The sequence below is a fragment of the Notolepis coatsorum genome, assembly GCF_963971535.1.
Source record: "Notolepis coatsorum genome assembly, chromosome: 10".
Classification (NCBI taxonomy): Eukaryota; Metazoa; Chordata; class Actinopteri; order Aulopiformes; family Paralepididae; genus Notolepis; species Notolepis coatsorum.
Window position 1 is genome coordinate 17,343,121 of NC_140174.1, and position 144,179 is coordinate 17,487,299.

The following is a 144,179-nucleotide window of genomic DNA, read 5'->3' on the forward strand; positions in this document are numbered from 1 at the left end:
TTTGCGTGTGCTTTGGTGGATTTTGGTTGGTCTTCGTCGTTGGGCTCCCTCGGTTTGCTGGCTGGTTTTGGGGTTCCTTGCGTGGGGGGCTCGCTGTGGCTTCTGCTCTGTCCCGGGGGTCCCGGTGTCGTCTCAGACCGTCCAGATCCTGCATGTCTTCTCGTTTGGCCGCTGTTGTGTCTGTCTGCTTGAGTGTGTGGAGTCGTGTCTCCTTCGGCGTGGCTGCAGGTCCTGTGGCGCGTGGCCTGTCATTTCTCTGTGGAGTTTGGGGGGCGTGGGATTCGCTGAATTTCCTAGTGGTGGCAGGGGCACCGGGGCCGGGGTAGATGTAGCGGCCCGCGGGGTTGGCATTCCCATCGCCATGCATGGCGGTGTGAGTGGCGCACGGGCTATTTGTGTTCTCCTTCGGTCATGGCGTGCTTTATTAGGGGGTGTGTCAAGTCAAGTCAAGTCAAGAGTTTTATTTGTCACGGCATACAAGTATACAATGAAATGCGGGGGGTCTTCTTGCCCGCGACGATGTGCAATACAGTGGTACAACATATAATAGAATCCAATAAAAAAACAACATTGTGCAATAAACAGGTAACAGGTAACATGGTGTGACATCTCGGTATCTGTACATAGTTATTTACAGAGCATATAGGACATGCTAGGTAGCTTTAGTAGTGCAATACACTGTTCCTGTTGTTATACTAATTTAAAGTGGCCTTTCCTCTTGGCCATAAGTGTGCGTGTGTGCGGCATGAGTGTGTGCCCGCTCTTGTTAAAGTGTTAAAGTGGCTGCTAGTGTGTGAGCGTGCACAGCGTGCGTGTCGTGTGTGTGCTCATGTGTGCTTGTGTGTGGATAGTTCAGTGTTCTGTGGCACTCAATGTTCATTGTTCAAGGCTCTGATGGCCTGGGGGAAGAAGCTGCCTAAGCCTCTCCGTCCTAGTAGCTGGGGTTCGCAGGCGTCTGCCTGACCTCAGCAGCTGGAACAGGCTGTTATTGGGGTGGTGGGGGTCTTTCATTATCCTGCAGGCTCTGGATTTGCACCTCTTGTTGTATAGAACCTGCAGGGGTGGTAGTGCAATACCCGTGGTACGCTCGGCTGAGCGCACCACTCTCTGTAGGGCCTTCTTGTCCTGTGCCGTGCTGTTTCCATACCAGGCAGTGATGTTTCCGGTCAAGATGCTCTCTACAGCTCCTGAGTAGAAGGACTGGAGTATCTTCCCCGATACTCTGAACTTCCTTAACTGTCTCAGGTGGTAGAGGCGCTGCTTCGCTTTCTTTACTACTGTGTCTATGTGTGTTGACCATGTCAGATCCTCTGAGATGTGGACCCCCAGGTACTTAAAGCTGCTCACCCTGTCCACAGTAGCCCCGTTAATCATCAGTGGTGTGTGTGTCTCCTGCTGTCCTCTCCTATAATCCACGATCAGCTCCTTGGTTTTACCAATGTTCAGGAGCAGGCTGTTGTCCTGGCACCAGCGTTCCAGTACCTCAACCTCCTCCCGGTAGGCCTTCTCGTCGTTGTCCGAGATCAGCCCCACCACCACCGTGTCGTCTGCGAACTTCACTATGGAGTTGGAGCTGAACTTGGCCACACAATCATGTGTGTAGAGTGAGTACAGCAGGGGGCTTAGAACACAGCCCTGGGGGGACCCGATGCTCAGGGTGATGGTGTTGGAGGTCTGACCCCCCACCCTGACCGCCCGGGGTCTTTCACTCAGAAAGTCCAGTACCCAGGCGCTCAGGGATGGGCATGTGGTAGGGATTGATGTGTGAGGTGTTCGGGGGACTGAATGTTCCGGGGGGGTTCACATGCCTTCGAGCGACATTGTACTATTGTACTTATTTTATGCCTATTCTTAAATCTGCACGTTTATATTGCACTACTTTTATTGTCTTTTATACCTATTATGCCTGAAATTTATGCAATTTTTTATTTTGTCAATTTGTGTGCTGATTTTATGCCTATGTTAATTTTATACTAATTGCTGTGGTGCACTCTGGACTGCGGTCCATGCTTCTTCTCCGAGTTAAAGGTGATTTAATACTCTGCCTCGAGATAGCCACCTCACCTCAGTGTGGTATAGCAGCTGGTTGTGCGCAGAGGCAGAACCCATTTCATCGCCGCCAACCGACACCGCTTCTGACAACAAACCTATCCATTGCGAGTCCAGGTTACACACAAAAGACCAGACCCCCCTCCCGCGATTATAAATGTGCAGGATGTAGTGAGATGTGTATTGGAATACTGTGTGTCGGCCTCCGTTGATGAAGGGGTGAGACATGGCAAATACACACAGCTGCCGGGTGGAAAACACGATCTGAGTTTTATTTTTATTTTTTTATGAATGACCACACTGTCACCTACCCGCGACCCCACTTTGGGTCACGACCCATAGTTTGAGAACCGCTGGTTTAGAGTAAACGTGTTTAAGCTTTTGGGGAAAGCCTGTGTTTCAATGGCCACATAGTGGTTGGCCTCAGGTGGACCCGGCTTTGGTTATTTTTGGCCCGACCTCCGGACTCTGTATTTGGGTTATAGAGATATCTATATGTCAATTGATTCTGACAACACGTTCACATGAAACCAATGGGACTGGCATACAGAGAAACTGGGTGCCAGTCTAGCAAGGTCGAGGGAAATATACAGGGTAGAGGTGAATGTGAAGGAGCATTGGTTTCAGACAGCCATCACTAAGGGGATGACAGGGATGACAGAGATGACAGGGTTTGGAAACACACAGAAGGAAAGGTCTTAGTCATTTAGATCAGGGGTTCTCAAACTTTTTTATACCGTGACCCCATTTTATTTAGGATTTTTTTTGGGGACCCCACACTTAATGTATCGCGTTTTTTCAACGTGGAATTAAGGAATATCAAAATAAAATAAAAATTCTTTATAATTTTTTTTTATACTTTTTTTTACTTGCCACCCGCGACTCCATTTTGGGAACCACATTTGACTAAGCGCTATACATACATTTTGGAAAATGTTATGTATTGTTTCCGTTCTCCCCCATGGGGACACTTTGTAAATATTCAGATTAGTTAGAAAGCAGCTTGGGGTACCAATACGCATTTAATTAGTTGCCTGTACAACAATGGTGGTGATTTTCCTGTGGTGACTTTGTGTGCCCAGGTGAAATAAATCCTTGTTGGTGACCGTCGGTGTGTGGAAAGGACCCACACGGCCCACTGCTGAAGGGCGGATCAGCCATGAGCCCAGAACCGGGGAGATGTTCAACATCCATCAGGGCCGGTCTCTTCAGAAGGAGGTACTGTATAGTATAGTTTAGATACATTAAGATACATTAAGAGTTAAAATTGTAAATTGTATATTGTATAGTAGTGTATATAGGAAACAGTTTCTCAGGAACTTAGCATGTCTTTTTTTACCATGCATATCTTGTGTCTTACCTATTTTATTATTTTCTATGCCTATTTTTATTATTGTATTTTGCACAATCAATGCAGGCATGACCACCTGCATTTCACTGTATGCCCTGGTATGTATGTGACAAATAAACCTCTTGATTCTTGATTCTTGATTCTTGATTCAACGCCTGCAACGTAACGGCATGCATCCTGGACCACTGGGGTCAGGGGAAACGATGGAGAGATATCTGTGTGCATCGAGAGATATGTAAACGGTCATCGTAACAACCTGGTTGAGGTGTACAAATATCTCGGTGTGCACATCGACAACAAACTGAACGGGTCAAAACACGCAGAGGCACTGTACAAGAAGGGCCAGAGCCGACTCTACTTCCTCAGAAGGCTGAGATCCTTCAATGTCTGTACAAGGATGTTGAGGATGTTCTATGAGTCGGTGGTGGCGGGGCGCCTTCTTGTACGCTGTGACCTGCTGGGGCAGCGGACTGAGAGCAGGGGACACAAACAGGCTGGATAAGCTGGTCAAGAAGGCCAGTAGCGTGGTTGGGGTGGAGCTGGACTCCCTAGCGAGGGTGGCGGAGAGGAGGAGCCTTGCTAAGCTCCAGGCCATCAGGGAAAACCCCACCCACCCATTATACACAGACTTGGCTGACAGGAGGAGCATGTTCAGTGCTAGGCTCACACTACCCAAATGCAGCACTGAACGGCACAGGAAGTCCTTCATTCCAACAGCCATCAGACTATACAATGCATCACTGTGCCTCGCTGCATCACTGAGCACAGAGTGGCAGTTACCATCTTCCTGGACTTAGTTTGAAACAGCACTGTGCAATATTACACCTACTGTAGACCTCAGTATATTTTTACTGTATTTATTTACTGTATATTTTATTCCATTTTTATTCTATTTTACTCTACTCTTATCCTAGGCAACTTGATTTGATTCGTTTTATTATTCCAATTCGTGACCTGTTCTGTCTAAATGTTTAAATGTTGAGCGATTTGCAGTGTCAAATTTCCCACGGGATAACAAAAGTATTTCTATTATATTATATTCTATTCTACACCTGACACGAAGCCGAGCAGTGCCACACATTGCTAACCAAACTGACTGTTATATGTGTAGATTGGTACCAGCTATGTTGCCCTCATCATCGATGACTGGAAATAAACGCCATGTCAATTACTTCCACACTTGTGATTTTTTTGGTCCCTAATTTTTTGGTCCCTAATTATGGTGTAATGTTTGCTTTAGATCAAGTCATGGATTTGGCTACACTGGTTGGAGATCTAGCCGAGACGACTGCTAATGGGTCGTCATTCATCAACAGTGAATTAGCATCTGTCAGATTGATGACGTTACAGGACAGGGATTTTTTGTTAGCAAGCTCAGGTGGAACTTGTAAATTGATCGGTCAGGAATGTTGTGTTTTTTGTACCTATGATGAATGACAATTTGACAATCCCACGCATCATTGAACATTTGCATAATATTTCAAGGAATGCTCATATACCACCCAGGTACACATTGTTTGACTGGATGACCGAGAAGTTTGGCGCAATAGGATCGATGGTGGCACAGTACGTTGTTGCATACATGCAGTGATAATATTTGTTGTTCTGATTTTGATCATGCATGCTGTCAAGTTTGGTATTAGGTGTGTCATAAATGTCATGATATATATCTGTTTATACAATGCCATGCACATTTCTTGATTCTGATGAAACAGTCAAGTTAGACATTGTTATTTCGTATAACACACACTGCACGTGACCCCAGATCCCTCCCACAACCGAATTACTTTTTTTTTTCTCTCTGAATAATCCGTCATAGATAAACAAATGGAAGTATGAATAGCCTTTGAACGAATCCTCCAAAAAAGATAGTCAACTGGAATATGTTAGTTTGTTACACATATTTTGGATTATGTAATTGGTTTGTCATGATCCATTGTGAAACAAAAGAAAGGCGGGGTGGGGGGGGGGGGGGGGGGGTAACTGTACATTGGATTATCGACAAAACCTTACTTGGTCCCAAGAAGAGGGTCTCGTGTATTATTGGGTTAGGACATTTACTGTACATTGGAGGGGGTTGGGTTAGAACATTTACAGGGGCCAGTTTCGAGTTGCAGTCTCCCGTAGGTGCTCTTTGAGAGTGGTTTTGAAAGTGGGTAGTGATTCACATTCCTTTACAGCTGTGGGTAGGGCGTTCCACATTGATGTGGCATAATTGCGAAACGTATTTAGTCCCTTGTTTGAGCCGAATCTGGGTTTAACATGGTTTGTGTTACAAACGGGTAAGTGACTTCCAAGTTGTCGAGAAGAAGAACGAGACGGAGAATGTTTACTCTTCCAAAACAGCTCTACTGTTTATTATCAGGGAAAAGCGTATAATGCAAGTACAGGGATAAAGACAATATGTCTGTGCTTGTTCCAGCTGTATCTTGTCCGTAGGTTTAGGTGAAGCTCTAGCAAAGGACAAAGGATAGAGCAAACGTTAAATAGGTCACATACTAAACATTCCACGCTGTCAATGAGTGACAGCAGTCTGTCAACCAATGACAGCACCCAGGTGTGACAGACAATTAGTGATGACAGCAATCAGTGGTGACATACAAGGTGAACCCATAACAACAGGAGTGACCCAGGTAGACAGTGGGATACTATCCTAAGGAGGATAGTCTCCCGAACGTTACAGGTTTGTGGAGCTCCCTCTGGTGTCTACTAGTGGATCTACTATTGGATCTACTTTCTCTGTGGATGGCTTTGTGAATAAATCTCCATTATGCTTAAATTACTGTGTGTTTATTGTATAGCAATAAAGTTGGGTGAATTGGGCCATTGTATAAAAGCATTACATCACTTGAAGTCGTGTGTTATACTCATTAGATCACGCCTAGGGGGGCCTAACAACCACCCCTAGGCGTGATCTAATGAGTATAACACACTCCTGCGCGTGATGTAATGCTTAAATGACCCCCGTAAATGTCCAAACCCCCACTCCCACCCGCCCACCCCCTCATAATGTACAGTTTCCTCCCCCTTGTATGTAATGTATATAGTTTCTGTTAGGATCTCTGTTTAACAGTACTGTATATTTGCATATCTTGTATGTCACAAATGTAACAGTACTGTATACCTGTATGTCATGTATGTCATAAATGTCATGATATATATCTGTATGTTGTGTATGTCATAAATGTCTTGATGAATTGAAAATGGGGGACCCTGATGTAAACAAGATGAAAGTCTTTCTCTGGTCTGCATCCCCTTAACAATTGTCTGTATTGAGCCGTACTGTATTGTACCCATTCTGCAATCTGTTAATAAAGCTATCAATCAATCAATCAATCATAAAATCATAAAATCATGTTTCACAGAGACCACTACGGCCGCGATGGTCGCTTTGGACACGAGAGGAGCTACTGGATGACCCGCTTAATCCTGTTGCACCATACTTTCATGGTTATGCATTGCATAGGTTAGCTTAAGTTCCATCATGTAAGGTGTGTTGTGTAAGTGGTCCATTGTTTTTTTTTTATTCCTTGGTTGTGATTGATTGATTGATTGATTGATTGATGGAAAACTTTATTAACAGATTGCTGAATGGGTACAATACGGTACGGCTCAATACAAACAACTGCTAAGAGGATGCAGACCAGAGAAAGACTTTCGTCTTGTTTACATCATGGGTCCTCCATTTTCAATTCATCAAGACATGTATGACATACAAGACATACAAATATACAGTACTGCATACAAAAAAGAGGTTGTAAAAAAATATACATCCGAGGGGGAAGAAACTGTACATTGGAGGGGGTGGGTGGGTGGGGGTTTGGACATTTACCTGGGACAGTTTCTAATTGCAGCCACCCGTAGGTGCTCTTTGAGAGCGGTTTTGAAGGAGGGAGTTTTTTTTTTATGGAAATGTATGGTTGAAACATGCAATCGTTCAAACGCACACACACTAATAAGCATTGGAGGCTTTTAACCAGGGCAATCATTCAGGCCAGGAAATATAGTGCGAAATATAGCCCCAGTCAGGCCACTTTTTAAACGGGGGGTAGAGTCTGCATCTCCCCTCCTTCTATCATTGTACATATTGCTGTTATCCCCCCCCCCCCCCCCCCCCCCCGTTCCCATCTTTTGAACCCATGGTCGTCTATCCCTGGCTTGAATTTGTTGTTGTGTGTTATCCATCTCACTATCTTGGATTCTTTTTCTAGCTTGTATTTCTTTACTATTGTGTTCCATATGTTTATAGTGAATTTGGTAATTGGGTCTAGTAGTTGTTCCTGTCTTCTGAACAGCTCCCTATCTCCTATCAGTGCCTGCACTTTGAATCCCTCTCTTTTGGTTTCTATATCTTTCCATTTGGCTTCATAATTCACATTGCACCAGCATGCTACTGTTATAAGCTGTGCTGCATAGTAATAGCTTTCTAAACTGGGTACTGCCATTCCTCCTTTTTCCTTTGGTAGTTGTAGAGTCACATATCTGATCCTTGGCCTTTCCCCCCCCCCCCCAAATTAATCTTGATATCTGTCTGTCCCATTCCCTGAATTGTTTTTGTGGTATTAATAGGTAGAGACTGAAATAGGTATAATAACCTTGGTAATATGTTCATCTTAATGATTTCAATCCTTGAGCTGAAATCTAGGGGCATTACTGTCCATCTTTCTAGGTCTCTCTTGATTTTCTGATTGATCTGTGTATAGTTTGTTCCCCTTATCTCCACCCCGTTGATGTCTTTGGTCTGTCTAATTAGTTGAGCCAGTGGTTCGATGAATACATCGAAGAGCGTCGGCGAAAGACAACAACCCTGTCTGGTAGCTCTCTCTAGTTTAATCCGATCCGTCAAACTACCATTTACCTTAATCCTAGCCGTCGGTTCTTGATATAATCGTTTTTGAAACCTTGCCCATTTTTGCTTCCCTCTTTCTCTCACACATGCACACATACACCCGCACTTCATAGCGTTTTTGTCTAATCCAAATTTCTCCAATACTTTATATAGAAATATCCAGCTTACACTGTCGAAAGCTTTTTCTGCATAATACTGCACTTCCTCCTTCCTTTTGTATCTCCTCTACCACCTGCACTGTCTTCCTTATGTTATCCTGTGTCTGTCTTCCTTTAATGAATCCGGTCTGGTCTTCGTCTATAATATCTGTCATAAATGTCTCAAATCTATTGGATATTATTGATGTATACATCTTGTAATCTACATTAAGTATGGACACTGGTCTGAAACTGCTACATAGTTCTCTATCTTTCCCTTCTTTTGGAATTGTAGTAATTATGGCTTCTTTCCATGAAGGTGGCATTGTGCCTTCTTTCATCGTGTGTCTGAATGCTGCTTCTAACATGGGACTCAGTTCCTTTAGTTTTCCGCGCGGTCCACCCGTATAGGGATTTATCATTGGGAAAATGTATTATCGGCTATTGCAATAATTCTGCCTCATGAACATTGGAAAGCTTTCCATTTTAGCACAAAATTAGTTCCCTTCTATCACTAACATTATTGTTTAAGCATTTTTGGTTGAAATACAATTATACGTAATTATTTTACGATTCATTGGGAATTTTTTCATGTTGAGCTATAGATTGTGGATGAATACACACAGAAAGGTACACCATGCCAATGTTCATGCTTTATTATTTTATTATTGAGACGATTTAGAAATGTGTCCAATGTGTGGAAATACATGGCGATTTCAAGCGAGGTGGACCGGCTGGAAACAACAATGACGTAACCACTACACCTCCCTATTGCGGTGGAATTTTAGCTAACAATGACCCAGTTGGAACTGTGAAAGAATGATCAATCAAGGATAGAAGCTGATAAGATAAATGTATCTGTGCACATACTTCAGTTTACAAGGTGTAGCTGAAAGTAGCCGGTTTAAATGCAAAAAGACAGACAGGATACCGGGGGTGGGGGGCTGCGCTTCGTACGTTAATAGGGGAATTCAGATGTCTGGACAAAAAAAATGCAAACCTACAATTTCTAACAGGAAACAAGCTTCCTGTGTGGCCCTGGCAACAGGATGTGTGGGGGACTGAAAGTAAGACCTGTGTGTCTCCTTGCATTTTTACGAAGAAATATAGAACAGAAAAACGTAGGCAATTTCCACAGAAGTGCATTGTAGACATTTTCTGAGCAGGGAGAGCAAATACAAAAATAAAGATTTTCCTATCACAATATGTAATATTTGTAACTTGAAGTAATAAGTACAGAAACAGTTATTTAACAATATGTAAAGGAGTAGTTACATTTATTTTACATTACATTACATTTACATTTATACTGTATTTTATACCATAATACTGACGTGGCCCTCTGTGAAGATGTGTTTGACAGCCCTGCGTCTTCTAGGCCATCAGGTTGGGAAATGGGAAGGTCACTCGAGGATAAACATACTCAATTTACTTCACATGACATTGGGTCAAAATGATTACTAGAATTAATACCAATATTTTGGATAGGAAATAGTGAAAATCACAACTCTGAAATTAAAAGGATACATGTGGATCTTAATCCACTCATTGATTGATTGATTGAAAACTTTATTAACAGATTGCAGAATGGGTACAATACAGTACAGCTCAATACACACAATTTTTTTTCTTTTTTTCTTTTTTTTAACAAATGTTTTTTATTTTCCCTTTTTTAACATAAAACTAGACAAACAATACAGTAACAGTACAAATCTATGATAAATCACAGTACAATGACAGAAATAATAATAACAATAATGACAGTCCAGTAATTAAATCAAAATAAATGTAGATTAAAAGACATCAAAATAATAAATACAATACAATACATGTGCTCTTGCTCGCTCTTCCTCGCTCTTTCCTTCCCCTTCCCTCCCCCTCCACCCCCCCCCCCTCAGGACCCCCTCTTGGACTATATACTATTCCATTTAACATCAGAAATTACAAGTTCATATGCTTCCCTTTATCTTCTCCACCACAGCTAACCCGATTGCTATGCTGGCTTCATTAACACCTAAAATTCGTGCAGTAGATATCTCTAGATAAATCACATCGAGATAGGTAAGAACCCACACCTTCCGGCACATTTTATCCGGTTGAATCCAGCGTGACGCTATCAACTTTTTGGCAGCCGTAAGACCGGACAAAATTTGTCTTTTTACATGTACAGAAGTTGATAACTGAGAAACATCATTCAACAACAATACAGAAGGCAGTATAGGTATGGTCAGAGATACAAATTCTGATAATTGAGTGGTTACTTTTTCCCAGAATATCTTAACAGGAGGGCATTCCCAATACATATGCATAAATGTACCAAGAGCACCGTTTAAACATAAGGAGCATCGAGGGTCTTGTCTGAGCCCCATTAGGTGCAAATGTCTAGGAGTTAGGTAAATCCTATGAACAAAGTTAAGGTTAATCTGTTGGTGATCTGGGTTACGTGATGATAGCCGTACGTTTGCCCAGACTTCATCCCAATCAAAATCTACTTCCAAGTTTGGGATATCCTTCCTCCAAACAGAGTCTAGGGGAAGGATTTCATATGAGGACGTAAGTAAGTGACGATAAAAGTCAGAGACGAAGCCTCTCGATGTCTCCTTTTCATAAAAGAATTTGTAAAATCTGTGGTGCTCAAGTGGAATCTTTAATGGGACTCTGTGAGCCTTTAAAGATGCTCTTAATTGTAGATAGAAAAAATAAGTGGAGCTGGTGAGGTTAGATTTGTTAAATATATCTTGATAACTGCAGAAACCATGGTCATCGAAGATATCCCCCAATGTATGTATGCCTTTCTTTTCCCATTTAGGAAATCTGATTAAACTTTGACCATCTGCCGAAGTCATTTGTGATCCTATCTAAGAATCCGGAATAATTATACTTCACCGTTTGGCATATAGTGGGGAATATTTCAACTCCAAGACATCTAAAGTGTTCTACCATGGGTATATTTGCTGGGAGGGCGGTAGCCTTCGCAGTCACATTGAGTGGAAGGAAGGCCGATTTTGGCCAGTTTATCTTAAATCCCGATAGATTGCCAAAATCATCTATTACTTTGAGAAGAGGTAGGGAGGTGGTAGGGTTTTGCATGAACAATAATACATCGTCCGCATATAAGCTAATGTGATGCTGTGTTCCCTTAATTGAGATCGGCGCTATGGACTGGGATTGTCTTATGTACTGTGCCAACGGCTCTAGGGATAGAGCAAATAGTCCGGGACTAAGAGGACAACCCTGTCTAGACTAGCGCGACACAGGAAAGTGTGGGGAGCAGAATTGACCTGTTAAAATCATGGCAGATCTGTATATAGTACTTTGATCATATTAATGAACCCCTCTCCTAACCCCATCCTTCCAAGTACTGCCCATAAATAAGACCATTCCAACCTGTCAAAGGCCTTCATCGCATCCAAGGATAATACAGCTATAGGAGGCGCGGCATCCTTGCTGGAGTCTATCACATGCAGTAACCGTCTAATATTATCCGTGATCAGGCGGCCTCTTATGAAGCCTGTCTGATCAGGGTGAACTAAAGATGTCATATGTTTTTTAAGTCGGATGGCTAGTACCTTAGCGTACAGCTTGAGATCGGTTCCGAGGAGGCTTAAGGGTCTATAACTACCGCATTCGGTGGGGTCTTTATTTTTTTTAAGTAGGATAGATATGAGTGCCATATTGACATCCCTGAAGAAGTTCCCCTGTTTGATTGAGTATAAAATCATATCCAGTAATAGTGGTCCAATTACATCCCAACATGAGAGGTACAGTTCGGGTGGAATGCCATCCCAGCCAGGGGCTTTACCCTTTTGCAATTCAGATATAGCCTCCCTAAGTTCCTCTAGTGTAATAGGTGCATCTAACCGTTTAGCGTCTTCCTTTGAAAGTTTAGGTAAGTTAATTTGATCTAGAAATGTATCCAGTTTATTATGATCAAATATCACTTCTGACTTGTACAGGTTGGAGTAAAACGTACGGAAGGTCTCGTTGATTTTTTTGGGGTCTGTAATAACAAGTCCCTGTTGATCCTTAATGGCAGGGATATCAGCAAATTGTTCACTGGATCGTATCTTCATAGCTAGTAGGTGACTAGGTTTAGCACCGTGAAAGTAATAATGTTGTCTTGTTCTGCGTATTTGAAATTCAGATTGTTGTCTTAAAATGGAGTTAATCTCCTTTTTCAACACTTTAATTTGAGACTCCAGTTAACACGAGTAGTTGCGTTGTAAAGAGGAGAACAACGAAGAGTGAAGCACTTCCAGCTCTACCAATTTGGATTGACGTTTCTTGCGGAGGTTGGAGGCAAAGACAGTAGTGTTTTCCTTGATAAAACCCTTTACCGATCTCCATAACGTTCTGGGGTCTTGTACCAAACACGCATTAATCTGCAGGAATTCACTGAGTTTATTTTTGAATTGTAGATTGAATTCATTGTTTTTCAACAGTGTCGAGTTAAAGCGCCATCTTGGGGCTCGGGATGTCATTCTACTGAATGAGCCCTTTAGGAGTAAATAGTTGTGATCTGACAGTGCAATGGGCCCCAATTCAACGTCAAAGCTATCAAATAGTCTAGGGCAGTGGTTCCCAAACTGTGGTGCGCGAGCGCCCTCTAGGTGGTGCGTGACATGAAAAGGCTAATGGTGGTAAAAATTTAAAAAAAAAAAATTACAATAAAATTTTTTTACAATAAAATTTCATACAAATCTTAGTCAAACTTTTAGTAATATGGATATTAAACATGCTGGCAGAGTATTGTCGTGAACATTTTAATTAAATAAAGAAATTCCCTATCCATAGTCGCCATGGGAAGAGATAAAATAAAAAATTAAATCTGTGCACGGAGACCAGCAACAATTTTTTCTAACAGAAACCCATTGGGGGGTGCGCGAGCTAGGTCGGGAGGTGACAGGGGGTGCACGGCCAAAAAAGTTTGGGAACCGCTGGTCTAGGGGATGCAAAAACATAATCTATTCCAGAAAATGTCCTGTGTCTTGCTGAGAAAAAGGAGTACTCTCGCGCCGTTAGATTGAGCGATCGCCACAGATCATTTACTCCTGTATCCTTGGCCCAGGCCTGTAGTGCAGTAGAGGCCTGTTTCTGGTCATAGGATGTGGTGAGATTAGATTTATCAATCGAGGGATCCCAGATGGCATTAAAATCTGCACCAATTATAAATGAATACCCAGGGAGATCTAACATCGCTCTAGTGAGTGAAGCGTAGAAGTTAGCGTCGTAAAGATTAGGGGCGTAAGCCGCTACCAAAGCGATTTTCCTGTTACAGTAATCTATTTTAGCAATAGTTACTCGGCCATTTGCATCAGACCATACGTCCAACAATTTAATATTCAACTTCCGTATGCAAATTGCCATAGGGTCTAAAACTATCAATTCTACCATTAGTAGATTATCATCAGTGGCTTGGCCATTCTCCTGTTAAATAAAAAGGAGATATAGAAATAAAATATGCCTCAAAGATTAGAGTACATTCACTTAAACCTTATACGAACTTGGCTAAGTTTAAACACACCGTAGAAATAGAAAGGAAAGGCATTGGAACTAAATAAAAGAAGCCTCAAAGAGTAGAGTACATTTACTTAAACCTTAACAGAACTTGGCTAAGTTTAAACACCTAGAAGAAATAGAAAGGAAAGGCAATGGAACTATTGCAAAAGAAAAGAAGGAGGTTTAAATACGCAGTACGTCCACCAGGCCAGGGGTGGGCGATGTTCCGCTGTGAAGACTGTTGTTTCCTCCGGAGGTGACCTAAGCCGTGTGTGTATTCACAGAACGCATGTTAAAGTTCTAGAATATTCTATTTCATTTTAATAAAAGTGCCATTAGTCCATCGTATCAGGAGAGGGCGCTGTGCAATGTTCCAAATGCACACACACGGGGAAAACATCAAAATAATAATAAAAAAATAATCTCCGGAGGTCCCAGTCATGGCCCAACACGATGACTTGCATAAAAATCATAGATCATTAAACCGAGCTAACTTTAATCTACCCAACCTAGATGTAGCGAACCATTAAAATAAAGTATCTAGACGATATCCAGCGTCACATAGTAAACCTATTTATGAATCAAGGTTATCAAAATGTATATGACGCCGTTTGGTTTTTAAGCCATAACGAAGTGTTCAGAAAAACACAGTATACTATAGCCTATCCTCCCCGCTTAGATGAGGTGTCCTTCTGGTTCTTCAAGAAGGTTTCAGCTTCATCAGGCGAGGAGAAAGAAATCCTCACACCGTCTTTGTTGACGATGGACAGCTTCGCAGGATACCATAGTGTAGGTCTGAGACCTTGCCCGTAGAGTAGAGACATCACGGTCTTGTAATGGGACCGTTGTACCACAACTTCGGGGCAGTAATCTTCATAGAAATAGACTGGTTGCCCTTTGTATTTCAGATTACCATTCTTCTTCCGTGCCTCTCGAATAATTGTTTCTTTTATTCCAATTTGACGTAGGCTAGCAATAACTACTCTAGGTTTGTTGTTGTTTCGGGCACCAATTCTGTAACATTGATCCAATTCAGGTGTTGTAGAGAGGGTCTCCGATCCCAGAATTTCAACTAACACTCCTGCAAACGTAACATTGGGTTGTTCGCAGCTCACTGATTCATCTAGACCTACTATGCAAATATTAGGTCTGCGGGATCGGTATTCGAGGTCGAGTATCTTAGATTTTAGCTTCTCGTTGGTTCCTTCTATCTCCGCGAATCTATCAGTGCAATTATTCAAGCCGGTTTCCACTACTTCTATACGATCGGTCTGTTCACCAACCGCTTCCCATAGCTTCCCGACTTTGGATTCGATAGATTTTTTTGATATCGTCAACCTTGTCGGTTAGGGAGCATAAACCTTCCGTTAAGGTCTTCTCCATTATCTTCATGGTGCCTTCAAACTTGAGCTGGGACCCTTCTATTAGATTAGCAAGGTACTCCGTGTCGGTTGAACCGTCATCTCTTTTTGGATCGTTTTCTCTTTTCTTCTGTGACATTGTGGTTCTTTCAGTCAATATAGTTAGTTGGAAACCTCAGGTGATATATATGTACAGGTTTAAACGAATTGGGGGTATAAAAAGAGGCTTTTAAAGGCAAAATATAAATAACGGGAGCGGAGCTGTTACACACAGCGTCTCCTCCATACTCTAACCGGAACCGGAAGTCCCAATACAGTATACACACAATTGTTAAGGGGATGCAGACCAGAGAAAGACTTCCGTCTTGTTTACATCAGGGTCCCCCATTTTCAATTCATCAAGACATTTATGACATACAAGACATACAATTATACAGTACTGTTTCATCAAGACATTTATGACATATAAGACATACAAATATACAGTACTGTTTAAGAAAAAGAGACCATAAAAAAATATATACATTCGAAAGGGGAAGAAACTGTAGAGGGGGAGGGGGTTGGGTGGGTGGGAGGGGTGGAGGTTTAGACATTTACCGGGGCCAGTTTCTAATTGCAGCCACCCGTAGGTGCTCTCATCAAGGGTCATATTGTAAATTGTGTGTTTAAATATTTGACTTCAACCACTAGGTTAACGTTTTTCAATTTACTTGTATTCATTATTTTTGTTAACCAATAGGTTAAAGTATCTAATTATTTTTATTTCCTGGATTACTATGTGATTGTTATTTCTAAATCAAAAGTTGTATTAACATTAAAAGATAAGAAAGAGTGTAATTGTGATTGTGGTAGATAAAACTCCACAATCTCTCACCCATCTCCCTTCATATACAGTACGACTCGCTATGGTTTGCAACATCTGGGCTTCATACAATCCAGTTTACCCAGATTTTGCAGGTAGAGAATTGGCATGACTGCACTGCCTAGTGTTGGAGGAACCAACATCATTGGTAGAACCAAATCGCACTTGTACACATAAGGAGATACTGGAATCAGTGTCCCAAAACAGTAGATCAGCACTGGAGGAAGGTAGGAGATGACTGTCATGACCAGGCTGTTGATGATGATCTGATGAGCCTTCTTCTTCTGGGGGTGGAGGTCTCTTCCTCCAGGGTCAGATCTCTTCAGGGTCCGAAGAATGGAGAAATCACAGAATCCAATAGTGGGGAGAGTAATGACGTAGGGCCAGCAACAAATAGGACTGATGAATAAATCTGGGAGAAGTGCAAATGCAATCCCATAAGGCAATGTGGCAACCCAGACACAGACAGCCATCAGAACTCTAGGAGTCAGACTCTTCCTGATCCGGTAGGTGATTGGATGAACCACAGCCAGGTAACAGTCCAGACAGATGCAGGCCATGAAGAGAGGTCGTCCACTGAGGCTCAAAGCATAGAGGAAACAGAAGAGGTTCTCAATTGGCCAGATGTGCCAGAATAGAACGTTGATCAGGCCAGTTGGGATATAGAACAAGAAGACCAGCTCCATGACTGTGAGGTTTAGCATGAAGACGTCATTGGGGGTGAGGGGGGTTCCTTTCCTGTGTCTTTTAAATAGATCCCAAAAGACGGCAAGGCTTGCAGGGAACCCAAAGAGGAAAAGGAGGAAACTGCAAATCACCCAAGTTGTGGTTCCTGCAGTATTGTCACACACGAAGAAAGTATCAGTGGAGTTCCACGTTATATTTGGAAACGGGGAATACATCTCCAGCACCTTCACTGAACACGGATGAGATGATGTTGTTAAAACTCTAGATTTCAATCAACCTGAGAAAATAAAATGTACAATTTAATAACAATAAGCAGACATACTAGTCTAAAAATTAACACCAGTCACCAGCCAACATGATATAGTACATTTGTGGCTGTGGTTTGCAAATCTCATTTCTACAAGCCACTTTGTAGCCACTTTGTCGGGTAGCAGCTTGTCTTCAATCAGTCTTTTCTAGTCTAAATAATAATTTATAGCTCAGAAATAATATTATAGCAATTGAAATTATAAAACCACATGGCTGCATGAAAAAAGGATGGAAAAGTAATGCATATATCCATGCTCTAAATACAAACATTGCTTACTTTATACACCATACCATACTGTATATCAGAGTTGCAACAATAATAGTATAATATTAAATGACAACAATTCAAGTGATTGATGATCAATGATGCTTACAGAGCAGCATTCCCATCACCTTCAGCACCCACTGTATTACCAATTACTCTGTATTGTATATATTGACTGAACACTTTTTGTTTACGTACTTTTGACTTTCTAATTTATACTTTTTATCTATTTTTATCTAGCACAATCCCAGGAGCTCATACAGGGAAACAAGCATTTCATGGAAAAGTATTCTGTATTTTACTATGACAACTAATAAACAAACTTGAAACTTGAAACACTCTTAGCACTACAAACATGCTTACAGTACTGCAGTAGCAATAGTAACAGCAAAGAGGACACAATAAACGTACCTTTCATCTACTTGCTGGAGGTGTTTGTAACAAAATACCAACCGCCTACTTTATGAAATGCCTTCCACTGAATGCACTGACAATCATTATGTCAATGTAGATACGTGAGAAATAGAAATCACGGCTCAAGCATCATTAGGGAAATTACAGTCCAATTTCCCCCAGACTGTCGAGGTAAAGAATATGCATCACTCCCCCTGTGGTGGTTAGCAGGTCTCTGCTTGTTGGAAGACAGGAGGCTCAGAAGATAGAGCAGTCGTCCGGTAATCGGAAGGTTCCAGGTTCGATTCCCGGGCATTGTCAAAGTGTCCTTGAGCAAGACACTTAACCCCGAACTGCTCCCGATGAGCAGGTTGGCACCTTGCATGGTTGCCTCCTCCGTTGGTGTGTGAATGTGTGAGTGAATGTCAGGAGCAAAATTGTAAAGCACTTTGGATGGAAGCTGCTATATAAATGTACCATTTACTTAAAATCCTCCTGACTCTTATTTATATTAGTTTCAAGTGTTGTTGTATTTGCCACATATACGGTACATGTACATTATAGTGAAATGCTTGGTCCTAAGATTGTGCTTCATACAGTAGAGTAAGAACAGTAAAAGAGTAAAGACCAACACTATACAAAATATACAATATACTACTAAACTAAAATGTACAAAATGAAAATATTAGGTAGTGCAAATTTGTAGAATAGATATAAATATGGCGAAATGTTTAAAAAGTGTTTAAAGTGTCTAAAGTGAGTGAATGTTGAAGGTGAGTGTTTAAAGTGAGTGAATGTTTAAGGTGAGTGTGCATGAGGATGTTGTGTGCAGTGAATGTAGAATGTATTGTATATTCATATCTGTATTATTAATATTTGGCTACAATTATAATGATAATATAACACCATGGTGATAATATCAGTATTGTTATTGTTACCATTATTATTATTATTATTATTATTATTATTATTATTATTATTATTATTATTATTATTATTATTATTATTATTATTATTATTATTATTATTATTATTATTATTATTATTATTATTATTATTATTATTATTATTATTATTATTATTATTATTATTATTATTATTATTATTATTATTATTATTATTATTATTATTATTATTATTATTATTATTATTATTATTATTATTATTATTATTATTATTATTATTATTATTATTATTATTATTATTATTATTATTATTATTATTATTATTATTATTGCATTCATATTATTGGAGGTGGTAGTAGTGCAGGGCCCTAGTGGGAGAGTTGGTGATGGAAGAAAGCCTGCATTTCTACAGTGCTTTTCTAGTAGCTCTATCAGTTCAGCTCCAAGTGCTTTGCAGTCAAACGACTGTATACCTTTTTCAGTATGGAACTTGTAACGTGTCTGGCTGTGTACGTCCAACACCAGAGGGAGTTCCACAAATCATGTTCAACCCAGATTCGGCTCAAACAAGGGACTAAACACGTTTCGCAACTATGCCACAACAATGTGGAACGCCCTAACCACAGCCGTAAAATTATGTGAATCCCTACCCTCCTTCAAAACCGCTCTCAAAGAGCACCTACGGGTGGCTGCAATTCTAAACTGGTCCCGGTAAATGTCGAAACCCACCCTCCCACCCCCCTCCAATGTACAGTTTTTTCCCCCTCGAATGTATAATATATGTTTTATGTTTTTTTATGATCTCTTTCTTAAACAGTACTGTATATTTGTATATCTTGTATGTCATAAATGTCAGGATGAATTGAAAATGGGGGACCCTGATGTAAACAAGACGAAAGTCTTTCTCTAGTCTGCATCCCCTTAACAATTGTTTGTATTGAGCCGTACTGTATTGTACCCATTCTGCAATCTGTTAATAAAGTTTTCAATCAATCAATCAATCACTAGATAAGCTAACGCTGCTGCCGGACAGGAAGTGAAGTGAGTCACTGGCTCAAGTTAAATCAAATGAAACCTGTTGCTACAGAAAATTCTTTACATCTACAGTCAGAAAGAAACTTGTTCAACAACTCATACTTACAAATACTTGATTATGCTTCTGTAGTCTATCAGACCGCCCCCAAAACAAACCTACTTCCACTTAATGCAATATACAACCGTTTATGCAGATTTGTGCTTGATTGTCCATATTAATTTGACCCACCACTGTACCCTGTATGAAAATCTCAATCTACCATCTCCCACATCAAGAAGACAGCAGCATTGGCTGCAGTTTATTTTCAAATGTATTCATTTTCAGTACCCACAGTATCTGGAACCTTACACTTCCACACATCGACTACGACATTGCTCCCAGGTTTATTTTGAAGTTCCAACTGTGTCTATATCAGCTGGCAAAAAATCATTTAAGTTTAAGGCTCCTTCTGACTGAAACAATCTACCTGTTCATATCCATTCAATAACATCTTTTCACTTATTTAAAACTGCTCTTTCCTCTGACTTTGAGATTACCTGTTCATGTTTTGACTATAAGCATCATGTTTTGACCATTCATCATTATCACAGTTCATTGACGCAATGATAAATAATTATGTGTACTGTTGTAGTTATTGTAGTTGTTACTATTGTGTTTTCTTTGTTTGTTTTGTTTAGTTCTTTGTTTTGTTCGTTTGTCTGATTGATGTTGACTGAACTGTCTGTAAAATATCTTGTCGTAAATGTATGATTATTTTGTAATCTGGGACCTCCTTGAAAACGAGATGGTTCATCTCAAGGGGTTATTCCTAATAAATAATTTCAATATACATCAGGTACAAACAATGGAGTGACACCTAGTGACTAAACATGGCGGCACTGCAACTAAATAATAACAAAAATATAATAGGCACATTTGTGACCGTTGCAAGATCCAACCCCTGACCCTGGCAGTGTGTGTTATGAGATCAGAGTGCCAAGCACGTTATGAGATCAGAGAGCCAAGCACGTTATGGGATCAGAGAGCCAAGCACGTTATGGGATCAGAAGGCCAAGCACGTTATGAGATCAGAGAGCCAAGCACGCCATGGGATCAGAAGGCCAAGCACGTTATGAGATCAGAAGGCCAAGCACGTTCTGAGATCAGAGAGTCAAGCATGCCATGGGATCAGAGAGCCAAGCACGTTATGGGATCAGAGAGCCAAGCACGTTATGGGATCAGAGAGCCAATCACGTTATGGGATCAGAGAGCCAAGCACGTTATGAGATCAGAGAGCCAAGCACGTTATGGGATCAGAGAGCCAAACACGTTATGGGATCAGAGAGCCAAGCACATTATGAGATCAGAGAGCCAAGCACGTTATGAGATCAGAGAGCCAAGCACGTTATGAGATCAGAGAGCCAAGCACGTTATGAGATCAGAGAGCCAAGCACGTTATGAGATCAGAGAGCCAAACACGTTATGAGATCAGAGAGCCAAGCACGTTATGAGATCAGAGAGCCAAGCACGTTATGAGATCAGAGAGCCAAGCACTGTACCCACTGAGCCTCACAGGATCACATAGTGCATGATGATAATGGTGATATCTTAATAATTATCATAATAACAATAATACATTATATGCTTTGATTGTACATTTTCTAAATGTATCCCCCCCCCCCAATTGATTCGCTCAATGGAGTTGTGTTGATGTTTATAGTTGATGTTGTTGTTGAGGATGGTGCTAGATTAGATTAGATTCAAATGTATTGTCATCATGCAGCACAAGTACAGTACAACGAAAAGAAGTTTGGCATGCAACTAGAGGGCAAATGTAAGTGCAATAGTAATATACAATGAACAGGTGATTAAACTGGGTATAAAATATATAAATGAGTACTACTGAGTAATGGTGTACATAAAAACCTTGGAGATAATATTACTTTGAATATGTACATTTGTGATTTGTGATACTTAAAATATGCTGCAAGATATAATTTATTTTTTTTAAGATTTTTTTTTTTATGTTTTACTCAAAACTACTCCTGAATTATTTTATCCTTTAAGGCCTTTTTAAATCTCCCCTGAGAAGTACACAACTTCAATCAAAAACAAGTGGACTTTCAAAAGAGAAAAAAAAAATAATAATAAATAATCACAAATGTACATGTTCAAAGTAAGCTCACACACAAAATCCAAACTCTTCATCATAGTAATGTACATAATTGTAGTATTAATATGTACAGTGATACAGGTATAAAGATACTATGGTAGTAAGTCATACTGGCCAGCAGCGTAACGTAAGAGTAGGTAAGGATATGTACAAATAGATATAGTATCATACAGATATGTAAAAAGGATTATTATGCAAGTATGTATAGACAGATATATATGGTAAGAAATTAATACGGTATACAGTATTATTGTACATATTATCATACAGTTATATGGGATATGATGACTGTGTGTATGTATGTATAACTAGGAGAATAGCCGGGACACCAAATAAATAAGAATTGGAACACAAGGAACCTCTTCGATGGGGGGGAACGTGCCCTTTAAACAGGGCGGACAACGTCGGTGCTCTTTTGCTCGAGCTGCGCTCCGTTTGTTGCATGCCGCGATGACGCTCTTCCGTCAATAGACCACTGCACTTCCGCGTTACATGGAGCTCGTGAGGGGGATGGGGGGGGGGAGAGAGCGCGAGGGGACCGATTGATTGATTGAAAACTGTATTAACAGATTGCAGAATGGTACAATACAGTACTGCTAAGAGGATGAAGACCAGACAAATACGTTCGTCTTGTTTACATACGGGTCCTCCATTTTCAATTAATCAAATGTGGATCAAATGAATGAATGTTGAGCAATTAGAGCCAGGATGTAAGTGGTTGTAGCTAAAGTAGGTAGGCGTACAACAACTCTCCTCGCCCTCCCCCCGCTCTCTCCCATGAGCTCAACCTACCGGAAGTGTTGCGGTAGTCTATATCTGTCCTGCGTGATTTTTTTGCCGTAGCCTATGTTTGCGAAGACGCTCTCTGATTGGCTAGCCGCGTACAGCGAAGACCCTCTCTGATTGGTTTAGCGCCGAAGGGTCCAAAAGGGGTATCTGCAGAGCCGCAGAGCCAGGCTGGACGGGTTGGAGGCGGGGCTTCGTGGTCTGGACAAGTATTTGCACTACTGCGCACCATTTTCAACTTCACTTTCGTCTCGTTGATTGATTGATTGATTGATTGAAAAGTTTATTAACAGATTGCAGAATGGGTACAGTACAGTACAGCTCAATACATACAATTGTTAAGAGGATGCAGACCTGAGAAAGACTTTCGTCTTGTTTCCATCAGGGTCCCCCATTTTCAATTCATCATATGACACACACGACATACAGATAGACAGTACTGCTACATCTATACATTTATGACATACCAGATTTTCAAATACAGTACTGTTTGTGATACTAAAAAAATCCAGAAAAATAGTTGTCGTGGAAATATTATCATGTCATTATGGATCTGTGTTGTTTTATCATGTCATACAGCTTGAGTTTCAGTCCGACCAGATTTACTGGTTAATGTGTGTATGTCTCTTTAAGATTACTCTATCATTCTCTCAGTCATAACGAAGTTGCTGTTTCTACCAGCCATAGAGCCATAACCCAAGGTCATGGGAACTGTAAGATGGAGCTGTTTTCCTTCCAGGCTTAGCCATAACATAGTCGTATTATTAATTTCTCTAACCAGCCATTTTGTTTTCTTCTACGTCATTTCATGTATTTAATTGTATGTCTGACCAAGCCTCTGGGTCAGTCCCCTGTCAGACTCTAGTGGGTAAACATGTCTGTCTCTGGCGGGTGACTGGCCTGGCAGCGTGGCCACGCTGTCATGAACTTTCTTTATTGAATAAACCTTCTTATTATTATAAATAATGACTCAGAATGATTAATGTAAACGGCTCATCGTTTGTCCTTTAATAATTCCCATTACAGAGTGTATATACATTTGACATAGAAACTGTGCATTGGAGGAGGTTGGGTAGGTGGGGTGGGGGTGTACATTGGAGGTGGGGGGGGGGGGGGGTTGGGTAGGGGGGACACACACATTGGAATACTGACATACATTTGACATAGAAACTGTACATTGGAGGAGGTTGGGTAGGTGGGGTGGGGTTGGGTGGGGCTGTACATTGGAGGTGGGGGGGGGGGGGGGGGTTGGGTACATTGGAATAATGACAAAGCCATGCTAGTTTACATAGATCCCCCATTTTCAACTTACCTTCCCCCATTTTCAACTTAACTTTCGTCTCGTTTACATAGGTACATAGACAGTAATGTTACATCTAGACATTTATGAGTCATGACATACCAGATCTAGTAATAATAGAGTAAACTTGTACATAGACAGTACTGCTACATCTAGACATTTATGACATACCAGATCTAGTAATAATAGAGTAAACTTAACTTTCGTCTCAGTAACAATGTTCATAAAGTGTTGAGTGCTACAGTGTAGGTTAGTTTATTAGGACAAGTGCATGACAGTAAGGTTAGTTAGGGTTAGATTTTTTTTATTCAGATAATGGTTGAAGAAGTGAGTCTTTAGTCAACGGCGAAATAATAGAGTAAACTTAACTTTCGTCTCGTTTACATAGGTACATAGACAGTAATGTTACATCTAGACATTTATGATTAGCCGACGCTTTTATCCAAAGCGACTTACAAGTTCTGTACGACAAGCCATCAGGAAGGGCACAACTCTATCAGCTGAGTAACAATGTTCATAAAGTGTTGAGTGTGCTACAGTGTAGGTTAGTTTATTAGGACAAGTGCATGACAGTAAGGTTAGTTAGGGTTAGATTTTTTTAATTTAGATAATGGTTGAAGTAGTGAGTCTTTAGTCAACGGCGAAAGGGTTTAAAAAAATGGACTCTTTATACTCTCACGTGCTCCAGTCCACACGCATGCGCATACACATTGCGCACTCCAACACATAGCGAGAGAGCCCCCCCCCCCCTCATCCGCAATACTTGTCCAGACCACTAATACTTGTCCAGACCACGAAGCCCCGCCTCCAACCCGTCCAGCCTGGCTCTGCGGCTCTGCAGATACCCCCTACTCGAAGGGTCTATTCCGCATATTCAACAACAATTGATATGTTGTTCCCTAACCTTAACCCTAACTCTAAGCATAACCCACTTCCACTTCGAAAGCGGGCCAAAGCATAACCACTTTGAAGCAGAGAATATGTACAAGGCGGAAGAGACCCTTTGACAAACATAGGCTACGAAAAAAAAATCACGCATCTGTCCTGTTGTCGCCGCCATTGCTGCTGTGTGTGATATCTTCTACCAGCTGTCCGAGGCTCTACCGAATCCGTTGTGCACCAGCTACTATGTGCTAGAAAAACGTTAACAGAAAAAACCCCGAATGGGCTCCGTTGTTGTTTCCTTTAGTAGCCCACGAAGAATCATACAAAGTAACTTGCGGGGCTAATCGGATAATAATCGGTTGCATCGCGGCGGGGACCCGCTCGGGGTCTGGAGGAGCTTGGTGATTTTTTTGTGTGGCCGAGAAACGTTTTTTTTTTTTTTATTATATATACTTGAGCTTGAAATATGTCGCTTCACGGTAAACGCAAGGAAATCTACAAATACGAGGCGCCATGGACAGTTTATGCCATGAACTGGAGCGTCCGGCCAGACAAGCGCTTCCGCCTGGCGCTGGGCAGCTTCGTGGAGGAGTACAACAACAAGGTGATGTATACAGTAGCGTTACACCAGGTACACGCCTCAGGACCTGCTGCCCAGGGTTACTGTATATACAGTAACGTTACACCAGGTACACGCCTCAGGACCTGCCCAGGGTTACTGTATATACAGTAGCGTTACACCAGGTACACGCCCCAGGACCTGCCCAGGGTTACTGTATATACAGTAGCGTTACACGCCTCAGGACCTGCCCAGGGTTACTGTATATACAGTAGCGTTACACCAGGTACACACCTCAGGACCTGCCCAGGGTTACTGTATATACAGTAGCGTTACACGCCTCAGGACCTGCCCAGGGTTACTGTATATACAGTAGCGTTACACCAGGTACACACCTCAGGACCTGCCCAGGGTTACTGTATATACAGTAGCGTTACACCAGGTACACGCCTCAGGACCTGCCCAGGGTTACTGTATATACAGTAGCGTTACACCAGGTACACGCCTCAGGACCTGCCCAGGGTTACTGTATATACAGTAGCATTACACCAGGTACACACCTCAGGACCTGCCCAGGGTTACTGTATATACAGTAGCGTTACACCAGGTACACGCCTCAGGACCTGCTGCCCAGGGTTACTGTGTATATACAATGAGAACGATGCACATGGTCATCTTATACCTTCATATGATCCTTCTATATGGGGGACCCTGATGTAAATAAGACGAAAGTCTTTCTCTGGTCTGCATCCCCTTAACAATTGTATGTATTGAGCTGTACTGTACTGTACCCATTCTGCAATCTGTTAATAAAGTTTTCAATCAATCAATCAAACCTGCATATAACCCATATAACTGTATGATAGCGTGTACAATAACGTTGTATACCGCTTATATATTTATTATGACCGTATATATATACATAACTATCTCCACATCTGTCTGTACATACCTGCACATAATAATTTTTACATATCTGTGTAGATACTGTATCTATATCTGTATACATATCCCTATGACTTACTACCACAGTGTCTTTATACCTGTATCACTGTACATATTAATACTACATCTCTGTACAATACATCTGATCAGCACTAGTACTAATTTATATATTTTATACCCAGTTTAATCACCTGTACATTGTATATTATTATCACACTTTACTGTTACATTGGCACTCTGGTTGGATGCCAAACTTCTTCGTTGTACTGTAATTGTAACATTTGAATATTAATATAATGAGAAAGATGTACACTGATGTAGCCTACCGTAGGGTGAACATTGATGTAGGCTACCATAGAGTAAACATTGATGTAGGCCGCTACCATAGAGTAAACATTGATGTAGGCTACCATAGAGTAAACATTGATGTAGGCTACCATAGAGTAAACATTGATGTAGGCTACCATAGAGTAAACACCAACTCAGTTTATCCACCATTGTATTTGTGAAACAAGAGTTTACCCTCTGTGTATATATCATATTTAAATATGTATGATGGAAATTCATAGTGTTGATTTAAATAATTCTAATCAAATATATATTGATAGTCCTCATATCCCTTCTAGTTACACACACAGACAGTCCTCATATCCCTTCTAGTTACACACAGACAGTCCTCATATCCCTTCTAGTTACACACACAGACAGTCCTCATATCCCTTCTAGTTACACACAGACAGTCCTCATATCCCTTGGCTTCTAGTTACACACAGGCAGTCCTCATATCCCTTCTAGTTACACATACACACAGTCCTCATATCCCTCCTAGTTACACATACACACAGTCCTCATATCCCTCCTAGTTACACATACACACAGTCCTCATATCCCTCCTAGTTACACACAGTCCTCATATCCCTCCTAGTTACACATGATACACACAGTCCTCATATCCATCCTAGTTACACACAGTCCTCATATCCCTCCTAGTTACACATACACACAGTCCTCACAGCATGCCGCTTCCCTGATCTTAGATCAGTTTGTGTTGTTTCACCTGTTGCCTCCACCGTGCAACACTGACACACACACCTGTTGAATGTGTCCACACAGGTGCAGATCGTGGGTCTGGAGGAGGAGAGCTCGGAGTTCCTGTGTCGGAACACGTTCGACCACCCGTACCCCACCACCAAGATCATGTGGATCCCAGACACCAAGGGAGTCTACCCCGACCTGCTGGCCACCAGCGGAGACTACCTGCGCATCTGGAGGGTGAGGCATGCAGCCCGGAACCCAATGAAGGAATGAACCCCGGAACCCAATGAATGAATGATCCCTGAACCTAATGAATGAATGAATGATCCCGGAACCTAATGAAGGAATGATCCCGGAACCTAATGAAGGAATGATCCCGGAACCTAATTAATGAATGATCCCTGATTCCCTGAACCTAATGAAGGAATGATCCCGGAACCCAATGAATGAATGATCCCTGAACCTAATGAATGAATGATCCCTGTCATCTAATGAATGAATGATCCCTGTCATCTAATGAATGAATGATCCCTGTCATCTAATGAATGAATGAATGATCATTGCGTTTATATAGTGCTTTTCTCTAGACTCTAGAATCAAAGCGCTCCCCACAATGTAGGGTGGAAATTGCTTCCTTCACCACCACTGGTAGCACCAACCTTGGGCTACGCAGGCTCAATGACTACCATGCACCAGGCACACATCACACTACACAATCACTGCCATACACTCGAGGTAGAGCAGCGGTCGCCTGTTAATCGGAAGGAGCGATCCCTGCTCCTCCCATCAGCGTATCGAAGTGTCTTTGAGCAAGATACTTAACCCCTAACTGCTCCTGATGAGCAGGTTGACACCTTGCATGGTTGCCTCCGCCGTCAGTGTGTGAATGTGAGGAACGAGTTGTAAATCGCTTTGGTTAAAAGCTGTTGTATAAATGCAGTCCAACTCGGTGCAACAGCTGCTCCCTTCAAACCCCTGACGGTTCCTGTCTGGGCGACAGAGGGACACCTAGAGAGGGGGGAGGCTCTGTGTGGACACCTAGAGAGAGAGGGGGGAGGTTCTGTGTGGACACCTAGAGAGGGGGGAGGTTCTGTGTGGACACCTAGAGAGGGGGGGGGGAGGCTCTGTGTGGACACCTAGAGAGGGAGGGGGGAGGCTCTGTGTGGACACCTAGAGAGAGAGGGGGGAGGCTCTGTGTGGACACCTAGAGAGGGGGGGGGGAGGCTCTGTGTGGACACCTAGAGAGGGAGGGGGGAGGCTCTGTGTGGACACCTAGAGAGAGAGGGGGGAGGCTCTGTGTGGACACCTAGAGAGAGAGGGGGAGGCTCTGTGTGGACACCTAGAGAGAGAGGGGGGAGGCTCTGTGTGGACACCTAGAGAGAGAGGGGGGAGGCTCTGTGTGGACACCTAGAGAGAGAGGGGGGAGGCTCTGTGTGGACACCTAGAGAGAGAGGGGGAGGCTCTGTGTGGACACCTAGAGAGAGAGGGGGGAGGCTCTGTGTGGACACCTAGAGAGAGAGGGGGGAGGCTCTGTGTGGACACCTAGAGAGAGAGGGGGGAGGCTCTGTGTGGACACCTAGAGAGAGAGGGGGGAGGCTCTGTGTGGACATCTAGAGAGAGAGGGGGGAGGCTCTGTGTGGACACCTAGAGAGAGAGGGGGGAGGCTCTGTGTGGACATCTAGAGAGAGAGGGGGGAGGCTCTGTGTGGACACCTAGAGAGAGAGGGGGGAGGCTCTGTGTGGACATCTAGAGAGAGAGGGGGGAGGCTCTGTGTGGACACCTAGAGAGAGGGGGGGGAGGCTCTGTGTGGACACCTAGAGAGAGAGGGGGGAGGCTCTGACACCTAGAGAGAGAGGGGGGAGGCTCTGTGTGGACACCTAGAGAGAGAGGGGAGGCTCTGTGTGGACATCTAGAGAGAGGGGGGGGGGGGAGGCTCTGTGTGGACATCTAGAGAGAGATGGGGGAGGCTCTGACACCTAGAGAGAGAGGGGGAGGCTCTGACACCTAGAGAGAGAGGGGAGGCTCTGTGTGGACATCTAGAGAGAGAGGGGGGAGGCTCTGACACCTAGAGAGAGGGGGGAGGCTCTGACACCTAGAGAGAGGGGGGGGAGGCTCTGTGTGGACATCTAGAGAGAGAGGGGGGAGGCTCTGTGTGGACATCTAGAGAGAGAGGGGGGAGGCTCTGACACCTAGAGAGAGGGGGGGGAGGCTCTGTGTGGACACCTAGAGAGAGGGGGGGGAGGCTCTGACACCTAGAGAGAGAGGGGGGAGGTTCTGCGTGGACAGTGATGTTGTCGTCTCACTGTTGATGTTGTCGTCTCACTGTTGATGTTGTCGTCTCACTGTTCTCAGGTCAGCGACACAGAGACCCGTCTGGAGTGTTTGCTCAACAACAACAAGAACTCGGACTTCTGCGCTCCGCTCACTTCCTTCGACTGGAACGAGGTGGACCCTAACCTGCTGGGTAACACACACACACACACACACACACACACACGCACAGACACGCACACACACACGCACAGACACGCACACACACAGACAGACAGACAGACAGACAGACAGACAGACAAGACAAGACAAGACAAGACAGACAGACAGACAGACAGACAGACAGACAGACAGACAGACAGACAGACACACAGACACACACACACACACAGGGCTGGGAGGTGGACCCCAACCTGCTGGGTAACACATTTAGAATCTTTATTTATGTCCACATAAAGACAATGTTTAAGGTAGGTATATAGAATATAAATATCTACTGTATATAAAGGTCTACTGGACATGAGGGTTTCCCATTAATTACCTAGACTGTGGCGGCCCGCCACAGTTGTATAATGAACCAAAAAAATTATACAAAAATGTGCCCCCGGACCCCCCTAGAGGGTCGGAGGTTCACCCCCCATAGTCTCTGAAAATCCTGTGGGAAACTATATAAAGATCTACTGAATATGAAGGTATATAGAATATAAAGATCTACTGAATATGAAGGTATATAGAATATAAAGATCTACTGAATATGAAGGTATATAGAATATAAAGATCTACTGAATATGAAGGTATATAGAATATAAAGATCCACTGTATATGAAGGTATATAGAATATAAAGATCTACTGAATATGAAGGTATATAGAATATAAAGATCCACTGTATATGAAGGTATATAGAATATAAAGATCTACTGAATATGAAGGTATATAGAATATAAAGATCCACTGTATATGAAGGTATATAGAATATAAAGATCTACTGAATATGAAGGTATATAGAATATAAAGATCTACTGAATATGAAGTTATATAGAATATAAAGATCTACTGAATATGAAGGTATATAGAATATAAAGATCCACTGAATATGAAGGTATAGAGAATATAAAGATCTACTGTATATGAAGGTATATAGAATATAAAGATCTACTGAATATGAAGGTATATAGAATATAAAGATCTACTGAATATGAAGGTATATAGAATATAAAGGTCTACTGGACATGAAGGTATATAAAATATGAAGGTATAGAGAATATAAAGATATACTGTATATAGAATATGAAGGTATATAGAATATAAATATCTACTGTATATGAAGGTATATAGAATATAAATACACTAGAAAGATCACACTGTAATTTGTAACATATTGTTACATTGCAATAAGACAATATTGTGATATCATATTTTGACCAACATGCGCAACGACCAGGAAGGAAAACGGCATAACGACTAAATGGGGATGGGAGAAAAAGATAGAAAAGGCAAAAAAAGAAAAAGGTTTGAGTAGAATGTGTAGGAACCCTGTCGTCTCTTTCTCTCCAGGTACCTCCAGCATCGACACCACCTGCACCATCTGGGGTCTGGAGACGGGACAGGTGCTGGGCCGGGTCAACCTGGTGTCTGGCCACGTCAAGACCCAGCTGATCGCCCACGACAAGGAGGTAAGAGCCGCGGCAGGACTCCCAGCAACGCTGCAGGTTTATTCACTGCTTCCCCGTCGGCGTGGTCCTCATCTGTGGCCGTCGTATCGGTTTAATAATAACTTTAACTTTAATAATAACTATATTTTATTAGGGGCGACAGTGGCTCGGGAGGTAGAGCAGTCGTCTGGCAATCCGGAGGTTCCCGGTTCTATTCCCGCTCCTCCCGGGCAGCGTGTCGGTGTCCTTGAGCAAGACACTTAACCCCTAATTGCTCCTGATGAGCAGGTTGGCACCTTGCATGGCTCCGCCGTCGGTGTGTGAATGTGTGAGTGAATGGGTAAAATGTGAGGAACAAATTGTAAAGCGCTTTGGATAAAAGCGCTATATAAAAAAGCAGCCATTTACCATTTGTATTAGCACCTTTCATACAAGAATTGCAGCTCAAAGTGCTTCACAGCAGAAAAAAAAGACGAGGCATAAAATGAGCACATAAAGTGCAGACATATAAAATCACAGTTTTTCACATTGGGATCTAGCATCCCAATAGGCCACCTTGTTTATAGTTTGATTCAGTTTTAAAATGGGCAGTAATAAAAATAGAATAGACGAGTTAAACATTTTTTTTAAAGAGATGTTAATAAAATAGAATAGACAGTAAAATGATGCAGTACTACAGTGCAATAAATAGCTAAAAAAAAAAAAAAAAACTGACCTCATTTACAATACAATAATCAGGTTGAAGCGGGCTCCCGAGTCACTTTACAGGATATGGTTCCGAGTTACTTTACAGAACAGCAGAGTAGCTCAGCTTTGAGTTTCTTTACAAAGGTCTGTTCTAAATTACTTTAAAGAACAGTAATTTAAAGTAACAGTTGTTTGAACTATTAGAGCAGCTCTGCCAAAGCACACGGTAGTATATGAACAGTGTTGATGTAATGAGTCTAGGCAGATTGTGCATAAGAGGTAGTAAGATAAAATCAGCATAGAACTGACCCATGAATTTGACAGGAAGTGTGTAAAAGTAGGCAGAATAAAGATAGTGCAGGTCAAATACAATTTGTGTCGATATCAAGTCTGCCTGATGTCTCATTTAAAAGCCAGAGCAAAGAGATACGTTTTCAGCTGTCTTTTGAAGATATTTAGCGCGTTGGCTTCCCTGATGTTTTTGGGCAGTTTCTGGGAGCCTCTAGTCTAGGTTTGACTTGCTTTTCGTTTGGGAGGACGAACGACAATGTGACGTATAGAGAAAAAAGAGGATGGAAGAAGGATGGAAGAACCTGTCTGCATCGGGCATTCAGCACATTGTGGTCTGTCTGCATCGGGCAGCACATTTGCCAAATATTAATTTCCAACATGAAAAGAAAGAATTTTACGTCTTCTAAATACGTCTTAGTGGACTTAAGACCTTAACGACTGATCGAATAATCAACTAAGAAAGGGTAGCTTACCTCCAGGCTGTAGACAATAATGCTGTGTGTGTATATATATATTAGTGCTGTCAATAGATTAAAAAAAAAAACGAATTAATCTCACAATTTTCTGTAATTAATCTAGATTAAAAATAGCATTTTTCTACTTAAGACTGAAGCTTGTAACAGATATTTACTTGAGTAAAATCATGGAATTAATGTAAAATCAACACAAAAAGTATATTTAGATTCAAAGACTATTTTAATAGCTTTCTTTGAATACAGTTTCTCTCTGTGAAATACAAATGTTCAACAAAACCATCAACATTGACCTCTTTCTTATATCCGTGGCACTAAGATTGAAGATGTTTCACTCCATAGATTAATCTAGATTAATTTATTTTAATGTTTTAATTAATTTAAATTAATCTCAAGTTAAAGCATTAACTTTGACAGCCCTAATATATATATATATTTATTTTATTTATTTATTAGGGCTGGGACTTTATCGCATTCATTTTGATTAATTAACTACAGAAAGAATTAAAAGTTAAAAGAATTGATGCATTTAATAATCGAATGATGATTTTTCCTTATTGTGTAAGAATGTTACCTTTCAAAGGAGACCAGACTCATGCATGTGTTATAAGTATAAAGTATAATAAATCGCAAATTACTTTTTTTCTTAGTCTGGTTTGTTTAAAAATTAAATTAAAAAAGAAGAGAAATTGAGATCAATCAAGATGTATATATTTTTTTCAATAGTCAACTGTTCTGGAATGTACTTGAAAGTACTGCGTTTTACTTTTACCTCGAAAGTGCTTGAGTTTACAAAAGGTCCTTTGCGCTATATATTATATATTATTCCTAAAATTGCTGCACTTTGTTAAAAAAATTTCATTGGTCTGTGTAGTAGCTTATACAGGATTTTGCTGCTTAAACGTATGTATAATGTATATTCATTGATTCACTCGTATACCAAAATTTATTTGAATTGAAAAATGTTGCTTTTCTCATCAATGACTTATTACCGTAGTGTCTTTATACCTGTATTAAAGTACATATTAATACTACAATACAATACTATGTGTAATGTATATATGGATGCCAAACTTCTTTTCATTGTACTGTACTTGTGCTGCACGATGACAATACATTTGATCTAATCTAGAAGCTTGTTTGAGCAGCTCTCTGGTCTGAATTCACCGGTTTGTCCCGTCGCAGGTCTATGACATCGCCTTCAGCCGGGCGGGGGGGGGCCGGGACATGTTCGCCTCAGTGGGGGCGGACGGCTCGGTGCGCATGTTCGACCTGCGCCACCTGGAGCACAGCACCATCATCTACGAGGATCCTCAGCACCACCCGCTGCTGCGCCTCTGCTGGAACAAGCAGGACCCCAACTACCTGGCCACCATGGCTATGGACGGCATGGAGGTCAGCGCCTGCTTCTCCTTCTGTATCACACACTTTTACTCTCGCTTATTCACACCTTTACTCTCTTATTCACACTTTTACTCTCTTATTCACACTTTTACTCTCTTATTCACACCTTTACTCTCTTATTCACACTTTTACTCTCGCTTATTCACACCTTTACTCTCGCTTATTCACACCTTTACTCTTATTCACACCTTTACTCTCGCTTATTCACACCTTTACTCTTATTCACACTTTTACTCTAGTTTATTCACACTTTTACTCTCGCTTATTCACACTTTTACTCTTGTTTATTCACACTTTTACTCTTGTTTATTCACACTTTTACTCTTGTTTATTCATACTTTTACTCTCGCTTATTCACACTTTTACTCTTGTTTATTCACACTTTTACTCTTGTTTATTCACACTTTTACTCTTGTTTATTCACACTTTTACTCTAGCTTATTCACACTTTTACTCTTGTTTATTCACACTTTTACTCTTGTTTATTCACACTTTTACTCTAGCTTATTCACACTTTTACTCTTGTGTCCATAGCGGATGTTTTTTTCAAGGCGGACCGCTTTGAAAAAAAGAAAAAAAAAGCTCAGAGCGTTTTCCTGGGTCCTCGCGACTGCCGCGGCTCCGCCCCTTCCTTGATGTTGATTACCTTGATGAGCACGCTCCTTTCCAAAAGTTGAACTACCGTACTTTTCGCACTATAAGCCGCACCTGACTATAAGCCGCAGAAGCTAAATTGAATGATGTGTACATATATAAGCTGCACTGGACTATAAGCCGCAGGTGTTTTAATGTTTAATTACCATATGTAATTAGCATTGGGACACAATACTGTCGGACAAATAACAAGAATTAACTAATTTACAAGTTGTATTAAGTTTAGCAAATAAGGGAACAGATAAATAACATTTCAATGCAGTCAAAAAAGCAATATTTAGATTTTTACATTTTCGGGTTTGGTCACGTCGAGTCGCATATAAGCCGCACCGTTATATAAGCCGCAGGGTCGAAAAAATGGGGGGAAAAGCTGCGGCTTATAGTCCGAAAAGTACGGTAGTTTCAACTTTATGCGCTGGGAGCGCTCCGCCCAAAAACGCTGCCGCCGACTCGTCGAGAGCTCATAAACGCGAGGCGCGGCGCTGGGAAGAGGAGCGTGCCTGTAGCATAGAAATGAATGACAGGAAGGAGCTGCCAACTCATAAAACGTCCGCTATGGACACAAGCCCTTACTCTTGCTTATTCACACCTTTACTCTTATTCACACTTTTACTCTTGATTATTCACACTTTTACTCTTGTTTATTCACACTTTCTCGCTTATTCACTTTTACTCTTGTTTATTCACACTTTTACTCTTGATTATTCACACTTTTACTCTCGCTTATTCACTTTTACTCTTGTTTATTCACTTTTACTTTTATTTATGCACACTTTTACTCTTGTTTATTCACTTTTACTTTTATTTATTCACACTTTTACTCTTGTTTATTCACACCTTTACTCTTGTTTATTCACACCTATAAATGATGCATAAATGCAATATAAATGATATATAAATGCAATATAAATGATATATAAATGCTATATAAAATATATATAAATGCTATATAAATGATATATAAATGCAATATAAATGCTATATAAAATATATATAAATGCAATATAAATGCTATATAAAATATATATAAATGCAATATGAATGACTCCCTGAGCGTCCTCCCTCCCCGTGTCCCAGGTGGTGATCCTGGATGTGCGGGTGCCCTGCACGCCCGTGGCCAGACTCAACAACCACAGGGCCTGTGTGAACGGCATCGCCTGGGCGCCACACTCATCCTGTCACATCTGCACAGCGGGTAATGATGATGCCGCATGTTCGAGTCCTGTGATATTTAAATCCTCAGTTATAACATATTCTCCTTCTTCAGTAACTAATTAACACAACACCTTGTCTTATAGGGACAGTTACCTTATCATTTCATTAAGCTGTAATTAACACAACACCTTGTCTTATATGGACTGTTACCTTATCATTTCATTGAGCTGTAATCAACACAACACCTTGTCTTATAGGGACAGTTACCTTATCATTTCATTAAGCTGTAATTAACACAACACCTTGTCTTATATGGACTGTTACCTTATCATTTCATTGAGCTGTAATCAACACAACACCTTGTCTTATAGGGACAGTTACCTTATCATTTCATTAAGCTGTAATTAACACAACACCTTGTCTTATATGGACTGTTACCTTATCATTTAATTGAGCTGTAATCAACACAACACCTTGTCTTATAGGGACAGTTACCTTATCATTTCATTAAGCTGTAATTAACACAACACCTTGTCTTATAGGGACAGTTACCTTATCATTTCATTAAGCTGTAATCAACACAACACCTTGTCTTATAGGGACAGTTACCTTATCATTTCATTAAGCTGTAATCAACACAACACCTTGTCTTATAGGGACTGTTACCTTATCATTTCATTGAGCTGTAATCAACACAACACCTTATCATTTCATTGAGCTGTAATCAACACAACACCTTGACTTATAGGGACTGTTACCTTATCAAAAAGTCTTCTTGGACAAGTCAAGAAGAAACATCACATAAGATCAAAAACAAAAACCATAAAATCTAAATATGCGACACTCCCAGACTTTCCCCAATGACAATAAGGAACGACTCACTAAAAACCTAGCAATAGGGGGAAAAATAAGCACCTACTGTCTCATTGAGTTATTGCTGTCTGTACAAACCTGCATATAATTATTTTTTACATATCTGTAGATACTATATCTATACATATCCCTTACCTACTCTTAGTAGTTACGCTGCTGGCCAGTATGACTTACTACCATAGTGTCTGTATCACTGTACATATTAATACTACAACTCTGTACATACATCTGATTAGCACTATTACTCAGTATAACTAATTTATATATTGTATACCCAGTTTAATCACCTGTACATTGTATATAATCTAATCTAATAAAAGCCTATAAATGAGTGAGTTGGCACTAATGGAGAGATAAATGATATTACAGAGATTTGAGACCAAACCTCTTCCTGCTTCTAAACACATTTGCCACTAATTAATCTTCGTCTATATTACTACGTAGTACCTACTATATTAACATGTCTCTACTACTATGCACTCAACACTGTTTGATGAACATTGTTACTCAGCTGTAAGAGTTGTTCCCTTCCTGCTGACTTGTACAGAACCTGTAAGTCGCTTTGGATAAAAGCATTCAGCTAAATTACTAAAATGTAGGGATGTTCGATATTGGCATTTCTTTTTACCGATATCCGATATACCGATATTGTCCAACTCTTAATTTCCGATACCTACTGATATCAACCGATACCGATATATGCCGGGTTTCCCCCCCAAAAAAACTGAATAATGTCAGGTAATTAACATTACTTATTACATGGCGTTTTCACATTCGCCGAAATGCTTGCTTGTGATTGGTCAACAGCCCCCCGACAGCGGTCATTATTTTTCAATAATGACCGCTGTTTTTTCAATAATGACCGCAGTGCGCAGCTGTTGGCAATCAAGCCCACATCAGTGCAGCAAATCAGACACCTGCCGCGCTGCACTGACAGCGGAGTGTCAGCGGAGCCAGAACAGAGCTGGCTGCCTGCGATAATAATAATCACTTTATTTGGGCTGACAGAGCCACAGAACAACTGCGATTTGTCAAATGAATTAGGTATATTGTTAGTAAGTTAGCCATGTAATAAGCGGGATAATGTATAGCGCTGCACTGACAGCGGAGTGTCAGCGGAGCCAGAACAGAGCTGGCTGCCCGCGATAATAATAATCACTTTATTTGGGCTGACAGAGCCACAGAACAACTGCGATTTGTCAAATGAATTAGGTATATTGTTAGTAAGTTAGCCATGTAATAAGCGGGATATAGCCTACTTGGTCATTGTCGCAAAATAATTGACCTTCACTACGTTTAAAACACCTCGGCGCGGCGCCTCTGTATTTTAAACTCCGTGTCGGTCAATTATTTTGCGACAATGACCTCGTAGCCATACATTATCCCTTACATATTTCTTGTCGTGGAATTAACACATTATGCATACTTTTGACAATAAATTTAATAAGAATTTGTTCTTACTTGCTTGCCTGGGTAAATAAAGGTTAAATAAATGTAAAAAAATTAATATATATTTTTTTGAAAACCGATACCGATAATACATTTTAATGCTAATATCGGCCGATAATATCGGACATCCCTAAAATGTATATAGAGCTAAAGCACTACAGCTTCCTATATAATTGATTTCACTAATGCACCCCCCCCGGCCAGCTGACGACCACCAGGCGCTGATCTGGGACATCCAGCAGATGCCGCGGGCCATCGAGGACCCCATCCTGGCCTACACCGCGGAGGGGGAGATCAACAACGTGCAGTGGGCCTCCACGCAGCCCGACTGGATCGCTATCTGCTACAACAACTGCCTGGAGATCCTGCGGGTCTGACTGGGGGGCGGGTCTTAACACTCAACCAGACCCCAGGGAAAAGAGAGAGAGGGAGCGAGGTAGGTCGTAGTACAACTCGGAGGGGGGGGGGGGGGGGAAGCCTTTTCCGGAGTTGATTTATTTTTTTCTAGTTGACGTCTCGTCAACACAGGGAACTCTTTGTTACGAGAGACGGAGCGGTTTCTGCATGAAGGTATCGGTAGTGTACGTGTACTTCTGTGCTTTTTCAACCCAGCGAGGATCGGGGGGGGGGGGGGGGGGGGGGGGGGCAGGGAGCCGGTAAACAACCTTGTTTACGTCCACACCGGGGGGGTTGCTCCAGACACTCTCCACCGCGCCCGCGGCTCCGGAGAACCCGTCACTCTGGACGAAGCGGAGTGGAACCGAGCACCCGAGGAAAACGGAAGTGTTTTTAAAAAGTAGCCTAAAGAATTTTTTTCATGTAACCTAACGATGTTCATTGATAATACTGAGCTTTCAGCATGTGGTTTGATAAATAGGTTAGCTAGTTCGATGTTTGTTTTCTGATTTTATATACTGTATAGTGTTCTTAGTGCATTGTTTAACCCATAACCATCCCTACTCTCAACATACTTTTTCTTTTTTCTTTTCCTTAAAGCTGCCTATTTTAGAAATGTTTAAACCAAACTGAATTGAAGTATCATATATTCGTCAACTGTGTGTTTATTAGGGATGTACCGACACTGGTGGCAGAATCTGAGAATTTCCCCCCAAATACTAAAATCCGATGCTAAGAGTCGAGTCAGAAATCAAAAGCAAACTGACTTTGTTTACTAGTTGGATCTCTCTAATGGAGATCATTTGATTATATCTCAATCATTATTTTCCAATGACCCTAAACCCTATTTCTAAGAAAGTGATTGGATCTGGTCTCCATGGTGTCGGTGCATTCCTTTATCAAGAAATATTTAAATGTATGTCACTTCAGTCAATTGTGATTAAGACAAAGACATTTCTATTGGACACACAATGAATATTTGTGTAACAGTTTACTGTAGCCTATGCACTCTGTACAACAATACAGATTCCTGTTGAATTTCAGCAACATGGATTTTATTATTTGCAACAATTGTAATTGTATACAGAATAAACAATTCCTTGTACTATACACCATTATGCAGAGGTTTCATGTCGAGAAAATATTATTTTACACTTTTAATGATTGTACAGTTGGATGACAGTCGTATCAAAGCTACGCTAGGAGTCTGTGGCTCAGAGTGGTGAAGGTTTTAGGCTCCGATTAGAAGAGCAATCTGCCAGAAAGCAATGCAATATGACTAAAGTAGTAGGCTATATCACTCCATAGATGAACATCATTCATAACATCTGTATGCAGATCATAACAACATCTGTATGCAGAGTGCGATTTGTGAAAAATACCAGTGTTAATGTAGGCCATACGAAATTATCCAGTTAAATCCATATAAAACACCCCAAAATACCACAGAAATTTGTTTAGTTTGTTTTGTTTCCATTTTTCAAAATCAAGGGATTTGCAAAGAGATTAAATTAACGTATTTCTCAAAATATAACATTGTTTGCTGCTCATTTTCATCTGGTGGGGTTGTGACCCAAGGGTATTAAAGTCTTGCATTTAATTTGCACAGGTATTACATTTGGGGGGGCAGGCTGTCGGGAGATGAAATAATATGAAATATAAAATGTTTTTGCATCCAAGTCATTTCTTTGCGGGGCTGCCGGGAGCTTGGTGCGTCTATTTGCGGTATTACATTTAGCTTTCAGTTGTATTAAAAAGTCTTACATTTAAGTTAAACCTGCAGATACCCTGTGTATAGAGCATATGTATTTATATATTAAATATAAGCATTTAGATTAATTAATTTATTAAAAACACAGTTGGCTAAGTAGATCAAACAGGTCACATGGCTGAGCAGCAGAAACACTGCAGAACAGAAACACTAGAACAGAAACACTGTAAAACAGAAACACTGTAAAACAGAAACACTAGAACAGAAACACAGAAGAACAGAAACGCTTTAGAACAAACACTGTAGAACAGAAACACTGAAGAACAGAAACGCTTTAGAACAAACACTGTAGAACAGACACTGTAGAACAGAAACACTAGAACAGAAACACTGTAGAACAGAAACACTGTAGAAGAGAAACGCCGTAGAAGAGAAACGCTGTAGAACAGAAACACTAGAACAGAAACACTGCAGAACAGAAACACTGCAGAACAGAAACGCTGTAGAAGAGAAACACTGTAGAACAGAAACACTGCAGAACAGAAACACTGGAACAGAAACACTAGAACAGAAACACTGAAGAACAAACACTAGAACAGAAACACTAGAACAGAAACACTGGAGAACAGAAACACTAGAACAGAAACACTAGAACAGAAACACTGCCGAAAAGAAACACTGTAGAACAGAAACACTGTAGAACAGAAACACTAGAACAGAAACACTGTAGAACAGAAACACTGAAGAACAGAAACACTGAAGAACAGAAACACTAGAACAGAAACACTGTAGAACAGAAACACTGTAGAACAGAAACACTAGAACAGAAACACTAGAACAGAAACACTGAAGAACAGAAACACTAGAACAGAAACACTGAAGAACAGAAACACTAGAACAGAAACACTAGAACAGAAACACTGTAGAAGAGAAACGCCGTAGAAGAGAAACGCTGTAGAACAGAAACGCTGTAGAACAGAAACACTGCAGAACAGAAACACTGCAGAACAGAAACGCTGTAGAAGAGAAACACTGTAGAACAGAAACACTGCAGAACAGAAACACTGGAACAGAAACACTAGAACAGAAACACTGCAGAACAGAAACACTAGAACAGAAACACTGGAGAACAGAAACAATAGAACAGAAACACTGCAGAACAAACACTAGAACAGAAACACCGTAGAACAGAAACACCGTAGAACAGAAACACTGTAGAACAGAAACACTGTAGAACAGAAACACTGTAGAACAGAAACACTAGAACAGAAACACTGTAGAACAGAAACACTGAAGAACAGAAACACTAGAACAGAAACACTGTAGAACAGAAACACTGTAGAACAGAAACACTGAAGAACAGAAACACTAGAACAGAAACACTAGAACAGAAACACTGAAGAACAGAAACACTGTAGAACAGAAACACTAGAACAGAAACACTGTAGAACAGAAACACTGCAGAACAGAAACACTAGAACAGAAACACTGAAGAACAAGAACAGAAACACTGTAGAACAGAAACACTAGAACAGAAACACTGTAGAACAGAAACACCGCAGAACAGAAACACAGCAGAACAGAACACTGATGGACATGATGTCTTCATAGTTGTCACTGGGTGCTCAGACAGTCTTCAGCACCATGGAGAGCGCTGTGCCATACAGGCCTTTTGAGGAGTTAATATTTCTTGCTAGAACGGCCCACGCTGCTCTGAGCTTCTGACGAAGAGGACATTTATAAAACTCTTGGCAACATGTCCGAGAGAAATAAATTAGACTTGGATCTCTCTGCATCCATACTGGAGCTCCCAGCCAGCAGCTCGTTGTCCCAGCGTTCATTCATCATTACATCCAAGAATGAATAGTTTATTATAGATGACCAGAAGGAGGGATAAATCACATCCCTACTGGGGATAAACATGAACGACCAGAGGAAGGGAACTCCCTCCAACACCCTGTCTATATGTGAGATAACAACAAGTAGTTATATAGTATGTATTGGGATTGACACACACTTTCTCTCTTTACCAGACTTTTCAGTGTAATTCACATTTTTCCAAGGGCCTTAAAATGTAATATTTTAGGCCCTGTCCACAAGTACCGTACTTTTCGGACTATAAGCCGCACCTTTTTTCCCCATTTTTGACCCTGCGGCTTATATAACGGTGCGGCTTATATGTGACTCGACGTGACCAAACCCGAAAATGTAAAAATCTAAATATTGCTTTTTTGACTGCATTGAAATGTTATTTATCTGTTCCCTTACTTGCTAAACTTAATACAACTTGTAAATGAGTTAATTCTTGTTATTTGTCTGACAGTATTGTGTCCCAATGCTAATTACATATAGTAATTAAACATTAAAACACCTGCGGCTTATAGTCCAGTGCGGCTTATATATGTACACATCATTCAATTTAGCTGCTGCGGCTTATATTCAGGTGCGGCTTATAGTGCGAAAAGTACGGTATATAGGGATATTTAGCAAAACTGATATTTCCAGGCTCAGTTTTAAAAAAATATCCTCGTCCACACGGCAGGGTGTTTAAAAATACCTCCGTCCAGACGCAAACGCAGAAATGCATATAAATTGCATGCCGGGCCAGTAGGTGGCGATAAGCAATATCTCAAATACCATAGAACAACAGTCTGAGGATGCGTAGCGAGCTGATTTTCATTGGCGGCAGCAACTGAAAAGTAAAATAATGTAGTGACAGAAAATCCGAATAAGAGACAACGGACCCAGTACTTTGTTGGCGGCGTGAAAATATGCCGACAAACATTAAATATCTTTGGAACCGTTTGTGTTCACTTGTATCTGAATCGGGAGATTATGTTATCTGTAAAAATGTAAAGTGTATATCTCCTTCGCATTAAGGCTGGCTGGCAGTGCACACACAACATCAGCGATCCTACAAAGACGATGCATGCGTGTGTGTTCCGGTGTGTGTGTGTGCTAACCGCTAAACATTGAGGATAATTGCATGCCGGACCGCGTGTAGTCTTTTACCAACAAACTTGCATTTTTCCGCGATCTGATTGGCCACTGACGTTTCTGGTCATGTGACATCTGTGCCAATCGTGTGACACCTGTTTCTATCACTGGTTAAGCTTAGGCACTCTTCGAAGTTGGTTAAGGTTAGAGTTTGTCTTAGAGCAGGGCGATAGAACACCAGCCCTGATTCCAAACTCTAACCTTAACCAACTTCGAAAGAGTCGCCCTAAGTTTAACCAGTGATAGAACTAGGCGTTAGGGGGCGGCTACGTGGCGTAGTGGGCAAGGCGCTCGCCACAAAATGCTGGAGACGCTGGGCTCGTCAGTTCGAGCTCAGCGCTCCACATTTGCTTTCAGTTTAGCTGGTCGTCCGTACTAATACACATTGGCCGTATTAGGGGGTGGGAAACTGATGGGTGGGGATCGGGCGTTGTGGACAGCGACTCCCACAGGTCGGTTGGTGCGCCTGCGCAGTAGAATCAGGAAGTGTCGGGGGCAGCGTGAGCCTCCCACGCGTTACTCCTCGCCACTGAGAGATCGAGCTGCGCAGGTGAAAAGATGCGACTGCTGTTACCTCAAGTACCGGAGGGGACTTGTGCTATGTATGACTTAGTCCACATTGCAGCCGGCTTATGGGAGGCAAGAAACAGCGTCCGTGACAGGGGAGGGTTGAATTGGATGATACGAAATTGGGATGGGAGAAAATATAGAAAATGGGAGAAAAAGTGGATAAAAAAAAAAAGAACTAGGCGTTAGGTAGTTTGCAGGCTGTTAGAGGCGGAAATAGGCGCAGAAACGGGCGTCACGCGATTGGCGCAGATGTCACATGACCAGAAACGTCAGTGGCCAATCAGATCGCGGAAAAATGCAAGTTTGTTGGTAAAAAACTAGACGCTGCCGGACCTCTGAACAGGTCCTGCATTATTATTATTATTATTAAACGCTTGTGGAATTCCCCATCCATGGATACAAATTGGCTGACAGGCTATTTATGTTCTATATAGGCTATCTTGTTGCCAAATAATAATAATAGCCTCATTAAAATACTCAGTTAGTACTCTCAGTGTTGACACTCAGTGTCTTTAGTACAGTTGGTTGTTTTCAGCGTTTTATGTGCGTATCTGTCAAACAAAAATGTCCAGTAGGCGTAAGTAGATTTAAAAATTTTGTTTATTTATTATAAAACAGAGTTTACATTTTTTTGTTGTTGTTAAATACATGCTTTTGATTTTTTGAAGTGGCGAGTGAATTTTTTTCCTGCTTATTTCTCGCCAGATATCATATGATAAGCAAATTAATCTGTCCATTCTGAATTAAACCCTCTACTTTTTTTTATCCATGGTTAACTTAATGGGGGGTCAGAAACTCAAGATTAGCCACCTGCAGATGGCAGGGAGAGGCGTGTGACGTATTTTAGTTGATGAAATATTAAACACTGGGGCGGCTAAGTGGCGCAGTGGGCAAGGCACTCGCCACTAACGCAGGATATGCTGGGTTCGAGCCCAGCTCTCTGCGTTGCTTCCGGCTTGGCTGGTCGTTCATACTAATACAATTGGCAGTATTAGGGGGTGGGAAAGCCGGTGGGTGGGGATTGGACGTTGTGGACAGCGACTCCTACAGGTCGGTTGGTGCGCCTGTACAGCAGAATCAGGAAGTATCGGGGGCAGCGTGAGCCTCCCACGCGTTACTCCTCGCCACAGAGATCGCGCTGTGCAGGTGTAAAGATGCGACGGCTGCCTCGTGTACCGGAGGGGGCACGTGATGCAAGGCTTCGTCCACATTGCAGCTGACCAGTGGGAGGCATGGTCTAGCAATGTTCGAGACAGGGGAGGGAAGAATTGGATAATACGAAATTGGGATGGGAGAAAAATAGAAAAATGGGGAGAAAAAGTAGATAAAAAAAAAAAATGAAATATTAAACACTTTAATTTAATAGAAAATAGGCATTATTTATTTCCATATTACTATTATTTTCAAACCTACAGGAAGCCACTGCAGAATGGCTGAAGAGCCGCATGCAGCTCCAGACCGCGGGTTGCCGACCCCTGCTCGAGACGATACGTTTAATGTGGCTACACGGATCCACTGACACGGATATTTCCAAAAATCTTCACTTTAAAATCTCCGTTTTCTTTTCCGAAAATGCCGTTTACATGTGGCTGAAATGCCCAAACGGAGAGGGAAATGTGAATTTTGCTAAATATCCGTACTCGTGTGGATGGGGCCTTAGACTCTCAACGTACTCGTGTGGACAGGGCCTTAGACTCTAAACGTACTTGTGTGGACAGGGCCTTAGACTAAACGTACTCGTGTGGACAGGGCCTTAGACTCTAAACGTACTCGTGTGGACAGGGCCTTAGACTCTAAACGTACTCGTGTGGACAGGGCCTTAGACTCTAAACGTACTCGTGTGGACAGGGCCTTAGACTCTAAACGTACTCGTGTGGACAGGGCCTTAGACTCTAAACGTACTCGTGTGGACAGGGCCTTAGACTCTCAATGTTCCAGACACGGCGATGCTGCTTTAGATGAGCCTCAAACAGATCATTCTAGAAACCCTTAACTTGCTCCTTGTGTTTTATTAGTGTTGGATAATGAGCTACAGTCCCATAGCTGCTTCCTGCAGTCTGGAATAGAGGGGATGGAGGTGCCTGAGGTGATGGACAGCATGGGGTCAGAGGGCGTCAGGTGATGGACAGCATGGGGTCAGAGGGAGTCAGGTGATGGACAGCATGGGGTCAGAGGGTGTCAAGTGATGGACAGCATGGGGTCAGAGGGCAGCATGGCGTCAGAGGGCCTCAGGTGATGGACAGCATGGGGTCAGAGGGCAGCATGGGGTCAGACAGGTGTTTGATCTCCATCAGTCCTGAGGAGACGTCCAGGTTCCCAGGGAGTGAAGGGGAGCGGAGGCTGGCAGACAGAGTGTCCATGACGGAGGAGGCAGCCGGCTGGAGGAGCTGGAGGGCCGGGCGTGTCGCGGGGTCAGAGGTCACCTGGACGCCGCTGCACGTCTCTGTGGACCGCTGGTCAGGAGGGTTGGAGCTCTGGTGGGTCAACGAGGTCAAGGTTCAACAACACGCAGGCTCATAAATGATCGGTTTCTGATGACATTTATGTACGTGAATGTGAATTCACATTCACACGGTCAAAAATTATTCCATATCGGGGCTTTAATATTAGTAACTATTTGATTTAATTTCAAACCTTTATTTAAACTCTAAAAGGCAACTGAGGTTTCCCTCATTTACAGTCACGTCGGGTGTACATACAGAGTTAAGCAACAACAAAAAGGCATCTAAAATCATAATAAGACGAGTAAGGATAACAAATCAATTAAAACACGTACAACTTGATTGACAAAGGTTGGAGATCAAGGTGTTAAACTCTGCAACAGGGGAGAATCTCAAGCTGTAAGGACTGTTGGAGTTCATTCTATGAGCTAGAGGGGCATCATAGAAAAATGCAGACCTTGTTCAGAGCAAACTAGAGGGACCTTAAGGACCAGCCAGTCACTAGCTGGCTGGTTCCATAGGTTCCAGCATTCCAATAATGATGTAGTATAAGGAGGTAGCTTACCAATAATGATGTAGTTTAATGAGGTAGCTTACCAATAATGATGTAGTATAAGGAGGTAGCTTACCAATAATGATGTAGTATAAGGAGGTAGCTTACCAATAATGATGTAGTATAAGGAGGTAGCTTCTACCAATAATGATGTAGTATAAGGAGGTAGCTTACCAATAATGATGTAGTATAAGGAGGTAGCTTACCAATAATGATGTAGTATAAGGAGGTAGCTTACCAATAATGATGTAGTATAAGGAGGTAGCTTACCAATAATGATGTAGTATAAGGAGGTAGCTTCTACCAATAATGATGTAGTATAAGGAGGTAGCTTACCAATAATGATGTAGTATAAGGAGGTAGCTTACCAATAATGATGTAGTATAAGGAGGTAGCTTACCAATAATGATGTAGTATAAGGAGGTAGCTTACCAATAATAATGTAGTATAATGAGGTAGCTTACCAATAATGATGTAGTATAAGGAGGCAGCTTACCAATAATGATGTAGTATAAGGAGGTAGCTTATTAATAATGATGTAGTATAAGGAGGTAGCTTACCAATAATGATATAGTATAAGGAAGTAGCTTACCAATAATGATGTAGTATAAGGAGGTAGCTTACCAATAATGATGTAGTATAAGGAGGTAGCTTACCAATAATGATGTAGTATAAGGAGGTAGCTTACCTATAAGGAGGTAGCTTACCAATAAGGATGTAGTATAAGGAGGTAGCTTACCAATAAGGATGTAGTATAAGGAGGTAGCTTACCAATAAGGATGTAGTATAAGGAGGTAGCTTACCAATAAGGATGTAGTATAAGGAGGTAGCTTACCAATAATGATGTAGTATAAGGAGGTAGCTTACCAATAATGATGTAGTTTAAGGAGGTAGCTTATCAATAATGATGTAGTATAAGGAGGTAGCTTACCAATAATGATGTAGTATAAGGAGGTAGCTTACCAATAATGATGTAGTTTAAGGAGGTAGCTTATCAATAATGATGTAGTATAAGGAGGTAGCTTACCAATAATGATGTAGTATAAGGAGGTAGCTTCTACCAATAATGATGTAGTATAAGGAGGTAGCTTATCAATAATGCTGTAGCATAAGGAGGTAGCTTACCAATAAGGATGTAGTATAAGGAGGTAGCTTATCAATAATGATGTAGTATAAGGAGGTAGCTTACCAATAATGATGTAGTATAAGGAGGTAGCTTACCAATAATGATGTAGTATAAGGAGGTAGCTTACCAATAATGAGTAAGGGATAATGTATAGCTACGAGGTCATTGTCGCAAAATAATTGACCGACACAGAGTTTAAAATACCGAGGCGCAGCGCCGAGGTGTTTTAAACGTCAGTGAAGGTCAATAATTTTGCGACAATGATTGAGTATAGCTATACATTATCCCGCTTATTACATGGCTAACTTACTACAATATACCTAATTCATCGACAAGACTAGATCAAATGAAGACGCAGTTGTTCTGTGGCTCTGTCAGCCCAAATAAAGTGATTATTATTATCGGCAGCCGGCAGGTCTGTGGTCTGATTGCATGACTGAGTGCAGCTGTGCATATGCTGAGCAGCACTGATACAGTGTTGTAGTGGGCTTGATTGTGAACAGCTGCGCACAGCGGTCATTATTGTCCCACAGCGGTCATTGTGTGATAACGGACCTCTGACGCGGGCTATTGACCAATCACAAGCAAGCATTTCGGCGAATGTGAAAACGCCATGTAATAATGTAGTATAAGGAGGTAGCTTATCAATAATGCTGTAGCATAAAAATGAACAAATACCAAATACAGTTTGGAGTTTGGGGACGCCACTCCGTACCTGCAGGGCTCCGTCGGCAGAGAGCGTGCTGGACGACACGGTGCTGCAGGCCGGAGGGACCGGAGCCGCCTGCCTTTGGAGCAGCTGCAGCACCACGTGGATGTCAGCCGTCATCCGAGTCTCCAGTCTGGGGAGGAAGGAGAGGAGAACTGGAGACGCGGTCCTCGCCAAGGGTTTCTTATCCACCTTTTCCTCTGTGAAACACTTTTACTCTTTTAATATGTTTTTTCTACTCTTTTACTAGTTCTAGTGTTCTTTTTAATCCTTACTAGTTTTAATCTTGCTTATTTTACATTCTCTTTTTTTACTCTCTTGCTAGCTTTTATGTTCTTTTACAATGTAGTACTTTGAGATTTGCTCCGCAACTATAAAGTGCCCTACAAATCTAATATATTATTATTATTATTATTATTATTATTATTATTATTATTATTATTATTATTATTATTATTATTATTATTATTATTATTATTATTATTATTATTATTATTATTATTATTATTATTATTGTTTATGCACACTTTTACTCTTGTTTATACACACTTTTACTCTTGTTTATGCACACTTTTACTCTTGTTTATTCACACTTTTACTCGCATTTATTCACACTTTTACTCTCATTTATTCACACTTTTACTCTAGTTTATTCACACTTTTACTCTTGTTTATTCACACTTTTACTCTTGTTTATTCACACTTTTACTCTTGTTTATTCACACTTTTACTCGCATTTATTCACACTTTTACTCGCATTTATTCACACTTTTACTCTCATTTATTCACACTTTTACTCGCATTTATTCATACTTTTACTCTCGTTTATTCACACTTTTACTCTCGTTTATTCACACTTTTACTCTTGTTTATTCACACTTTTACTCTCGTTTATTCACACTTTTACTCTTGTTTATTCACACTTTTACTCTTGTTTATCCACACTTTTACTCTTGTTTATTCACACTTTTACTCTCATTTATTCACACTTTTACTCTTTGTTTATTCACACTTTTACTCTCGCTTATTCACACTTTTACTCTCGCTTATTTACACTTTTACTCTTGTTTATTCACACTTTTACTCTCGCTTATTCACACTTTTACTCGCATTTATTCACACTTTTACTCGCATTTATTCACACTTTTACTCTTGTTTATTCACACTTTTACTCTAATTTATTCACATTTTTACTCTTGTTTATTCACACTTTTACACTCGCTTATTCACACTTTTACTCTTGTTTATTCACACTTTTACTCTTGTTTATTCACACTTTTACTCTTGCTTATTCACACTTTTACTCTTGCTTATTCACACTTTTACTCTTGTTTATTGACACTTTTACTCTCATTTATTCACACTTTTACTCTAATTTATTCACACTTTTACTCTTGTTTATTCACACTTTTACTCTTGTTTATTCACACTTTTACTCCTGTTTACACACACTTTTACTCTTGTTTATTTACACTTTTACTCTTGCTTATTCACACTTTTACTCTTGCTTATTCACACTTTTACTCTTGCTTATTCACACTTTTACTCTTGTTTATTGACACTTTTACTCTCATTTATTCACACTTTTACTCTTGTTTATTCACACGTTTACTTTTAATCCTTACTAGTTTTAATCTTGCTTATTTTACATTCTCTTTTTTTACTCTCTTGCTAGCTTTTATGTTCTTTTACAATGTAGTACTTTGAGATTTGCTCCGCAACTATAAAGTGCCCTACAAATCTAATATATTATTATTATTATTATTATTATTATTATTATTATTATTATTATTATTATTATTATTATTATTATTATTATTATTATTATTATTATTATTATTATTATTATTATTATTGTTTATGCACACTTTTACTCTTGTTTATACACACTTTTACTCTTGTTTATGCACACTTTTACTCTTGTTTATTCACACTTTTACTCGCATTTATTCACACTTTTACTCTCATTTATTCACACTTTTACTCTAGTTTATTCACACTTTACTCGCATTTATTCACACTTTTACTCTTGTTTATTCACACTTTTACTCTTGTTTATTCACACTTTTACTCTTGTTTATTCACACTTTTACTCGCATTTATTCACACTTTTACTCGCATTTATTCACACTTTTACTCTCATTTATTCACACTTTTACTCGCATTTATTCATACTTTTACTCTCGTTTATTCACACTTTTACTCTAGTTTATTCACACTTTTACTCTTGTTTATTCACACTTTTACTCTCGTTTATTCACACTTTTACTCTTGTTTATTCACACTTTTACTCTTGTTTATCCACACTTTTACTCTTGTTTATTCACACTTTTACTCTCATTTATTCACACTTTTACTCTTTGTTTATTCACACTTTTACTCTCGCTTATTCACACTTTTACTCTCGCTTATTTACACTTTTACTCTTGTTTATTCACACTTTTACTCTCGCTTATTCACACTTTTACTCGCATTTATTCACACTTTTACTCGCATTTATTCACACTTTTACTCTTGTTTATTCACACTTTTACTCTAATTTATTCACATTTTTACTCTTGTTTATTCACACTTTTACACTCGCTTATTCACACTTTTACTCTTGTTTATTCACACTTTTACTCTTGTTTATTCACACTTTTACTCTTGCTTATTCACACTTTTACTCTTGCTTATTCACACTTTTACTCTTGTTTATTGACACTTTTACTCTCATTTATTCACACTTTTACTCTAATTTATTCACACTTTTACTCTTGTTTATTCACACTTTTACTCTTGTTTATTCACACTTTTACTCCTGTTTACACACACTTTTACTCTTGTTTATTTACACTTTTACTCTTGCTTATTCACACTTTTACTCTTGCTTATTCACACTTTTACTCTTGCTTATTCACACATTATTATTATTATTATTATTATTATTATTATTATTATTATTATTATTATTATTATTATTATTATTATTATTATTATTATTATTATTATTATTATTGTTTATGCACACTTTTACTCTTGTTTATACACACTTTTACTCTTGTTTATGCACACTTTTACTCTTGTTTATTCACACTTTTACTCGCATTTATTCACACTTTTACTCTCATTTATTCACACTTTTACTCTAGTTTATTCACACTTTTACTCGCATTTATTCACACTTTTACTCTTGTTTATTCACACTTTTACTCTTTGTTTATTCACACTTTTACTCTTGCTTATTCACACTTTTTCTCTTGTTTATTCACACTTTTACTCTTGTTTATTTACACTTTTACTCTTGTTTATTCACACTTTTACTCTCGCTTATTCACACTTTTACTCTCGCTTATTCACACTTTTACTCGCATTTATTCACACTTTTACTCGTTTATTCACACTTTTACTCTCGCTTATTCACACTTTTACTCTTGTTTATTCACACTTTTACTCTTGTTTATTCACACTTTTACTCCTGTTTACACACACTTTTACTCTTGTTTATTCACACTTTTACTCCTGTTTACACACACTTTTACTCTTGTTTATTCACACTTTTACTCAAATTTATTAACATTTTTACTCTTGTTTATTCACACTTTTACTCTTGCTTATTCACACTTTTACTCTTGTTTATTCACACTTTTACTCTTGCTTATTCACACTTTTACTCTTGTTTATTGACACTTTTACTCTTGTTTATTCACACTTTTACTCCTGTTTACACACACTTTTACTCTTGTTTATTCACTCTTTTACTCTAATTTATTCACACTTTTACTCTTGTTTATTCACACTTTTACTCTTGTTTATTCACACTTTTACTCCTGTTTACACACACTTTTACTCTTGTTTATTTACACTTTTACTCTTGCTTATTCACACTTTTACTCTTGCTTATTCACACTTTTACTCTTGCTTATTCACACTTTTACTCTTGTTTATTGACACTTTTACTCTCATTTATTCACACTTTTACTCTTGTTTATTCACACGTTTACTCTTGTTTATTCACACTTTTACTCTAATTTATTCACACTTTTACTCTCATTTATTCACACTTTTACTCTCGTTTATTCACAATTTTACTCTTGTTTATAAAGTGGTATTAAAAAGTCTTAAATTTAACTTGTTGAAACCTGCAGATAAGAGGGATTGAACTCCTCCAACCACCATGCTACCCTGTCACCATCCTTTTAAACAGTTAAATGACCTGCAGTGACCTGTTGAGCTGTGACTGACCTGTTGATTTGTGACTGACCTGTTGACCTGTGACTGACCTGTTGACCTGTGACTGACCTGTTGACCTGTGACTGACCTGTTGACCTGTGACTAACCTGTTGAGCTGTGACTGCAGCAGTGCCAGCCTGTCCCCCAGCTCGCCCGGCCTCTGCTCTGTGAGGTGGGAGGGCTGGTGGCACGTCGAGGCCCGGGCAGAAGACGAGCGCCAGGCCCGGTCCGGCCAGTACTGGTACACGTCAGGCATGTTCGTGTTCAGGGCGGCGGCTGAGGAGAAGACAGGCAGGGGGGCGTTAAAGGAACACGCGACATCATGGTAAGTGAGCTTAGCGTCTTGACATTCTGAAATACTTAAAAAATAGACTCCCCCTTCCACCTGATGGACACATATCACCTGTACTACTATTATTTATTATTTATATACATATAGAACTGCTCCACATGGATGTTAATATATCATGCTTTAAGTACTGTAGTTTGAATGTAGTTGGTGGTTTTTTATGGTGGTATTTTTTACTGTAGTTTTAACGAAGCTGGTGTTTTTTTTTATAGTGGTGTGTGTCTATGTATTGTGACTGTATGTTTGACTTTTAACCACTGCACAAATGAAGTTCCGAAAGGAAAATAAAGTAATTTGAAGTTTGAAGTTTAAAGTTGAAGTCTTCTCCAGAGTCCGACGAGAACACAGATGATACCAATCTCCTCTCTGTGCGTTCAGTAGAAAGCTATCCGGCTGCGAGCTAGCCTGGCTTAGCACAAATGAACAGAAGCGGATGCGGATCACTAGCCTGTGCATACTTTGAAATCGTAGGACTAATTATGAAAGACTCCTACCCTGGTGCCCTTGTTCTTCTAACAAGCCTCTCACTCCTACCCTGGTGCTTCTCACTCCTCCTACCCAGGTGCTTCTCACTCCTCCTACCCTGGTGCCTCTCACTCCTACCCTGGTGCCTCTCACTCCTACCCTGGTGCCTCTCACTCCTACCCTGGTGCTTCTCTCTCCTACCCTGGTGCTTCTCACTCCTCCTACCCTGGTGCTTCTCACTCCTACCCTGGTGCTTCTCACTCCTCCTACCCTGGTGCTTCTCACTCCTACCCTGGTGCCTCTCACTCCTACCCTGGTGCTTATCACTCCTCCTACCCTGGTGCCTCTCACTCCTACCCTGGTGCCTCTCACTCCTACCCTGGTGCCTCTCACTCCTACCCTGGTGCTTCTCTCTCCTACCCTGGTGCTTCTCACTCCTCCTACCCTGGTGCTTCTCACTCCTCCTACCCTGGTGCTCCTCACTCCTACCCTGGTGCTCCTCACTCCTACCCTGGTGCCTCTCTCTCCTACCCTGGTGCTTCTCACTCCTCCTACCCTGGTGCTCCTCACTCCTACCCTGGTGCCTCTCACTCCTCCTACCCTGGTGCTCCTCTCTCCTACCCTGGTGCTTCTCACTCCTCCTACCCTGGTGCCTCTCACTCCTACCCTGGTGCCTCAGTCTCACTCCTATCCTGGTGCCTCTCACTCCTACCCTGGTGCCTCTCACTCCTACCCTGGTGCATCTCACTCCTACCCTGGTGCCTCTCACTCCTACCCTGGTGCTTCTCACTCCTACCCTGGTGCATCTCACTCCTACCCTGGTGCATCTCACTCCTATCCTGGTGCCTCTCACTCCTACCCTGGTGCTTCTCACTCCTCCTACCCTGGTGCTTCTCACTCCTACCCTGGTGCCTCTCACTCCTACCCTGGTGCTTCTCACTCCTACCCTGGTGCCTCTCACTCCTACCCTGGTGCCTCTCACTCCTACCCTGGTGCTTCTCACTCCTACCCTGGTGCTTCTCTCTCCTACCCTGGTGCCTCTCTCTCCTACCCTGGTGCTTCTCACTCCTACCCTGGTGCCTCTCACTCCTACCCTGGTGCTTCTCACTCCTCCTACCCTGGTGCTTCTCACTCCTACCCTGGTGCTTCTGATTCCTACCTTGGAGGCCCCTGTCCACCACTGCTTCCCTCCCCACTGGGGTGCCACCAGGGGGCAGCAGTCGCACCGCTGAGGGGGAGTAGTCCAGCCCGTCGTCCTCTGCAGAGTACAGCTCCACCTTGTCCCCGTGGCCGAGGGGCTTCCCGAGGTCCTCGCTGGACTGGGAGCAGGCAGAGCCACAGCTGCAGTCCTCCCAGTGGGCCTGGGGCGCGGTGTGCCGGTGCGGGAAGGTCTGGTGGGGGTACGTGTCGTCGTCACGGTCCATCCCATCTAGCCACAGGAAATACATCATTTATCGATCAAAGGGTTCCAACAGCCCCAATACGTCTTCATCATCATCTAGTGAGTATGTAATAAATACATCTTCATCATCTTCTAGTGAGTATGTAATAAATACATCATCTTCTAATGAGTATGTAATAAATACATCTTCATCATCATCTAGTGAGTATGTAATACATACATCTTCATCATCTTCTAGTGAGTATGTAATAAATACATCATCTTCTAATGAGTATGTAATAAATACATCTTCATCATCATCTAGTGAGTATGTAATAAATACATCTTCATCATCATCTAGTGAGTATGTAATACATACATCTTCATCATCATCTAGTGAGTATGTAATAAATACATCTTCATCATCTTCTAGTGAGTATGTAATAAATACATCTTCATCATCTTCTAGTGAGTATGTAATAAATACATCATCTTCTAGTGAGTATGTAATAATACATCTTCAACTTCTAGTGAGTATGTAATAAATAGGTTTTCATCATCTAGTGCAGGGGTAGGCAACCCTAGGCATGCGTGCCTGCATAGGCAAGCGGGGGCATTTTCATAGGCACAGGGGGCAGCATTAAAAAAATATATATATATATTATAATTTTTAATTTAAATTTTAAATTAAAATTTTAAATTAAAATTTTAAATTAAAATTTTAAATTTAAATTTTAAATTTAAATTTTTAATTTAAATTTTTTGCTTTGAAATATTATAGTGAAATATTATGCACTGTTGTCGCATTTATCTTGTTGAAATTCTCCCACAGGTTATTTTTACTACCACATATTTAATTGAGACCCTTTATTTGTTTATTATTTCAATTTAGCTGGAAATACATTGCTACATCATTCAGTAACATTTGCAGAGCCTTATAACAAAAACATTATTACGGTCACCATTGTGACCAGTGGGATTAATCAACACATTTTATTATTTATTTTTCTATTTCATTGAACATTGCACATATTAAGCAATTTTTTTTACTCAAAATGTGAGTATTACCAAGTCAACTTGTGTTCTTAAAACAATGACAATAAACATAGTTTTATTAGGTTGAAATAATGCGGTTGTGTACTTATTTTTCTGTTAACTTATTATGGATTGAAAACTGAAAACCTTAATGCACAGTAACTGAACTCAATATTTGTAAGTTCTGGTAACTTATTATTATTATCTTTTTTACAGTGTAGTCTTGCGATCAATCAAAACTTATTTACACGATATACCTCACATTCACCCTCCATTCACATCCTGGTGTTCTCCTGGTGTTCTCCATTAGGCCTGTAGGTGGAGCTATGACAGCACACGTACCGATGGTGTGTGATGTGTCCAAAAATGTATGGGCAAATGTGAGTGAAATGGTCGCACTGTATGCAGCTGTTTGTCTGCATTGCATTCCCCCCCCAACTCAGATTTAGGGTTGATACAACCATCATAATAATATTGTTAATAATAACAATAACAATGTAATAATGTAAAAATTATCATTAAAAATACCTGATTATGAGAAAAAAAATTACGATGCATGGAATATTGTTGAGGCACACTAGTTACAACTATATTTTAAACAGGCACTCCATGTCAAAAAGGTTGCTGACCCCTGATCTAGTGAGTATGTAATAAATATGTATTCATCATCTAGTGAGTATGTAATAAATATGTATTCATCATCTAGTGAGTATGTAATAAATACATCATCATCATCTAGTGAGTATGTAATAAATACATCTTCATCATCTAGTGAGTATGCAATAAATACATCATCATCTAGTGAGTATGTAATAAATACATCTTGATCATCTAGTGAGTATGTAATAAATACATCATCATCTAGTGAGTATGTAATAAATACATCTTCATCATCTAGTGAGTATGTAATAAATACATCATCATCTAGTGAGTATGTAATAAATACATCTTCATCATCTAGTGCAGGGGTCAGCAACCTTTTTGACATGGAGTGCCTGTTTGAAATATAGTTGTAACTAGTGTGCCTCAACAATATTCCATGCATCGTAATTTTTTTTTCTCATAATCAGGTCTTTTTAATGATAATTTTTACATTATTACATCATTATTGTTATTGTTATTATTAACAATATTATTATCAACCCTAAATCTTGGGGGGGGGGAATGCAATGCAGACAAATAGCTGCATACAGTGCAACCATTTCACTCACATTTGCCCATTCATTTTTGGACACATCACACACCATCGGTGTGTGTACTGTACGTGTGCTGTCATAGCTCCACCTACAGGTCTAATGGAGAACACCAGGAGAACACCAGGATGTGAATGGAGGGTGAATGTGAGGTATATCGTGTAAATAAGTTTTGATTGATCACAAGACTACACTGAAAAAATAAATAATAATAAGTTACCAGAACTTAAAAAGATTGAGTTCAGTTAGTGTGCATTAAGGTTTTCAGTTTTCAATCCATAATAAGTTAACAGAAAAATAAGTACACAACCACATTATTTCAACCTAATAAAACTATGTTTATTGTAATTTTTTAAGAACACAAGTTGACTTGGTAATATTCACATTTTGAGTAAAAAAAAATTGCTTTTAACATGAAATAGAAAAATAAATAATAAAATGTGTTGATTAATCCCACTGGTCACAATGGTGACCGTAATAATGTTTTTGTTATAGGCTCTGCAAATGTTACTGAATGATGTAGCAATGTATTTCCAGCTAAATTGAAATAATAAACAAATAAAGGGTCTCAATTAAATATGTGGTAGTAAAAAGAACCTGTGGGAGGATTTCAACAAGATAAATGCGACAACAGTGCAAAATATTTCACTATAATGTTTCAAAGCAAAAAAAAAATATATATATATATATATATATATATTTTTTTTTTACTGCTGCCCTCTGTGCCTATGAAAATGCCCCCGCGTGCCTATGCAGGCACGCGTGCCTAGGGTTGCCTACCCCTGATCTAGTGAGTATGTAATAAATACATCGTCATCATCTAGTGAGTATGTAATAAATACATCATCTTCTAGTGAGTATGTAATAAATACATCTTCATCATCTAGTGAGTATGTAATAAATACATCTTCATCATCTAGTGAGTATGTAATAAATACATCTTCATCATCTAGTGAGTATGTAATAAATACATCTTCATCATCTAGTGAGTATGTAATAAATACATCATCATCTAGTGAGTATGTAATAAATACATCATCATCTAGTGAGTATGTAATAAATACATCTTCATCATCATCTAGTGAGTATGTAATAAATACATCTTCATCTAGTGAGTATGTAATAAATACATCATCATCTAGTGAGTATGTAATAAATACATCTTCATCATCATCTAGTGAGTATGTAATAAATACATCTTCATCATCTAGTGAGTATGTAATAAATACATCATCATGAATGAATGAATGAATGACCTTTATTTATATAGCACCCTTCACAGCACGAATGCACAGGGTGCTTTACACTACAGCTTAATATAAAAACACAATAAAAACAAAATCAGAAATAAATGACAACAACAACAAACAGCAGTTAAAAACAGTGAAACCAGATAGAAAAAGTAGAATAAAAGAATTTGGATAAAATCATGAGTCACTAATTAAAACAAAAACTATAGAACAGTGAGGACAAGAAAAAAGTGCCTATGCATGACCAAAAGCCTGTCTGAACAAATGTGTTTTTAATTGTTTTTTAAAAGAGTTCTCAGAGGGGGCAATTCGCAGGTCCAGGGTGAGAGCATTCCAGAGCCTTGGTGCTGTCACCTGGAAGGCTCGATCACCCCTTGTTTTAAGCCTGGACCTGGGGACCACCAGGAGGTGCTGATCGGCAGATCTGAGTGAGCGGGTGTTGGTGTAGGGATGGATGAGTTCAGTGATGTAGATGGGGGCCTGACCGTGAAGTGCTCTGAAAGTGAAAGTGAGGACTTTGAAGTGAATTCTATAGTGTACCGGGAGCCAGTGCAGGGATACCAGAATGGGAGTGATGTGGCATGATTTTTTTGACCTTGTGAGTAGCCTGGCTGCAGCATTTTAGACCATTTGTAATTTATCTGTGGATGATTTGGTGAGACAGGTGAAAAGTGAGTTGCAGTAGTCAAGCCTAGAGGAAATAAAAGCATGCACGGACAGTTCTAGTTCAGAGTGAGATATGATGGTACGTAGTTTTGCAATGTTTCTGAGGTGAAAGAAGCAGGTGCGTGTGAGTGTTTTGACATGTTTGTCTAGGTTCATGGCCTGGTCGAAGACAACACCCAGGTTTCTCAGGTGGGGACGTATGTTGTCTTTAAGGGACCCCAAGTGAGTGGCCACTCTAGCTGCAGTCTTTTCAGCTGCTACGATCAGCACCTCCGTTTTTTTTGCGTCTAACTGGAGGAAGTTACTCCCCATCCAGCTCTCAATGCCGAGCAGGCACTCCTGGAGAAGGCTGAGTTTCTCCAAGTTGTCGGGTTTAAAAGAGCAGAGTAGTTGTATGTCGTCTGCGTAGCAGTGGTATTTAATGCCGGTGAATTTATTGATGAGGAGGCCTAGGGGAAGCATGTAGATGGCAAAAAGGAGTGGTCCTAGCACCGATCCCTGTGGTACCCCACATGAGAGGGGGGTGGGGTCAGATTTAAAAGGACCCACAGCCACCGAGAACGTTCTCTCCTTTAGATAAGAGGCAAACCAGTTTAGAGCGCTCCCAGAGATGCCCACCCACTCCCTGAGCCTGTCCAAAAGGATGTTGTGGTTGACCGTGTCAAACGCTGCGCTCAGGTCCAACAGGACCAGAACAGAGCATTCACCAGAGTCAGCAGACATCAGGAGATCATTGGATAGTCTGAGAAGGGCAGATTCAGTGGAGTGGAGTTTGCGGAAGCCAGATTGGAATTTGTCACAGATGTTATTTTGTTATTGTTATTTATTGTTATTGTTATTTTTATATCTAGTGAGTATGTAATAAATACATCTTCATCATCTAGTGAGTATGTAATAAATACATCATCATCTAGTGAGTATGTAATAAATACATCTTCATCATCTAGTGAGTATGTAATAAATACATCATCATCTAGTGAGTATGTAATAAATACATCTTCATCATCTAGTGAGTATGTAATAAATACATCTTCATAATCATCTAGTGAGTATGTAATAAATACATTTATCATCTTCTAGTGAGTATGTAATAAATACATCATCATCTAGTGAGTATGTAATAAAAACATTTATCATCTTCTAGTGAGTATGTAATAAATAGGTTTTCATCATCTAGTGAGTATGTAATAAAAACATTTATCATCTTCTAGTGAGTATGTAATAAATACATCTTCATCATCGTCTAGTGAGTATGTAATAAAGGATTACTATACTACAGGATAATTCATAATAATAACTTTATTTGTATAGCACTTTTCATACAGAGGTTGCAGTTCAAAGTGCTTCACAACAGTAAAAAATACAGGCATAAGCGAGCATAAAAAGATAGACAGGTAGAATCACAGTGTTTCACATTAGGATCTAGCATCCCAATAGGCTCTCCGCTTACAGTATTCAGTAACACAAATAGTAAAAATAGTTTAAAATGATTCAGTTTAAAAATAGTAAAAAAAATTATAAAATAGAACGGACATAAAAAATACAGGCATGAGCGAGCATAGCAAGATATGGCAAATCACAGTGTTTCACATTTGGATCTAGCATCCTAATAGGCTCTCTATTCAGTAATACTCCTGTAATTCCCAACATACTTCCCAGTACATATTGCTGTAACTTTAGTGATATTAGATCACAGGGACACGAACCCACGCTGTAACTTTAGTGATACTAGATCACAGGGACTCGAACCCACACTGTAACTTTAGTGATACTAGATCACAGGGACTCGAACCCACACTGTAACTTTAGTGATACTAGATCACAGGGACTCGAACCCACACTGTAACTTTAGTGATACTAGATCACAGGGACTCGAACCCACACTGTAACTTTAGTGATACTAGATCACAGGGACTCGAACCCACACTGTAACTTTAGTGATACTAGATCACAGGGACTCGAACCCACACTGTAACTTTAGTGATATTAGATCACAGGGACTCGAACCCATACTAAATAGTGGGACCTATTGCATGAACAAATAATCAGTGTTTCACATTTGGATCTAGCAAATAATAAAAATAGTTTAAAATGATTCAGTTTAAAAATAGTCATCAGTAAGAAGTAAAAAGTGCAATAACCGACACATGAATTTGATAGGCAGTGTATAAGAGTAGGCAGGGTAAGAATAGTGCAGGTAAATACAAGTTGTGTCAGGATATCCCTGATGTTTCCTCTTGCCACTAGGTGGTAGCAGATATCTATCAGTGAAATGCCTGAGCAAAGAGATAGGTTTTAAGCTGTCTTTTAAAGATGTCTAGCGAGTTGGCTTCCCTGATGTTTTGGGGTAGTTTGTTCCATAGTTTTGGGGCATAGTTGATAAAGGCTGCATTACCGATCCTCTTTTGACTGCTTCTGGGAGCCTCTAGTAGTCCAGCAGCTGATGATCGCAGTGTTCTTGCTGGTGTGTAATTTATTAGAGTGTTGGCGATGTAGCTAGGTCCCTGTCCATTTAGAGCTTTGTATGTAAGGAGAAGGACCTTAAAGTCAATTCTAAATGTTACAGGAAGCCAGTGTAAAGCAGCTAAGACTGGACTAATGTGCTCTCTCCTTTTGGTTCTAGTTAGCAGTCGGGCTGCAGAGTTTTGGATTAGCTGAAGCCTCTCTGTGGTTTTCTTAGGGAGACCTGTGAAAAGTGCATTACAGTAGTCTAACCGGCTAGATATGAATGCATGAATTAGCTTCTCAGCATCGTTCTGATTAATAAATGGTCGTACTTTTGCTATATTTCTGAGATGGAAGAACAATGTTTTCGTCACTTTGCTAATATGATAATTGAAGTTCAGTTCTGAATCTATGATAACCCCAAGACTAGTGACCTCAGATTTGATCCAAGGGGTTAGTCCCCCCAGGTTCTTTTTTTTTTGATCCACTTTTTCTCCCATTTTTCTATATTTTCTCCCATCCCAATTTCGTATCATCCAATTCAACCCTCCCCTGTCACGAACGCTGTTTCTTGCCTCCCACAAGCCGGCTGCAGTGAGGACTAAGTCATACATAGCACAAGTCCCCTCCGGTACTTGAGGTAACAGCAGTCGCATCTTTTCACCTGCGCAGCTCGACCTCTCAGTGTCGAGGAGTAACGCGTGGGAGGCTCACGCTGCCCCCGACACTTCCTGATTCTACTGCGCAGGCGCACCAACCGACTTGTAGGAGTCGCTTGTTCACAACGTTCGATCCCCACCCTTCAGTTTTTCCCTCCCCGTAATACGGCCAATGTGTATTACTGCGGACGACCAGCCAAACTGAAAAACAATGTGGAGAGCTGGATTCGAACACGCGAATCCTAGCGTCTCCACACTGGTGGCGAGTGCCTTAGACCACTACACCACCTAGCCGCCCTCCCCCCAGGTTCTTTATTAATGTTTCTTTTCTAGTTTTGGAGCCGATAATTAGAATTTCAGTTTTGTTCTCGTTTAGTTTCAGGAAGTTCTTACTCATCCATTTATTTATTGCCAGTAAGCAGTCTGTAATGGAGCTAATCGCTGTAGCATTTGGTTCAGCAGATATGTACAGTTGTGTATCATCCGCATAGCTATGGAAATCTACATTATGTTCTCTGATGATATCACCCAGCGGTAACATGTAAAGGGAGAAGAGTAAAGGACCTAAGCAACTCCCTTGTGCAACTCCATAGTTGTTGTCGTATATATCAGACATGTGATCTCCTAGTTTAACATAGAATTTCCTCCCTCTGATGTATGTTTTAAACCAGCCCAGCACATGTTCTGAGAAACCAACATGGTTTTCAAGACGATCGATTAGAATATCGTGATCGATTGTATCAAATGCTGCACTGAGATCTAACAGGATAAGGATGGAGATCTTATTCTCGTCAGAGTTTAGTCTGAGGTCACTGATTATTTTGGTGAGGGCAGTTTCAGTGCTATGATATTTTCTGAATTCTGACTGAAATTCTTCTAAGATGTTGTTTTCTTCAAGAAAGGAATTTATTTGAACTGAAACTATCTTTTCAAGTACTTTACTAATGAATGGTAGGTTGGATATTGGACGATAATTTGCCATTTCATTACTATCCAAGTTAGGTTTTTTTAGTAATGGCTTTACAACTGCTGTTTTAAAGGCATCCGGGAAAATACCAGTCCTAAGGGAAGTGTTTATGATATCTAGCACAGGACTTGAAACACTATTAAATACCCGTTTGAAGAAAGCTGTAGGTATAGGGTCAATGTCTGAGGTGGAGGAGTTACATTCTGAGACAGTTTTGCAGAGTACATCTAATGTGATGCATGTGAAACTTCTCATGGTTACATTGCACGGTTTGCCGCAATCAGCTTTATTTCCATCATGAGTAATGCTGGCCCTGATCAAGGTTATTTTGTTGTTAAAGAATAGTGCAAGTTCTTCACACTTAACCGTTGATGACTGAGGAGGTGTAGGGGCAGTGTTGAGTAGTACATTAATAGTGGAAAAGAGGATTCTGGAGTTTCCAGCATTTTCTGTAATGATTTTAGAGAAGTAATCTTTCCTTGCTAAGCGGATGGTTTTATTATAAGCAGTTAAAGCATCTTTGTATATATCACAGCATATGGTGGTTTTTGTTTTTCTCCATTTTCGCTCCGCTGCACGACATTTCCCTTTTTCTTCGTTGACCGTATTATAGTTTAACCAGGGCGAGGCTCTAGTTTTCTTCTTTTTCGTTTTTAATGGGGCGACAGAATTTAATATAGATGACATTGCATCATTGAGATTTTCTACCATTTCATTTAGAGAGCTGTCATGATTGTGTGGTTCATGTAGTCTGATAAGATCAATGAACTTTGATTCAGCTTTGTCGTTTAAGAGCCTCTTTTTAACTATGATTTCTTTTTTTGTTTTAGTAGGGGTTATTTGAGTATCAAAAAATATACAGTGATGGTCGGAGAGAGATAATTCAGTTATTGAGATATTTGTTATGCTTAGCCCAGTTGTTGTTATAACTAAGTCTAGTGTATTCCCAAGCCTGTGAGTTGCATTTGTTATATGCTGTATTAGGTCAAAGCTATCCAGTAGATTTTTTAGTTCTATAGTTTTGGAATCTGTTTTCTTATTAAAATGGATGTTCAAGTCTCCATTTAGGATCACCTTATCATATCCGGTAACACATAGTGAGATCAGTTCAGAGAGCTCCTGTATAAATATTGGTGAGTGTCTAGGCGGGCGGTATATTGTGACAATAATAATTGATTCTGTTTTTAGTTCAATGGCAAGATATTCCATTGACATGAACTTGCCTAGTTCTGTGATTCTAAACAAGAGTTTTGAGGAGAAGATTGCTGCAACTCCTCCGCCCCTTTTATTTTTTCTGGGTATTTGAAAAAAGTTATAGTCTGGTGGACAAGCTTCTATCATTATTGATGTAGCTGTGTCATTATTTAGCCATGTCTCTACTAGGCAGATGCAATCTAAGTTATTTTCTTTAATCAGATCATTTACTAAGAATGTTTTATTATTCAGTGATCTGACATTTAGGAAAGCTAATTTTATTTGTTGGACTTCTTTAGAGGAGGTCTGCTTTGGCTTGACCGTGATGGCCCTGAGGTTAATAGCAGGTAAACGCATTGATGGCGTATATTTTTCACCATGCCATTGGCTGGTTATGATTACTGGTATGTTTTGAGAGATGGCATGGCAATTGTGCTATACTGCAATGCACTGACTGTACTGTGCTTTCGGGGACATTTGATCAGACGAGATGGCCTTGTGTGATATGGGGGGGGGGCGGGGGGGGGGGACGCCTTGTGCTGCTGCACTTCGTGGTGAGATTGTGTCCTTCATGACTATCTCTCGTGCTGGTATGAGCTTAATATTCTTGGAGGCCATCAAGGCATGACGCATGTTTGCTGCTAGGAGCTTTGAACCTAAGCGATTTGGGAAGAAGCCATTTCTTTGAAAACGTTCTGGGTTATTCCAGAAAACATTGAAGTTGTCAATGAATTTCAGGCCGTGTACAAGACATGTAGCCCCTAACCATGAATTAAAATTTAGGAGTCGACTGAATGCTTCTTGTCCTCTGCGAAAGCATGCAATTGGTCCACTGATGGACACATCAGTGTCTATGTACACAGACTGATGTTTGTCTAGTGTGTTCATTAAACGTGTGAAATCGTCTTTCAAAGTCTCTGTGCCAGTCTTCTTTCGCAGGATGTCAAACGATCCAGAGTGAATGACAATTTTTGTTATTCCCGGTCTGATTAGTGTTGGAAGTTTTTCGGCCAGCTCTTTCACAGATGTATTGTCTAGACAGATATTTTCTGTGTTTGCCATCTCCACATACCTTGTTGTGGAATCTCCAATCAGGATAATTCATACACATTTTCTTGCCAGTGTGCAGTGTTTTCAAAAGTAAGTTAAGAGTCTACCTCTTCACCTCAGCCTTTTAATACACTCCGCTGCTTGGACTCATTGATTGATTGATTGATTGAATTGATTGATTGAAAATGTTATTAACAGATTGCAGAATGGGTACAATACAGTACGGCTCAATACAAACAATTGTTAAGGGGATGCAGACCAGAGAAAGACTTTCGTCTTGTTTACATCAGGGTCCCCCATTTTCAATTCATAACATTTATGACATACAGATAAACAGTACTGTTACATCCAGACATTTATGACATACAAGATATACAAATATACAGTACTGTTTATTTACAGACAGAGTTTCTAAAAGATAATATATACATTTGAGGGGTAGGAAACTGTACATTGGGGGGGGGATTTGACATTTACCGGGGCCAGTTTCATTGCATGCATACTGTGATTGTCTGTAGATGAGAACTATAAGGCGTCTATTTTATTGCACTGCTCTTATTCTGTCTATTTTTATACTCATTCTATGTCTGCACATTTAGTCAGAAACCTGCTAATAGTCTTTTATAGATTTTTAGAGATGTCAGAAATCTATAGGTTTTAATATCAATTATCTGCAAATGTTATGCCTGTCTATAATTATGCCAATGTCTATTTTGTGTCTACATCACTGCTGTAAAGCACTCTGGGCTGCAATCCTTGTATGAAAGGTGCTATACAAATATTTATTAAAATATTAATATTCCAATTTAGTCATTATGCCAATTCCCTTCCTGGTCATTGCGCACATTGCCCTACTGTCGGTCTGGGGAGGGTGTAGACTACCACATGCTGCCCTACTGTCGGTCTGGGGAGGGTGTAGACTACCACATGCTGCCCTACTGTCGGTCTGGGGAGGGTGTAGACTACCACATGCTGCCCTACTGTCGGTCTGGGGAGGGTGTAGACTACCACATGCTGCCCTACTGTCGGTCTGGGGAGGGTGTAGACTATCACATGCTGCCCTACTGTCAGTCTGGGGAGGGTGTAGACTACCACATGCTGCCCTACTGTCGGTCTGGGGAGGGTGTAGACTACCACATGCTGCCCTACTGTCTGTCTGGGGAGGGTGTAAACTACCACATGCTGCCCTACTGTCAGTCTGGGGAGGGTGTAGACTACCACATGCTGCCCTACTGTCGGTCTGGGGAGGGTGTAGACTACCACATGCTGCCCTACTGTCGGTGTGGGGAGGGTGTAGACTACCACATGCTGCCCTACTGTCGGTCTGGGGAGGGTGTAAACTATCACATGCTGCCCTACTGTCGGTCTGGGGAGGGTGTAGACTAGCACATGTCTCCTCTGATACATGTGGAGTCGTCCAGACGATTCTTTTCACCTGACAGCGAGGAGTTTCACTGGGGGAGCGTAACGCGTGCTGAGGTTAGCGCTATTTCCCCCAGATCCCCTCCCTGCTGATCAGGCGCCCCGACCGACCAGTAGGTGTCACTGTTTGCAACGACCAGGACTCGTACCCCACTGGCTTCCCATCCGCTAACACTGACAGTTGTGTTCGTAGGGACGACTGACCAAGCCGGAGGCACCGCTGACAGCTGGATTTGAACCCAGAGTCTCTGCGATGGTAGGAGAGTGCTTAGACCTCTACGCTACCCAGCCGCACCTAAAGTTTATTATTATTATTATAATATCTCACCAGGCCTGATGCGGCAGTCCAGGGAGTGTCCTCGGTGCCGGGCGCGGTGGTGACAGCCGTCCCCAGAACCATCAGGAGTTAGTGGTGGAACCTGGTCGGCCTGTTGGACACAAGATGAACAACCCATTCATTGCATTACATTCAAATGTATTGTCATCATGCAGCACAAGTACAGCACAATGAAAAGAAGTTTGGCATCCAACCAGAGTGCAAATGTAACAGTAAAGTGCAATAGTAATATACAATGTACATGGTGATTAGACTGGGTATTAAATATATACATGAGGTATAAAGACACTATGGTAGTAAGTCATACTGGCCAACAGCGTAACTAGTAAGAGTAGGTAAGGGATATGTACAGATATAGTACAGGTATGTACAGATATAGATATAGTATCTACAGATATGTACAGATCAACAGGTTTATTTGTCACATACATACCAGGGCATACAGTGAAATGCGGGTGGTCATGCCCACATTGATTGTGCAAAATACAAAATACAATAATAAAAATAGGCATAGAAAAAAATAAACATAGAAATAAAATAGGTAAGACACAAGATATGCATGGTAAAAAAAGACATGCTAAGTTCCTGAGAAACTGGTTCCTATATACACTACTATACAATATACAATTTACAATTTTAACTCTTAATGTATCTAAACTATACTATACTATTAGTACCTCCTTCCTTTAAAGTGACTTTCTATTTTTTAAAGTGACATTTTGTTTGAGTGATTGTTTTAGCGGTTGCCGCATGATAGGCCTTCTCGTCATTGTTAGAGATCAGCCCCACCACCACTGTGTCGTCCGCAAACTTCACTATGGAGTTGGAGCTGAACCTGGCCACACAGTGATGTGTGTACAGTGAATACAGCAGGGGGCTCAGACCCGATACTGAGGGTGATTTTGCTGGAGGTATGACCCCCCATCCTGACCGCCTGGGGCCTGTCACTTAGAAAGTCCAGGATCCAGGCGCTCATGGCGGAGCTCAGACCCAGATCGATCAGCTTGTCAACCAGTCTGGTGGGGACTATGGTGTTGAAAGCTGAACTATAGTCAATGAACAGCAATCTCACATAGCCCCCCTTCTGACTGTCAAGGTGAGATAGTGTGTTGGGTAGTACTTGGGAGACCGCATCATCAGTGGACCTGTTTGTCCTGTATGCAAACTGCAATGGGTCCCTGTTATTGGGGAGGGAGGCACAGATGTAATCCTTGACCAGCCTCTCAAAGCATTTCATGACCACAGAGGCGAGTGCCACCGGTCTGTAGTCATTAAGGCCTGCTGGAGAGGAGTTTTTTTGCACAGGGATTATAGTAGACATTTTGAAGCAGGCAGGGACCACGGACTCAGCCAGGGATAGATTGAATATGGATGTAAATACTGGGGCCAGCTGATTTGCACAGGACTTAAGTATTCGTCCTGTTATCCCATCTGGGCCAGCTGCTTTCCGAGTATTCACACCCATGAACGCTAATCTCACGCTGTGTTCCGTCAATGAGAGTGTGTGTCCCCCTCCCGCGGATGAACCCCCCCCCCCTCCCCGCTGCAGCCGGTGCGTCAGTGACGCCGTTAGCCGGTGAGCTAACGTCGCCACTGCTCGCTCCAAACCGTGCGTAAAAGGAGTTGAGTTCATCCGCAAGAGAGGCATCGGCACTCACTATTGAGGGGGGGCTGACTTTATAATCAGTTATCGTTCGTACTCCCCGCCATAAGCCTCTTGTGTCGTTCTGTGCCATCTGTGTCTCCATCTTGTTCGCATATCGCCATTTAGCAGCCCGCACCTCTTTACGTAGCATATAGGCTGCTACCTTATACTCTTCCATACTTCCCGATGCTCGGCCTGGGTTGTAAGCAGCGGTACGAGCATTCAGGGCCACTCCGATGGAATTGTCCACCCACAGTTTCTGGTTTGGGAAAACCTGCACCTTCTTCGTGGGGACAATACCGTCAGCTAACGTTGCTATAAAGCTAACAACAACATCAGCATATTCACTGACGTCACTGGAGCTCGACCGTAGCATCCCCAAGTCGACGTCCTCCAGTGCGTCTTGTAGCGTGGCCTCTGAGCTCTCGGACCACCGCTTAACCTCTCGCGACACAACAGCCTCTCTGGCTCTTTGTTTGTAGCCGGGCAAAAGGAAGATGGCGTCGTGGTCAGATTGACCTAGTGGAGGAGCCGGTACTGCCTTATAGCCCAGTGAAAAAACCTTGTGTTTTGTTGAATAACACCATAGTTTACCAGTGAATTATTGTTTTCTCAACATGAAGGGTTATATTCAGGTGTTCTGAACCTCCATGTGAGATTTTCCTCAGTGAGCTATAGCCATTTATATGCATACTGTTCTGGATTCAGATTCCAGGTAAGAGGGTTAAGAAGACGAAGACGCCGGCGAAGCTAAGATGGGTCCTAGTAATCACCACAAAGTACCCCAAAATACCACAAAGTACCCCAAAATATACCCCAAAGTACCCCAAAATACCCCAAAGTACCCCAAAATACCACAAAGTACCCCAAAATACCCCAAAATATATTATTATATATATTATATATTATGTATATTTTGGGGTACTTTAGGTATACTTTGGAGTATTTTGGGGTATACTTGGGGTATTTTGGGGTACTTTGTGGCGATTAGTAGGACCCGCTAGGATCTTACGTCTCGGAGGTCAAAGGTGATCTCCAGGTTCCTCCAGAAGTCGTCGGCGAAGGCCGGGAAGCTGTCCAGCACCTCCAGCAGGTCGTCCCTCTGGATGTGGTGCAGGTCGCAGTAGGCCACGGCCTGCAGGTCTGCGCTGGACTTCCCCGGCTCCTCGTACAGGTGGACGGGCTCTCCGAAGATGGCGTTCTTCTCTGCAAGACGTTGTGAAATTATTATAACTTTTTTTTAGGGATGTCCGATATTGGCATTAAAATGTAATATCGGAAATGATTGGTACCGGTTAAAAAGAATTAATTATAATAATCTTTTTACATTTATTTAACCTTTATTTACCCAGGCAAGCAAGTAAGAACAAATTCTTATTTTATTTATTGTCAAAAGTATGCATAATGTTGTGTTAATTCCACGACAAGAGATATGTAATGTTAATTACCTGAAATTATTCAGTTTTCTTGGGGGGGGGGGAACCCCGCATATATCGGTATCTGTTGATATCGGTATCGGAAATTAACACATTCGGGGCCATTGGGGGCCGTCTAATCTCACGCTAAATGGCCAGCATTTCAAAACAGACTTGCATTGTATGTGAGGCTGTTTGTAGAGCTAAATCTATACTTTATAGTATTGCTATCTGTCCATTCTCATTGTCAATTGAGACCATAAACCGTCCCTTCAAAATGGCTTAAAGAAATAATTTTTTCATCAATACGTTCTCATTTTATAGCCTCGTGAATATAAGCGTTATATGGGATTTGGACTAGTATATTTCCTGGACGGCGAGATACAGGCCGCTAAGCTAATAAATCGAACAGCGTTTCGGCACTACAGAAGCTAGAGCTAAAACGCAAAATGCATATTGTCGGTATTCATGGTCCACGATGAATGCATGAAAGGGGGGGGGGGGGGGGCGGGGGACGTCGTTTCTGATGATTGATTACCAATAACTGTGTTAGCCTCAGTAGCCACATTCGCTGATCGCCTGGTTGGCTATGATAACAAGTCCTGATCAGCGTGTAATTTACGTGAAAAAGATCTTACCGTGGGCCGGTTGGATCCCCAAAAGGATTTCCCAGTTATCGATCGCCATCTGGTAGATCGATATGTCCATTGGCTGATGATATATTCCTTTACTGCATAGTGAATTCGGCGTCGCAAAAGGTATTCCAAGCTACAGACTACACGTATAGAATCCAGCTAACTGGAAACTCCATTGAAAGTAAAAAAAAATAAAGAGCACGTTCTGCCACAGGGAACACTGCATTATCGAGACAGCGCCCCTAAGAGGATCTGGCGGCCGGTAATGCACTTTTCAGAATTCGAAGAGTGGGGTAAATCTACAGGGGGGGAGGGGGGAGCGCACCGCTGTGAAGGAAGGGTGCACTGCGTTTACGACACGAGACAGCATGAGAGCGACGTGGCACAACGATCGTTTAATCTCCATTATCGTGTTTTCATGATCGTGGGGAGAGGAGATTGAAAAGATATTCCTTTATTGATCCCCTTGGGGGAACTTCTGGATTAATCGCCAGCATGCGGTACACAGAGCAGACCCTCTACCCTCAGTCACATCGAATCCTGCATTACCGAACTCCAAACCTGGATGACTCACAACTTTCTCAAATTCAACAGTGACAAAACGGAACTTCTCATCATTGGCACCAAAACCACCCTCACCAGATCCGGACCCATCACACTCACCATCAATGACTCCACCATCACCCCCTCCCCCCTAGTCCGAAACCTTGGTGTCCTCCTCGACCCCACCCTCTCATTTGACCCCCACGTCCGCTCCATTGTAAAAACATCATACTTTCACCTCTGCAACATTGCTAAAATCCGTTACGGCCTCTCCCCCCCCTGCTGCTGAATCCCTCATACACGCCCTCATCTCCTCCCGCCTGGACTATTGCAACTCCCTCCTCACTGGCATCACCTCCCGCTCCCTCCATAAACTGCAAATGGTCCAAAACTCAGCCGCCCGCCTCTAACACCCGGTCCCGCAACACATCACTCCTGTCCTCCACTCTCTCCACTGGCTCCTGATCAAACACTGCATCAACTTTAAAACACTACTCCTCACCTTCAAAGCCCTCCACAGCCTGGTCCCCCCCTACCTGACTGATCTCCTTCTTCCCTACCGCCCCTCCCTCCCTCAGTCCATCAGAGACTCCCCTACACTCTCCACCTTCAAAGCTCGCCTCAAAACCCACCTGTTCTCCCTTGCCTTCAACCCCCCCCACCCATAACCCCCTCCAACCCGATTGATGTCTATCTCCTGTCGCTCCGTCTTTTTGTGCTATCCCATGCTGTCTTCCTCTGTTCCCCCCATGGTCTCATGTTTCTTTGTTTTTGTTTTATTTGTTTTTACCTTGTTCCCAACTACTGTCAGCGACTTCGGGTCATTGAGAAGCGCTATATAAATAAAATGAATTATTATTATTATTATTATTACCTAGCACCGCCACCACCAGACCCCCTACCTAGCACTGCCACCACCACGTCGTCCCGGATGACAGTACACAGAGCAGACCCCCTACCTAGCACCGTCACCACCAGACCCCCTACCTAGCACTGCCACCACCACGTCGTCCCGGATGACAGTACACAGAGCAGACCCCCTACCTAGCACCGTCACCACCAGACCCCCTACCTAGCACCGTCACCAACAGACCCCCTACCTAGCACCGTCACCAACAGACCCCCTACCTAGCACCGCCACCACCAGACCCCCTACCTAGCACCGCCACCACCACGTCGTCCCGGATGACGTGGATGGACCCGCGGGAGAGGAAGAACAGGGAGTCCAGGACGTCCCCGTAGTGGATGACGGTGTCCCCCGGCGGGGCGTGCACCGTCTTGAAGCGGCAGGCCAGCGCGCGCAGGCAGGCCTGGCTGCCCCCGCGGAAGGCCTTGCAGTTCTGGAGCAGAGTGCGGTTCAAGTGCAAACATATATCCGCCTGCAGACACTCTGGGAAGCCCTTCAGGACCTGTGCGGGACAGAGAACGTCACTCTTGATCAGTGCAGGGTTAGATGCAACAAAGGATATTTTTCCTCTAGCAGATTTGGTGTATCAAGGCCTTGTGGTTCCTACATGTTTTCCATTTTAAAATGATAGTTTGTGTGGGGGACGGGGGTCAGTGTGGGGGACGGGGGGTCAGTGTGGGGGACATGACAGGGGGTCAGTGTGGGGGACAGGACAGGGGGTCAGTGTGGGGGACGGGGGGGTCAGTGTGGGGGACAGGACAGGGGGTCAGTGTGGGGGACAGGACAGGGGGTCAGTGTGGGGGACGGGGGGGTCAGTGTGGGGGACAGGACAGGGGGTCAGTGTGGGGGACAGGACAGGGGGTCAGTGTGGGGGACGGGGGGTCAGTGTGGGGGACGGGGGGTCAGTGTGGGGGACGGGGGGTCAGTGTGGGGGACAGGGGGTCAGTGTGGGGGAAGGGAGTCAGTGTGGGGGACAGGGGGTCAGTGTGGGGGACGGGGGGTCAGTGTGGGGGAAGGGAGTCAGTGTGGGGGACAGGGGGTCAGTGTGGGGGACAGGGGGTCAGTGTGGGGGACGGGGGGTCAGTGTGGGGGAAGGGAGTCAGTGTGGGGGACAGGGGGTCAGTGTGGGGGACAGGGGGTCAGTGTGGGGGAAGGGAGTCAGTGTGGGGGACAGGGGGTCAGTGTGGGGGAAGGGAGTCAGTGTGGGGGACAGGGGTCAGTGTGGGGGACAGGGGACAGCGTGGGGGACGGGGGGTCAGTGTGGGGGAAGGGAGTCAGTGTGGGGGACAGGGGTCAGTGTGGGGGACAGGGGACAGTGTGGGGGACAGGGGGTCAGTGTGGGGGAAGGGAGTCAGTGTGGGGGACAGGGGTCAGTGTGGGGGACAGGGGCCAGTGTGGGGGACGGGGGGTCAGTGTGGGGGACAGGGGGTCAGTGTGGGGGACAGGGGGTCAGTGTGGGGGACAGTGTGGGGGACGGGGGGTCAGTGTGGGGGACAGGGGGTCAGTGTGGGGGACATGGGGTCAGTGTGGGGGACAGGGGGTCAGTGTGGGGGACAGGGGGTCAGTGTGGGGGACATGGGGTCAGTGTGGGGGACGGGGGGTCAGTGTGGGGGACGGGGGTCAGTGTGGGGGACATGGGGTCAGTGTGGGGGAAGGGAGTCAGTGTGGGGGACAGGGGGTCAGTGTGGGGGACAGGGGGCCAGTGTGGGGGACGGGGGGTCAGTGTGGGGGACAGGGGACAGCGTGGGGGACAGGGGGCCAGTGTGGGGGACGGGGGGTCAGTGTGGGGGACAGGGGGTCAGTGTGGGGGACAGGGGGTCAGTGTGGGGGAAGGGAGTCAGTGTGGGGGACAGGGGGTCAGTGTGGGGGAAGGGAGTCAGTGTGGGGGACAGGGGCTCAGCGTGGGGGACAGGGGGTCAGTGTGGGGGACAGGGGGTCAGTGTGGGGGACGGGGGGTCAGTGTGGGGGACAGGGGGTCAGTGTGGGGGACATGGGGTCAGTGTGGGGGACAGGGGGTCAGTGTGGGGGACAGGGGGTCAGTGTGGGGGACATGGGGTCAGTGTGGGGGACGGGGGGTCAGTGTGGGGGACGGGGGTCAGTGTGGGGGACAGGGGGTCAGTGTGGGGGACAGGGGGTCAGTGTGGGGGAAGGGGGGTCAGTGTGGGGGACGGGGGGTCAGTGTGGGGGACGGGGGGTCAGTGTGGGGGACGGGGGGTCAGTGTGGGGGAAGGGAGTCAGTGTGGGGGACAGGGGGTCAGTGTGGGGGACGGGGGGTCAGTGTGGGGGAAGGGAGTCAGTGTGGGGGACAGGGGGTCAGTGTGGGGGACAGGGGGTCAGTGTGGGGGACGGGGGGTCAGTGTGGGGGAAGGGAGTCAGTGTGGGGGACAGGGGGTCAGTGTGGGGGACAGGGGGTCAGTGTGGGGGACAGGGGGTCAGTGTGGGGGACGGGGGGTCAGTGTGGGGGAAGGGAGTCAGTGTGGGGGACAGGGGGTCAGTGTGGGGGAAGGGAGTCAGTGTGGGGGACAGGGGTCAGTGTGGGGGACAGGGGGTCAGTGTGGGGGACAGGGGCTCAGTGTGGGGGACAGTGTGGGGGACAGGGGACAGCGTGGGGGACAGGGGGCCAGTGTGGGGGACAGGGGGTCAGTGTGGGGGACAGGGGGTCAGTGTGGGGGACAGGGGGTCAGTGTGGGGGACAGGGGGTCAGTGTGGGGGACAGTGTGGGGGACGGGGGGTCAGTGTGGGGGACAGGGGGTCAGTGTGGGGGACATGGGGTCAGTGTGGGGGACAGGGAGCGTGGGGGACGGGGGCTCAGTGTGGGGGACAGGGGGTCAGTGTGGGGGACATGGGGTCAGTGTGGGGGACGGGGGGTCAGTGTGGGGGACAGGGGGTCAGTGTGGGGGACAGTGTGGGGGACAGGGGGTCAGTGTGGGGGACAGTGTGGGGGACGGGGGCTCAGTGTGGGGGACAGGGGGTCAGTGTGGGGGACATGGGGTCAGTGTGGGGGACAGGGGGTCAGTGTGGGGGACAGTGTGGGGGACGGGGGGTCAGTGTGGGGGACAGGGGGTCAGCGTGGGGGACAGGGAGCGTGGGGGACGGGGGCTCAGTGTGGGGGACGGGGGCTCAGTGTGGGGGACAGGGGCTCAGTGTGGGGGACGGGGGCTCAGTGTGGGGGACGGGGGCTCAGTGTGGGGGACAGGGGCTCAGTGTGGGGGACGGGGGCTCAGCGTGGGGGACAGGGGGTCAGCGTGGGGGACGGGGGCTCAGCGTGGGGGACGGGGGCTCAGTGTGGGGGACGGGGGGTCAGCGTGGGGGACAGGGGCTCAGCGTGGGGGACAGGGGGTCAGCGTGGGGGACGGGGCCTCACAGCGTTCATGTCGATGCCGTTGGTGTAGCTCCAGGCGTGCTGGAAGTACTCCTCCAGCCGTTGCCGCAGGCCCCCTGGGATCTGGTGGAAGCGGATGAACTCCTTGACGCGCAGCATCTGGGTGTGGTAGCGGGTGGTGCCGGAGTACAGACGCTGGATGATCGCAGACACGTTCCCAAAGATGCTGGCATACATGAGAGCTGAGAGAGGAGGAGGTGGAGAGAGGGAGGAGGGAGGAGGTGGAGAGAGGGAGCAGGGAGGAGGTGGAGAGAGGGAGCAGGGAGGAGGTGGAGAGAGGGAGGAGGGAGGAGGTGGAGAGAGGGAGCAGGTGGAGAGAGGGAGGAGGTAGAGAGAGCAGGGAGGAGGTGGAGAGAGGGAGCAGGGAGGAGGTGGAGAGAGGAAGCAGGGAGGAGGTGGAGAGAGGGAGCAGGTGGAGAGAGGGAGGAGGTGGAGAGAGGGAGGAGGGAGGAGGTGGAGAGAGGGAGGAGGGAGGAGGTGGAGAGAGGGAGCAGGTGGAGAGAGGGAGGTGGGAGGAGGTGGAGAGAGCAGGGAGGAGGTGGAGAGAGGGAGCAGGGAGGAGGTGGAGAGAGGGAGGAGGGAGGAGGTGGAGAGAGGGAGCAGGTGGAGAGAGGGAGGAGGGAGGAGGTAGAGAGAGCAGGGAGGAGGTGGAGAGAGGGAGCAGGGAGGAGGTGGAGAGAGGGAGCAGGTAGGAGGTGGAGAGAGGGAGGAGGGAGGAGGTGGAGAGAGGGAGCAGGTGGAGAGAGGGAGGAGGGAGGAGGTAGAGAGAGCAGGGAGGAGGTGGAGAGAGGGAGCAGGGAGGAGGTGGAGAGAGGGAGGAGGGAGGAGGTGGAGAGAGGGAGCAGGTGGAGAGAGGGAGGAGGGAGGAGGTAGAGAGAGCAGGGAGGAGGTGGAGAGAGGGAGCAGGGAGGAGGTGGAGAGAGGGAGCAGGTAGGAGGTGGAGAGAGGGAGGAGGTGGAGAGAGGGAGCAGGGAGGAGGTGGAGAGAGGGGGCAGGTAGGAGGTAGAGAGAGCAGGGAGGAGGTGGAGAGAGGGAGCAGGGAGGAGGTGGAGAGGGAGGAGGTGGAGAGAGGGAGCAGGGAGGAGGTGGAGAGGGAGTAGGGAGGAGGTGGAGAGGGAGTAGGGAGGAGGTGGAGAGGGAGGAGGTGGAGAGAGGGAGCAGGGAGGAGGTGGAGAGAGGGAGCAGGGAGGAGGTGGAGAGAGGGAGCAGGGAGGAGGTGGAGAGAGGGAGCAGGGAGGAAGTGGAGAGAGGGAGCAGGGAGGAAGTGGAGAGAGGGAGGAGGTGGAGAGAGGGAGCAGGGAGGAGAGGGAGGAGGTGGAGAGAGGGAACAGGGAGGAGGTGGAGAGAGGGAGGAGGTGGAGAGAGGGAGCAGGGAGGAGGTGGAGAGGGAGCAGGGAGGAGGTGGAGAGAGGGAGCAGGGAGGAGGTGGAGAGAGGGAGCAGGGAGGAGGTGGAGAGAGGGAGCAGGGAGGAGGTGGAGAGAGGGAGCAGGGAGGAGGTGGATACAGCATCCAAAGTTTGGCATCCAACCAGAGTGCAAATGTGACAGTAAAGTGCAATAGTAATTATACAATGTACAGGTGATTAAACCGGGTATAAAATATATAAATGAGTACACTGAGTAATAGTGCTCATCAGATGTATGTACAGAGTTGTAGTATTAATATGACACAGGTATAAAGACACTATGGTAGTAGTAGTAGTGATGCTGGTACCCACGGGTCGACATCTCACCATCTGAACAATTACATCTCAATCGTTTGTGGCTAGAAAAAGGTGACAAAGGGAGATGTTCTGGAGGCGACCCGCCTGAGCCCAAACGTTCGCATTCGAATTCTAAATCAACATTTGAATTTTTTATTTTTAATAAAAAAAGAAAAAGTTATTTATTTTTTTATTTTTTTTTTGTCTATTCATTCTGTTTAAACCAATGGGGTTTTTCTTCACAGTTTCAGATAAAGATTAGGCTACACTAATATTATAGTATTAAAACTGATGAGTTATATTCATTAATTAAAGAAAGTTGATTTAATAAAAAAAGAAATACTAATTTAATCAGATTAATCACTTTATTCAAATTGAGGATTTAGTTTGAGGATATTTATATAAAAAAATATTTTTTTCTTTTTGAATTATAAAAAAAAAATTAAACAAAGTTCGAATCCCAAAAACAGGCTTCGGGGACAGCCTTACGAACCGGTTTGGGGAAAAGGTGCTTCAAGAAACTCACAGCCGATGACCATGACGCAGATGGAGAAGATCTTCTCCGAGTTGGTGTTGGGGGAGACGTTCCCGAACCCCACGCTGGTGAGGCTGCTGAAGGTGAAGTACAGCGCCGTCACGTACTTGTCCTTGATGGACGGCCCGGAGCTCCTGTCGCTCTCGTTGTAGACCTTGCCCAGCGATAAAAAAAACAGTTTAAAAACAGGGTTCTCTAGAATCTTATAGTCCAATTTAACCTAGAATCTGTTTTCTCTACCATGTAACTCGGCTATTGCAGATTAAGTATTGATTTTCCTACGTTGGCTTAATGTTCTTTTCGGGAATGTTTTTTGTTGATTGTTGATTTTGCAAACATTAACCTTTTTTTAAATTTGTTTTTGAATTAGGGGTAGGTTTGTTCTATAAGCCATTTGGCTTCAAACCTATCCTTTTCGCTTGTTTATTTGTAAACATTTAGATTTTTTTTTTGTTTATTGTTTATTTATTTGTAAACATTCGAAATAAAGAATTCGTTCAAAAAATACCTTGCCCTTAATTTTTTTTTAAAGAAAATACCTTAACACTTTAATCGCCATGGGTTAAATTCATAATTTACCATCCCTCGCCAGCTCTATTTGTCTATGGAGAAGTTCCCCTTCTTTGCAGGGCTATAACTTTTTAAATTCTATTGCTAAATTGCCATTATTATGGCCCATTCAATGTCCTATATGTATTGTTCAGGGTGTAGCAACGTTAAACTTTTTCATTCACATATTCATACTAAAATATGGTCTAAAGTATAAGTATGTTTTTATCGTTTTCTGCAGCTTTCTTCAGAACGTGATTTATAGCCCTAAATGCATTATATTGATGATCAAATACAGTTTGGTAGGAATCTGTGCGAGATAAAAAGTTTCAACTGGACGTGGTTCTAGACGTTTCTACGCATCATCTGATGATGACCGGATGGGCAGGGGATCGTTTATAATTCCGTGGGCAGCGTTAGATTCATCCAGAGTGGGTCATATGTTCATCAGATCAGTTAGTATAGAATACGTTAGAAAATAACGCTGAATCTTACCGTGGCTTCCTCGCGCCGCTGGCAGATGAACGTGGAACAGATTTTTTTCTATTATGGGATGTAGAAATGCCCGATATATTTCCAGGTTGTATAATAGTATATACGTCCAAATAACGTTGTTTATTGAGTTAGGGCGAGCGATCTATTATCCAGTGTTTCAAGATGGAGTCGCGGGAGCTATAGCGAGTGGCCGGACCACATTTGGATGAGTACTACCGGTTCAAAGGTTAATATCCGGTTGGCGATCTGCCGATCGGCCACCAGATGGCGCTCTTGAACCGTTAGAGAGTTGAGAGGAGATCAGCAGTGTGTCTCAGGGCTCCGGAAAGGAAATATGATTTCGATGACAGATTTTTGAAATATTGACATCAAAGACGAGTTACGGCGTCTTCGGCAGAATGAGCATGGCTCGGAATGACGTGAAAACTCGTTCCCGGCGATCATAGTGTTAAATATATATTTCTTTTTGACAAGGTGCTTGGAAAGTCCTTGAAATTCAAATCGGCCATTCATATTGAGGGCTTTGATCATCCAAGATAGAATTGTATATTGGCTTTTTTACCGATACCGATATACCGATATTGTCCAACTCTTCATTTCCGATACCGATATATGCAGGGTTTCCCCCCCCAAAAAACGGAATAATTTCAGGTAATTAACATTACATATCTCTTGTTGTGGAATTAACACAACATTACGCATACTTTTGACAATAAAAAAATCAGAATGTGTTCTTACTTGCTTGCCTGGGTAAATAAAGGTTAAAAAAATATATATATTTCCGATATCACATTTTAATGCCAATATCGGCCGATAATATCGGTAGGCCGATAATATCGGACATCCCTATATGGAATCAAGAAATTGAATTTATTATATATATATATATTTTAATTTTAATTTTGTATTATTAAGGTGTGGCTAAGTGTCGGAGATTGGCTTTGAGCCATAAATATTGGATCAGATTCTTATTTTATAAAAAAAAAAATCTATAGAAAACAGCACTTAAAAGTGAACTGTATCCTTTTTAGAAAGTCCTTGAATTTTATTTTGCAATGTCTGTGGGAACCCTGGAGGGAGGGGGGGAAGGGCGAAAATTAAAATGTGCCATTCAATGTGTATTGTATTCCACTGTACCTTTGACGACTAATAAATAAAAAAAAAAGTGACCTTGCCCAGCTGCTCCGCCAGGTTGTCCAGCCAGCCCGTGTTGGTGTACGGCCGCTCCACGAAGCCGATGGCATACCAGATGCAGGCGAGCCAGTGGGCGATCAGCACGAAGGTGCACATGAGCAGGAAGAGGACCGCGGCGCCGTACTCCGAGTAGCGGTCCAGCTTCCGGGCCACACGCACCAGGCGCAGCAGCCGCGCCGTCTTCAGCAGGCCGATCAGCGTCGCCATCTTCCGGGGGAGGGGCGCCCCCGAGGAGGACGGGTGGGCGGGGAAGGGGGGAGTTAATAATAATAATAATAATAATCAACTTTAATTGTATAGCACCTTTCATACAGAAACTGCAGCTCAAAGTGCTTCACGACAGAAAAAAGAGGCATAAAATGAGCACATAAAGTGCAGACATATAAAATCACAGTTTTTCACATTAGGATCTAACATCCCAACAGGCCACCTTGTTTATGGTTTGATTCAGTTTTAAATAGACAATAATAAAAAGAGTAAGATAAAATGGACAGAGAAAAATAGTGCAATAGTGCAGTGCAATAAAATAGTAGAATAGAATAGATAAAATATTTGTTTTACAGTGCAATAAAATAGTTCTGGATTACTGTTCAACAGTTCAAAGTCGTCTTTACCTTCTATGTTTGGCATCCACAGTTTAAAACTTGACAGTCTTCCCTCCTGTTTTATACCCACTTTGACCCTTCGAACCTCCCACCCAGGGCAAACCTCCCACTCAGGGCAAACCTCCCTCTCAGGGTGCAGTTCTAGGCCTGGGTCCTACACAGTTTTAAAGCCTGACAGTCTTTCTTGTTTGATACCCACACAGTTTAATACCGGACAGTTTTGAACCTGGAATAAAAAGCAATAGACAGAGTAAAATAATACAATGCAATAAAACAGTAGAATAGAATAGATAGTAAAATATAGCATTTAGTACAAGTCTGGTTTCTAAAATTGTGAAATTTAGGGGCGCCCGAGTGGGAGACCCAGGTTCGATTCCCGGACCCGGCGTTCTTTGCCGAATGTCTTCCCCCGCTCTGTCTCCCATTCCTTCTCTCTATCTCTCTACCGGACTGCCCGGTAGTAAAAACCCAATAAAAATCTACAAAAACATAACTTGTCCGAAAGGACAAGTAACATAAAAAAAATAAAAAATTGTGAGATTTGTTATTGGAATTAAACATTTGTTATTTAAATGTGTTAATGAAGCATGGGGTCCAACATCCTTTCAACAGAGGAACGAAAGTTCACCACGTCTGTGAAATAATTTTACAAATTCACTTTGTACCATTTTACCACTAGATTACGTGGTAAAATATCCAAATAAAGTCCCCAAAATCATAAACCTATTCAGTTCTACCAGAATATTTTCAATATATGTGAAAAGGCACATATATATATTTATTTTATATATTTTTAAGACAATGTCATCTGCATAGACGCAAACGTATAGGGCTAAACCTTATTATAGGATTTATCTTTCGACTAGTTGAACAGTCCATTCAATTAGACAAATCTATAAAATTGCTCACATTACTGACCTCGTTGACATATAGCTTATTAAATCTATTTATTTATTATTTGTTTATTTAGACGGGACAGAGCATATTAATGGACACTACAAATAAATGCAGTGTAAATACTTCAGATTTAGCAAGGATGCTAGTTTTCATCCGCAGTCCCCACACAAAACATAAAAACGAAACAATCAAAAGACCAGATTATGTGAATGTTATTGTGATGCCGGAGATGTGCTTCTGATTTTCTGAGAAAATTTATAAAACGACTAACCCTAACTACCCAATTAGTCGACTAATCCACAAATCTCTCACATTTACATTTAGTAATGTAGCTGAAGCTTTTATCCAAAGCAACTTACAAGTTCTGTACAACAAGTCAGCAGGAAGGAACAACTCTTACAGCTGATATGAGTAACAATGTTCATCAAACAGTGCTGAAACTTGGGTGCTGCAGTGTTGAGTGCATAGTAGTAGAGACATATTAGTATAGTGTAGGTAGTAATATAGGCAAGGAAGATTATTTAGTGGAAGAGTGCATGATAGTAGAAGACAGTAAGAAGGTTAGTATTATTTTTTCTCTTCTTTCATTTCAGATATTGATTGAAGAAGTGTGTTTTTAGTCGACGGCAAAAGATTGGTGGTGTTTCGGCTGTCCTGACTGTGATGGTTTCAGCTGTCCTGACTGTGATGGTTTCAGCTGTCTGTCCCGACTGTGGTGGTTTCAGCTGTCCTGACTGTGATGGTTTCAGCTTTCCTGACTGTGGTGGTTTCAGCTGTCCTGCCTGTGATGGTTTCAGCTGTCCTGACTGTGATGGTTTCAGCTGTCCTGACTGTGATGGTTTCAGATGTCCTGACTGTGATGGTTTCAGCTGTCTGTCCTGACTGTGGTGGTTTCAGCTGTCCTGACTGTGGTGGTTTCAGCTGTCCTGACTGTGATGGTTTCAGCTGTCTGTCCTGACTGTGGTGGTTTCAGCTGTCCTGACTGTGATGGTTTCAGCTGTCCTGACTGTGGTGGTTTCAGCTGTCCTGACTGTGATGGTTTCAGCTGTCCTGACTGTGATGGTTTCAGCTGTCCTGACTGATGGTTTCAGCTGTCTGTCCTGACTGTGATGCTTTCAGCTGTCTGTCCTGACTGTGGTGGTTTCAGCTGTCTGTCCTGACTGTGGTGGTTTCAGCTGTCCTGACTGTGATGGTTTCAGCTGTCTGTCCTGACTGTGATGGTCTCAGCTGTCCTGACTGTGATGGTTTCAGCTGTCCTGACTGTGGTGGTTTCAGCTGTCCTGACTGTGATGGTTTCAGCTGTCTGTCCTGACTGTGATGGTTTCAGCTGTCCTGACTGTGATGGTTTCAGCTGTCTGTCCTGACTGTGATGGTTTCAGCTGTCTGTCCTGACTGTGATGGTTTCAGCTGTCTGTCCTGACTGTGATGGTTTCAGCTGTCCTGACTGTGATGGTTTCAGCTGTCCTGACTGTGATGCTTTCAGCTGTCTGTCCTGACTGTGATGGTCTCAGCTGTCCTGACTGTGGTGGTTTCAGCTGTCCTGACTGTGATGGTTTCAGCTGTCTGTCCTGACTGTGATGGTTTCAGCTGTCTGTCCTGACTGTGATGGTTTCAGCTGTCTGTCCTGACTGTGATGGTTTCAGCTGTCCTGACTGTGGTGGTTTCAGCTGTCTGTCCTGACTGTGGTGGTTTCAGCTGTCCTGACTGTGATGGTTTCAGCTGTCTGTCCTGACTGTGGTGGTTTCAGCTGTCCTGACTGTGATGGTTTCAGCTGTCTGTCCTGACTGTGGTGGTTTCAGCTGTCCTGACTGTGATGGTTTCAGCTGTCCTGACTGTGGTGGTTTCAGCTGTCCTGACTGTGATGGTTTCAGCTGTCCTGACTGATGGTTTAAGCTGTCTGTCCTGACTGTGATGCTTTCAGCTGTCTGTCCTGAATGTGATGGTTTCAGCTGTCTGTCCTGACTGTGATGGTTTCAGCTGTCTGTCCTGACTGTGATGGTTTCAGCTGTCCTGACTGTGATGGTTTCAGCTGTCTGTCCTGACTGTGATGGTTTCAGCTGTCCTGACTGTGATGGTTTCAGCTGTCTGTCCTGACTGTGATGGTTTCAGCTGTCTGTCCTGACTGTGGTGGTTTCAGCTGTCCTGACTGTGGTGGTTTCAGCTGTCTGTCCTGACTGTGATGGTTTCAGCTGTCTGTCCTGACTGTGGTGGTTTCAGCTGTCCTGACTGTGGTGGTTTCAGCTGTCTGTCCTGACTGGTGGTTTCAGCTGTCCTGACTGTGGTGGTTTCAGCTGCCCTGACTGTGGTGGGAAGTTGGTTTGTGGAGCGAGGACAGAGAATAGGCGGCTTCTCTCCCCCCCCCCCCCCTCACCTCGTCTGAGCCGGACCTGAAGATGAGCAGGTCGAAGGGCACGGCGGAGAACAGGTCGATGGGGAACCAGCCCGTGACGTAGTGCCGGGCGATGCGCCAGGGCCGCGTCACCACCTCGTCCTCGCGGTTCACGTAGGTGGTGCGGAAGTTGATGACGATGTCCACGACGAACAGCACGTCCACCAGCAGGTCGACCACGTTCAGCGGGTCGCAGGTGTAGCCGCAGCCCCCCCCCCTGTGGTGGTGGGCGTCGCCGTGTTCGTCCAGGTAGAAGGCGGCGGAGTAGGGCGTGAAGACGGCGGTGTAGAGCACCAGCAGCAGCACCACCCAGTCCCAGAAGGCCTTGACGGGGCTGTAGTGCAGCAGGATCCACCAGCCCGTCTGAGGGACCCGTAGCTTGTACTCCGGGAGCACATCCGCCTCCAGGGACAGGACCTGGGGGACAAACAGTGTTGTAGTACGAGAGTCTAGGGCTGTAGCGAATAGTTTGAAGCTTTGAACATAATATTGACGTTCGAATTCTAAATCAACATTCCAATTTTCTATAAAATTTCTTCTTTTTTATTTATATGTATATATTTTTTTTATGAGTCTATTCATTCTGTTTAAACCAATGGGTTGAATATATTATAGTATATAACTCATCATAAAAATGAAAATAAAACATTTATCATAAATGATGTAGCCCATCTGCATCCGCTTGGCACTCGGCGCTCCATCTAATCATCACTTTCGTACCAACCGTGCCCTTATTGTATTATTTATGTTGAGGTAACTGAGTTATATTCATTAAATAAAGTTGATTTAATAAAAATAAAAAAATACTCATTTAATCAGATTAATCACTTTATTCAAATTGAGGATTTAGTTTGAGGATAAAAAGAAATATTTTTTTCTCTTTTTTTTGATTATGTAAAATATGACGACAGACATTCGAAGCTTCGTTCAAATACTTCAATAGAAGCTTGGAATGTTAAAAAATGACATTCGGTACAGCCCTACAAGATTCATTATCGTGCACTATTGTACAGCCCTGGCCGCTTTTATCTTATTCTATTCTATTCTACTTCTATTTTTATTTGAATTATTCATTTTATATTTAGTTCATATTCAAATTTTATTTTATTCTACCTTTTATTTTATTCTACCTTAAAATTGTCTGTCCGTTAATGTCGCACCAAACGATCAAATCAAATTCCGTATATGTGTAAACTACTTGGCAATAAAGACCTTTCTGATTCCGATTACTCGTTCAAATTATTACGTATAATATAACTGATAGGACACACAGACCCTCATCTGCACCTTTGTTTACACTCTTTATTTTTCTCATATTTTTATATTCATAATTAATTATATTGTTTACACTGTTTATTTTCTTATATTTGTATATTCAGAGTTAACTATATTGTTTACACTGTTTATTTTCTCATATTCAGAGTTGCACACACACGCACGCGAACACGCACGCGAACACACACACACAGGTGTGTGTGCGCCTGGGGGCGACAGTAGCTCGGGAGGTAGAGCAGTCGTCTGGTAATCCGGAGGTTCCTGGTTCGATTCCCGCTCCTCCCGGGCAGCATGTCGAAGTGTCCTTGAGCAATACACTTAACCCCTAATTGCTCCCGATGAGCAGGTCGGCACCTTGCATGGTTGCCCCCGCCATCGGTGTGTGAATGTGTGAGTGAATAGGTAAAATGTGAGGAACAAATTGTAAAGCGCTTTGGATAAAAAGATATATATAAATGCAGCCATTTACCATTTACACAGGCATGCACACACAAGGAGCACATCTAATTCAACTAGTTCTTAACATGTCAACAATCATACAGCTTTTTCCAACTAATTCCACCTCCAACAGACCTTTCTAGAAGACCTGGGCCCTCATTCATCAACGTGTTCTACGCACAGATCTGTGCTTACCCTGTGCGTACGATCATTTCTAAGCAAAGAGTGGGATTCATCAATTTCAATTTGAACTTGACTCCGTGCTTACGTCTACGCACAGGTCAGAGCACACTTACCTGACGCCCAGTGGTAGAATATATTATTACAACAAGGAAATGAGCTTCTGTGCATAATAACACTGGCGGAGCGCAGTCAGTCAGTAGCCTACACCCCGTATATTCCGATAACGCTATATAAACCATGCTGCATTCATTCTGAGAGAAAGATCTATTATTCCAAATGCTATTTATAGGGTTTTGACCATAATTACACTACTGTTGCTATTTTACAATGAACTATAATGAATTACGGTTCATACAGAACTTCTGTATGAACCGTAATTCATTATAGTTCATTGTAAAATAGCAACACGGCCGCGGCGCCACATGGTCTTCATGGAGCCCAGCTGGTACCAGGTGACAGCTAATGATTTAGTTCTGTTCTGCTGCCAGGACCTCTTGACCTCAGAGTGGATGTCCACACTGTGTCAGAGAGGTTGTGTTGTATGGAGTCACCACACTGGTTGATACAGAGTTGTAGTATTACAGTTTTTTACGATTGCTTTGCATTTTGCACAGCAGAATTTCAATGTACAAAACTCAAAATGCTAATTGCCAAACTGACTTTCAAAATGCATACTCTAAGATACGAAATGCTATGCTTACATATAACGTGCAAAACTCTTAATGCAAAGTTCTAAACTGAGTTGCAGAATTCTTACCTTAGACATTACATCCTATGTTGAAAGTGCCAAACTGTTAATACAAAGTGCCAAACTCTAAATCATATGCTCCATTCTCAGAATACAATACAGCCACCTAATATTACGACGATGTTCAATTGCTTATTGCTACAAAGGCAGATCACTAAATCAATTCAACAGGTGTTTGTACTAATGTCTCATTACCTTCAACAACCTTGCCCAGGTGAGTAGCATTGCAATACAATTGATAATCTCTTCAGCACTACATAAAAGGTAGGGGTGGGAATCACCAGTTTCATCATGATACGATACGATATCGATTCTTTGGACAACGATACGATATTTGCCGATATCACAAAGTCTCTCACGATACAATACGATTAGATTAGATTCAGGTGCCTGCAATCGATATGAGATGATATCATATGCCCATTTAACACAATCAGTAACATTTAGATCAACTAAAAAAAGGTAACGAAAATATCATTTGACATTTGTATTTTTGAGCTCTTCCAGACATTTAAAGGAAAATCAATCTATTGTTTTTAATACAAATAGACCTCCTGTTCACTGTAAAGTGCCACGTTTTGATATATTGAGCTTTAAACTTTAAGCTCCATTTTTTGGAACTCAAAACTCACAACCTAAAACCCCTCCCTACCTCCCTCTCCCAAACCGTTCCTACAACAATTTGTTGATGTTGCATGATCATGTATAGGCCTACATTTATTATGTATTATATTGTTTATGTTTAAATAACATTTAAACATCAAACTCCTCTGACCTCATCTGGTCTTTCCAAAGACGCGCGCACACACACACACACAGAAAGGGAGAATGCTATGCTGTAACGTCTACACACACGGAGCTACTGCTGTTGTTCTTGGGCGAATATGAGACTCGCCACAGGATTTTCAAAATAAGAGTATCGATATGAATCGATCTTATTACATTGCATCGATCCGATTCGATCGTTGATAATTACATCGATGTATCGATCTGGATCGATGTATCGTCCCAGCCCTAATAAAAGGCTGCTTAGAAACCTGAAGAAAAGAGCAACATGGAGCAAGTTGGTGCAGCTGAGGTTGGCAACGAAGGACAGGGTCGTGGTCGGGGTCGTGGTCGTGGCCAAGGAGGCAGAAGAACATCTGTCTCAAATGAAATTATAGCCACAATTATTGACCACATAATACAGTAAACCGAGGTCTAACACTGGCTGAAGCTGGTAGAGTGGTGCAGCCAAACCTGAACAGGTCAACGGTGGCATCCATTATACGATTTTTTACAGTAAGAGAGATAATTGGTAAGTCAATATGTGTAATTGACTGTACAGTAACTGTATATTGAAATTACAGTAATTTATATTGTTGTCTGTTACAGTATATTTCATAAATACTAAAGGTGTGGGTGTGAATTATTTCTGTAATTGTTTTCTTTACTGTACTTTAGAACTGAACGAGCACCAAGTGGAGGACGTGGCTGTCTTCTCTCTGTGCAGTACTTACACTACTTTACAATAGTTTGTTTAATGTAACTGTTTTGGTTTTTACTGTAAAATACAGAGCATTACTGTATGTATCTTTCTTTACTGTAATGATTAAACTTCAAATAATCAAATATTTTTTTGTTCATCTATGACAGGGGTTACTCTATGAGGAAATGACCATTGGCATTGCATAGTCCGTTTTGGTAACAAGTATTTTGTGTTTGACCACATTATTTGATAATGACTTGTATTTGAAAAGTGCACCAATAATTAAACTTCAACGATGAACATATCCACTGTTCTGACACTATGATAAACTTTAGCATGAAATATAAATCACATTTGGTTCAGTTGTTCACTTAATTGTTTGAAATATCTAATGTTCTGGTGCTGTGATAAGCTTTTGCATATACTATTATCTGATTTGACACTGGTATTTTTATTTTGCATGCTATATTGCATTTTTTTTTTTTTTTTATCTTTTCCCCCCTCCTTTTTCCTCCGATTTTCTCCCATCCCAATGTTAGTCGTTATGCCAATTCCCAATCCCCTTCCTGGTCGCTGCGCACTTACCCCCCACAGTCGGTCTGGGAGAGTGGAGGCTATCACGTGCTTCCTCCGACACACGTCTAGCCAATCAACCGCTTCTTTTCACCTGGCAGCGCGGACTCTCACTGAGAGGGTGTAACGTGTGGAAGGATCACACTACCCCCCTTAGATCCTATCCGCGCTGAGCAGGCGCCCCGACCGAACTGTAGGAGTCGCTGTTTACAACGACCCGGACCCACCCGCCAGCTTTCCCACCCTCTAATACTGCCAATTGTATTAGTGTGAACGGCCAGCCAAGCTGGTGACAACGCCGGAGCTGTGAGCTGGATTCGAACAGGCGAATCCAGCTTCTCCGGTGTTGGTGACGAACGCAATCTCCGCTACGCCACCTGACCGCCCGCTATATTGCATTTTTAACCCAAGATTTGCAGTATAGCATTCTGTGTTAAGAGTTTTGCACATTGAAACTCTGATGTGCAAAATGCGTCAAACCAATCGTAAAAAAAATAATAATATGTACAGTGATACAGGTATGAAGACAGTAAGACACTATGGTAGTAAGTCATACTGGCCAGCAGCGTAACTAGTAAGAGTAGGTAAGGGATATGTACAGATATAGATATAGTATCTACAGATATGTAACAAGGACTAAATGCAGGTACATATCTGTAGATACTATATCTATATCTGTACATATCCCTTACCTACTCTTACTAGTTACGCTGCTGGCCAGTATGACTTACTACCATAGTGTCTTTATACCTGTATCACTGTAAATGGTAAATGGCTGCTTTTTTATATAGCGCTTTTATCCAAAGCGCTTTACAATTTGTTCCTCACATTTGACACATTCACTCACACATTCACACACCGACGGCGGAGGTGACATGCAAGGTGCCAACCTGCTCATCGGGAGCAATTAGTACATATTAATACTACAACTCTGTACGTACATCTGATTAGCACTATTACTCAGTAGTACTAACTTATGTTGTTGTATAATGACAATACATTTGAATCTAATCTAAGAGAACATGGCCAATTTACTCTTTACCATAGACCCCCCTTCTCCCACACACACACACACACACACACACACACACACACACACACACACACACACACACACACACACAAAGTTTATTTCTGTCAGTGAGCCTGTCGATACTGACAACGATCAATAGTTACAAATTAGTCACCAATTGCTCGGATGCGTGTCTCCCCACAGAGCGTCAGACCACAGAGACACGCACATAGCCCCCCCCCCCCCTCCCAGAGGCCCCTCCCTCCCAGAGGCCCCTCCTCCCAGAGCCCCCCCCCCTCCCACAGGCCCCTCCTCCCAGAGCCCCCCCCCCCACCCAGAGGCCCCTCCTCCCAGAGCCCCCCCCCCCTCCTCCCAGTGCCCCCCCCTCGCAAAGCCCCCCCCCTCCCAGTAGCCCCTCCTCCCAGAGCCCCCTCCCTTCCAGAGCCCCCCCCCCTGCTCCCAGAGCCCCCCCCTCGCAAAGCCCCCCCCCTCCCAGTGGCCCCTCCTCCCAGAGCCCCCCCCCTCCCTCCCAGAGGCCCCTCCAGGCCACCGTACCTGCGTGACCTTCTCTGTGACGTTCTGAGTGCGTTCCTTCACCTTGGAGGAGGGGTTGAGGAGCTCCGCCCTGACGGTGGGAGGGGACAGGTGTTCGGCGCCCCTGTTGGCCACGCCCCCGCTCTTCATGAGGTCAGGGTCAGACATGGAGCTGGTCTAGCAGGACACATGGGAAGAGAGAACATATTAAGAACGCTATTGAAATTCATTCAGCCTCATATTCTGTATTGCCTATATTTATTGCGAGTAATGTATAATATAACCAATAGGGCACACAGATGTGCAAAATGCGTCAAAGCAATTGTAAAAAACTGTAATATGTACAGTGATACCATTACTTTATTTTACTCTAGTTGTAGAAGTGATTATCCTCAACCCCTCCTTTGTTTACAGTTTATTTTTCCCATGTGTTTATATTCAGATCAAATTTTATTGCCAATATTTATGTCTTTCTACTATTACCCTGCCCATACCTGTACCTCCCCTCCCTGTGCTGCTATGACACACATTTCCCCAAGGGGATCAACAAAGGAATATCTTAACTTATCTCCTCTCCTCTTGTAAGTGCTGTTGCATAAATATTCTATATTCATAATTCATTGATTCATGAGTTTCTTATTTTTATGTATAAAGTAATTAGATAAATAATGTGATGCATAAATAATTTGATGTAAAGCTAAAGTCATTGGTCAACAGTTAAACATGATAAGGCACAAAGCCTCACGAGAGTATGTTACGTTTGAGAGCGGAAATGAATGATAGAACTGGCACGCTCTGATGGACTTCAGGTGAGCAGGTGTAAAACGCTGCTCCACAAGTTTTGAATGACACTTTATGGACGTCTGTGTCTGTCGTTGGGAAGAGAGCTACACCTCTCCTCTCCTCCTCACCACTAAGTAATGATGTCTTTGTTACTGTATAGAATTACAACTAGAGTAAAACTAAGTGATGGTGTCTTTGTTATTGTATTACAACTAGAGTAAAACTAAGTAATGGTGTCTTTGTTATTGTATTACAACTAGAGTCAAACAAAGTAATGGTGTCTTTGTTACTGTATAGAATTACAACTAGAGTACAACTAAGTGATGGTGTCTTTGTTATTGTATTACAACTAGAGTAAAACTAAGTAATGGTGTCTTTGTTACTGTATTGTATTACAACTAGAGTAAAACAAAGTAATGGTGTCTTTGTTACTGTATATAATTACAACTAGAGTAAAACTAAGTAATGGTGTCTTTGTTAGTGTATATAATTACACCTAGAGTAAAACTAAGTAATGGTGTCTTTGTTAGTGTATATAATTACAACTAGAGTAAAACTAAGTAATGGTGTCTTTGTTAGTGTATATAATTACAATTAGAGTAAAACAAAGTGATGTCTTTGTTAGTGTATTACAACTAGAGTAAAACTAAGTAATGGTGTCTTTGTTACTGTATATAATTACAACTAGAGTAAAACTAAGTAATGGTGTCTTTGTTAGTGTATATAATTACAACTAGAGTAAAACAAAGTAATGGTGTCTTTGTTGGTGTATATAATTACAACTAGAGTAAAACAAAGTAATGGTGTCTTTGTTACTGTATATAATTACAACTAGAGTAAAACTAAGTAATGGTGTCTTTGTTAGTGTATATAATTACAACTAGAGTAAAACTAAGTAATGGTGTCTTTGTTAGTGTATATAATTACAACTAGAGTAAAACAAAGTAATGGTGTCTTTGTTGGTGTATATAATTACAACTAGAGTAAAACTAAGTAATGGTGTCTTTGTTGGTGTATATAATTACAACTAGAGTAAAACTAAGTAATGGTGTCTTTGTTATTGTATATAATTACAACTAGAGTAAAACAAAGTAATGGTGTCTTTGTTAGTGTATATAATTACAACTAGAGTAAAACTAAGTAATGGTGTCTTTGTTAGTGTATTACAACTAGAGTAAAACAACGTAACTGTCTTTGTTAGTGTTTTACAACTAGAGTAAAACAACGTAACTGTCTTTGTTAGTGTTTTACAACTAGAGTAAAACAAAGTAATGGTGTCTTTGTTAGTGTATATAATTACAACTAGAGTAAAACTAAGTAATGGTGTCTTTGTTAGTGTATTACAACTAGAGTAAAACAAAGTAATGGTGTCTTTGTTAGTGTTTTACAACTAGAGTAAAACAAAGTGATGGTGTCTTTGTTAGTGTTTTACAACTAGAGTAAAACAAAGTAATGGTGTCTTTGTTAGTGTTTTACAACTAGAGTAAAACAAAGTAATGGTGTCTTTGTTAGTGTTTTACAACTAGAGTAAAACAAAGTAATGGTGTCTTTGTTAGTGTATATAATTACAACTAGAGTAAAACAACGTAAAATGTTTGAAAATGATTAAAAGTATGTTATTCTTTTTTAGAAAATGTTAAAAGTATACATTTTTCTGAATTCATTTCACATTTGGTATGCAGACGGCTTTCATTAAAAGTGCCCACTACTGGCAGCCGCCATGCAGGGAGTAATGATGAATTCTCCTAAAATGGAAATTTTCACGTAAAAAGTACAAATACCTCAGTACAGTACTTAAATAAAAGTACTTAGTTACTTTACTTTCCTGGTGATTGAGCCGAAACAGCACCATGTCCCTCAGGTTGCATGTAGAATAAGTGCTGTTAGCATCGTGAACACACACACACTCACAGCATACCTGATCAGAAACTCTCCAGAAACTCAGATCCTACTGGGCCTCGACAGCCAGGCATCCGTGATCCAAATCCTCCATCCTTCAAAAAGTACTTTCTGGATGCTGAGAAATATTCACCCTGGTCCTCCCATGACTCACGGCAGGGAGATGATCTACTCAAGGGTGTTGTTAGGGGTGTAGTTGGGGTGTAGTTGGGGTGTTGTTAGGGTGTTGTGTAGTGGTTTGATGGGTGCAGATCTAAGCCTCGACAGGCACCGCACTGGACCTCAGCTTAGCATGTTGCTACGCTTCACTCAACCAACGCTGGAGCGGGTCGATGCTTCAGCCGCCTGACAGCAGAATCAATACAGAATCATTGACCCGCCAGAGGAAATGGGTTCACCGCCGCTGCTGCACAGCGGACACTCACTGTTAACGTCAACTCACCGCTTCAAATGTTTGTGTACGGCGGCCTTGAAATATGTACGGGGGTTGTGATTGAAGGGAGAAGAGAGAAGGGGAAAGGGTCTGGGGGGGGGGGGGCAACCTGGAAAGTGGTTTGGCAAACATTCAATATGTTGCATACTGGTAATGTGGCACCTTATCGACTGCCATGTTGTCGACGCCACACTCATACGAGCGGGTAATGACCTGTGATGAGACAGCGGCCCAATGCCCTTCACTCAACCTTCAGCGCTCTGTATATACTGTGTATATAATATATATATATATATATGTATATCATTTCAGAAGTTTTGTTCAAATGTTTTTTTTTTTTTTAAATACTGAGAAAGACATTAAGAACAGAATTCACAGAAGATAATTCTGTAAATAAAAACGTAATTTGAACACGATCACATTAGTCGACATGTGGACTTAAAATAAAAAATGGTAAATGGTGCATTTATATAGCAGCTTTTATCTATATTTTTGTTCCACATTTTACCCATTACACTGACCGACCTGCCGACCTGCTCATCGAGAGCAGTTTAGGGGTTAAGTGTCTTGCTCAAGGACACTTCGACACGCTGCCCGGGAATCGAACCAGGAACCTTCCAATTACCAGACAACCGTTCTGCCTCCTGAGCCACTGTCGCCCCCCAACTTACCATCCAACACATCCACTTGGATTCAGTACAATGAAAATATTGTTTGTTGTCGTGATGATGAGTGAAGCCCTTTGATCTCTAGCCCCCTGGACATCGACAGTCTGCTTCCTGGAAGAGATGACATCATCTACTCAGGTTGCTCTTCATCTTCATCTTCTCATCAGTCAGTCTGTCAGTTGTTGTAAAGGATATCAACTACCGGTAGTTGGTCCACAAACAAGTAATGAAACTAGTTTGCTACAAAAACATCCACAGCAACTGTGACAATGTATTAAACTCATGCCGGCACAGATTAGCCAAATAGCCAACGTTAATCTCCATAGCAACAGATCACACTGGGCTCATTAATGTGTTTACATTTGAAAGCTTCATGTATTATGATGCTAAGCCACGCCCCCTCAACATACTGAGAGCTGGCTGTGCTGAGAGGGTGCACTAAGCCACGCCCCCTCAACATACTGAGAGCTGGCTGTTCTCAGAGAGGGTGCACTAAGCCACGCCCCCTCAACATACTGAGAGCTGGCTCTGCTCAGAGAGGGTGCACTAAGCGACGCCCCCAACTCACACAAGTTGGAGAACTATCTCTCTCTCTCTTGCTCTCACACAAAGGGAGCCGCATGTGATTGGTGGAGGGGGGACCCTTACAAAAAACTGTTGTTGCTAATCATTGACACATGCTAGCCTGTAATAACCCCCCCCAGAAAAATCTACTTTGCATTTGATATATTGCAAATATATGCCATCACACACACTGGCATTTAAAGGGTTAGAATTATAAAATGAATATGTGGTGTTATGATCAGGGCTGAAATTGAATAAAAGATTGTATTATTTTCAATCTGACATTACAAAAAATCCATCAAAATCAGTGTTGTTGCTAATCATACATATGCTAGCCTGTTTTTTAACAATAATTTGTGATGCCATCACAAACACTGGCATTTAAAGGGTACAAATAAAAAAAGTCCTGCACCAGAATGCAGGAAATGAAGTCTTTGTAACAAAAAATTTCCTAGTGGGGAACCCCACAAAGTGGCCTGACTGGGGCTATATTTTGCACTATATTTCCTGGCCTGAATGATTTCCCCAGTCCGGCCCTGGTTAAAAGCCTCCAATGCTTATTAGTGTGTGTGCGTTTGAACGTTTGCATGTTTCAACCATACATTTCCATTTATAAAAATTAAAAAAAAAATTATATAATTTTTTACCTCCTATAATAGTGGGGATCGCGGCTCTCTGACACCGTTATTTGGGGGTCACGGCCTGAAAAGTTTGGGAACCCCTGCACTAAGCCACGCCCCCCCTGTGATCAGAGAGGGTGCACTAAAACAGTTACGTCTGAAGCTGAAAGGATTACACTCATGACATTAACTACAATAAGCCGTTTCTGACCGAATTAACATCATTGTACTGGATCTTTTAATTAAGTTCTCCATCTCAGGGCGGCCAGGTAGCGCAGCGGACTAAGCATCTGTCTACCACCACAGAGACAGTGGGATCGAATCCAGCTGTGGTGCTTCCGGGTTGGCCGACCGTCCATACTAACACAATTGGCAGTGTTAGCGGGTGGGAAACCCGGCGAGGGTGGGTCCTGGTCATTGTAAACAGCGACTCGTGTCGGAGGAAGCATGTGATAGTCTCCGCCCTCACAGACCGACAGTAGGGGGTAGAGTGCGCAACGACCAGGAAGGGGATTGGGAATTGGCATAATGACTAACATTGGGAGGGGAGAAAAACGGAAAAAGAAGGGGGGAAAGAGAATAAAAAAAATTAAATAAAAATCTCCATCTGATCTCCAGCAAAGCTTTCCTATTGACCAGTCACATGGCAGCCATTTTGCCCTGTGTGAATTGATGGCCAATGCAGCGGCCAAACATCTATTCCAGGATTACCGTAGATCCAAAAAGGTGTTCTTTAAATAATTCCTAATCCAACTGAAATCATTTTCATTGGTACTTTATTTTACATTTGGACTGCACAGAAGTCACAGTAAATAACCACACTGCTTGCCTCGAGTCCTCCCCGACGAGCTGAAACACTGCCCTATAGGCGAGAGCTGGGCGATATGACCAAAATATCATCTTCCTTAGTGTTGACGGTATAACATTATGTGACGGTATAGGTTTCCAGTGCAAATGACAATGTGATATGACATCTTTTTTACGTCTTCATCTTATAATATAATTGTCATGATTCCTATTTAATTCAAAATGGTCCGTTTTCTTTCACTTTTTAAATACTGCTGCAAGGAATCTCAAGTTAAAGTAAGTGGGAATGGATGGTGCCGTTTCATTCAAAATGGTCCTGATAAATATAACTTAAGTTAAAGTAACTTTAACCTCTTAAGCCCTAGCAATATTTTCTGAAAATCTGCCTAAAAATACATACAAATACAAGTAAATGGAAGATTGCTCCACTTCTACAAGGTCCATTTGCATGTTCTTGCACATCTATGGATCTCAGGGAATGTATTCAGTGTCAGAAAAAAAATAATTGTGTCTGTTACTAGGCTTGAGTAAATTGTAATGAACCAAAGGAGAATATAAATAAATGTTTTCTTCTTCTTTTGACGGTGAATAACACCATGCAAAAATTTACCAGACATGAGAAATTGAGCTCATTCAGCACCTTCTTGAGATCACGTGTACAAAAAATCTAAGCAAATGAATAAAGGGCAGATGATTAAAAGTGAGGTTTTGTAAATACAGTACTGAATTCTGCCATCCGGACACATGCAATTTGAAATATGATTATAGAATATCAGGCCTATAAATGACCTTATTATGGCCAAGTCGCGCATCTATGGACCGGGCCAAATCTCCCCTTCCCCCTGCCCCTTTCATCAGATTGCAACGCCGTTTTTTGCTAGACGTTCACAGAAAGGTACGTTCTGTTTTGTGTCAATAACATTCAGGTTTAGGGGGAGCTCCAGTAGCTCACCACGTACCGCGAGTGCTATTTCAGCGCCGTGGACAACCGCGCTCGCGCGGATCTGGGGCTGAGCGCGTTCGAATCCCGGACGGCAGCCGTGCCTTTCCCAGAGTGTCTTTCCCCCCCCATCTGAACCCTTTCAGCCTGCATCTGTCGGTCGAACTTGACCAAGTATGAATGCGAAGAAAAAGCGATAAACGCTAAAAGAACCAGGTGACTGGTCAAAGTTTAAAAAAATAAAAATAACATTCAGGTTTGTGGCCGTATGATCCCGAAAAATAAGAGAAAGAAAAAGGTCACGCTAGAAGTCAGATGATTGACAGGGGCTGGCGTGAGCTGGGAAGTGTTTTTTTTATTTATACGAAAGCCCATCATTGCGCCAAATCCTCGCATTTATAAGTGCATCGAGTTTTTTCCGACTCGATGTCCTGAGATTTCTATAAACTCATATTTCACTAAAATAAAAAAAATCACTTAAAATAGTTGGTAAACAAACGTAGTGCTGAAAATATACACTTTGACTGCCGTTTTGACAGGGTTAGGGTCTTTACTCTTGGCTACATTTGAAAAAGAAAACGCATCATTAATTCATACATTCTGTAGAGATATATATTATGGCGTGATATCAATCTCATACCGGGACCGGACTGCTCGGGCTTAAGAGGTTATCTTTTAAATAGTTCGTATATATATATATATATATATATATATATATATATATATATATATATATATATTATGGATCCATGACGGTATACCTTCATATTCGGTGTACCCCCCAGCCCTACTACAGGCCCCCTTGTATTTCAAAAGCCGGGGAAACGCAGATGAGTTTTCTTCTCTCCTCAATATGAGTTCACCTGCCAAAACACAGGGCTGGGAATCTCTGATCTATTCCAGACATAAACACGACAAGAGGCCAGGTGTACAGTACACCTGGCAGACGGTACGACCAGAGGCCACGATGAGGAACAGAGATGTCCAATGTCCCCTAGCGAGTGTCTATGACGACGGGCTGCTGTCGGACCCGAGGGCCTGGATGTTGTCCCAGACTCGGACCACGTCCTCCTGGTCGTTCAGGGCGTCGATCAGGGCTGAGGCGGCCTCCAGCTGGGCCTGGGGCAGGGGCGCCGGGGTGTGGGACACGAACTCCAGCCCCGAGGACAAGACCTGCATCTTCAGGTCCTCCAGCGAGGTCCTCACGTTCTTCAGGTCCACCAGGGCGCAGATAAACTGGAGAGAGAGAGAATTCTTTTTCAATGATAAATTAATTAATCAATAATAATTTGGGGGGGGGAAAAGCTAAACTTTTATTCTACACCTTTCTAAAAGCTCTGTGGGTGTATAATTAAAAAAATATATATTACTCTACATAAAATGTTATCTATTCTAGACTATAGCACTTTTACTGCAGCCATATATTGTATCCCTGCATTGGATTCTAATGATCCACAGACCATCCCATAATACACAGGGTTCCAAACCATCCCATAACCACATACATATGCATTATGTGCAGCAATACTAAGTGCTGCACCCTGCGCTCTGACAGGCTTCCATGTAGGCGCTTCAAAGAGTGACATGTGACACGTCTGTGACGACGCTGTGTGCGCGAAGAGGCTCATTGGTCGAAACATCCGTCCGTCAGACCGACCTGTAGGAGGGGCTTCTCCTCCTCATCCTCCGTCTCCTGGACGTCCTCGGCCCCCGCCTCGATGGCCAGCTCCAGGGCCCGCTCCGTCGTGACGCCCTCACCCCCCACCGCTACCACCCCCTTCCTGCCAAAGTTATGGCGGGCGCCGTCAGTCAGCGCCCCTCTGTGGACAAACACGGGATTACAGGCTGTGAGTGAAATCAGCAGAACATACCACTCTGTTGTCTTACTGTACGTAATGAGTTCTGGGAAAGACCCCCGCGCTACATTTAGCATGTGATACTGACTCAATTTCCATCAGTGCTGGGGGTCTGTTCCCTCTCAATTCAATCCATTCACAGCGTGGGTTTTCTTGAATATTTAACATTTTTAAATCATTCTCATATCAATAGCCTATACGAATAGGTGGAGTTTAGTCTGTATGTGCATCAGTATCTAACTATCTATCAATCAGAGTAAAAGACTGTAGTATGTATGTATGTTAACTCTGTATGTATATCAGTGTCTAAAAGTGTAAGATACTGTATGTATGTTTACTTTGTATGTATATCCAGTACCTATGAATCAGAGTAAAAGACTGTAGTATTATGCATGTATGTAAGGGCCAAAATGGATGTAATTATGTGTAATGGATTTATGTGACCATAGGGTGGCGCTTCTGTTATATAAGTGCCAGGTACATTGTAGGAGGTAGGAGTTTGACCCGGAAAGGGCGCATGATTTTTTTCCGTAGCCTTCGTTTGCGAAGACGCTCTCTGATTGGCTAGCCCGCGTACAGCGAAGACCCTCTCTGATTGGTTTAGCTCCGAAGGGTCTCTTCCGCATTGTACATAATATTCTCTGCTTCGAAGTGGTTATGCTTTGGCCCTCTTTCGAAGTGGGTTATGCTTAGAGTTAGGGCTAAGCATAACCCACTTCAAAAGAAAGCCAAAGCATAACCACTTCGAAGCAGAGAATATTATATGTACAATTCGGACATTTCTATCCCAGAGCCCTTCGGAGCTAAACCAATCAGAGAGGGTCTTCGCTGTACGCGGGCTGCGTCTATTCGAATACCAACCGGTTCGTGCGCTCTGATTGGCCACTGACATACGCTAGTTTTGCCCCCCCCCCCCCCCCCCCCGGTATGAGCGTAGAAATAATGCGTGGACACTTTGAAATGGGTATCACAGTAGTAAGTCCTACTGTAGAACATATTAGCATGACGTCCTACTGTAGAACATGACATAATAGCATGACATCTGATTTATTAATGCCAGATTAGGGACAAACGCAATTGGCACAAGTGTAAATCATGGATTAGTCACTCAGTTTAAACATCAGACATAGCTCACCTCGTTCGTCTGCTGCCTGTGGATCCTATGGTCACAAGTTCAAATCACTCTTGGTTAAATTTTTTTTTTTTTTTTTACGTTTAATTAATTTATCCACTCTGGTTGGATGGTGTGTATGTATATGTATGTATTGTGCTGTATAATGACAATACATTTTAATCGAATCTCATTTTGAAATCGCTACCCGTTGAGTGGATCACCATGGTGCAATACAATCGTGTCCATAGGCAGCGTAGCGATTTCAAAATGAGATTTGATTCAAATGTATTGTCATTATACAGCACAATACATACATATACATACACATAGGCCTGTCGCAATAAGCAATAAATCAATTTATCGCGCAATAATGAAAATGAATGCAATGATTTTGACGGGCGCAATTAATTGCTATTTGCGTGTTTGTTTTAATGAGGCGGGAACCAGTACCTCTTGTCAGTCACTCTCCGTGTGGGGAGGCGGGCCGCTGGCGTTACTACAGAGTACAGAGCTCCTGTGAGCACCATGCGTATGTTGGGCAGTAGCAACGCTACATAGCATAACTACATTTCTCAGTAGCGTGATGGTAGCGTCGCTCCTTTTGAACCAAGTAGCGTTCTTTGTAGTGTAGCTATTTTTAGACCCAAGTAGTGATGTAGCATGAACAAACGCTATACGCTACTGCCCGGAGAAACTGGACTGCTAAATAAAGATTAAAGATCTAGCGTTGATGCTATGACGCTTCCTCCTCGTCAAGTCAAGTCAAGAGTTTTATTTGTCACGGCATACAAGTATACAATGAAATGCGGGTGGTCTTGCCCGCAACGATGTGCAATACAGTGGTACAACATATAATAGAATCCAATAAAAACAACATTGTGCAATAACAGGTAACAGGTAACATGGTGTGACATCTCGGTATCTGTACATAGTTATTTACAGAGCATATAGGACATGCTAGGTAGCTTTGGTAGTGCAATACACTGTTACTGTTGCTATACTAATTTAAAGTGGCCTTTCCTTTTGGCAGTAAGTGTGGGTGAGTGCGGCATGAGTGTGTGCCCGCTCATGTTAAAGTGTTAAAGTGGCTGCTAGTGCACAGCGTGTGTGTCGTGTGTGTGCTTGTGTGTGGATAGTTCAGTGTTCTGTGGCACTTAATGTTCATTGTTCAAGGCTCTGATGGCCTGGGGGAAGAAGCTGAGCCTAAGCCTCTCTGTCCTAGTAGCTGGGGTTCGCAGGCGTCTGCCTGACCTCAGCAGCTGGAACAGGCTGTTATTGGGGTTGATCGTTGATTGCCTGTAGTAGCTGCATCTAACGTTAGTAGCTATAACGTTAAAACGAACCTAAAGTTAGTTGTTCACCAACAATCTCAACATTTGTTTTATCATTAGCTCAAAAACACAGAACCGGACGACACAAGTTGTCCGCTCATAGGTTCTGCTAGGATAATAACAACAATACTTCCGGTCGGTGGGTTTCAAAATAAAAGAGCAAAGTCTAAAACACCGGAAAAGACACTAAACGTAGCAACCCGCCTCTTGTCCACACACATTGCTCTGCTCGTTTGATCATTGCTCTCACAGAGCTAAAACTGGGAACGAGCCAAGGTTACTCTGCTTCTGATGCTACCTCATATTTCAGATCTGATTGGTTAGGTAGTAATTTAGGATATTTAAAATGTCTTCCAATGTTAAATAAAGGTTTATTGCACTTTGAAACGGTTTCCTTGCATTATTGTGCTATTATCATTATATTAGTAAAAAAAAAAGTGTATTGAAAACTTTTGGAAAATACATAATAATAATAATAATTTCTCTCAAAACCGCAATAATATCACTTATCGCAATAATTTCTGGGACAATTAATCGCCCAGCAAAATGTGTTATCGTGACAGGTCTACATACTACACACCATCCAACCAGAGTGGATAAATTAATTAAGCGTAAAAAAAACGAACGAGGTGAGCTATGTCTGATGTTTAAACTGAGTGACTAATCCATGATTTACACTTGTGCCAATTGCGTTTGTCCCTAATCTGGCATTAATAAATCAGATGTCATGCTAATATGTCATGTACTACAGTAGGACATCATGCTAATATGTTCTACAGTAGGACTTACTACTGTGATACCCATTTCAAAGTGTCCACGCATTATTTCTACGTTCATACCGGGGGGGGGGGGGGGGGGGACAAAACTAACGGAAACAGCTGTTCTTGGAGGCGAACTGGGGTAGATAACTGGCGTAGATAAGGGGGGCGTACTAGCGTAGGTCAGTGGCCAATCAGAGCGCAAAACGCGAACGCGGAAGCACGAACCGGTTGGTATTCGAATAGACGCACGCGGGCTAGCCAATCAGAGAGCGTCTTCGCAAACAAAGGCTACGGAAAAAAATCACGCGGAAGGGGCAATGGTTTTTGTATGCAATTAGTTATTATATTAAGTATTATTTGTTCTGTTTAGTGTTTATGGAGCCCAATATATCCCGTTTTCACAGTGAAGCAAAATAAATATATCGTTTTCCAAGAAGAGCAGCCTGCATCCGAGCGTATCATTGGAACAACACTGACACACAGCGAACTGACGGGTTGGTATCAGACCAAACAAATAGAACGGCGCGTCAGCCAGGTCCATCTACGGGATCAAATTGCTCAGTAGCTCCGTATAAGACGGGAGCTCCTTTAATAATGTATGTTTATGATTGATCACTGCTTGTGAATTTTGTGCATATTAATATATACTGTATTATGTACCGGTAATATAATATTGTATTATGTTATGTATGATTCCATGATTAAGAATATGGTATGTAGTAATATGTTTGAGAGAAAGGATATTGTCACTTTCTTGGTTGTTTTGTCTGTAAATGTCTTCATCTGTTGTCATGTTTATATGTTGTGTGTTTGATCCCAGGAAGAGCGGCTGATAAGAATCGATGGCCGAGACGCAAAACCTCCCATCTGCAAGATTTCGGATGAGAAATTCACTTTGGATGACGAGAAACGTCCCATCTCTGCACCTATTCAGTCCGTCTGCAAGATATTTTCCAAAAGCCAAAACAAAAGCAGTGTATTGTTTTGGGCATCCTTAAAAAATACATCGTTCTGCAAGTTGAATGTTCAGATGGGAGGTTTTGCGTTCGACATCTAATAAAAAGGCTAATAAAATCATATCCGATTCTGACCCCTTCCTGTTGAGCAGGTGTTTGATCTGCTGCAGGGTGCGGGTCTGGTTGTCCGTCAGAACCTGGATCAGCAGGGAGCAGCCGCCCGGCCCACGGGCCTCGTACATGTGCTGGCTTCCTGCCGGAGCCTTCTCCTGTGGGGGGGGGGGGGGGGGGGGGGACACACACGTCATTACACATTAAAGTGAGTGTGTGCATGTGGATGTGTGTGCAATGAATGTAGAATGGATGGGTTAGTATTGCATAGAGTCATTGAGCATCCTGGTGGCCTGGGGGTAGAAGCTCCTTCTGAGTACTGGCCATGAGACCTACCTACTGCTTTCACTGTCTACAACTGATCATAACTACCTACCTCATACCATAGTCTACCCATATGACCTTCCCATCAGATTAGTGCCCTACCATTATGACCTTCCCATCAGATTAGTGCCCTACCATATGACCTTCCCATCAGATTAGTGCCCTACCATATGACCTTCCCATCAGATTAGTGTCCTACCATATGACCTTCCCATCAGATTAGTGCCCTACCATATGACCTACCCATCAGATTAGTGCCCTACCATATGACCTTCCCATTAGATTAGTGCTCTACCATATGACCTTCCCATCAGATTAGTGCTCTACCATATGACCTTCCCATTAGATTAGTGCCCTACCATATGACCTTCCCATCAGATTAGTGCCCTACCATATGACCTTCCCATTAGATTCCTTGTAGTGACGGATCATTCTCCTAGGCAGAGAGCTGGACAGTGTAAGTAGGCAGTGTGATCAAAGGTGCAGATGAGGGTCTGTATGGCCCATCAGTTATATTATCTATTTATCTATCTAGGTCGTCCTCCGACGGGCCCTCCATCGGCGCTGCCAGTCATCCCGATCCTCCATGCATCTGGCTAGCTCGCCGGTGCTTTCTGCTCCCGCGTCTCTCCCGAGTACGTCCACATACGTTAATGTGGGTCGTCCTCGTGATCGATGCCCGTGTACCAATAAATATGGTACAATAAACACTAGAATCTAAATATATACTAATATAATTAAATAATATGTGCCGTCATGTTAGATACGTGTTTAATGTGAGGTCAACTTACCGCATTCTTCAGAATGGTGTCTATGGTTGCCTTAGGCATGTTCTTGGTTCTGCATTGCTCCAATATTTGGGCCAGGTTCAGATTCATCTCTGGGTTAGCAGACCCTCCATCTGTAAAACAGTCCATGACGGGTTAGCTCAGTAAAACAGTCCATGACGTGTTAGCTCAGTAAAACAGTTCATGACGTGTTAGCTCAGTAAAACAGTCCATGACGTGTTAGCTCAGTAAAACAGTCCATGACGGGTTAGCTCAGTAAAACAGTCCATGACGGGTTAGCTCAGTAAAACAGTTCATGACGTGTTAGCTCAGTAAAACAGTTCATGACGTGTTAGCTCAGTAAAACAGTCCATGACGTGTTAGCTCAGTAAAACAGTCCATGACGGGTTAGCTCAGTAAAACAGTCCATGACGGGTTAGCTCAGTAAAACAGTCCATGACGGGTTAGCTCAGTAAAACAGTCCATGACGGGTTAGCTCAGTAAAACAGTCCATGACGTGTTAGCTCAGTAAAACAGTCCATGACGTGTTAGCTCAGTAAAACAGTCCATGACGGGTTAGCTCAGTAAAACAGTCCATGACGGGTTAGCTCAGTAAAACAGTCCATGACGTGTTAGCTCAGTAAAACAGTCCATGACGTGTTAGCTCAGTAAAACAGTCCATGACGGGTTAGCTCAGTAAAACAGTCCATGACGGGTTAGCTCAGTAAAACAGTCCATGACGGGTTAGCTCAGTAAAACAGTCCATGACGGGTTAGCTCAGTAAAACAGTCCATGACGGGGTTAGCTCAGTAAAACAGTCCATGACGGGTTAGCTCAGTAAAATAATATAATAATATAAATTATAATAGTCGCAGTCGAAAAGCAAAGAAAGTGTTTTGTGAAATGCATTTACCTTACAACCATCTTGTTCTGTTTCCAATTCAAACCTTTACTTATTCTCTAAATGGACAATTGAGGTCACCCTCATTTTCAATGTCATCGAGACTTAGACATTTCAATGCATAATTTTTTTTTTTTTACAATATAATAATAAATAATAACTATCTATATAGCACCTTTCACACATGGACCGCAGCCCAAAGTGCCCCACAGCAAATAGCATACAATTAACATAGGCATAACATTTGCATATAGTTGACAGAATAAAAGCAATGTAGAAATTGCAGACATAAGAATAGGTATAATAAAAGACAATAAAAGTAGTGCAATGTAGAAAGTGCAGACATAAGAATAGGCATAAAGGGGAGCTCCAGTAGCTCACCGCGTACCTCGAACGCTATTTCGGCGTCGGGGACAACCGTGCGCGTCACGGATCTGGGGTAGCGAGTTCGACTCCCGGACAAGCCGTACTTTCTCAGAGTGTCTTTCCCCCCATCTGTACCCTCATTCAACCTGTTTCTGTCGGTCATACTTGACCAGAAAAATGCGATAAACGCAAAAAGAACCAGCTGACTGGTCAAAGTTAAAAAAAAAAAGAATAGGCATAAAATAAGTAGGGATGCACGATATTGATTTTTTGACACCGATACCGATAGCTTTATGCTCCTCAAGCCGATAACCGATATTTATTGTATTATAATTTCTTTTTTTATGTATATATATATGTGTATATTTTTTTATCGTTTTTTTTTTTTAGTATTTATAAGCTCCGACGTCATCGGTACTGCTATCGGTACTCGAGAAATTATGGAGTTTTTTTTTTGAGGAATTTAAACGTCGCAAACTAATCTTGTTGGCCGTTTTCTATATCTCTCCTGCCTCCGTGTCTCTGCCTGCGCGAGGAGCGGGCTGTGCTCACACACACACACTCACTCACACACACACACACACGGGTGCTGCCGAGTACAGACAGCTCTGCTCTCATCATGGCGGACAGAACGAAACGTTCAAAAGTCTGGGTCTATTTTACTAAAGTCGATGCTGACAACGCTCGTTGCCACAAGTGCAACAAGACATTTGCCAGTAATGTATAAGCGCTGGTACTTGTCAATGTGGCTGGCGGGGAGCTAACGTTATTAGCCTGAGCTCCGAGTAGAATAATGGCCGACAATCCGGAGGTAAATAAACGAACGAGAGCTTCTGATTGGTGGTAAGAAGAAGAGGTGGGTGCAAGCGGTGGGACGTAATTGGCAGATCGACTGTCTGCCTCCGAATGTAACGTGACTACGTCACAGCCAAGAAAGGGAGCGCTGGATTTGTGAAAAACTCCCTGTTCCTAAACCACACGCTGTCAGTCGTACCACAGTACTGGCAAAACGGGAGGAGGCTATAATAAAAACAAGCGCCCTTCATCCAAATCCACCCACACCGGATTTCTTTTAACCAAAAAATGTATTATATATTATCGGAGCTATCAATAACGTTATCGGGTTTATCGGGATGACGTCATAATTGCTGATATCGGTCCGATAATTATCGTGCATCCCTAAAAATAAGTATAGTGTTGCTCGAAGGCATGTGAACCCCCCCGGAACAGCCAGTCCCCCAAACACCCCAAACACTGGGCGATAAAACGATAACGATAATTATCGCGATATATTTTAATAATCGATATCGATTGATAATAAAAAAAATACCAAAAAGATTAAAAATAAAAGAAATTTAAAACCAGAGACAGTGGACAGACTTGTCTTTTTTGCCTGCAACTTAAAGTAATGGCTTTGCTTGTCCAAATGACAATACTGACCAAATTGAGATTTATTTTTCTCTTGTCCATTTATTTTGTTTGCTTTCTAATTTAAAATACAGTTTGAAACCGTCTGTACTATGTGCTATGTGTGCTAGCAGAGCTAGTCTCCAGTCACAAGTCACATGTGCGGTGGTTTGTCCACCAAAAAAGCGCCAAAAGATAGAAAAGAAACGAGCAGAGCCAGAACTATTCAACTCCCCTGGAGCCACAGCTAGTAGAGAAGCCTGTTTACTTTCGCTTTCAAACCAGCTGCAGCCTGAGAACTGGGCCCTATTCCCCGTACCTGGTTCAACTAAGTCGATCAAAAGTCCCATTATCCAGATTCAATTAACCCGATGTTTGAATCCGGGCTTTCCCTGTTCCTCGAACGCTGATTCAGTCTCGTTAATTCTAACCAGACTTGATACTCAGGATAATTGTGCACGGCCGCCTCACCTGAAAAGACAGCAGGTGTCGATCGCAGAAATCCTGATTTTCTAACGGCATTGATTGATTGATTGATTTAAAACTTTATTAAGATTGCAGAATGGGTACAATACAGTACGGCTCAATAGCCTCGCCGACAAGTTAAATGCATAATCTATAGGCTAATTTTAAGTCCCTCATTACCCCAATCAATCAGATTATATTTCTTTAAATGTGCCTGCTGGCAGTAGGCTTAATGGAATGAATAATCGAATGAGATCTTGCTAGCGAAAATAATTAGTTAAACTCGTTCAGAATAAGTAGATACAAACAAGCCCAAAGAGTATCTAATTGATACGAATTAATAGATACTTATGAGGATATCTGTACTGTATGCGCTCGGTTTAGGTATCATGTACTTTATATATAAATACATGGTTCCCAAAGTTTTCAAGGCTCGACCCCCGAAATAACATGTCAGAGAGGCTTGGAGGGAGGCTATACAGTTTCACTATGAATCAGGTTTTAATCTGTTTCGGACATGATCCATACATGCATTGAATTGATTAACCTTTGGTTTATACCAGTGACACCAGTTACGTTAACACTTTGAGTGCCAGCAACGTGTATTGTCATCTTATCATGCCCCCCGTTGAGTGCAGACAAAGCGAATTGTCGTTTATTTTTTTTTATTAGTGATCTGAATTAGGGCTGGGCGATAAAACGATAACGATAACTATCGTGATAAATTATTTCCTCGAAATAAACATGAAACGTGGTCGCAAAGTTTCGATATATCGATTTTCCAAGCTTGGATATGAGCACACGCACTAACAACCAATCAGTGAAGGAGATGGCCGACAGCGGAAGGAGACCCGGAATCTAGGACTCCAGTAGTCAACAGGCTGGCTAGGATAATTAGCTTGCACGGCGCTATTTTATAGTTTACCTGCCGAGTTGGTGTGTGTTTTGAATTCTGAGGGTAACTGTTATAGTAGTGTGGGGTATACGGTGCACGTCGTTGCAATGTATTGGGGCGGAACAGAGTATTTTATGGTCATATTTAGTACATTGTCATGGAATACACCGCTTGGAAACGAGGCTGGCTAGGATAATTAGCTTGCACGGCGCTATTTTACAGTTTACCTGCCGAGTTGGTGTGTGTTTTGAATTCTGAGGGTAACTGTTATAGTAGTGTGGGGTATGCGGTGGACGTCGTTGCAATGTATTGGGGCGGAACAGAGTATTTTATGGTCATATTTAGTACATTGTCATGGAATACACTGCTTGAAAACGAGGCTGGCTAGGATAATTAGCTTGCACGGCGCTATTTTACAGTTTACCTGCCGAGTTGGTGTGTGTTTTGAATTCTGAGGGTAACTGTTATAGTAGTGTGGGGTATACGGTGGACGTCGTTGCAATGTATTGGGGCGGAACAGAGTATTTTAGGGTCATATTTAGTACATTGTCATGAGATACTCCACTTGCTCTGGCTAACTGCTAACGTGCGCGGACTGATGACGACATCAACTCGACTCTCGAGACATTCGCAGCAGCAAAACAAGTCTATTAATAGCCCGTCCATCGGCGCCGGGCATAAAAAGTTAATTAAACTTGACAGACATTATATCGACGATAATTATCGATATAGAGTTATATGAAAATAATTTTATAATTTTATCGCGATAACGTTTTTGGCCATATCGCCCAGCCCTAATCTGAATTCATATTTCATCAACCGAGTCTCCCGTTGGTACAGCAGACCCTCTAGGAGCTCAGATGGGAAAATACCGCCCCCCAATCGTCTATCCCTGTGTAACTGCAGGTCAGTCGATTATACTGGTGGATCTGTGTGGGGGGAGCCAACTGGCTCCATTATGCTGGCGAGGGATCTGATGATGAGGGAAGTGATCGCGAGTTGGAAAGCAGCGTGGAATATATATTTACAGCAGCCAATAATCAATCAATAAACGCAATCGATATTTGGAATGGCGATCAGGAATTGGAATAATCTTTTTGGAGAACATCTGATCTAAGGTAAGGAGTCTATGTTACCAGTTTTAGGATAATCAGAGCTGTATTCACTGAGATAACAGCGTGTCCCGTATGTGTGTATGTGTGTGTGTGATGTTGTGAGGAAATGAGAGAATACATTTTTCAGCCCGCTTATATAGCGTGCATAAGTACACATATACTATCGATAATCTAGCATTTATTTGAAAACTATTCATAAATAGGCCGACAAATGACAACGTGTCTAGTGTATTCGAGAATATTCCAATAAATGCCGTTTATGGGGGAATCTTTCTATTTTCCGGAAGTTTTCAAGAGAACGATAGCTTTTCGAAATGCTATAAAAAGGATATGAACCGATTAAAAAACCATCCGTTTCGACAATGTTGACTGCAAACAAGTCATTGATAAGCGACGGGCAGATTAGACACATAATTTAAAACATAGATTATGCGTTTATAACGCTAACATTGAAGTGGGTGGCGGCATTCAAGGGGGTAAAAAGGAAAACACGGCCGGCATCGAAAGTGTTAATCACCTTCTTGTTCATCATCAGATAACACTAACAGTGCTTGAACAGATAAATGCATTTTCTCAAATGCATTCATCAAAACGTCAAAGGCTTGCAATTGCTCATTCATTTTCTCAAGTCACGTCCACGTCATCAAATCAAACAGCGCATCTCCTCAAACATTTTAATCTCAGTTACAATATCACAATAACGTGTGAGTGACAGTGACAATTCAACAATCCACATATTCAGATTTGTCGTAATTCATATCCACAATCCATGCACGAAGACTTCAATTTATGCTTGAATGAAACAAAATCCAGACGCTCCGTTAAACATCCACAGCGGAGAATATGAAAGGAATCAGAGCCAAACGAGCGATAGGTTTCATTCATTAAAAACATCCCGCGGGATTCACATTTGCAATGCTGCGCGTTATTAAAATAACCACATAATGTGTATATCGCACCTCGCGAGCGCCGTATATATAACGTGCATTATTTAGGACAAAGTAAATTTAGTATCAGCATTTTAGGTCTATTATTTTACATTTCAAAAGCCCCCTCTAGAAAAACGAAGCACAAAAACATAATTCAGAATGGTATAATGGGATCTAGACTGTGAGAATTATTTCAGGAAGCGAGCTGGCATTTCTTTGCGAGGGTGTGGCCATGGTTTATCCAGCTAACTGAACTAACCTCGACCAGGGCCCCGTTCCATGTACCTGGATAACTGAGTTAGCCGGATAACTTTAGCTGGATAACTGGGTTAGCCGGACTTTCCGGTTTCATGTACGTGGATTTTCCAGATCACCATGCCAACAGATCCAAAAGTTTGAGCCTGCTCGAAAGCAGAGTTCAAGTTCAAGTTAGCCCGATCACGCAGAGCCACGCCCCCGCAAAGAAGTGACAGCTCGTTTCCTGAAACTATTCCCACAGTCTACGATCTGCATTATACCATTCTGAATTACGTTTTTGTGCTCCATTCTTCCAGAGGGGGCTTTTGAAATGTAAAATAGACCCAAAATGCTGATATTAAATTCACTTTGTCCTAAATAATGCACGTTATATATACCGTGGCAACGGTGGCGCTCGCTCGTGCGATGTACACAAAAATTTGGTTATTTTAATTGTAACTGGGATTAAGATGTCTGATGAGATGCGCTGTTTGACGGATTTGAGAAATTGAATGAGCCGTTGACGTCACATGAATGAATGAGGATAAAGAAATAAAACTTCATTCAAAATAAGGAATATTCTAAACACGGGTCTCTCGTTCATTAATGTATAAACAATGAATTTATCCCATCTGGCACAGTGGCCCAGCGGTAGTGCTCAAGCCTGCCAACCTTGCGACCCGGGTTAAAATCCCGGTGTTTCCAATATGATTTTTTTGAATATAATATTAATGATTATACGCCAAAGTAGCCTGGTTTTAAGTTAAAATATTATAAATCTACATGCATTGAGGATGTCATTCTTTATATAGCTCTCAACGTGCACCAAATTGAATTATTCCTATATTGCAAAAAAAAGGAGACGACTAGGGTCTTGAACCCCGGTCGTCCGTGTGAAAGTCAAAAGAACAACCCGTTAGACCACATTGGAGATAAGTTAAAGATTGACTATACATCAATCAATGGGCAAGAGGGCCGTATCGTAATTCTGTATAACAGTTAACACATTTTTTTCGCTAGCAAGATCTCATTTGATTATTCAATCCAGCAGGCAAGTTTAAAGAAATATAGTCTGATTGATTGAGGTAATGAGGGACTTAGAATTAGCCTATAGATAACGCATTTAACTTGTCGGCGAGGCGATTGAGCCGTATTGCAATCTGTCAATAAAGTCTTAAATCAATTAATCAATCAATGCCGTTGAGAATCAGGGTCTCTGCCATCGATACGTGCTGGCTTTTCACCTAAAACGGCCGCGCGCATTTAGCCTGACTCGCAAGTCTGGCTTGAGTTAACGAGACTGAATCCACCTTTGTGAAACAGGAAAATCCCAGCTTCGAACATCGGGTTAACTGAAGCTGGATAATGGACATCTTGATCGACTTAGTTGAACCACGTACATGAAACAGGGCCCAGGTTCCTTTTTGATCTGTTGTCATAGTGATTTAGACAATCGAGCGTCGAGGAACGGAAAGGTCTGGCTTAAGTCAAGCTATGCTGAAAATTATCCGGCTAACTCAGTTAGCCAGGTACGAGGAACAGGGCCCTGGAGTGTGAGGGGCTGTAACACTAAAGATGGCGGCAACGACAAAGAATTGCTGCAAAATAAACATACATCTGTTGTTTAAAAATAATAATAATAATTAAAAAAAATATATATATATTTAATACTTATAACAATATCGATAATTATCGATATCGAGTGATATAATAACATTATCATATCGTTATCGTGATATCATTTTTGGCCATATCGCCCAGCCCTACCCACACATCAATCCCCATCCAAGACACCCCCCCCTGATAAAGCACGCCATGACCGAAGGAAAACACAAAACAGCCCGTCTCCCCCGGTCCCGGCGGCGTGAATATTAAAGGCAACCAACTTGTGTTCAGCTTTTCGTTCAGCGTTTCTCTGATTGGCCACACGGCCAATCAATCAATCCACTAGCACACGCCCTTGCGGCAAGAGAGACGCGGCAGAAGCGCTGGTCGAACCAGCAGTGTTCTGTTGTGCGACTGTACTACAGCAGTGTTCTGTTGTGTGACTGTACTAAACTCTTCCACCACATGACCGACATTTGACATACAGTACACCTCCTATCTATGTTGGGATTATGTTTGGTCATGACAAAACAATAAAAATCGCTACTGTTAGTAATGCTGCCACCACCCACTTCAATGACAGAGCTCTCATATTTGCGAATGCATAAACTATATCTTAAATTATGGCGATGTGTCTAATATGGCTGTCGCGAAGTCATTGATAAGCAAAATATGAGAGCGCTGTCATTGAAGGGCTTCTACAACGGAGGAACGGCCGCTGCTGCTGCTGGAGCTGAACCGAGTCAAGCCGCGGGCGGCGCACGGAAGCCGGGGATAAACCACCGCGTCGCCCCGCTGGCGCTTCAGGCTCAGCAGCCTCCACGGGCGAAATAACATATAACGTTACAGTTCCACACTGATGTACAGTGAATGTCTAATATGGCTGTCGCGAAGTCATGCCTCTCCCTCTGAAAGCCCATCCACGCTGTGTATCATAGAGACATAGAGCACTGGGTTTCATCACTGGAGATATATTTCTCACTCACCATTGTATTTTGCGCCATCTGACAATATCAAAATGATGTGTTTTCTATATTATATCCACAATCATTCATCTAAAAAATTGTATGGGCTTTGATTAAACATGTAACCTACACCTACTGTAACTTACTGTACCTCTGCTTCCTACAGCACAGCAGGTAATGGCGTTAATCAATGGAACGCGAAACATAATAACGTTACGCTTTCTAGTTCAGCGCATTTCATAACTGTATGGGCTTTGTTTATACACGAGTGAATCTGGTAGTTGGTTGTTAAAAACGCGAAACATAATAACGTTACGCTTTCTAGTTCAGCGCATTTCATAACTGTATGGGCTTTGTTTATACACGAGTGAATCTGGTAGTTGGTTGTTAAAAACGCGAAACATAATAACGTTACGCTTTCTAGTTCAGCGCATTTCATAACTGTATGGGCTTTGTTTATACACGAGTGAATCTGGTAGTTGGTTGTTAAAAACGTGAAACATAATAACGTTACGCTTTCTAGTTCAGCGCATTTCATAGCGCTCCACTGCTACCGCAGCTGAACACAAGTGCGTTGGAACAGCAGCCCAACACAAGTGCGTTGGTACACAAGTTGGTTGCCCGCGCTGCCGCTCGCTTGCTCCTTGGATTTCATTTGGGACGTGGGACGACTGCCGCTTGCCTGCGCGTGGGGGCGGGGGGGGGGCGCGGCCAATCAGAGAAAAGCCGAACACAAGTTGGTTGCCTTTAATATTCACGCGTCCCGGCGACCTCGCCACCACGAGGAAACCAGCGAACCCCACGCCCCCACCCACAAACTCCACGGAGGAATGACAGGTGTGTGTTTTCTGGATGAGAGGTGTGAATAGAGTGTCAGTGGGGCGAGGGCCCTTTTTGTTTTAGCTTGAGCCCCTGCCCCCCAAAGTGTCTGTGCACGGCCCTGATGGTGCATTTATATGTCTCTTTTATCCAAAGCACTTTACAATTTTTGTTCCTCACATTGGTATGGCTGCTTTTTTTATATAGGGCTTTTATCCAAAGCGCTTTACAATTTGTTCCTCACATTTGACCCATTCACTCACACATTCACACACCGACGGCGGAGGCGACCATGCAAGGTGCCAACCTGCTCATCTGGAGCAATTAGGGGTTAAGTGTCTTGCTCAAGGACACATCGACACGCTGCCCGGGAGGAGCGGGAATCAAACTGGGAACCTGGTTACTGTCTGCTTACCTTTTATAGCGATCTTGATCATCAGGCCAAACTTCGCAAACATCGTACTGCGGGCCGCGTCCTTAGGTCCCTTTATGTGTTTGACCTTTGACCACTTGTTATGGCCGGCACTTAGGAGAGGGCACAGGTGAAATGCTCTGACAGGTGAGGCTTCCCAGGGACGCGGCAGGTCTGAGTGGACCGGCCATATCCTCACTCCTATCCCACGGGTGGTGGGGGCCAGTCTCCAGGGGCACAGGTACAACAAACCCCGTAACACAGCTGCCCCTGCCATTGCCCTTGAGGTACAAGATGACATGGTTTTAGCGTTAGCGTGGCTGTTGGTTTTAACCACTGTCTGGGGTACACAGTAGGAGGTCAAACGTTCTGACGTGAACAAATTAATGAATGAAAACTTTATTTAACAGATTGCAGAATGGGTACAATACAGTACGGCTCAATACACACAATTGTTAAGGGGATGCAGACCAGAGAAAGACGTTTGTCTTGTTTACATCAGGGTCCCCCCTTTTCAATTCATAGTGACATTTAAACATACACAACATGCATGACATCATGACTTGTATGACATAGGGACATACATGACATACAGATACAGGTATATAGTACTGTTACATTTGTCACGTAATCAAATGCTATTCAGAACACATTTTCGGGCCACTTCCCTCACAAAAAGCCTAATTCCCAGACGGATACTGGTAGAACAGATAACCACTCAGATTGTAGCCAACCCCTGTGTGCACAGAATGGCGTTTGTCAATTGATGATTTGTTGGAGAAATGCCTTCTTGTACCGGATCTCCTCTCTGGTAAACAAGAATACCCTGAAGACTCTGGCAGGAGCACTCATTCAAGGGTACTACGACTATGCTTGCACCTCATGGTACCAAAGCACCTCAAAGGCACTAAAAACAAGATTACAAACATCACAAAACAAACTGGTCAGACTACTGCTTGACCTTACTCCTAGAACCCACCTCACCCCTGCCCACTTTGACAACCTAGGATGGCTTAGAGTAGACGACAGAGTACAGCAACTTGCAATGGGCCTGGTCTACAAGATACACTACACGACCAAGGTACCCATGTACATGTCAAAATACTTCCCAAAGGTCAGTGAATACCACGACCACAACACCAGAGGGAGCTCCACAAATCATGTTAAACCCAGATTCGGCTCAAACAAGAGACTAAACACGTCTCGCAATTATGCCACATCAATGTGGAACGCCCCCTACCCAAAGCTGTAAAGGAATGTGACTCACTACCCACTTTCAAAACCACTCTCAAAGACCACCTACGAGAGACTGCAATTCGAAACTGGCCCCTACCCCACCACCTCCAATGTACAGTTTTCCCCCACACCCCACCTACCAACCCCCTCCAATGTACAGTTTCTTCATCAAATGTATAGAGTAGACTCTTCTTGTATCACAAACAGTACTGTATTTGTAAATCTGGTATGTCATAAATGTCTAGATGTAACAGTACTGTCTATCACTATCTGTATGTCATGTATGTCATATATATGAATTGAAAATGGGGGACCCTGATGTAAACAAGACGAAAGTATTTCTCTGGTCTGCATCCCCTTAACAATTGTGTGTATTGAGCTGTACTGTATTGTACCCATTCTGCAATCTGTTAATAAAATGTCCAATCAATCAATCAATCAAAACCTGCAAACACTTCTTCCCTCTGCTGCATCTATACACACAATATTAGCACTTAGCGCAGCAAGCTAACCGCTGTTGGATAACTGGCTAAGTGTAGCCAACAGGCTAGCTGATCATCATAACGTTGACGTTAGCTAAGCTGGCAAAACGTGTAATAGCTCTGGACAGGATTACATGACAGCTCGTGTTTAGAAATCATGCATTCATCCGCCTGAGTTTTCCATGAACTTACAGTCAGTCAGGAGGAGGACATGCAACCAACTGTCCTTGTAAAACACTTCCTCGTTGCGTGACGTCAAATGTTTACATTTCAAAATAAAAGCCCACTCAACGTCTGCCTTATTACCACATGGGCGACATACCTTTACTTCTTCTTCTTCTTCTTCTTCTTCTTCTTCTTCTTCTTCTTCTTCTTCTTCTTCTTCTTCTTCTTCTTCTTCTTCTTCTTCTTCTTCTTCTTCTTCTTCTTCTTCTTCTTCTTCTTCTTCTTCTTTTCTTCTTCTTCTTCCACATGAGACAAAGGCAAGTAAATGAGTCCCTGCATCATGCATTATTTTTCAATAACTGCACACCTCGACACATTAGAATTGAAATCTCTCAACAAAGGCTTGTTTCATTCTCCTGTAAGATATTAACTTGAGACACATTGACCCCACACAATTTGTATTACAGCATTGTCTGATTCATTGAGTAAATGAGGAGAAATACATAGTACATAGCTACATAGTGAAAAGTAAAAATATCATACAAATTCACCTCAGGCTATAGGCTACATTATCCAGGATGGGTACAGATGAGACTGTGCTGGCCAGGATGTTTGACAAGAAGTCAAACACTGTGGGCTAAATCCACAAAGAATGGATTGCATGGAGCAAGTTGCACCCTTACTTACAATTCATTATGAAATGAAAATGGGGGACCCTGATGTAAACAAGACGAAAGTCTTTCTCTGGTCTGCATCCCTTTAACAATTGTGTGTATTGAGCCATACTGTATTGTACCCATTCTGCAATCTGTTAATAAAATGTTCACCGTGCAGATTGATTGATTGAATGAACATTTTATTAGCAGATTGCAGAATGGGTACAATACAGTACAGCTCAATACACACAATTGTTAAGGGGATGCAGACCAGAGAAAGACTTAACGTCTTGTTTACATCAGGGTTCCCCATTTTCATTTCATAATGAATTGTAAGTAAGGGTGCAACTTGCTCTGTGCAATCCATTCTTTGTGGATTTAGCCGTGTTTTTAATGTGCAAGACATGAAATTTCGTTCCCCCTTCCCACAGTGTATATACAAAATATTCCTAGGAATGTTGGTTCCTCATGGAAAACGCAATTGTGCGCAATATGGATTAGTTTGAGCATTACACATATTTTCAAGGTACAGCAGGTTTGATTGATTGATTGAAAACTTTATTAACAGATTGCAGAATGGGTACTCAATACATACAATTGTTAAGGGGATGCAGACCAGAGAAAGACTTTCGTCTTGTTTACATCAGGGTCCCCCATTTTCAATTCATCGTAACATATATGACATACATGACATACAGATAGACAGTACTGCTACATCTATACATTTATGACATACCAGATTTGCAAATACAGTACTGTTTGTGATACGAAAAGAGTCCAGAAAAAAGAGTATATACATTTGACGTAGAAACTCTACATTGGAGGAGGTTGGGTAGGTGGGGGTGGTGGGGGGGACTGTACATTGGAGGTGGTTGGGTGGGTGGGGGGGGGGGGAGGTTGGGTAGGAGTGGGGGGGGGGGGGGGGGGGGGGGGTTGGGTAGGAGGGGTGGGTGGGGGACACTGTACAACTGTACAAGCAAAACTGTACATTGGAATATTGACAAGACCATACTTGGTCATTTACTGTACTTTGGAGGGGGTTGTGTTAGGACATTTACAGCAGTGGCGTCGTTAGCCCTGGGCTTCCGGGGCTTTAGCCCCGGATGTTTTTCTCCTAGCCCCGGATCTAAAAAAAAAAGAATTGTTTAAATTTTTATTTTTTTCAGCATTCCCATTGTCTGTGCTGAATGTTTGTTAGTGTTTGGTATTTTTCTATATATATATATTCACCGATTTGTGGACTTTTTCAGTGTCCTGAAAGGCGCCTTATAAATCAAATGCATTATTATTATTATTATTATTATTATTATTATTATGATTATTATTATTATTATCATTATCATCCAGGAGGGAAAAGACACTTTGGATAGTAGGGACTGCATCTCTGCCTGTCCTGACCAGGAAACACTTTGCAACTGTGATCTCCTCTGGCAATAGTTGGATATTGTAATGTGTGGCGAGGGGTTGCAGCAATTCCACTGAGAGAAACTGGTCTGAGGCTGGATAACATGCCTGTATGCCTCTCATAAGTTGTTATCCAACTCATGAGAACCTGCTCTCAAGCTCTTGCAGCATTCTGCCGACGACTGGATAGAACAGTCTCTGAGCTGAGGTCTGAGCTTGTGCCACAAGATGACTCAACTACATACTCGTCCATCCTTTTCTGCTTCCTCCTTTGGCTGGTAGTATGTTCCTCAATCCAAAGGCCATTACATATGGCCTTTGTCCTGTCATACATGTCCACTGCCATCTCTGAGGTGCGATAACCTTTGAGTGTGTCCTGCACTGTGCTTTTAAATAGTACAGATATTGAAGATGTGCATTTTAACGCAGCAGCACCTGGAGCCATCCATACCCATGTCCAGTGTCCTATAATAAGCTTTAATCGAACCCTGGTTCATTTCCTCGGATAGTCCGGTTGGTTTGGGGTGGTGTGAAAGCTCATTCACTCTTGCAAGTGAACCCTGCTGCGGTTCATTTGAGATGTGAATGCAAAGCGGACCAAAGGCAGGTGTTGTGGAAAATGTGTATGGGGTGGACTAGTTTAATATAGGTCAACTAGCAGTGCTGAAAGACGGTCTGGCTGACGTTCTTAAAACAACTTGGACAGATGGACATTTCAGTACGGCACGTTGTGTGCTTGTAATCTCGTACATCGTATCGCTTTCATATCTTGTTCTTTTCTCTCTTTCATACATACACAGCACACACACACAGACACAGCACACACACACAGACACACGGACACACACATACACAGCACACACACACAGACACAGCACACACACACAGACACACAGACACACACAGTCACACAGACACACACACACACACACAGACACACACAGTCGCACAGACATACACACCGACACACACACACACACATTCCCTGTGACACAATACACACATACAATACACATACGTCTGTACGCAGACGCACACACACACAGACACACACACACATACACACACACACACACACACACACACATCTCACTCTCTCTTCAATGTTCTTAATGTTTACATCATATCGTGTGTGTACATCATATCTTGTTTATCTCTCTTCATGTTCTTAATGTTCTTATCTCTCTCCGATGTTAAATCTACGTATCATCTTAATGTACGTCATGTCAGATCTGACATGATATGATACGTCATCATATCTGTCATGGGGGGGCAGGACTGAGAGGGGATTTAGGGGACAAGCAGAGGGATTGGGAGTTAGAGTGTTTTTTTGTTCAAGCTGTGGTGATCCTCTGCTCGATCCATAGCTTTTGCTGTTAAGAACTTCTTTTCCTAAATAAATTACCTACTTGTTACAATTGGAAATATCGTCTCCTGCTGTGTTAAACAACCATCAGCCACAACATTTGGTGACCCTTGACCTGTAGATCGCTCCACCGGGCCTTTTCATACGGCCAGTTCCTGGAATCTCCCGTAAACATTCTGCCGGTTGTCGACAAAAAAGGTAAGCGTTGGGCTTGTTATATAAATATCCGTCAGAGTTTCTGCGGGAGGAAAAAGTGAGCTGGTTGTGTGAACTGGTTTTCTGGATGGACGGCTAAAAAGAACACGACTGATGAGGTGTTTACACTGGGGCGATTCCTCTTTTAACAAGGCTATAAGTGCGCCACTAATCAATTTTAATTGCATGTTTTCGACCTCTGGTCAAATTTTTCTCCATCTCTTCAAACCTCTCCCCGACCCCTTCCCCTGATTTCTTTACGACACTCTCCACATACACACATAACTGTGCCTTCTGTCCTCTGTAGATAAGACTCTCAATTTTCAAAACAAAAACCGGTACCGCTCTGCTGTTATTCAAAACACACTATCACAGCTGGCATTCTCTGTGTCAAACTAATTACGTTTACACTATTGTTCGTTTTCTTATTGGCTTGTGAGGTTGTTGCTACAGAGAGGCTAGCTGTCCTACACACACACACACACACACACACAGTCACACATACAATACACACACACACACACACGCACACACACACACAGTCACACACACGCACACACACACAAACACACATACACAGTCACACACACACACACACAGTCACACATACAATACACACACACACACACACACACACAATACATACACACAGTCACACACACGACACACACACACACAGTCACTACACACAGACACAGACACACACACACCGACACACACACTCACACACACATTCCGGTGTCCCGGTAGACAGCGGGTTGTGACGCACACACACACAGTACACACACACACACCGACACACACACACACAGTCACTACACACAGACACACACACACAATACACACATACAATACACACACGTCTGTACACAGACACACACACACATCTCACTAAATCTTTATCTCTCTCTCTCTCTTTCTTTAAGATAACTCATTCTGGGCGTAGAGCCAGCTAGCCAAGAGAGAGATCTCTCTCTCTCTCTCTCTCTCTCTCTCTCTCTCTCTCTCTCTCTCTCTCTCTCTCTCTCTCTCTCTCTCTCTCCTGGGTTTGCTGACCCCTGTTGGTGGGCCAAGGTGTAGCATACAGACTCATCACATCTCTTTCTCTCTTGGGTTTGCTGACCCCTGGTGGTAGAAAACACACACACACACAACCACACACACACACATACACAGTCACACACACACACACACAGTCACACATACAATACACACACACACACACACACACACACACACACACACAGTCACACATACAATACACACACACAGTCACACACACGACACACACACACACAGTCACTACACACAGACACACACACACACACACACACACACACACACACAGTCACACACACACAGACACACAGACACACACACACACACACATAGACACACACACACACACACATTCCTGTGTCCCGGTAGACAGCGGGTTGTGACACACACACACACCGACACACACACACACACACACACATTCCTGTGTCCCGGTAGACAGCGGGTTGTGACGCACACACACACAGTCACACACACACGGTCACACACACACACACACACACAATCACACACAAACACACACACACACCGACACACACACAGAAACACACACACACACAGTCACTACACACAGACACACACACACACACAGACACACACACACACACACACATTCCTGTGGCCCGGTAGACAGCGGGTTGTGACGCACACACACACAGTCACACACACACGGTCACACACACACACACACACACAATCACACACAAACACACACACACACCGACACACACACAGAAACACACACACACACAGTCACTACACACAGACACACACACACACACAGACACACACACACACATTCCTGTGTCCCGGTAGACAGCGGGTTGTGACGCACACACACACCGACACACACACACACACACACACATTCCTGTGTCCCGGTAGACAGCGGGTTGTGACGCACACACACACAGTCACACACACACAGTCACACACACACAGTCACACACACACACACACAATCACACACAAACACACACACACACCGACATACACACATACACACACACACACACAGACACACACACCGACATACACACACACACACAATCACACACAAACACACACACACACCGACACACACACAGAAACACACACACACACAGTCACTACACACAGACACACACACACACACAGACACACACACACACATTCCTGTGTCCCGGTAGACAGCGGGTTGTGACGCACACACACACCGAGTTGTAGTAGCGTTGTAGTGGTAGATCTAGGTTAACTGTGTCCTGGGGTAGAGTAGTGGTAGATCTAGGTTAACTGTGTCCTGGGGTAGAGATTTAGGTTAACTGTGTCCTGGAGTAGAGTAGTAGTAGATCTAGGTTAACTGTGTCCTGGAGTAGAGTAGTAGTAGATCTAGGTTAACTGTGTCCTGGAGTAGAGTAGTAGTAGATCTAGGTTAACTGTGTCCTGGAGTGGTAGTTGTAGAGTAGTAGTAGTTGAAGTACAACCACACACACACATACACAACACAATAAACACACACACACACTAAACAACGATGCATACAGCAGAGGACATACTGTTAGACCGGAACCCGCTCATAAAGAACCTAATTCTTAAGGTTGGTGTCCGGTGGCAGAGGCGTACAAAGGCCGGGGACACAAAATGGCCTTCCGGAGGTACTTTTGATCTCGACGTATGCGAAGAGATGAATGTAATGATTCGTAACCACAAGCCAGGCGACAGCAGCAAAAAGAGGTTGAAAAAGAGGACAGAAGAGTTGGGGGTAATGAAGCTCTACGCCCAGAAGGGGAGAGCATACAGGCAGGAAGCTTTAGCGCTAAATCAGAGAGAGACGGATATAGGGAAACCAACATCCCCACCTTATGTCACGCAATTGCCGGTGGGCACTGTGACAATAAGAGGAGAATATGAGGAGACGGAATTAGGGACCCCCGCTAGGTCAGAAACCCCCGCTAGGTCAGAAACCTCCGCTAGATCAGAGACCTCCCTTAGGCGAGATACCCCCCCCAAACTGACCCCGCAGGATCTCTATCCGAAAGTCCTGGCGGCATATGGCGAGACAGTACGTCGGAAGTTGTATGATGCAGAGGAAGAGGAGGTAGAGAACCTGGGCAGGCAGAGGGAGGGAGTCGGGGGGAAGATAGAGGAAGAGGCCCGTCAAAATATGGCACAGCAGACATCAGGGAAACACGGGGCGTGTGGCCACACCAAACTGTTGACTGATGAGGAAGATGAGAACGACACGAAACCAGCACAGGAGAAAGGAAACATTACAGGAACCCTGACTTTCGCCCCTACATTCCTGGGAAGTGTGACAAGTACAGGCCAGTTTCCCCTGCTAATAAAGGGGAACGATATCTTTCACATGCCATGGTCACCTCTAGACATCGATGGCATAATAGCAAGACTACCGGACCTTTCAGAAGGAGCCTCCAGGTGGATCACGCAGTTTGAGGAAAATACGTCATCTTTTCTGCTAGCAGTGGGTGACGTCAAATCCCTGTTGACGCGCTTGCTAGGAATTGGTGCCTGCCGGGACATCATGGGTGATACATCGATGCGAGTGGCATGCGACACGCAGGCCCATGATGGAGACATATTCAACGCGCATAGAGCGGCGTTGTGGTACAAACTCAGGAATCAATATCCATCACGTATTAATCCGGCAAAACTGGCGGGCAACCCCATAATGGAGACGGAAGGGCCTGGCACCTATGTGAACAAAATACTGAAGGAGTGGAGAGGTGAGCTAGGACACAACCCAGAAATAGACCCGTTGCAGAGGGCGATGTTTAGAGAAAGTGTGATGAGAGGGCTTCCAGAGGTGGTTAAGAATAGACTGGAAGACGTGGTGGGGTTAATGGACATGACTTATCCTTTGTTCTGTGCACATGTAACACATAGTGTGGAGAAGCAAAGGGCTCAGGAGCAGAAAGTCAGGGATCAGGATAGAAATGACTCAAGGAAGTTAACTCAGCAACAACTGCAGCCCCAAAGGAGGTTGCAGGCAGTAATGGTGTCATCTGCTACCTCTCCACCCATGCAGGACCAGGGACCCCCGCCTGCACCTCAGGTAGTGAGAAGCTATGGCTATAGTTCACAGAACCAGGCGTCCAGGCGGCAGGCAGGGAATGGGCAATCAGGCCCACGGTTTACACAGGGACCGGGGAACGAACAACAGTTTCCCCGTTTCCACTGTTGGAACTGCGGCATGCAGGGACACAGGGAAATGAGATGTAGGCAACCATACCGTCCCGGCTCGGAGTATGGAAGACCCGTGCGCCAGGGGGAGTCACAAGGGCCCCACGACCAGGGGGAGACAGGAGGGCCCCGAAACCAGGGGGGTAATCACTAGGGGTGCCCAGAGAATGCGACGGGGGGAAATCAAATGATTGTGGTTTCCAAGGGAGCTGAGCAAGAACCTATTCTGCAGGTCCTAGTGGAGGGCAAATTAACAGAGATGATGGCAGACACTGGAGCAGGTTTTTCCTGCATAAAGCAAAAATACGCCGCTCACTTACCCCAGTCTGGACAGTATGTTCGGACGGTCGGATTCTCGGGAAAAACACAATTAATACCCACATCAGATCCAATCTCTATGACGTATAACAACAAGACCATAACAATACCTGTATTAATTTCGGACAGCACCCCGCGCAATCTCTTGGGACGAGATGCAATGTGTAAACTAGGCTGTAAAATCCTATGTACGCCTGAGGGGATTCAAATTGAACAAGACGTGTACCAAATGATGCTACAAGGGACGGGGGAGAAAGAGGCCACTGTGTTCTGGCTGGGCAACATAGATGCAGAGCTGCAAAGGGTCTGTGACCCCTGGGAGCCATTTCTGAAAACCCAACTGCCTCAGTCTAGACAAACAAACATGGAGGCACATTGCACACTACAATATTTGACGAATAGTGACCTAGTTAGGAACAAGGCATGGTTGCAGGGACAGCCCGAGCAGGTGCAGATTGACTCATCTACGATAATTGTAGGGAGACAGGGCGCGGCGTTGAGGGTTAACACGGGTAAGTATCTACGGGAACAACATAGACTAAGAGACGCCGCCCCACACATCACTCTGAGAATAAATCCTGGTTACGAATCCGAACATCTAGGTTCAATGATACAGGAATCCGAGACTCAAAGGTGGGTCTCCACGGAATCTCCGCTAATTTGGAACAGCGCAGATGGGAGTTTCATAAAAATAATGATTTCCTTTTCAGTTTTGGCAAAACCGCAAGTAATCAGATTACCAGGAGACCCTTGCGTTATTCCAGAGGCGGATGCTTTGCTGGAACAGGACATGTTGGCGCGCACCCCGGAACGGTTGTGGTCAAAACGACACAGATGTGGGTCTAATATTGTCGGCACAGCCAGTGAAGGTCAGGTTAAAGAACGGTTGTAAACCACCCTTTATCAGACAGTATACAATGAAGCCAGAGTCGGAGGAAGCTATATCACATCAGATTGAGGGACTGTTAAAGGGGGGAGTGCTCGTCCCTTTCAAATCCAGATGTAATACACCTATCCACCCAGTGCTAAAGGCGGACAGGGCTAGGTACAGACTGGTACACGATTTGAGGGCGGTGAACGACGTGGTGTCTGGACCAGAGGCGGAAGTCGCTAATCCACACACCCTCCTGACAAACATCCCGAGTAGCTCGCAGTACTATACGGTCATTGATCTCACGCAGGCATTCTTCAGTGTTCCATTGGAAAAAGAGTCTCAGTATCTGTTTGCTTTTACCCACAGGGGGAAACAATACTCTTACACCCGGTTGCCACAAGGGTTCGCGCACTCGCCGCATTACTTCTCGAAGGCGCTCAAGGAAGACTTGCAAGGAGTGTGCGACACACTACTCAGCACGGTTTTACTGTATGCAGATGACATTCTAATCTGCTCGGATACACGTCAGCAGTGCCATGAGGACTCCATCAAAGTTTTGAGTGGATTAGCCGTGGGAGGCCACAAGGCATCCCGTTCAAAACTGCAGTACTGCCAGCCAAAAGTTGAGTACTTGTCTCGCGTCATTCAAAAGGGCATAAAAAACATCTCACCCACGCAACTCGAAGCTGTATCCAAGGCACCTAGGCCATTGACGGTCCGACAGATGATGACGTTTTTAGGGATGACTGGGTACAGCTCTGAGTGGGTGGAGGACTATACGATAGCGACAGCGCCGTTGAGGATGATGTTGTGGAAAATGTGTATGGGGTGGACTAGTTTAATATAGGTCAACTAGCAGTGCTGAAAGACGGTCTGGCTGACGTTCTTAAAACAACTTGGACAGATGGACATTTCAGTACGGCACGTTGTGTGCTTGTAATCTCGTACATCGTATCGCTTTCATATCTTGTTCTTTTCTCTCTTTCATACATACACAGTCACACACACACACACACACAATCACACACAAACACACACACATTCCTGTGTCCCGGTAGACAGCGGGTTGTGACGCACACACACACAAACACACACACACACCGACACACACACAGACACACACACACACAGTCACTACACACAGACACACACACACACACAGTACACCGACACACACACAGACAAACACACACACAGTCACTACACACAGACACACACACACACACACAGTCACACACACACACACACACACACAGACACACACAGTCACACAGACACACAGACACACACATGCACACACACACAGACACAGCACACACACACAGACACACAGACACACACAGTCACACAGACACACACACACACACAGCACAGACATACACACCGACACACACACACACACATTCCCTGTGACACAATACACACACGTCTGTACACAGACGCACACACACACAGACACACACACACATACACACACACACACACACACACACACATCTCACTCTCTCTTCAATGTTCTTAATGTTTTACATCATATCATGTGTGTACATCATATCTTGTTTATCTCTCTTCGATGTTCTTAATGTTTTTATCTAAATCTATGTTCTTCTTAAAGTCTTTATCTCTCTTCATGTTCTTAAATGTTTTTATCTCTCTCCGATGTTAAATCTACGTATCATCTTAATGTACGTCATGTCAGATCTGACATGATATGATACGTCATCATATCTGTCATGGGGGGGCAGGACTGAGAGGGGATTTAGGGGACAAGCAGAGGGATTGGGAGGGAGAGTGTTTTTTGTTCAAGCTGTGGTGATCCTCTGCTCGATCCATAGCTTTTGCTGTTAAGAACTTCTTTTCCTAAATAAATTACCTACTTGTTACAATTGGAAATATCGTCTCCTGCTGTGTTAAACAACCATCAGCCACAACATTTGGTGACCCTTGACCGGTAGACGCCCAGCCGGGCCTTTCATACGGCCAGTTCCTGGAACCTCCCGTAGACATTCTGGCGGTTGTCGACAAAAAAGGTAAGCGTTGGGCTTGTTATTATAATATCCGTCAGAAATTCTGCGGGAGGAAAAAGTGCTGGCTGTGTGACTGGTTTTGGATGGACGGCTATTAAACGAACACGAGTGGTGAGGTGTTTACACTAGGGCGATTCCTCTTTTAACAGTGGCGGCCACTAAATCAATTTTAATTGCATGTTTTCGACCTCTGGTCAAATTTTTCTCCATCTGTTCAAGCTTCTCCCTGCCTTCTGTCCTCTGTAGATAAGACTCTCAAATTTTCAAAACAAAAACCGGTGAAGATAACTCATTCTGGGCGTTGAGCCAAGAGAGATAGCTCTCTCTCTCTCTCTCTCTCTCTCTCTCTCTCTCTCTCTCTCTCTCTCTTCTTTCGTACATCTGTAGAAGATAACTCATTCTGGGCGTAGAGCCAGCAGCAAATCTGGGCGTTGAGCCAAGAGAGATAGCTCTCTCTCTCTCTCTCTCTCTCTCTCTCTCTCTCTCTCTCTCTCTCTCTCTCTCTCTCTCTCTCTTTCTTTCGTACACCTGTAGAAGATAACTCATTCTGGGCGTAGAGCCAGCAGCAAATCTGGGCGTTGAGCCAAGAGAGATAGCTCTCTCTCTCTCTCTCTCTCTCTCTCTCTCTCTCTCTCTCTCTCTCTCTCTCTCTCTCTCTCTCTCTCTCTCTCTCTCTCTCTCTCTCTCTCTCTCTCTCTCTCTCTCTCCTGGGTTTGCTGACCCCTGTTGGTGGGCCAAGGTGTAGCATACAGACTCATCACATCTCTTTCTCTCTTGGGTTTGCTGACCCCTGGTGGTAGACATACATACGTACACACACACAGTACGCACACACACAGTCACACACACACACACACACACACAGTCACATACACACACACACACAGCAAAGACACACACACACACACACACACAGACACACACACACCGACACACACACAAACACACACACATTCCTGTGTCCCGGTAGACAGCGGGTTGTGACGCACACACACACAGTCACACACACACAGTCACACACACACACACACACAATCACACACAAACACACAGACACACCGACATACACACATACACACACACACACACACAGACACACACACCGACATACACACACACACACACACACACACACAGTCACACACAGACACACACACACCGAGTTGTAGTAGCGTTGTAGTGGTAGATCTAGGTTAACTGTGTCCTGGGGTAGAGTAGTGGTAGATCTAGGTTAACTGTGTCCTGGGGTAGGAGTAGAGTAGTAGTAGATTTAGGTTAACTGTGTCCTGGAGTAGAGTAGTAGTAGATCTAGGTTAACTGTGTCCTGGAGTAGAGTAGTAGTAGATCTAGGTTAACTGTGTCCTGGAGTAGAGTAGTAGTAGATCTAGGTTAACTGTGTCCTGGAGTGGTAGTTGTAGAGTAGTAGTAGTTGAAGTACAACCACACACACACATACACAACACAATAAACACACACACACACTAAACAACGATGCATACAGCAGAGGACATACTGTTAGACCGGAACCCGCTCATAAAGAACCTAATTCTTAAGGTTGGTGTCCGGTGGCAGAGGCGTACAAAGGCCGGGGACACAAAATGGCCTTCCGGAGGTACTTTTGATCTCGACGTATGCGAAGAGATGAATGTAATGATTCGTAACCACAAGCCAGGCGACAGCAGCAAAAAGAGGTTGAAAAAGAGGACAGAAGAGTTGGGGGTAATGAAGCTCTACGCCCAGAAGGGGAGAGCATACAGGCAGGAAGCTTTAGCGCTAAATCAGAGAGAGACGGATATAGGGAAACCAACATCCCCACCTTATGTCACGCAATTGCCGGTGGGCACTGTGACAATAAGAGGAGAATATGAGGAGACGGAATTAGGGACCCCCGCTAGGTCAGAAACCCCCGCTAGGTCAGAAACCTCCGCTAGATCAGAGACCTCCCTTAGGCGAGATACCCCCCCCAAACTGACCCCGCAGGATCTCTATCCGAAAGTCCTGGCGGCATATGGCGAGACAGTACGTCGGAAGTTGTATGATGCAGAGGAAGAGGAGGTAGAGAACCTGGGCAGGCAGAGGGAGGGAGTCGGGGGGAAGATAGAGGAAGAGGCCCGTCAAAATATGGCACAGCAGACATCAGGGAAACACGGGGCGTGTGGCCACACCAAACTGTTGACTGATGAGGAAGATGAGAACGACACGAAACCAGCACAGGAGAAAGGAAACATTACAGGAACCCTGACTTTCGCCCCTACATTCCTGGGAAGTGTGACAAGTACAGGCCAGTTTCCCCTGCTAATAAAGGGGAACGATATCTTTCACATGCCATGGTCACCTCTAGACATCGATGGCATAATAGCAAGACTACCGGACCTTTCAGAAGGAGCCTCCAGGTGGATCACGCAGTTTGAGGAAAATACGTCATCTTTTCTGCTAGCAGTGGGTGACGTCAAATCCCTGTTGACGCGCTTGCTAGGAATTGGTGCCTGCCGGGACATCATGGGTGATACATCGATGCGAGTGGCATGCGACACGCAGGCCCATGATGGAGACATATTCAACGCGCATAGAGCGGCGTTGTGGTACAAACTCAGGAATCAATATCCATCACGTATTAATCCGGCAAAACTGGCGGGCAACCCCATAATGGAGACGGAAGGGCCTGGCACCTATGTGAACAAAATACTGAAGGAGTGGAGAGGTGAGCTAGGACACAACCCAGAAATAGACCCGTTGCAGAGGGCGATGTTTAGAGAAAGTGTGATGAGAGGGCTTCCAGAGGTGGTTAAGAATAGACTGGAAGACGTGGTGGGGTTAATGGACATGACTTATCCTTTGTTCTGTGCACATGTAACACATAGTGTGGAGAAGCAAAGGGCTCAGGAGCAGAAAGTCAGGGATCAGGATAGAAATGACTCAAGGAAGTTAACTCAGCAACAACTGCAGCCCCAAAGGAGGTTGCAGGCAGTAATGGTGTCATCTGCTACCTCTCCACCCATGCAGGACCAGGGACCCCCGCCTGCACCTCAGGTAGTGAGAAGCTATGGCTATAGTTCACAGAACCAGGCGTCCAGGCGGCAGGCAGGGAATGGGCAATCAGGCCCACGGTTTACACAGGGACCGGGGAACGAACAACAGTTTCCCCGTTTCCACTGTTGGAACTGCGGCATGCAGGGACACAGGGAAATGAGATGTAGGCAACCATACCGTCCCGGCTCGGAGTATGGAAGACCCGTGCGCCAGGGGGAGTCACAAGGGCCCCACGACCAGGGGGAGACAGGAGGGCCCCGAAACCAGGGGGGTAATCACTAGGGGTGCCCAGAGAATGCGACGGGGGGAAATCAAATGATTGTGGTTTCCAAGGGAGCTGAGCAAGAACCTATTCTGCAGGTCCTAGTGGAGGGCAAATTAACAGAGATGATGGCAGACACTGGAGCAGGTTTTTCCTGCATAAAGCAAAAATACGCCGCTCACTTACCCCAGTCTGGACAGTATGTTCGGACGGTCGGATTCTCGGGAAAAACACAATTAATACCCACATCAGATCCAATCTCTATGACGTATAACAACAAGACCATAACAATACCTGTATTAATTTCGGACAGCACCCCGCGCAATCTCTTGGGACGAGATGCAATGTGTAAACTAGGCTGTAAAATCCTATGTACGCCTGAGGGGATTCAAATTGAACAAGACGTGTACCAAATTATGCTACAAGGGACGGGGGAGAAAGAGGCCACTGTGTTCTGGCTGGGCAACATAGATGCAGAGCTGCAAAGGGTCTGTGACCCCTGGGAGCCATTTCTGAAAACCCAACTGCCTCAGTCTAGACAAACAAACATGGAGGCACATTGCACACTACAATATTTGACGAATAGTGACCTAGTTAGGAACAAGGCATGGTTGCAGGGACAGCCCGAGCAGGTGCAGATTGACTCATCTACGATAATTGTAGGGAGACAGGGCGCGGCGTTGAGGGTTAACACGGGTAAGTATCTACGGGAACAACATAGACTAAGAGACGCCGCCCCACACATCACTCTGAGAATAAATCCTGGTTACGAATCCGAACATCTAGGTTCAATGATACAGGAATCCGAGACTCAAAGGTGGGTCTCCACGGAATCTCCGCTAATTTGGAACAGCGCAGATGGGAGTTTCATAAAAATAATGATTTCCTTTTCAGTTTTGGCAAAACCGCAAGTAATCAGATTACCAGGAGACCCTTGCGTTATTCCAGAGGCGGATGCTTTGCTGGAACAGGACATGTTGGCGCGCACCCCGGAACGGTTGTGGTCAAAACGACACAGATGTGGGTCTAATATTGTCGGCACAGCCAGTGAAGGTCAGGTTAAAGAAGGGTTGTAAACCACCCTTTATCAGACAGTATACAATGAAGCCAGAGTCGGAGGAAGCTATATCACATCAGATTGAGGGACTGTTAAAGGGGGGAGTGCTCGTCCCTTTCAAATCCAGATGTAATACACCTATCCACCCAGTGCTAAAGGCGGACAGGGCTAGGTACAGACTGGTACACGATTTGAGGGCGGTGAACGACGTGGTGTCTGGACCAGAGGCGGAAGTCGCTAATCCACACACCCTCCTGACAAACATCCCGAGTAGCTCGCAGTACTATACGGTCATTGATCTCACGCAGGCATTCTTCAGTGTTCCATTGGAAAAAGAGTCTCAGTATCTGTTTGCTTTTACCCACAGGGGGAAACAATACTCTTACACCCGGTTGCCACAAGGGTTCGCGCACTCGCCGCATTACTTCTCGAAGGCGCTCAAGGAAGACTTGCAAGGAGTGTGCGACACACTACTCAGCACGGTTTTACTGTATGCAGATGACATTCTAATCTGCTCGGATACACGTCAGCAGTGCCATGAGGACTCCATCAAAGTTTTGAGTGGATTAGCCGTGGGAGGCCACAAGGCATCCCGTTCAAAACTGCAGTACTGCCAGCCAAAAGTTGAGTACTTGTCTCGCGTCATTCAAAAGGGCATAAAAAACATCTCACCCACGCAACTCGAAGCTGTATCCAAGGCACCTAGGCCATTGACGGTCCGACAGATGATGACGTTTTTAGGGATGACTGGGTACAGCTCTGAGTGGGTGGAGGACTATACGATAGCGACAGCGCCGTTGAGGATGATGTTGTGGAAAATGTGTATGGGGTGGACTAGTTTAATATAGGTCAACTAGCAGTGCTGAAAGACGGTCTGGCTGACGTTCTTAAAACAACTTGGACAGATGGACATTTCAGTACGGCACGTTGTGTGCTTGTAATCTCGTACATCGTATCGCTTTCATATCTTGTTCTTTTCTCTCTTTCATACATACACAGTCACACACACACACACACACAATCACACACAAACACACACACATTCCTGTGTCCCGGTAGACAGCGGGTTGTGACGCACACACACACAAACACACACACACACCGACACACACACAGACACACACACACACAGTCACTACACACAGACACACACACACACACAGTACACCGACACACACACAGACAAACACACACACAGTCACTACACACAGACACACACACACACACACAGTCACACACACACACACACACACACAGACACACACAGTCACACAGACACACAGACACACACATGCACACACACACAGACACAGCACACACACACAGACACACAGACACACACAGTCACACAGACACACACACACACACAGCACAGACATACACACCGACACACACACACACACATTCCCTGTGACACAATACACACACGTCTGTACACAGACGCACACACACACAGACACACACACACATACACACACACACACACACACACACATCTCACTCTCTCTTCAATGTTCTTAATGTTTTACATCATATCATGTGTGTACATCATATCTTGTTTATCTCTCTTCGATGTTCTTAATGTTTTTATCTAAATCTATGTTCTTCTTAAAGTCTTTATCTCTCTTCATGTTCTTAAATGTTTTTATCTCTCTCCGATGTTAAATCTACGTATCATCTTAATGTACGTCATGTCAGATCTGACATGATATGATACGTCATCATATCTGTCATGGGGGGGCAGGACTGAGAGGGGATTTAGGGGACAAGCAGAGGGATTGGGAGGGAGAGTGTTTTTTGTTCAAGCTGTGGTGATCCTCTGCTCGATCCATAGCTTTTGCTGTTAAGAACTTCTTTTCCTAAATAAATTACCTACTTGTTACAATTGGAAATATCGTCTCCTGCTGTGTTAAACAACCATCAGCCACAACATTTGGTGACCCTTGACCGGTAGACGCCCAGCCGGGCCTTTCATACGGCCAGTTCCTGGAACCTCCCGTAGACATTCTGGCGGTTGTCGACAAAAAAGGTAAGCGTTGGGCTTGTTATTATAATATCCGTCAGAAATTCTGCGGGAGGAAAAAGTGCTGGCTGTGTGACTGGTTTTGGATGGACGGCTATTAAACGAACACGAGTGGTGAGGTGTTTACACTAGGGCGATTCCTCTTTTAACAGTGGCGGCCACTAAATCAATTTTAATTGCATGTTTTCGACCTCTGGTCAAATTTTTCTCCATCTGTTCAAGCTTCTCCCTGCCTTCTGTCCTCTGTAGATAAGACTCTCAAATTTTCAAAACAAAAACCGGTGAAGATAACTCATTCTGGGCGTTGAGCCAAGAGAGATAGCTCTCTCTCTCTCTCTCTCTCTCTCTCTCTCTCTCTCTCTCTTTCTTTCGTACATCTGTAGAAGATAACTCATTCTGGGCGTAGAGCCAGCAGCAAATCTGGGCGTTGAGCCAAGAGAGATAGCTCTCTCTCTCTCTCTCTCTCTCTCTCTCTCTCTCTCTCTCTCTCTCTCTCTCTCTCTCTCTCTCTCTTTCTTTCGTACACCTGTAGAAGATAACTCATTCTGGGCGTAGAGCCAGCAGCAAATCTGGGCGTTGAGCCAAGAGAGATAGCTCTCTCTCTCTCTCTCTCTCTCTCTCTCTCTCTCTCTCTCTCTCTCTCTCTCTCTCTCTCTCTCTCTCTCTCTCTCTCTCTCTCTCTCTCTCTCCTGGGTTTGCTGACCCCTGTTGGTGGGCCAAGGTGTAGCATACAGACTCATCACATCTCTTTCTCTCTTGGGTTTGCTGACCCCTGGTGGTAGACATACATACGTACACACACACAGTACGCACACACACAGTCACACACACACACACACACACACAGTCACATACACACACACACACAGCAAAGACACACACACACACACACACACAGACACACACACACCGACACACACACAAACACACACACATTCCTGTGTCCCGGTAGACAGCGGGTTGTGACGCACACACACACAGTCACACACACACAGTCACACACACACACACACACAATCACACACAAACACACAGACACACCGACATACACACATACACACACACACACACACAGACACACACACCGACATACACACACACACACACACACACACAGTCACACACAGACACACACACACCGAGTTGTAGTAGCGTTGTAGTGGTAGATCTAGGTTAACTGTGTCCTGGGGTAGAGTAGTGGTAGATCTAGGTTAACTGTGTCCTGGGGTAGGAGTAGAGTAGTAGTAGATTTAGGTTAACTGTGTCCTGGAGTAGAGTAGTAGTAGATCTAGGTTAACTGTGTCCTGGAGTAGAGTAGTAGTAGATCTAGGTTAACTGTGTCCTGGAGTAGAGTAGTAGTAGATCTAGGTTAACTGTGTCCTGGAGTGGTAGTTGTAGAGTAGTAGTAGTTGAAGTACAACCACACACACACATACACAACACAATAAACACACATACACGCTAAACAACGATGCATACAGCAGAGGACATACTGTTAGACCGGAACCCGCTCATAAAGAACCTAATTCTTAAGGTTGGTGTCCGGTGGCAGAGGCGTACAAAGGCCGGGGACACAAAATGGCCTTCCGGAGGTACTTTTGATCTCGACGTATGCGAAGAGATGAATGTAATGATTCGTAACCACAAGCCAGGCGACAGCAGCAAAAAGAGGTTGAAAAAGAGGACAGAAGAGTTGGGGGTAATGAAGCTCTACGCCCAGAAGGGGAGAGCATACAGGCAGGAAGCTTTAGCGCTAAATCAGAGAGAGACGGATATAGGGAAACCAACATCCCCACCTTATGTCACGCAATTGCCGGTGGGCACTGTGACAATAAGAGGAGAATATGAGGAGACGGAATTAGGGACCCCCGCTAGGTCAGAAACCCCCGCTAGGTCAGAAACCTCCGCTAGATCAGAGACCTCCCTTAGGCGAGATACCCCCCCCAAACTGACCCCGCAGGATCTCTATCCGAAAGTCCTGGCGGCATATGGCGAGACAGTACGTCGGAAGTTGTATGATGCAGAGGAAGAGGAGGTAGAGAACCTGGGCAGGCAGAGGGAGGGAGTCGGGGGGAAGATAGAGGAAGAGGCCCGTCAAAATATGGCACAGCAGACATCAGGGAAACACGGGGCGTGTGGCCACACCAAACTGTTGACTGATGAGGAAGATGAGAACGACACGAAACCAGCACAGGAGAAAGGAAACATTACAGGAACCCTGACTTTCGCCCCTACATTCCTGGGAAGTGTGACAAGTACAGGCCAGTTTCCCCTGCTAATAAAGGGGAACGATATCTTTCACATGCCATGGTCACCTCTAGACATCGATGGCATAATAGCAAGACTACCGGACCTTTCAGAAGGAGCCTCCAGGTGGATCACGCAGTTTGAGGAAAATACGTCATCTTTTCTGCTAGCAGTGGGTGACGTCAAATCCCTGTTGACGCGCTTGCTAGGAATTGGTGCCTGCCGGGACATCATGGGTGATACATCGATGCGAGTGGCATGCGACACGCAGGCCCATGATGGAGACATATTCAACGCGCATAGAGCGGCGTTGTGGTACAAACTCAGGAATCAATATCCATCACGTATTAATCCGGCAAAACTGGCGGGCAACCCCATAATGGAGACGGAAGGGCCTGGCACCTATGTGAACAAAATACTGAAGGAGTGGAGAGGTGAGCTAGGACACAACCCAGAAATAGACCCGTTGCAGAGGGCGATGTTTAGAGAAAGTGTGATGAGAGGGCTTCCAGAGGTGGTTAAGAATAGACTGGAAGACGTGGTGGGGTTAATGGACATGACTTATCCTTTGTTCTGTGCACATGTAACACATAGTGTGGAGAAGCAAAGGGCTCAGGAGCAGAAAGTCAGGGATCAGGATAGAAATGACTCAAGGAAGTTAACTCAGCAACAACTGCAGCCCCAAAGGAGGTTGCAGGCAGTAATGGTGTCATCTGCTACCTCTCCACCCATGCAGGACCAGGGACCCCCGCCTGCACCTCAGGTAGTGAGAAGCTATGGCTATAGTTCACAGAACCAGGCGTCCAGGCGGCAGGCAGGGAATGGGCAATCAGGCCCACGGTTTACACAGGGACCGGGGAACGAACAACAGTTTCCCCGTTTCCACTGTTGGAACTGCGGCATGCAGGGACACAGGGAAATGAGATGTAGGCAACCATACCGTCCCGGCTCGGAGTATGGAAGACCCGTGCGCCAGGGGGAGTCACAAGGGCCCCACGACCAGGGGGAGACAGGAGGGCCCCGAAACCAGGGGGGTAATCACTAGGGGTGCCCAGAGAATGCGACGGGGGGAAATCAAATGATTGTGGTTTCCAAGGGAGCTGAGCAAGAACCTATTCTGCAGGTCCTAGTGGAGGGCAAATTAACAGAGATGATGGCAGACACTGGAGCAGGTTTTTCCTGCATAAAGCAAAAATACGCCGCTCACTTACCCCAGTCTGGACAGTATGTTCGGACGGTCGGATTCTCGGGAAAAACACAATTAATACCCACATCAGATCCAATCTCTATGACGTATAACAACAAGACCATAACAATACCTGTATTAATTTCGGACAGCACCCCGCGCAATCTCTTGGGACGAGATGCAATGTGTAAACTAGGCTGTAAAATCCTATGTACGCCTGAGGGGATTCAAATTGAACAAGACGTGTACCAAATGATGCTACAAGGGACGGGGGAGAAAGAGGCCACTGTGTTCTGGCTGGGCAACATAGATGCAGAGCTGCAAAGGGTCTGTGACCCCTGGGAGCCATTTCTGAAAACCCAACTGCCTCAGTCTAGACAAACAAACATGGAGGCACATTGCACACTACAATATTTGACGAATAGTGACCTAGTTAGGAACAAGGCATGGTTGCAGGGACAGCCCGAGCAGGTGCAGATTGACTCATCTACGATAATTGTAGGGAGACGTTGATGTGTGGGGCGCGTTGAGGGTTAACACGGGTAAGTATCTACGGGAACAACATAGACTAAGAGACGCCGCCCCACACATCACTCTGAGAATAAATCCTGGTTACGAATCCGAACATCTAGGTTCAATGATACAGGAATCCGAGACTCAAAGGTGGGTCTCCACGGAATCTCCGCTAATTTGGAACAGCGCAGATGGGAGTTTCATAAAAATAATGATTTCCTTTTCAGTTTTGGCAAAACCGCAAGTAATCAGATTACCAGGAGACCCTTGCGTTATTCCAGAGGCGGATGCTTTGCTGGAACAGGACATGTTGGCGCGCACCCCGGAACGGTTGTGGTCAAAACGACACAGATGTGGGTCTAATATTGTCGGCACAGCCAGTGAAGGTCAGGTTAAAGAAGGGTTGTAGACCACCCTTTATCAGACAGTATACAATGAAGCCAGAGTCGGAGGAAGCTATATCACATCAGATTGAGGGACTGTTAAAGGGGGGAGTGCTCGTCCCTTTCAAATCCAGATGTAATACACCTATCCACCCAGTGCTAAAGGCGGACAGGGCTAGGTACAGACTGGTACACGATTTGAGGGCGGTGAACGACGTGGTGTCTGGACCAGAGGCGGAAGTCGCTAATCCACACACCCTCCTGACAAACATCCCGAGTAGCTCGCAGTACTATACGGTCATTGATCTCACGCAGGCATTCTTCAGTGTTCCATTGGAAAAAGAGTCTCAGTATCTGTTTGCTTTTACCCACAGGGGGAAACAATACTCTTACACCCGGTTGCCACAAGGGTTCGCGCACTCGCCACATTACTTCTCGAAGGCGCTCAAGGAAGACTTGCAAGGAGTGTGCGACACACTACTCAGCACGGTTTTACTGTATGCAGATGACATTCTAATCTGCTCGGATACACGTCAGCAGTGCCATGAGGACTCCATCAAAGTTTTGAGTGGATTAGCCGTGGGAGGCCACAAGGCATCCCGTTCAAAACTGCAGTACTGCCAGCCAAAAGTTGAGTACTTGTCTCGCGTCATTCAAAAGGGCATAAAAAACATCTCACCCACGCAACTCGAAGCTGTATCCAAGGCACCTAGGCCATTGACGGTCCGACAGATGATGACGTTTTTAGGGATGACTGGGTACAGCTCTGAGTGGGTGGAGGACTATACGATAGCGACAGCGCCGTTGAGGATGATGATAAAAGAGGCGGGTACAGACAAGCTTCGCGCTCCCTTGACATGGACCGAGGAGGGGGAGGACGCGTTCATAAACATTAAGCGTCTGTTGTTACAGGCCCCTGCCCTGGCGCTGCCGGATTATGAGAAGTGTTTCCACCTATTCGTCTCACATAGAGCGCAGCATGCGACAGCTGTCCTGACTCAAACACAGGGGGGGAGTGGGAAAAAACAACCGATAGCATATTACTCTAGAGCTCTTTCGCCGGTGGAGCAGGGTCTGCCACCTTGTTATCAGGCCCTGGCCGCAGCACATTTGATGTATGAGAAGGCAACGGCCGTGACAATGGGATATGACATTTGCATTTGGACACATCACAAATTGGCAAACTTGATTGAAAGAGGCAAATTTGTTCTGACCAGCCAACGGCAACAGGCTTACATGAGGCTCCTGCAGTACTCGGACATTACGATAAAAACATGCCACGGCAGTAACCCGGCGGATCTGGTACCACTCCCGAGCGAGGGTCAACCGCATGAGTGTGAGGTGGAGGTACAGGCTTTCGTGAAACTCCGTCCTGATTTGGGAGTCGACCCGCTCGCGATGGCAGAACTCTCACTTTTTGTGGATGGGTCCTGCTATCGGGAGGGGGAAAATTTAAGGTCAGGATACGCCGTCGTACAGTGCAAACCTAACGGAGAAACACTAACAAGAAAGGCCGAACAATGCATGCAACCATGTTCGGCCCAGCTTGCAGAACTAATAGCACTAACAGAAGCATGCATAATAGCTAAAGATCGCACGGTTAACATCTTTACAGACTCTGCGTATGCGCATGGCGTATGCCACCTATTCGCGGCCATTTGGAAGGCAAGAGGCTTTAAGAAATCGGACGGCTCACCGATCCTTCACCACAAGCAGGTTGTGGCGCTTATTCAGGCTGTAAAGTTGCCCAAAAGCATTGCTATCGTAAAGTGCCAGGCACACAGAAAAGACCTGTCCTTTGTGACGACGGGAAACAACGCGGCGGACGAGGCCGTGAAGGCGGCGGCTGCGGTGCCGTCCACGGCTGTTCTGATGTTTGCGGCCGAACTGACGACTGAGGTAACTGAGGATAATTTGAGTGATCTTCAGGACTCAGCCACGCAGGCCGAGAAACAGTCGTGGACGGAGAGGGGGGCTGTAAGGGGGGCAGATGGTCTGTGGAGGAGTCATAACGGTTTGATAGTCGCCTCCATCGATCTTCTGTCCTTAGTGATACCTGAGGCTCATGGTGTTGATCACTGTGGAAGAGCAGAGACCCTGAAACGAATCACGAAAATGGGATTTTGGTCCCCAAAGCTTCAGGCACAAATTGACGTTACACTAGCCAGGTGTTTAACATGCTTACAGGGCAATGTGCGCAAAGGAGTACCGACAGTGGCGGCTTACACACCCCTCCCTGAGGGACCATTCAGACATCTGATTATGGACTATACAGACATGATAACGCCAGTGCAGGGCAAACGATACCTCCTGGTAGTAGAGGACTGCTTTAGTCGCTGGATTGAGGCCATTCCATCTAAACACAAGAACGCGGACACAGTGATCAAGTTCCTGTGTCGCGAGGTCATTCCGAGATTTGGAATTCCCACGATATTACAAAGCGATAATGGCCGCGAGTTCATCGACAAGGTGGTTAAAGGGCTGATGCAGAAATTAGGTATAAGACAGCGCCTTTCCTGTGTCTATAGTCCCGGGTCGCAGGGGAAGGTGGAAAGGGCCAATCTGGTCATTAAAAACAAACTGTTGAAAATCTGTATGCAAACTAAGCTTAACTGGATTGATGCTTTGCCACTTGCTCTGATGGCTATTAGAAGCAGCGTGAACCGCCAAACACAGCTAACACCGCATGAAATGCTTACAGGCCGCAGCATGCCAGCACCGCCATTTAGACACCTGGCTAGGGGCCCGGCATTAGATATTTTTGAGCAAGATCTGAAAAAATATCTTCAGCAAGTGACTAAAATACATGAAGCTGTGTTTCGACAGGAGCAGAGAAAGGAGAGAAAGGGGGTGAAGGAGGCGGAGAAGGAAGCCACCTAACCGAGACTAATCCCTGGGGACTTGGTCTTCGTAAAGGTCCACAAGAGAAAGTGGTCATCACCCCGGAGAGAGGGCCCGTACGAGGTGATCCGATCGACTGGAACGGCAGTCCAAGTCAAAGGATCAGCGACCTGGTTCCACTTCAATCACTGCATAAAGGCCAGCGGCGATCTCTTGGGGGATACAATCGATCGCAGTTATGCAGAACCCGACATGGAGGGTCCGAGACGGCAACTGGAAGGTGCAGTGCCTGCTGATGCTCCCGCAGATGTTGGCAGCAGTGTGCGGACGGTCGGCCGGGCACAACGACGTCATTGAGAACCGTCACGGTCGACCCGTCCTTGAGGATGACGGGTTTGAGTGGGTAGGAGTCCCACGGGGTCCCGCTCAGGCTCAAGTACCAGCAGGCTTTCATGACCAGGCTCAGAATCAGGCGCCCCCTCTTCCCTCCATCGAGGAAGGGGGGGAGAAGATAAGACTACAACCAAAAGGGGTGTTTCCCGTAGGACCGCAAGGGCATGTTTTTGATTTTGACCATTCCCCCGTTACAGGCGGGGATACTTACCATTATACTAACGAGGATCGGGTTGTGGGGGTAGATAGGAGGGTTGAGCCTGTCCCGAACCAATCACAGGGGACAGGGGTGAGGGGAAAAAGGGAGGTCAAGGACACTGAGTCGGAAGAGGTGGGGGGACAGGATATGTTCCAGAGGACAGCCGGAACGTTGAGGGACTCAGTGGGCTCACTCTGGGCCAGGTTGAGGGGTTTGCTTCCTTCCGGGGAACAAGATGGGGGCGACTATGACTATGACGAGGAAGACCCGGAGGCTGACCCGATGTATAGGGCGGCTTTAGGGAATGAGTGGTTTAAGTGGGTCCAGTACACGAGCGCGCAGAATCAGATAGAGGATTGTTATGTCTGCTCCAAGGCACGTCCGGATAGGCTGCTGGTGAAGGGCACGAAGTTCAGTTGGGCTCAGTGTGACAGGGACGCAGAGGCATGGGAGGGGCCCCATAATAGTCGCCCTTGGTGCGAGGCAGAGTGTTTGGGGTTTCTCGGCTCTAGTCGTTTTAAGGCGGCAGGAAACGTCACGGATTTCAAGGATGTCACTATGCGGGAACGTTGTAGGAAATTGGATGTACGTGTGCAGGGGGTAGCGACGGGGTTGCCAATACCCAGAGGTGTCAAACTATGGCTGACCAAGGATTTCGAGTGCTTGCAAAAGGAGGGGACCCGGGATGTAGGGGAGGTGGCAGAGGGGCGGTGCACTACTATTTGGAGCATCACGACTAACTGCACGAAAGAAGGAAAGTGTGGACACGGGGTCGTGTTAAAGGGAGTGGATACCAACCCACGGCCTGTAGCTTGCCCTTTTCATGTCCAGGATATGGCACTGGCGGACCAATACTGGCTCTGCGGCGGTAGGAGGTTGAGGAATACACTTCCTTTAGATTGGTCAGGTAGATGTGCCCGGGTTCAGGCGATCATGCCAATGGTGGTCCTACCATTATCAGTGACGGAAGGACCTTCTGAGTCTCCTATCTCTCGAACGAAGCGTAGCTACAAGGCAGACCCAAGGGTGTATCTGGACAGCATAGGACAGCCAAGGGGCATTCCAGCCGAGTTCATGGCTAAGAATGAGATTGCGGCAGGGTTTGAGTCTATTCTGCCATGGATATCGGTCAATAAGAACACCGGGTGGATCAACTATTTGTTTTACAATCAGCAGCGGTATCTCAACTACACCGAGGAGGCGTTGGATGCAATGGGGGACCAGATGCACGCGACCAGTACGGTGGCGTGGCAGAATAGACAGGCTCTGAACTGGTTAATGGCGGAGAAGGGTGGAGTCTGTTCCATGTTTGGACAGTACTGCTGCACATTCATTCCGACGAATGTGGGGCCAGGGGGAAAGTTCTCCGAGGCCATGGCTAAGCTGAAGGATTTGAGGGAGGAGTTGAGGGGGAATTCTGGCCGGAATGAAGAATGGTGGGGGAGTGGGGTGTTGGAAAGATTGGGACAGTGGGGAAGCATAGTGATGCAGACGGGGATATCCATTGGGGTGGCAGGGTTGATATTGGTTCTCCTTTTCTGTTGTGGTATGCCTCTCTTGGGTAGGCTGGTAACTTCACACGTAACGAGCCAAATGCTGATGGTGGGACAGAAAGAGATTGAGCCACAAATCGGGCCATATCCTCAGCTTTATGCTGCCTTAGAGGGAGACGAGGGGATAGAGGATTAGGGGTATGGTGAGGTAGGGACATTTTCTTTTTGTTGGTTCTTTCCTTTAAGAGTGACGGGGGATGGTCTGAGTGCAGTTTTGTTGGTTTATTCCTTTAACTAGGAATTTTAGTCTGATTTTCTAATGATCCTTCGGCATAGAGATTGCAACCATTGAAAATCATTGCATTATTTTTTTTTTTTTTTATTATTATTTTTTGTTTATTTTACTCGTGGTCCTGGTCAAACCGGAATGGGAAGGGGCATCGGCAGAGTGTCGGTTCTGAGCCTGAGGAAGCATTGAGAAGAAGTGGTCTGGGGATCGGTTCTGGGGACTGGAGGGACAAAGGGGGGGGCTAACGCAGTGGGCAAGATGGGCACCTCCCGTCGAAGATGGGGGGACACGTGGTGAGGTCGGTACCAGCGCCTCCCGTCCAGGCATGGGGACATGCTTCTACGAGGACTGGAGGTGTGGCGTGGTGGTTGCTGTATTGGCAAAATGTGACTTTTGGCAATACGGTGAGGAGACTATGGCGTGGGCATGGAAGGGGGGCTGAGCGATGGACACTGGGACTCAATGTTATGGAAGAGACAATGTCATTTTTTTTGGGAGGGATGTTCTATGTTTAGTTCTGACGGTCAACTTCTCCTTTCCCTGATGAGAGTCGCGGTTTCCGGCCGGAACTGTGGCTCATTTGGTAAGCGGTGGAGGTTGGGGGGATTTGTCTGTCAGGTTAGGATTATAAATTGGGGTATTTTTTTTTTGATGTTTTATTATTACTCTTGTTTTGAGCGGTTTTGTGTTTATTGTGAGAACGGTAGTCAGCCTTTGTTGGTC

General features: G+C 43.7%; 3 protein-coding genes across 3 annotated transcripts; 1 reads left to right on the forward strand and 2 right to left on the reverse strand.

Annotated features, from left to right (window-relative positions):
- The first annotated feature begins 25,000 nt into the window (after window positions 1-25,000).
- LOC311235278 (DDB1- and CUL4-associated factor 7-like) lies at window positions 25,001-38,710 on the forward strand. Its single transcript, XM_084322696.1, has 7 exons — window positions 25,001-25,430; window positions 27,444-27,602; window positions 29,718-29,829; window positions 31,192-31,310; window positions 33,926-34,135; window positions 35,876-35,993; window positions 38,480-38,710. Exons 1-7 carry the CDS (start codon window positions 25,293-25,295, stop codon window positions 38,650-38,652), a joined length of 1,029 nt encoding a protein of 342 aa, XP_084178822.1. The 5' UTR covers window positions 25,001-25,292; the 3' UTR covers window positions 38,653-38,710.
- A 7,467-nt stretch (window positions 38,711-46,177) lies between these two features.
- Window positions 46,178-90,696, reverse strand: LOC311235473 (voltage-gated inwardly rectifying potassium channel KCNH6-like; the record flags this gene model as incomplete). The annotated part of the gene is made up of 12 exons (XM_084322936.1): window positions 46,178-46,423; window positions 48,785-48,911; window positions 53,098-53,266; window positions 54,964-55,233; window positions 67,395-67,494; window positions 70,061-70,254; window positions 72,798-73,050; window positions 75,913-76,112; window positions 78,160-78,322; window positions 80,383-80,613; window positions 84,280-84,714; window positions 90,550-90,696. 12 exons carry the CDS (start codon window positions 90,694-90,696, stop codon window positions 46,178-46,180), a joined length of 2,535 nt encoding a protein of 844 aa, XP_084179062.1.
- A 7,285-nt stretch (window positions 90,697-97,981) lies between these two features.
- On the reverse strand, window positions 97,982-116,534 carry taco1 (translational activator of mitochondrially encoded cytochrome c oxidase I). The gene is made up of 6 exons (XM_084323261.1): window positions 116,489-116,534; window positions 114,582-114,859; window positions 104,487-104,596; window positions 103,396-103,529; window positions 98,900-99,062; window positions 97,982-98,478 (listed from the first exon to the last, which is right to left on the reverse strand). Exons 2-6 carry the CDS (start codon window positions 114,853-114,855, stop codon window positions 98,248-98,250), a joined length of 912 nt encoding a protein of 303 aa, XP_084179387.1. The 5' UTR covers window positions 114,856-114,859; window positions 116,489-116,534; the 3' UTR covers window positions 97,982-98,247.
- Between the last annotated feature and the right edge of the window lie 27,645 nt (window positions 116,535-144,179).

What these genes read in the sequence shown, in the direction of transcription:
- LOC311235278 (XM_084322696.1), top strand. Translation starts at nt 25,293, where the DNA reads ATGTCGCTTCACGGTAAACGCAAGGAAATCTACAAATACGAGGCGCCA. An exon ending in GGTGGACCCTAACCTGCTGG is followed by an intron (nt 29,830 to 31,191) that starts GTAACACACACA and finishes CTTTCTCTCCAG; the next exon opens with GTACCTCCAGCATCGACACC. An exon ending in CTGTCACATCTGCACAGCGG is followed by an intron (nt 35,994 to 38,479) that starts GTAATGATGATG and finishes CCCCCCGGCCAG; the next exon opens with CTGACGACCACCAGGCGCTG.
- taco1 (XM_084323261.1), bottom strand. Translation starts at nt 114,855, where the DNA reads ATGGCAGGGGCAGCTGTGTTACGGGGTTTGTTGTACCTGTGCCCCTGG. An exon ending in ACACCATTCTGAAGAATGCG is followed by an intron (nt 103,530 to 104,486) that starts GTAAGTTGACCT and finishes CCCCCCCCACAG; the next exon opens with GAGAAGGCTCCGGCAGGAAG. An exon ending in AGGAGAAGCCCCTCCTACAG is followed by an intron (nt 98,479 to 98,899) that starts GTCGGTCTGACG and finishes CTCTCTCTCCAG; the next exon opens with TTTATCTGCGCCCTGGTGGA.